General features: G+C 41.4%; 2 protein-coding genes and 1 pseudogene across 2 annotated transcripts; all 3 read right to left on the bottom strand.

Annotated features, from left to right (window-relative positions):
- Positions 1-21,250: 21,250 nt before the first annotated feature.
- On the bottom strand, positions 21,251-75,210 carry Gpr63 (G protein-coupled receptor 63). The gene is made up of 2 exons (XM_052717305.1): positions 75,025-75,210; positions 21,251-24,217 (listed from the first exon to the last, which is right to left on the bottom strand). Exon 2 carries the CDS (start codon positions 24,067-24,069, stop codon positions 22,810-22,812), a length of 1,260 nt encoding a protein of 419 aa, XP_052573265.1. The 5' UTR covers positions 24,070-24,217; positions 75,025-75,210; the 3' UTR covers positions 21,251-22,809.
- On the bottom strand, positions 40,125-43,836 carry LOC128097105 (40S ribosomal protein S3a-like; annotated as a pseudogene).
- Positions 75,211-137,096: 61,886 nt separating the features above from the next.
- On the bottom strand, positions 137,097-142,968 carry Ndufaf4 (NADH:ubiquinone oxidoreductase complex assembly factor 4). The gene is made up of 3 exons (XM_052717776.1): positions 142,761-142,968; positions 142,408-142,511; positions 137,097-138,931 (listed from the first exon to the last, which is right to left on the bottom strand). Exons 1-3 carry the CDS (start codon positions 142,894-142,896, stop codon positions 138,647-138,649), a joined length of 525 nt encoding a protein of 174 aa, XP_052573736.1. The 5' UTR covers positions 142,897-142,968; the 3' UTR covers positions 137,097-138,646.
- Positions 142,969-144,179: the final 1,211 nt, after the last annotated feature.

Raw genomic sequence — 144,179 nt, forward strand, 5'->3', positions numbered from 1 at the left:
TAAATTCCACTAAATACATCAAATTTTATGTAAGTTAGGTAAAACTGACAGCCTTGGATTCCAACACTAAATGTATGGTAAGTAAGAGATGATGATAATTAGGAGGTTCCATAATTGTGCTTTGTAAAGTTAAATATTAGTATGGGCAAGGGTACACATCACATGGAAATTAGTTCTTAATTTGGAAAGTTAGGTGTAATTGCAACTAATCATTTTAATTAAAACATTGCCTCATTGGAATGTTTGCTTTCTAGAGCCATATTATGGTAGCTTTGTAACTAGACCTTGGTGCTTTGAAGAGCAAAATAATCCCTGAACTCTACATTATTTAGCAATGAAATTAAAGGTAATATAGGTTTTTGCAATTATATTCAAAGAATAGTTCTGAGACTGTAATGGCTTGGAAAAATCCCTGGGCTGCCTAAATGGCTATTAAAGGGAACTAAAGATGACCCCAAGATAATTTGCCTCTCACATGTAACATTTTATCTCCTCATAATCATGTTAAGTTAGTCAATTGGTCTTTGAGAGCTTCAACATAGATGTGGATTCTTTAGACAGCTTCAGCTCAAAGCAAAATGCAACTGAACACTCACCCCTCCAACTAGATGCAGAAGAAGAAATAAATCAATGGAAAGCAAACACTACCTCTTTTAAATTCTCTTATGTATGCTTATGAGGACGTTATTCAGTAGAGAACTTCAAGGACACTGAAGCCCAATCTAGGAAAGACCTTAGAAACAACAGCTCCAAAAGGAACTAACTGAAAATGAGGGTCAAAAAAAGGCAAGTGGTACTCCATAGGAACCATCTCCATCTTGCCCCCCATTAGTACTTTCCATCGAGGAATGCAAGTCTGTAGCCAGGACTATCAGGCATGAGTAGTTAGCATGAAAAGTCTCTTATTCTTCTAGAGTCTGGCATTCAAAGTACATTATTTTCACTTTGCATTTACACAAGTGAAAGAGGAAGTGCCTGGATTGAGACAGCTCAGAAGACACTCTACAACATTTCACAAACATGCATACACCCACAACCATTAATTCACAGGAGTCTTGGGAAATTAACAAGCGAATGTGGTCTTAAACGGTCTAACTCAGAATATGTTACCTAATATAAGTACTTACTAATTATATTTAGAAAAGATCTATGATAATTAACGTATGAAATGGAAATAGCATGGCAAAGGGTTGAAATATGCAGCTAGTACTTGACATCACTCAAATATCTCCAGCTAAAGAGAAAATGAAGGGAAAAAAACAGTATAAACATTCTTAATCTATTCAATATCTAACCTTGTAATTACAAAGATTAGCTAAAACTACAAAGAACAGAATGGTTGAGTAGGAGGAAATGCCTTTTACACAGGTTTCTAAAATCATATCTTAATTGGGTAAGTGCAACTTCTTTTCTCCTGTGTTAATATTAACCACCATACCACATTCTGCAGCAACCATTTCTTAAGGAATAAATACACATACAAGAATAAAATTGCAATGATTACATGCATAATACAACTGCAGTAGTAATTATGCTCAATTTATTTGAGAATATGAAAAGCAATTGGGAAATAAAATATTTTTAAACAACTACAATTCAGTTCTGGAGAACAAATAAAATTTATAAAGACATTTAATTGAGCAAGAGGGATGAAGGAACTCCAAAATAATGGCATTCGGTAACAATCAGTTTTAACAACAAAGGATTTAGGCCTTATAGTTTCATTTAACCCATTTCATTATTTAAAAGGTTATCTGTGCTCACTGCCAGCTTCATAAGGTGCATTCTTCTCAGTTTTTATCCTTGACTCTTTCACACACGTATATAATGTAGTTGGTCATTTTTATCCCACATTATACTCTGTCATCCAGCTCTCATTCTGAACCCCTTTCTTTCTCACCTAGTCTCCTCCTACTTCTGTGTCTTCTGCAGTAGTTATTCTGGTTTGTTTGTGTTTTCATGTTTTGTGACCTGTTGACTTTAAATAAAGTTGCTTGCATGAATATGGATGTATGAGGATGGATGGGATGGGATGTTTACTGGAGCATGGACAAGTTATACCTTGACCCAAAGCAGCTTGGTGGGAAAGAGTTTATTTCATCTTACACTGCCAGGTAACAGCCTAGCACTGAGGGAAGTCAGGGCAGGAACTCAGACAGGGTAGGCACTTAAAGGCAGGAAGCAGAGGCCATGCAGGGTGCTACTTACTGGCTTGCTCCTCCTGGCTTGTTCAGCCTGCTTTGTTAGACAACTCAGGACCACTTGCTCATATATATATGATAAGATATATCTATCTTACCAACTAGGGACATTTTCTCCACTGAGGTTCCCTCTTCACAGATGTTTCTAGCTGGTGTCATTTTGACAGAAAACTGATCAGGACAGTTAACCCCTTTTCAGTTTGATTCACCAATACATTACTATTAAACCACAACCTTTAATTTCTTGTTTATCTCCAAGATTTCATATTAATACCAATTTCTCAATATAAAACACAGTCCAAACTTTAAAATTTTCGGTCTTTGGAAATTCAAACACTTTAGTGTATGTGTGTTTGTGTGTGTGTGTGTGTGTGTGTGTGTGTGTGTGTGTGTGTGTGTGCCTGCACTCAGTTACTTTTTATTCAATATACAGTTTTCTTTGTAAAAATATGAAATATTCCAATTAACAAGGGAGAGAAACTGAGTAAGTCACTTACAAATGAGTAAACTAGAAAATTGTTATGCATGACAGTCAATATTACCTAAAATAGAAGTAATGAAATTAAAGATAACAGATTTTAAATGAAATCTGAGTATATTTAAATCTTAAATACTAGATTTAGATTAAAACACCAAGAGTAAAAATATGCTTTATCAAAATATGATTGACAAAAATAGCTGATAGAAAGAGAAAAACAAAATGGACAAAGAGATACTAAGCAACTGCAAATAAAATAACATAATAAAATAAGCCATGATAACATTATTAATAGACAGTATGGAATCTGAGGAATACAAAGAGGGTAGTGGCTAATGGTAAAAATATGAATTGCAAATAGCATATTGCAAGCAACCTTATATTTCTAAATATTGGAACTAATTTGAAAAAAATACAATTTTCTGTATAAAGTAATGATGGAAAATGTAATTAGGGTGTAGCTGAAAATATTTAATATACAAAATGTAATAAAAATACAAAATTGAATAATTAAATAATATATGCATCATTAAAATGCAATTTTTTGTAAAAATGATATATGAAATATAAAGATATATAGTCATGTGTAATTATAAAATTAGATTCTTTTTTCCTAAGAAATTTTTTAAATTCATTTTACACACTAATCAAAGATCCCCTTCTTCCTTCCTCCTGCCCCTCCCCAGCCTCCCCTCCCAACACGTCCCCCACTCCCTCCAACAAGAAGGCAATGCCTCCCATGTGGAGGCACATTCAGTAGAGACAAGTCCAAGCCCTTCTCCCTGCCTCAAGGCTGCACGAGGTGTCCCATCGTAAGTAGGGCTCCACAAAACCTGCTCAAACACTTTAGAAGTTCAATCTCTTTAAAACATTCAAAGAGCCTTTTTCAAATTTCAAAGGATGTCTAAAATATCCAAAGTTTCTCTAAAACATCCAAAGTCAATCTAAAGTCCTTTTAAAAATTCCAAAATCTCTTTAAATTTTCCTAAGTCTCTCTAAAATTCCAAAGTCTCTTAACTGTGAGTTCCTGTAAAATCAAAAATAGGTTAAATCGTTTCTTATTTCAAATAGGAAGCGCCAGGGCACAGTAATAATCAGATCACAGCAAAATCAAAGCCCAACAGTGTGAAAAGCTCAGTGTCTTAGATCTGGGACTCACAGTCATTTCATCTCCAAAGAGTTCTGTTCCTCCAGCTCTGCTGCCCACAGCACACACAGCTTGTTCTATCAGCTCAGGCTTGCTCAACTGCACAGCTCCCACTGTCCTCAGTGGTCGTCCCATTTCACTGGTATCTCCAATATGCTGGGATGGCCAATGAAACTGAGGCTGAACCCTCACCAATGTGCCTGCAGGCCTTTCTTTGGGGACCCCGGCCCTGCCACACAGTACTAAGCCTCAGCTACTCTCGGTAACCTCTCCATGCCTTCCAAACCAGTACCACTTGGGTGACGTTTACATATTTCCAAGGTCAGCTGCCAGCATAAGATGCGGCCTTAGTCCCTTCTGGACTACAGCTTCTGTGTGCTGACCTTGAGAAAATGGTCCCAGAATATTTCACATCAATGATGCTGGTCTGTCCTTAATCACCATTAATTTCTAATTCCTCAGCTTCAGCTAACCCATATCCATTGCCCCACTAAAGCAAAGATTTCACTTTAAATGGTTCTGGTCTCTTCTTAATCATAGCTCAATCTTTATCCCTACTGACTAGAACCACAGAGTCTTAATACAAAATGGCTGTTAAAGGCCCTGGTGGAGTCTTTATTTCCCTCTGAAACTTCACAAGTCAGACCTCCGTAATTGACATTGCTCTCCATATTTTTATCTCCCAAGTGCCCACTGAACAGTCTGTTGGCTCTGATCACTCAACAGCTTTTCAAGCCCAAAGTTTAAAATCTGTCTACAATCCTCCCGCAACAACATGGTCAGGCCTGTCATAGCAATACCCCATGAATCTGGTACAAATGTCTATCTTAGTTTGTTCTCTGTCACTGTGATAAAGCACCACAGCCAAAGGCAATGCGAGACAGAAAGGGTTTATTTCATCATACACTTCTGCATAACAGTTCACCACTGAGGATGTCAGAGCAGGAACTGAATTAAGCAGGATAGGAACCTGAAGACAGACTGAAACGGTAGACATGGAGGGATTCTGCTTATTGACTTGCTCTCTATGACTTCCTCAATCTGCTTTCTTATACAGCTCGGGGGTACCACCACCCAAAATGGCCTGGGGCTTCCTACATCCATCAGTAATCAAGAAAATATCCCACAGGCTTGCCCAGAGGCCAAACTGGTGGGGACATTATCTCAATGGCAGTTCCCTTTTCCCAAATGACTCTGTCTGGACCAAGTTGCACCCCCCCAAAAAAAAATCCTAACAAGGAGAACACTTCAAATTGAAATGAGGAATAAATGTAAAAAGCAGGATTGCATTAGTGTAGGTGTTGGGTGTGTATGAAAGGTAAGAAGGATTTTCTTAATATAGACTTGTATTTTAGGAACATCTAAATGAAGATAAAGTGAACCATAGTGTTCTGTGCTAGAAAATGTGTACATATAAAAATGTGGATCTTACTTATCACCACGTTAGTGAGAGTTAAGACTCAATACTGGAATGAGATGCTAAGTTATGAATGCAGAACAAAGAGAAAGAAGCAACATTGTCCATGATGGGAAGAATAATAGCCCCTTAAATGTATCTGTGGCCTCATTCTAAGATCTAAGAACATGTTAATCTTCCAATGTGAAACAAGACTCTGTGGATATTAGTAACTTGAGGATTTTGAATTGGAAAGGTATGCTGTTAAGGATAGGTATCTTCGTAAGCAAAGAGGACAGCAGAGCTGTTAGAGTCAGAGAGAGATTGGGGTGCTACACTGCTGGCGTTGAAGATGGAGAAGGGAGCCACAAGCCATCTTGGCCTCTAGATGCTGGAAAACACAAAGGAAGAGATTTCTCTTAGAATCTTCAGAAAAAAAACGCAGTTCTGCAAACACCTTTATTTTCATCCAGTAAGACCCATTCAGACTTCTGCCATTCAGAACTGTAAAATAAAATTTGTCTTGGGAGCTGGGGAGATGGTCGAGCAGTTAAGGGCACTTGTTGCTCTACAGAGAAGCAGAGTTTAGTTCCTAGCACACACATTAGATGACTTACAACTCCAGCTTCAGAGAATCCAGTGCCCTCTTCTGGCCTCCTCCGGAACATGTAGCATACACATACACACACACACACACACACACACACACACACACACACACACACACACGTAAAAAAGTACAAATAAAATTTTTTTTTGAATTGTCTTGTTTTAAGCCACCAAGTTAGTGGTCATTTGTTATAGCTTTATCAAGATTTTAAACCTATGCCGAAGATAAGTTACCCAGGAACAAATAAAAAGTGTCCCAGAGGAGGTAGTGGCCCCAAAGATAAAGCAGGACCTGAACCTAAGAAGAGAAAGGAGAGTCTAACACATGCTGAAGATGAGTCAGATGAAGAAGAACTGAAGGGAGCTACTTCAATTAGCAACTCTCCGCACAGCTGATAGTCAGTTTTAGAAGGCTTAGCACCAAGTGAAGTAGAATCCAGATACATAGACTTCAGAAATAACTGGAAAGTATGTATACAAGGCTAAAATAGTCTTTCCAGAAATTTGGCACTGATTGATAGGAGAAAAGTAGTTAGTCATTGGATAATTACTAAATGCATAAACACACACACACACACACACACACACACACACACACACACACACACACACGCTTACTGAGCACAGCCAAGAATCCAAAAATCACACAAGTGAGAATATGAAGCATGTGTAATTGAGAGAGAATAATATTACTCAGCTGTTAAAAAACAATGACATCGTGAAATTTGAAGGCAAATGGATGGAACTAGAAAAAAAAATCATCCTGAGTGAGGTAACCCAGACCCAGAAAGACAAACACAGTATGTATTCACTTATAAGTGGATATTAGCTGTAAAGTAAAGGATAACTATGCTACAATCCACAGACCCAGAGAGGCTAGGTAACAAGAAGGACCCAAGGAGAGATGTTTGGATCTCCCAGGGAAGGGGAAATAGAAGAGATCTCCTCGTGAGTGGACTGGGGGGGGGGGGGTAGTGAAGATGGGAGCATGAAGGATCAGGTTGGGGGCAAATGGATGGAGAGAGCACTGAAAGAGATGATTGGAAAGGGGGCATTTTGGGGGTCAGTAGAAACCTGGTGTAAGGGAAACTCCCAGGAATCTACAAGGATGACCCCAGCCAAGACTCCTAGCAATAGTAGATATGTAGCCTGAACTGGCTATCACCAGTGAATAGGTAAGCCACACAACCTTTAACCTCCAGTTGGTCCTGCCTATGAGATGTGAGGGAAGGTAAGAGTGGTGCAGAGATTGTGGGAGTGGCCAACCAAATGACTGGTCCAGCCTCAGACCCATACCTTAAGAGCAAACCCATCCCTGACACTGCCTGGAGTGCCAGGGCTGCCAAATGCTGGATGGCCCAGAGACCTAGGATAGAACCAAACACTGGAGGAAAAAAAAGTCAATGTAATGATGACTAACGATATTCTGCTATGCTCATACATTGGTGACTACTGCAGAGAGCGTTCATCAAGTAACTGATGGAAACAGATGCAGAGACCCACAGCCAAACATTAGCTCTGGGAATCCTGTTGAAGAGAGGCAGGAAGGATTGTAGGAGCCAGGGGGGTCAAGGTGCAGGAAGGGAAGGAAGGAAAGGAAGGAGGGGAAACTGCAGTTAGGACGTAAAATAAGCAAATAAATTTGATTAATTAAAAGAATAAAAAGAATAAGACATTAAAAATTTAAGATGAAAAAATTTAGAATAAGGTATGGAATTGATATTGATTGGGAAAGGAGACATCATAATAAATTATCATGCAAAAATCCCATCACTCAACCTAGGAAGTAAATATTAAAATTTAAATATTAAGTAATATCTGACAGCTCTGTAATACTCTTTTCCTATATATGTTGGGTGTATATGCTTATCATTTCTTTATATTATAAAAATGATCTAACTTTCTATAAAACACCGCACAGATTAACCCAGTCATTCTTCTCACATGATTGGCCAAACTTTACTTATTAACATTAATGTCAGAACTGTGAAACTTTAGACCCTCCCCTGCACAGACACTGAAAACATAAGAATTCAGATAAATTCTATTTTACTTTATTCTTATCTCAGAAGAAACAAATACATGAGCTGAACTTATTATTGTTGAGTATGTTCCTACTAGAACAAGAAATTCTGATTTCCCCAGACTTTGATGAGGATTGAAATTGTCTATTTTTCACATCAAAATTGGAACAAATCCCCACCCACTGGTTTGCAGCTGCCAATTCTGTGTTTCCACTTCTGCCCTCCCCGTACCTTCATGTCACGGGGCAGGATGAGTTGACCCAGTGAGTGCTGGGAGTGTTCCTGGAGCCATCCCTACACTGGGCTTGTTAGCAACAATAACTGAACCACATATGAATCCCATTAAGCTAAATTAACAATGTGCCTGGTTCAATTAGGATGCTCCAAGGTCTACAAACTCCTAGGCACAGAGGAAAGAGGATCCAAGCACAGAGAAAAGATGCTGTGCCTTCAGAGTGAGTGGGAAAATCCTGGAACTGAAATATGCTTCATTAGCTTCACATCCATCAAACCCTGACTGTCAAAGAAATTCTGATAAAGAGGAAGGTGTGCAAATACAGGAAAGAGATGACTCAGTGAAAACTGGGGGCTTCCCTTGTAGAGAAAAGCTGGGTTGCAGGACACAGGAGCCAGAAAGGAAACAAGTGGTTCCAATCTAGATAAATTGGCAGTAGGAGGAACAGGGAGGGAAGTCTCGCTTATCCATAGCCAAAGAGTAATGAGGCTTAAGAATAACTATTTTGGGAACCTGTAAGTAGATAACCAAAGCAATGTAAAGAGTATACTGAGTAGAGCCGAGATTAAAATGAAACTGAAGGAATTTAAATCACCAACATATAGGCAAGCATGAGCAGTCCAGTTGGGAAACCAAGTGAAGTGGAAATTTGTTGGTTTTGACCACTCTATATTCATAGATATTGTTTAGTAATTGTATCCAAAATTCCCTAGGCAGTGCTCGCTCTTCCTGTCACCTTCAGCCCATGCATTCCAAGGCTCCAGGGTGAAGCATGTTCCATATGCCCAGCTCTATTTGTTAGTTTCCTGTCTCTTGTAATGAAAAGAATCCAGCCACTGTCCTTTAAAGAGATCCCAGAAATGGGGTGGTCTAAAGGGATGAAAGAAAAGGCAGAATAGGGAGTTTGGGCAGAAAGGAACAAGCATTGTCCATCTCAGACAGGGAAGTGGCAGTCCTTGCTGAGGAACAGTGATGTGCTGACCTTTATTTTGGGACTGAAGACTCTTAGAGCTTCACCAGTACAAGAGTTGAGAGGCAAAGAGTAGGGGCAGGGTTATTTATTGTAGCCTTGCTATCCAGCCAAGAGTCAAAGATTCACTGAGCCCAGAACTAGCCCATCTCAAAACAGAAAAGAAGGACAAATACGGTTGCAGTACTAGAGATCATTTCTGAGGTAGCCTTCAGCCTGAGGTAAAATTCAGTCAATGAAGCCAGAATGGGGAATGTAGATGTGTTGCCAATGAAAATGCATGGCAGAAAGCACAGAAGAAATCTTACCAGAGATGAAAATGGGTGTGTTCTCACTTTCAGTCTGTTGTTATATACCCCCAAGGCCACAACTGAAGAGAGGCCTAACAGTAGACTCCTACCATAGATCAGGTTCAATTCAGCCCCTCAGAAGCAATTTAGTTGATAGGGGCTCTATGAGTGAGTAAGTATCCCATCACAGTGACCTGACATAATTATTTTGTTTTATAATCTCAGAAGGTTGAATCCTGATTGCTCGGTCCCACATGCTTATGTTGTGGGGTATTCACCAGAGAAGACTGCTTGGACATGGGTTTAAACTAATAGAAAGTCTTTATTAGCCAGCCAGGGACTACATTGGATGCTCACAATCCCAATGTAGCCCTGAGACTTTCTCATGGTGAACTTTTAAGCACAAAAAAAAAAAAAAAAAAAAAAAAAAAAAAAAAAAAAAACCAGTTCTGGGTTGGCATACTTCAGTTAACAAGAACAGTTAGCCAGAAGAGGAACTGCAGAAGCCAAAAAGCAAGGTTAGTACATTGAGAGACTTTCCCATAACTATGGACTTTGATGGATTAGACACTTGTTTTAGTTTTGGCAGATGATGCTGTCTACATGCTGAATTTTACAGCCTGAATGGCATGTCCATAATGGAGTCAGTTGTGCTAAGGTCTCAGGGCCTTCTAAGTCTGGAGCTCTGTTACCCTTAGATGGAATATCACTGTGGCAGGAGCTTGTGTAGGAGAGTGAGACTCATGGCAAAAAAGGGGGGGCAGAAGGGCCAGGGACAGAATGCCTGCACCCCAAAGGAACTACTCCCCCTGTGAGATCCCACCTCCTAAGGTTTTCAGAACCTCCTAAAATAGAGCACCATCTGGCAACCAAATGTTTATCACATGAGCCCATGGGGAACATTTTATGTTCAAATCATAACAAGGGCCAAATACATGAGCCAATGTCTAAGGCAGGGCCAGCTGTTAAGAGAACCGAAATCACAAGGCCCAGTTTCACAATTCAAGCCTTCGCTTCACAGAATGCTTGACTTTTGCTTCCTAGCTCTTGAGACTCAAAGAACTGTGGGAAGGAGCCCTTCCAGATTGCTAAGGAATTTGCTCTGAGCTCTAAACCATGTCCTAGGATCCTGGAGCTTTATTAACTTAAAGTAAAACTGCTAAGAAATGAAACTCTTGACAGGCTCATTCTTCCTCAGACCCATGTGAAATGAGCCATGGAAGGCAACAGACAAGAAAGAGTGCCTGGGGAGCACAACAGGGGAATTTATGGGATGTTATGGTTCAGAAAGGCTCAGTTAAAACTCCGATTTTTAGTAAGTTAAAGGCTCCAATTATAAAATATGAGAGAGACAGAGACAGACAGATTAGGATGATAGACAACTCGGGGGACATTCACTGAGGTCAATCTGCTTAAATGGTTTCTTCTGGGTTAGCCACATGTCCTGCGGCTCAGAAGCCTTTGCAGGAGAACTGCTGATTAAAGCGTGCATGTTCTACAGGAATGTGGGGAAAATATTGAATCAGGTGCAAAACTTCCTTGGGAAGCTTGCCACAAGGATACCAGGGGCATAATGTGGATAGATCAAGGAAATACAATAGGAATTTACAATGGGATGATAGCGTCTGAGAGTAAAGTGAGTATATAAATGTAATAATTAATGAAGTCACAAGGTGAGAGAAGATCATCCATGATTTATCACCAATGCAAATGCCAGGAGACAGGAGCAGTATTCTTTTACATGGATACCTTTTTTAAGTTGACCTATGTATATAATAAGTTCCATATGACACCCCACTCAGATGTTACAAATCATAAGCTCATCCATCAGAGGTAATTAGTAATATTTACTCAGATTTGAACAAAACTGGTCCAGGTTAGTAGCTGGCTTCCACATACCAGGGAGAGGAGGGCAGGGTTGTCTACAATTACCATTATTTAGGGCTGTAACTAGCCCATCTCAGTCCTATGAGCACCCAGACAGAATGGGTAGAAGAGAGAGTGGGATATAGGAAAAAAAAATGTTAGAAGAAGAGAGAAGGCCAGGCGGTGGTGGTGCACGCCTTTAATCCAAGCACTCAAGAGGCAGAACCAGGCGGATCTCTGTGAGTTCGAGGCCAGCCTGGGCTACCATGTGAGTTCCAGGAAAGGCGCAAAGCTACACAGAGAAAGCCTGTCTCAAAAAACCAAAAAAAAAAAAAAAAAAAAAAAAGGGAGAGAGAGAAGAAAAAAGCCAAAAAACTAGCAGCCACTTTGTGAAATCATTAGATAAGAGGCATTATGAATGGGTAGAGAGCAATCTTTACAGAAGGTGATAACTCCTTGGCATTGGAAGTGTAATGCACCCACTGCTTGCACTTTCATTTAGCAGTAGCCCATTTCCTCCACCTTCATTGCTTATCTACAGGCCTCACTAGTGAGGATGTATTGCTAGCTGGCCAGCTGTTACTCTATAAACACACAATTGTCTTTGTGAACTAGAGTAATACATCAAATAGATCATAAAGGTATCCAGAAAGCCTTGATGTAGCAGACACCCTGAGATACAACATTCTCTAACAACTAGACTTAAACACCCAGCCAGTGGCCAGCACAGGGGGCCAACAGTCTTTGCCAGGACAGAATGGTCTAACATGGCCTGAAATAATTCCAAATTTCCTGCTGTATGCCTATTTGAGTGTAAAATGTCCCTTCGAGGCTAATTTGAATACTTGGGCCCCTACTGCTCAAACTGTTTGAGGAGGCTGTTGAACTTTGACAACGACCTTACTGAAGGAAATGTTTTGCTCTGGGAGCTGGGCATTCTTGATTATTGCCTTGTCCCAGTTCCAGTCCAAGTTCTCTACTTCTATCCTGGCACCTCAATGCAACCATCTATTCAGGTCCCTGCTGTGATCTGCTGCAGCACCATACCCCACCCCCGCCCACCTCCTGAGGTGGGTGTATCCCCTGAACAGTGAACCAGTATATCGAAGCCTTCCTTCCTGAAGTTGCTTTGCAGGTGTTCTGCCACAGTGTGCAGAAAAAAAAAATCAACACCATGCTCCATGAAGAGTTTGGCTAGTCCTGAGTGAGAGCTGGTCATTGAGCTACTTCTCAGCCAGGATGTGACTGTCACTCATTTAGGCTCACCCACATATTTTACCATTGGAATAATAGAAAGAATTTGAATATTGGGCTTAAGAGATGACTCTGGCTAAAGTGTATTACATAAACCTGAAGACTGAACGAAATCCAGATGCCCAACACTCATTAAAGTCAGGCATGAAGGCACACTGGACATGGAGGTAAATACTGGGTGAGTGGGAAGGCAGATGTCTGGGTCTTGATAGCTAGCCAGTCTAACTGACACTGTGAGATCCAGGTTCAGTGAGAGAAGCAGTCCCAAATTAATAATAATTAAAAAGTAAGAATAATAGTAAATTGGTAAAGACTCTAGACATTGACATTGACCTCTGACTTCCACACATGATGTACCGACAAACAAACACACATGCAAATAGACATGTGTAAATACACACACACACACACACACACACACACACACACACACACACACACACACACAAACTTGAAGGGCTAGACTGCCCATGGGGTGGCTCTTCTGAAAGGAAGCTCATTGTCCCAGGTGAAGATTTTCTCTTCTTGAGACAGTAGCCAGAACTCCTGGTTGTTGACAAAAACCAAAACCAAAACAAGAAAACACTGATTTAACCAGCACCCAGTTCCTTTTCACCTGGGACACAGGAAAATACAGTCACATGGTATGGTTATATTTTATTTGTGCTGAAATGTGATTTTATTTGTATGTTAATAAATAAAATGCCTGGGGGTCAGAGCTAATAGCAAGCCATAGCAGAAGTCTGGCAATGGTAGCACACGCCCTTAATCCCAATCACATGACAGGCAGATCTCTGTGTGTTCAAGGATACAGGCAGCATGGAGCCACGTGCCTTTAATCTCAATACCAACCATAGAAACCTGGAGGTCTATATAGACAGGCAGTGACAAGGATGTCATGTGGTTGGGTTTACAATCAATGAGAAGGCAGAACAGAAAGTCAATAAAAAGACAGACACACAGGAAGTAGGTCTCTTTCTGAGGGGAAGGACGGCAGTGGCAGAGAGGGATAAGAAGGTGGTTTTGGTCTCAGCTCTTAGCTACTGCTCTGACCTCTTGGGCTTTTACCTCTGCATTTGGCTCTGCGTTTCTTATTTAATAAGACCGTTACATCTACAACATGGCCAAACTCTATCCACATAATATGAATGCCAGTCACAAATGCAACTACCAGGTATGGTCTATAAACACCTGGCAGGTATCCAGGCCCCTTTGTGTACTGGCTATATGTTAGCACATTGGGATTTACATGTTGGAGCTAGAGGGAGGCTCGTTGTCGTCCTACCTACCTGTCTCTTGAATTTGCTGTAATGGACATTACTGCTGACATTAGCAGGAAATGATTACATGTGGCAAAAGGAGATGAACATGACTGAATTAGCTGAGGAATTGGTATCATAAGTAAATGGGAACAAGCAGTCTTCTCAGGGGGCTGGATAGACGGGTGGGTTGGTAGAGTGCTTCCTGTTCAAACCTGAAGTCTTAAGTTCAGGTTTGGGACCTCATAAAAGCTAGGCACTAGGGAGATGAAGACAAGAAGATCCCTGTCTAGTCAATCCATTGAGATCCAGGTTTGATGAGAAACCCTGACTCAAAAAATAAGTTGGAGACCAATTGAGGATGACAGCTGATGTCAAGCTCTGACTTATAACATGGGTGCATACACACACACACACACACACACACACACACACACACACACACACACACTTATACATCACATTAACCTTTGTTAAACTCAAGGAGATGAAAAGAAAAAAGGGTATCAAAGTAGAAAAGGCCTTGCTGGGAAGAAGGTTTTCATTAGGAAACTGAGAACACACAGGTAGAAAGACGATTGCGATGGTAGTATAAGAAAAGAGCAAAACTAATTGGTGGAGAAGCAGGTCCCAGCATCAAGGTCAACAGAGGAAGCCATTCATAAGAGAGAATCAGGTAAGGAGGTTTAAGCCAGGAAGCCCATGAGTGAGTTGGGCTGCAGAACATGGAGACAATCAGACCAACAGGATGGCCTCTGAACAGAGATGGGGCAGCAAAGATTACCCTTCCTCGGGTGACAGTGGAGGGAGTCAAAAGGCATAAAGAGAATGTACAAATCCAAACAATGTCGAGCCTCACCTCCAACAACCAGCCACCCACCCTACTAATTTCTTAAGGCCTCTATGCCTGTCTTACAAACAATTCCTTGGAATTCTTTTATCTCTCCTTAGACTAGAGCTATGTTTCTACAGAGCTTATGGTAACACCACAAATAAGAAGATGACTGCCATTGAAGATATGTGGTGATATATTATGTCCCCCAATATATTGTGAATCCTAATAAACTTATCTGGGGCCAAAGGACAGAACAGCCACTAGATAAGACATAGTGGTGGCACATGCCTTTAATCCTATCACTTGGGAGTCAGAGATCCATGCGGATCTCTGTGAGTTCAAAGCCACACTGGAAATAGCCAGGCATGGTGACTCATGCCTTTAATCCTAGGAAATGATGGCAGAAAGCAGAAAGGTATATAAGGCCTGAAAACCAGGAACTAGAGCTGGTTAAGCTTTTAGGCTTTTGAGCAGCAGTTCAGCTGAGACCCATTTAGATGAGGACACAGAGGCTTCCAGTCTGAAGAAACAGGATCACCTGAGGAATTGGAGAGGCGAGGTGGCTGTGGCTTGTTCTGCTTCTCTGATCTTCCAGCATTCACCCCAATACCTTGCTCCATGTTTGTTTTCATTAATCAGACCTTTTAAGATTCCTGCTACAAAGATACTTTGTTCTATTGACAGTGGTCAGTGGAAAGGGTACATGTCACATTATAGGGAGCTACACAAGGACTCACCACAGTATGGCAGGTTACTGTGGGGCAGATGGCTCCCTTAGAAAGGAATCTCTGAGACATGGAAAGAGGCCTCTGAACTGGCTATTTTGAACAAATCCAGCAAGCTTGGGGCATGAGTACTATCCCTGTTGTCTGATATCTGACTATAGAAAAACTATAGTAAAGTAATATAGTATTTGCATCACCTGTCAGACATCAGATAAATGATGGCTGAAATGAACGTGATTTGGTGTAGACTTTCTATGGTTTTAAAAAATAGTAACAGCCTTGGCCGGGAGGGGACAAATCGAATTACCACTAATAATGTTTACTTTGCACTGACCAGTACTGCATGTTTATTTAGTATTTAAACCTTTAGTATTTGTTTGTCCATGGAACAGAGACATTAGTCACCTGAGTCAGACAAATTTCTGAGCTGACTTCCCAAAGGAGAGCACTACCCCTGTGTTCACCCCATATATACCATAACACTTCTGCTCTTAAGTGGCCAGCCATCTTTATTTTACAGATTTGTGTAAGTTTTCTGCACAAATGCAAGACTCCAGTCTGATTTGGCTGTCTTTTTTTCTTTTTCTAAACTTTCTTTTTTTAACTAAGGCAGCATATTGTCCTGATGGGATGCTAATGCACCTTTGTGTCTATTCGAACATGTGTCACATCTTGGGTTGACTCTGTAGTCCCAGTTTCTTCCTGGCAAAGACAATGAGCACAGTGAGCATATTAATAAATGTTACATAATAACAACTATTAAATGTTCCTTTGAAATCTCAAGCAGCTTTTTATCTTTAGCTCCTACTTTGAGATAATTATACACTTCCCTAAAGCTATTTATAGCTCCAATCAGGAAGAACAGCTGAAAAGAAATGTGTATAGAGTCCTGCCAAATCTTTGGTGAAAGTGATTTGAAATCCACAGAGCTATTGGAAGTGTTTAAAATGGTATGTGGCATATGGATGTCAAACACCATCAATAGAAATCTTTCCCAGCCACATTTTCATGACAGGGGAAGCTACGGTACACATTTTGTCCATAGCACCATTATCATTCATTCACAGAGACACTGAGACCACACAGAACAGAGGCAGCACAGTTCCCATGCTGCCATACCCAGTCCTTGGCACATACAGTCCCTTGGAATGAGCATGCTTCAGTGACATCATGAGTCATGTCGTCCCTCTGTCCTTTGAAAAGCAGGGGTCTTGCACATTTACTCAAGACAACAGACAGTCACAGACCAGCCTTAAAGGAATGGGGACAGAGAGATTCCTCCATGCTATGAACTGGAGATCACAGGGTCAAACCCATGTATACACATGTAGACCATTCTTTCGGTTTTCAGGTCTAGCAAATAAAAATGTAGCAACCATTTCCACTGGGCACACTCATTCCCCACCTTACTTCATACATCAGGGGAAAAAATAAAACAAAATCAACAACCAGTATTACTTTCTCCTCATGTTAAGGAAGCAAGTCAGTAGAATGGATAACTGGACTGCAAGACTTACTACCTGGGTCCTGACTCAGTTCTCATAGCTTAGAGTCTATGACTTTTGCCCAGAGTCTGTTATCAGAAGGTTTGTTTGTAGACTTTGGTGGATACTACTCTGTGTAAGCAGCCATGAAAGAAGTCAGAGAAATAGTGAACAAGCACAGTGCCCCTCCCCACCAGGAATGGTAATATCCAGGAAATTGTGAACTGGAAAAGAAGGGGGAGATATGGCTGAGAGAGCATGTGTTTGTTACTATCAAATACCTGAGACATTACACTTCTGTACTTTATTCAAAGATCTCTATTTGGTTTTACTATGTTTTCATGAGAAGCCATTTGCCTCAGGGAAGATCACGTAGAACCTATTTATTGCCCAGCAATGGTAGTCTTCACATAGAGTAACCTAAAATATTGTGGTTTCTTACAATCTAAGATAATTACAGCTTTTGAGACTATACTGTAGGTGAAGTTGCACAAGAAAAATCTGTCTTTCTCCCTGTTGTGGAAAAATGTTTTCTGTGTCCTTCACAGATGCAAGGCTAATAAGAATGGTCCAGAAAGACGTTAAAGCAGAAAGAAATGCCTGCAGACAGGCAACTTCCCAAGACTCCAGTCCAGGAAGCAAAGGTGATAGCTATGAATTCCAGAACAGGTAGAGGGAGGAGTCTCAGCTTTGGACTCTCAGGAAGCCCAGGCTGAGATCCTATTACTGGTCCAACCACTGAGAAGCAGTAATTCCTAACCTCACCACATCGGCCTATTTGGTTCTCTATAAACTCATCCTTTTTTTCAGTGTTTAGGCTTGTTTGATTAACATAATGAAATCATAAATAACTTAAAATTCCATTACTCTCCTCCATATCAACAAAAATGACTCCATTAAGGAGGGATAGAGAAATAGGCAGGTTGTAAAGTGTTTACCTTTCAAGAATGAGGACCCAAAGTTCATCCCCAGAACTCACATGGAAGAAAAAACAAAAAACAAAACAAAACAAAACACCACCAACAACAAAAAGAAAGTCAAGCTTAGTGGCATGTTCATGTCATCCTAACAATGGGGAGGAAGGGCAGGTAAATCCTTGGCATGAGTCAATTGAAATTCTTAAAAGCAGGAGCTAAGGCTTCTTCAAGGAAGAAGAAATTCCAGCAGTGGACACTTCCCTTTTGAACCAGTCTGTCTGTCCAGTTCTGCCCTTTGGCTCTGCATAGCCAGCTCTACAATTATGTCTTTTCAATAAATGTCTTAATCTCCTACTGGAGTTCTCTTTCTGGTTAGCTCTGACTCCACACAGCCACGGAAACTGTTTTCATTCTGCAGTAAAGCCAACTGCCTACATTGTGATGTTTCAAGGTAAAAATTGCTAGATCCATTATTTTCACAGATGGGAGTAGGCTTAAATACAACGTTACTCTCTTTTGCTTAAATCTCTCTTACCTATTTCTCTCAGAAGAAAACAGTAACTATACAGTCAATGTAACCTCCCTTGGTTAGTTTGAAGAAGAAATACATAAGCTGCATATGAAAGAGGAAGCCAGGTCCTCACATCAGATAAATACTCTCTGTATTTACCTAAAGGGACTTCTGGAATTGGAGTTGCAGCATGAATCATCTCATCCACATAGCAGCGTTCTCTGCTCCACAAATGTTAATCATTTTAAATGAGTCAGCAGTACATTTTCACAACTCCCCTGGACAGAATTTCCTCACCGTTTCCTAATACTCGTCGTCGTCGTCCTTTGCCAGGTTTCATTCCAGCCAGAACTACTCTGAGAACTTCTAAAACTGGAACCCAGTTACACAAACAGACCAGACTTAAAGTCAAGACTCCAAAGGGAGCGGAATTTGAAATGAAACTTGGATTTCCATTATTTGTAATAAAGTTTTCTAGGATGAAATGAAGTCTTTAAATCAAAAAACAAAAAAAGTCCACTTTAGAAATATTAAACATTTATTCATTTTCTTATGGTAGCTCTTTTCTTGGTTGTAATAAGAATATTAGCAAATAAACATACTTTTGAGATTTAAATGTTATAACCCCAAATTAAAAGTTTTTTATTCATTAAAGCCTAGGTACAATTTTAAAATAAATTAATTTTAATTACAAACGACAAGTACCTATAGATAGCTAAGAAATGTATTAACATTTACTTGCAATAACAAACATGTGCTTTGATATTTTTATTCATTATTATAAAAACTGAGTTTTCAATGAAGGCAGTTCATCAAAATTATGGTTATGGAAATAAATTTGACTCTAGTAGTACTTTAAACTCAAATAAAAATAATCACAGAATAAAACAGCAAGCATGTGGAATAGTTGTGATATATACATAGATATTTTCATGTAAACAAAGCAAAGATCAAAGAAATTAAGTATCTTTGTCACCAACAAAAGTATGAAGATTAAAAGATTATTTTATTTTACTTCATGCTTCAAGCGAACAACTGCTCTAAGCAGAGAGCTAGGCATTTGATGAGCCTTTACATTCCCCTCACTCTCTTCAGGAAATCACACATGATGAAGAGATGCCCTGTAGAGACATCTGCAGGAAAGAAATACTATACTAATTAGCCTTCTGGAAGTCATGACTTACAATTAGTGAGTCATTCTTGGACCCCTACTGTGAAACCATATGGTTCATCAGACTTTGCCAGTGAAAGGAAAGCTGGTGCTGGCCAAATCCACACCAGCTCACATGGAGACCATGTGCGCAAACCATGTAGACTTTATTTCATTGTGGATCACCATTGGCTTCCGACACACGGCTGCTTTAAGATAAAACAGGCAGTATTTAAATGATACACTTATTTTCTACAGGATGGTTTCATGGAACTATGCCCCAGTGACCATCTGAACCAGAATCAGACAAAACACTCAATATAATAAAAATAAACATTCTTGTGCCCAACCACTGACCCAGAGGCCCAGGAATTTGTATTGTTGACCTTCCCCAGGGATATTCAAATGCCTACTAAAGTTTAAATATCACTACTGCCAACTATTTGAAATTTCTCTTTACTCTTTTTTTTTGACAACGAATATTTTCTTATATCTTTCATGCATCACATTAGCTAGGAGGAAAAATAAATAATTTCTGATTATGTCAGCCAGCAATGGTTAATAGTGGTATTTCCCCATCAAAAAAATGGAATAATTGGCAACATGCAATTTTGTGCCTAAATTCCTTGATGGTGCACCATATTTTCTCCTAAAGCTTTCAAAAAGTACAAAAATATTTAAAGTGATCTGTAAACTGTCATCTGAACAGATTAGCCAGTGTAAAGAGAGCTGCTGATCAACGTCTCCTTCCCCATGGCTTCCCATGTTGGCTCAGCAGTCTCTGCAGAGCACTGGCTAAGTGTAGCTGCCTCCAAACCAGAAGAGAGTACCTTCAACTGTACATGAACAAGAATAGAGAGTGTGAAACTCCATTCAACTACAGTCCCAAAAGGGTCTCAAGAGTTACCAGTATGCATCAATATACACAGTGGTGTCTTTCTTGAAAGTTGCATTTTCAGCATCTGTATTAATATCTGCTTCTAATCCAGTTTATATTGACAATGGAAAGCAAAAATGCATTTCAATGTGCTGCTAAACATCTACTACAGTGTTTAAGTCCTATATGATCCCAATGGACAAAGTCGTATTTACCTGTGATAAATATAAATTAGAAATTAAAGAGGTAGGCGGCTCTCATATGCAATGATCTCAACATAATGTGATAAATAGTGTACCCTAGTCCCTAATGCTGATGAAACAGACAGGAGATTTCCAACATGATTGCAATCACCTCAAGAGCAGGACTTCCCAGGTCTTTGGTGCTGTCAACGAAGCGCCAACATCCCAATTCCTGATGACCATGCCAGAGCTCTTTAGACACCATATAAGAAAGAGCTAACAAAGCAAATGTAAAGTAATACTGGAGATCAGACAATAGTCCTGAAGTAGGCCGGGCTCTTCCAACTATGTTCACATATGGAAAGCAAAACAAAAACAAACAAAAAACCCTCAGGGTTGGATAAGATATCAACAATTCCTGTAATCCAGCTTGGGTTTTTATAGTTGAGGAAGCACAGGCTTATTTTTCCCAATGGCTCACAAAGCAGGAAAATTCTGAAAAGGTGCTATACATCCATGGTAAGTGCTCCCTTAGCCCAGAGTGCAGTTAGAGGGCTACTTTTCAGCCCTGGTGGTTTTAATCTGCAGCTCCACCCTGCTGGCTATTTTATAAGGTGTACCACTAGTAACAGAGGGAAGCTGACCAAGGTCCTGGAGGTACCAGGACAGGCAGATACCTAAAGAAAAAGAATGAAAACTCCAAAACCTGACCTAGTAAAGTTAATCTACGCTCAGCACAGGGTTTATCTTCCCTTCTCTTGGGAAGACACACCTCTGAAGTTCACAAACTTCAGCTCTACTAAGGCAAGCACTGAGGCAAAATGTCCCACTACAGACCACATTAGAGTGTGCTAGACAGTTGGAAACCTCCAAAGCTGCCAGGGCAAGATCCACCCCCAGCTGTACTAAGCACTCAGTAACTGTCAGTCGCTTGTTCTATAGGTTGAAAAATCACATTATTTTCATATTTATATTGATCTTCAGACCCTAGCCAAAGTCATTTGCTTCCTTTAGAAACTCCAAGTCAGACACAGCAACTTCAAACCTTGCTTGGTCTTCATGGTAGCCCTGTCTCAAAAAGAGAAGAGAAGAGAAGAGAGGAGAGGAGAGGAGAGGAGAGGAGAGGAGAGGAGAGGAGAGGAGAGGAGAGGAGAGGAGAGAGAGAGAAGAGAAGAGAAGAGAAGAGAAGAGAAGAGAAGAGAAGAGAAGAGAAGAGAAGAGAAGAGAAGAGAAGAATATGTAACATCCCCCTTGACTACGACAGGTTCAAAATGAATGAGGAGTCTATGTGGCACAATGGAGCAGCTGTATCTGCATCTCAGATGTTTGGAGCCCAGCTCTACCAAAACCTCTGGGCAGGATTTCTGTCCCTCGGAAACTTGTATTTCTTTAATCTTAAAAAGGAAACAAGTGATACCTACCTCACAGAAAGCTACGAGGGCAGAGCACTGCACAACACCTTGAATACAGCACCACTGCATAGTGGTGGCCTCTTCTCTCTGAACTTGGTGAGAATATGCGAATCAGCAAGATGGCCACAAGTTGGACCAGCCACCCTCTCATTCTGCTCCTCCTTCCCTGAAATTTGCTATAGTGCTGTGCCTCCTCGGTGGTTCCCTGGTGCTCTGAAAACTCACTAGTGCTTAGAAAAATCCCTATGTATTTGTGTTCCTTTTAAAACTGGACATGCAGCTAAAACATTGTTTAATAAAAATTACCTACCTAGAGATCATAAGCACATGTCTCCCAAAGCACAATATGTCATATATAAAAACAATTCTAAGAACACAACTGAATTCATTTGTACATTGTCTCTTAAAGTGCACCAAAGTAAGTTGTAATAACCTTTAAAATGTCACCAACCTCCTTGGGTTTTGTTTTTAAATAAAACTAAGTATCTACCAACTGAGATGCCTAGGGATTTGATTCCAATATTATGGCAAAGAGCAGCAGTGTCTTGTAGGAAAGGAAAAGGAACTGATTAACTCAACCAAGCTTGCCTCAGCAGCATAAAAACAAAACAACAACAAAAAAACAACAAGAACAAAAAAACCACCTACAATTCAAGTTAACTGCAGGTTCCATGAAGCACAATCTTGATTCATGCTGCAAAAATAAAACCAGTCAACTAAACAAACACATCCCCGCAAAGCTTTCTTAATCTAGAGGTAACATAATGTGACCACTTTCCACTTTCTTACAGTGTACCCTTGGTTTCAGGATCAAAGTATTTACCATTCTTTTTTTACAAAACACACACACACACACACACACACACACACACACACACACACACACACACACACTATAAAAAAAAACCCCAAAGTTTAGAAGCCATATGAAAAAATTTCAGTCAGTAAAGACCCATAATGACTCCAAATGTCTCAGAGTTACAGTATTCACAATACCGTCCGATGCTCCCCACACACATAGACAGCACTAGGGCGTATCCGTCGCCTTGTGTGACCAGGGAGACGTGGCAAGAACTTGAAGGACTTGGGCATCATGTCCAAGCAGGCATCATGAAACTTCTTAATCCTCCAGTAGTATATCAGTGGGTTCAACGCAGACTTGAGGTAGCAGAGCCAAAGTAGCCAGGTGCTAATCTCAAAGAAGTTGTGCCGATAGTAGAAGTGCTTACTGAAGGTTGCCACGAGGCTGTATGTGGTGAATGGGGCCCAGCAGACAATGAACACAGCAAAGAGGATCAAGATGGTGGTGAAGGCACGTGTTTTAAAGCCCATGTCGATGTTCATTTGGAAGGGTCTCTGTAGACTCATGAGACCAAGTTTGCTGGCCTGGCTGAGGCATATTCCTTCTGGGTAGCTATGAATCCTCAAGGCATTGTGCCGAAGGGTGTTGAGGATGCCCATAAATGAATACAGTATCACCAGGAAAGGTATAAAGAAAGAAATTAGTGAGATCAAAATCACATAAGCCTGGTATCCAGAATTAGTTGTGTACCCAAACACACACTGTGGGGCTCGGGAAGGTATTTGCAAATCAGGATTTCCCACAGCCAAAGGAAAAGCTATGGAAAAAGAAGTAGCCCAGGAGACTGCAATAAGGACCTTAGCCCTGTATGGATTTAGCTTATCTTGCCTCTGAACTATAATCAGGAACCTATCAATGCTAATAATGAGCAGGATAGCAACTCCCTCTATCACAAACAACCAGAAAAACATAGCAGACAACCTGCAGAAGAATTTCCCAAATATCCATCTGGTGGTAAGAATAGTTACCAGGGCAAAGGGCATGTTCAGCACGGCAAGCAGCATGTCTGCAAAAGCCAGGCTGGCCAGAAGGATGTTAATGGCAGAGCGCATGGCAGCTTTTTGGTAAACCATGAGGCAAACAACCAAGTTTCCAAGGAAAGACACAAACAGAATAAATATCATTATAGCCGAAAGGATGATCTGGAGAGCTAAGTTTAGGCTCTTAAAAACTGCTGGTGTCGGGGTCATGGCTGTGCTGTTCACTGCTAAGGAACTAAGTCCCGTGCTGGTCATGGTTTCCAGGCTATATCTAAGCAGTGGACCAGGACTAGGATGTTGCAATGGTGGAGACGCCGTAATATTCACATGGGAGTTTTCATAGACTACAAATGTTGTGTTGGATGTCCCAGTATGGGATGCAGTCAACACCGCTGAGACAATCATGATTTTAGAAGGACAGGAGGTTCAGGCAGAAATGTGGGTCCTCTTCAGGCATTTCGATACAGCACTGTAGGGTCAGGTTCCACTGATGGGCTCGGATACACATTCTGGAAAACGGACAGAGTTCCATCTTCCACAAAAATCCTTCTGCCTGAAAATAAGCCCAAAACAGAACATGAGATCAGATTAGTAAATACATTTCACTCTGTTGTTTCACAACATCTAAGTACTAGCAAAGACTGTTCATCTCTGCTTAGCTTCTGAGGTCAGACGAGGCTAAGTATGTTCAGGACAGTATGGCTGTAGACATATTTGACATTTTTAATCTTTTATCATATAGGATCACTCTTTTTTCCTTCTAAACCTCTAAAATTGTGTTCCCTAACCTAGTCATCACTAAAATGCCACTGTTACATTGTTTTAACGAAATATAATGAAAATTTTATAGTATTTGTAAAGAAAGCAAGGTGGATCTTGAAATATATTAAGGAACCAAGGACAAAGGTCAAAACCTATAGTTGGTGCTTTTTAAAAGATTGCAGCAGCCCTCTCTAAGACTCAGACCATTGAGGAAGAAGGGGCAGAAAGACTGTAAGAGTCATAGGTTGGTGGGGACCTGAGAAAAACTGTCCTTTTGGGCTCGGCAGGCCCACTGCACTCGTGAACTCACAGTGGCTATGGATGCCTGCCCAAGACCTGTACAAGATAAAGCCAGTCAGTGTTCTATCGGGGAAGGGAGTGGGAGTGGGCTCCAGAGACCCCATTCCTAACTGAGGAGCTATGGAGAACCGATAGCCTTTGTTGGAGGGAAAACAGTGTTCTTTAAGTGTTCCATGATCTAGTGCCCTACATCCAGAAATAAATGGACAGCACAAGCTGGACCCAATGGGTTATTGAATCAAATAAAAAAGACACGAAGTTTGGGGTACAGGGAAGCAGTGCTGGATCTTAGAGCATTGACAAAAGGAGTTGGGGTAAATATAATCAAAATACATTGTATGAAAGTCTGCAAGAATTAATAAAAATATTAAAAAAAAACTCAAAAAATGGCAGCAGTATCATAGCTTTCTACGGTCACTATTAATAAACATTTCACTAATTCTCTTGGGAGAACAGACTTCAGCAGTTCTTTCCTATGGGTTCTTATTCCATCTTTACATTAGCATAAGGCTTGACGGCAAAAACAACCGAACCTCAATTCCCAGCTTATCATGTGGTAATAACACACTTTGACAGCCCTTAAAAGTAAGAACGGGGTTATTTTCAACTAAGATCTGAAACTCATCTTAGTTTTCTTCCTCCCTCCCACCCTCCTGCCTCTTCCTTGTTTCCCCTTTCTCTCCCTCCCCCACCATTTTCCCTCTCTATTCCCCCTTGAGATCTTTTCTCATAGCAATCCCCCCTCCAGAAATTCCCACCAAACACACTAGAAAAAAGCCATTCAGATAAAGGAGTCATTTTTCCTACGCTCTTTCTCATATTCCCTTTTCTTCTAAACCTGTCTTTTTTTTTTTTTACTTTTATTGGTTCTTTGTGGATTTCACATCATGCATTCTGATCCCACTTATCTCTCTGTCCCCTCACATCTGCCATCTGCCCTTGCAACCTCCCCCCCAAAACAAAACAAAATTTAAAAGGAAAACCAAAAACTAAACAAAACAAAACAAAAATAAAAACAAAAAAAATTAGAAGAATCTCACTGTGGAGGCTGTAGTGTGTCCTGTTGAGTCACACAATTTACCCTTTAGTCCATCCATCTTTACTTGCAAGAGTCATTGGTCTGGCTCAAGGCCTCTGGCTTCCTACACCACCTGTCATGGCTCTCACCGGGGCTCCTCTTGGATATCCTGTTGTTGTCCTGTGTCATGGAGATTCTGCTGTTTTGGATCTGTAGGTTGGTCCCCTTCACATGTTCCAGTAGTTCATAGATGAGGCAGAGGTTAGGTGAGCAAACTCATAGCCCCGGTTGGTAACCGGGTTGGTCAGCTCCCTAACTTTCCCTCATCCCTACCCTGGTGAGCTCTCCAGCACTGCCTAGGCTAGTTTACCCAATGCAGCCTACAGCAAGGAGTGGGGCCAGTTCTCCTGCTTTGGGGCCTTCAGATCTGGGTCTCCCCTCACTCTTATTCGCCAGGGTCCGCTCTACTGTTTTGCCCAGGCAAGATGCAGGGCCCTCTCTCCTGATTGTTGTAGGGGGCATATGAGGCTCCCCTGCTCTCATGCCCTCAGGGCTGGCTCACCTGTAACCTGACAACAGGGTCAGCTCTAGTGGCAGGTAGGAGGACAGCATCTTTTCCTCACCTATGCCACTACACAGCAGATGGGAGGGTGGGCGGGGTCAGCTCTAGTGTGCTGCCCAGACGGGAAGCAGAGGCTACTTCCTTGTGCACTGCAGCTAGTGAGGGTCAGGGCTAGCTCTACCACTCTTGGCACCCCAGGGCCAGCTCTCTCACCTGCCGCAGGTGGTAATGGGAGTGGGGAGGGCATCTGTCCCTCACCCATGCCACCACACAGCAAATGAGGGGGGACAGCTTCAGCTCTCACGCCCTCAGGCTCGGCTCTGCCTGCATCCTCAAGCACAGGGTCAGCTCTGGGTGCTTCCCAGGGGAGGTGAATGCCTATGGTGAGGGGTGGGGCCATCTTTCCCCAGTGCAGGGGGCAAACTCTTCTTCCCTGAGGGGTAGGCCCAGCTTGCCTGCAATAATATCCAGCAAAGGGCAGGGCCAGTGAAGGGTGGGGCAGGCTCACCACAGCATGGTTCCAATGATCCCTGTGCTAATACAGGCCATGGATACCACCACAGACCCCAGCTGCAGCAGGACCATGGGACCCAGACATGCCCTCAGTAGCAGCTAGGCCAGATGCCACCACGGCTCCAGTGGCAGCACAGACCCCTCAGATCATCATGACCGCGGTGAAAGCATGGTCCCAGGTGCCTGGCCATTCACCAGGCATCTACAGAGCCCTCGGTGGCAACTGGAGCCACGGACATCACCCTGGACTCTGGCCTTGGAAGGACCACTGACCTAGACATGGTCCTAGACCACCGCCCATGCCCAGATGTCTCCATGGCTCCAGGTGGCAGCACCAGCCATCCAGATCAGCATGGCCCCAGGTGAAGTGTAGTCCTCGGACACTGCATGGTCCGAGGTCACCAACCAGACCCCAGTCATCAGCATGGCCCTCGGTGACAACAGGAGCCCGGGGCATCAACTCAGACCCTGGTTGCTGTAGGGCCACAAACTCAGACATAGCCCGCTACGGCAGCCCTGGCTCAAAATGACACCATGGCCCAGGATGACAGTGCAGGCCACTCAGATCAGGATGTTCCTGGTGGCAGCATGGCCCTCCAACACCCTTATGACCACAGGTTGCTGCCCAGGCCCCGGGCATTTATGTGGCCTTTGGTGGCAACATGGGACATGGACATCAATACAGACCCTGGCTATGGTAGGGCCACTGACCTAGTCATGGTCCTAGGCAGCAGTCCAGGCTGGGATGTCACCATTGTCTCAGGTAGCAGTGCAGGCTACCTGAACCAGCATGGCCCCTGCAGCAGCATGGCCCTCAGACACCAACATGGCCCCAGGTGGCAGCCTAGACTCCAGGGCATTCGTATGGTCTTCAATGGTCTCAGGAGCCACAGACATCAACAGAGACCCTGGATAGGGCAGGGCCATGTACCTAGACATGGCCCTCAGCCACAGTCCTGGTCCTGACAATACCACGGCCCCAGATGATAGCCCTGGCCACCCAACTCAGCCTGGTCCCGGCAGTGGCACAGCCCTCAAACAGCAAAGTGGTCACAGGTTGCAGTCTAGACCCCAGGCATCCACATGGGGCCAGGACAGCAACATGGGCCAGGGACAGCAACACAGACTCTAGCCACAAGCCTGTCCATTTTCATCATTTCTTTCTGATATGCAGACTTCTATTTCTTCTCTCCAAAGACTGAATTGATACTGTTAGCAATTTGACAGGAGACGCTAACCAAATAATAAAGATGATATTAAGGAAGATAGGGAGAAAAGTGCCTGAATATTCAGAACATATTCAGAATATTTACAAAGATTTGGTTATCTTGTCCCAAAAACTTGCTTACCTTTTACTTAGCCTTATTGCCAATCTCTCACCAATTTATGAAGCCCTCAATCTTACATAAGAGCTTTCTCTAATCTACAACCCTATCAACCCACATTCTGACATGGCTTCTCCCTTCTGCTGTTCTTAACTAGGGGATAATCTCTTCAGTTACAAAGGGACTGGATTTCTGGACAGATTCCTTCGACAAACCCTTAAAAGGTTAGAAAAATTAATACACAGAAAATCAAAACAAAACTACAATTCACACATTGTATGGCCTTAGAATTAGTCATTGATGTTTAAGGGTAAATGTCAACATTTTGTTTATCCATTTCTTAGGGTGTGAAGGGAAGAGACAGGATCTCATTTGTGAGAGCTAAGATAGAGCCCTATAGCCAGATCATGCTTTTTGTACTAACTTTGCATCTATAATCCACTGTCCTATGTAGGACTGCTTTTATAAATAAGAAGAATAGCACTTACATAAAATACTGATTCTACTATTTCCTCTCACTTTATAGTTTAATTTTTGTCGTTACCTACTAGATTTTATACAACGTCACATATTTCCTCTAAAATGCAAATAAACCTTGACAACATGTTACATTAAATTAGTGACTATCAAAGTCTATAATCACAAAAGGGCAGTTGGAAAGGAACAAAGATTATTATAGTTTTGCACCATAATCTTGTCAGGCTATTCAGAGAGACCCCAGTATGCAGTGTTGATATTATGTGTAGTATAAGATCAGTGTTGGTACAGACCTACCTCCAGAGAAAACTCTACATAGACAAATAGGTATTTTAATCCTAAAATAACAACTTAAATCATGTTTGGCCAACTGTGTTAAAACTGCATTTCAGAGATGGCAAGATGGCTCAGTGAGTAACGGTGCTTCCACCAAGCCTGGCAATGTGAATGTGACCTTTAGGACCATGTGGTAGGAGAGAACTGACTCCCACAAGTTGTCCACTGACCTGCACAGGTGTTGTGTGGCATATACATACTCCCCCACATACATGCATACATTCATACATTCATACATACGTACAATAATTAAATAAGCAAATGCAATACAAAATTTTAAATTCTATTTCAACAAACATCTAGTGAATCTGCAGTAAGTTTGAAATACTTAATGTCCTTAAGGCTGGAAGTATAGTGCTAGAGCCTCGCATGCAAGAGGCCCTAGATTCAACTCCCCAACCAACAAAATTAACTGACTGAAAACAATTAAATTAGATTTAGCTTGGGTTTTTTTTGAAGATGAAGAACAACAATTAAAAATAGAAAGAAACAAAAGCAAAACATTAAACTGTGCTTTTTAATTTTAATTTTTTATGTTCCATATACAACAAAAGTGTCTTTTTTTTTGCATGCCTCCCATTACTACAGAAACTTCTAACTCAATTCACTCAATTACTATCTAGCCTCCAGATATTTGCTGAAGGCATGCTATGTTCCAGTCACTAAAGGGAAAATGATTAACAAATGGTCCTGGGTTCTGGTTAAAGAGAACAGACTGACCGAAGACACTGCATCTCAAAATTCACTTTGAATGGATTTTTGTCAATATAGTTATACAATAAACTAAAAAGAATACGATACATAAATGTAAGGTCCATTAATAAAGAATGTTTTAATGCTTTTAGGCAACAAACAAACCAACGAAGCAGATGCTGCTGAGGTAACTGTCCTAACAAAACAGAAAGAGAGAGCCTTCATTTCCAGAACTTCTAGAAAATGTTGTTTTGAGGAAACCAAAATATCTGTAACCCTCAGGATAAACTGATTAGCAGTGACCCCAGAAAGCCCAGGTGAGGCTGAAAACAAGAAAGTGACTGAAAACCAGGATACTGGAAATCCAGCCAGGCCTGTCTCCTCTCACTGTACAATCAGAAGCACACACACATCTCCATTCAAGAAGCTCAAGGCTGTGGCAAAACGTCGGGCTGCAAATGGCATCCAACGAGAATGCCAACAGTCCGCAGAGGTACAAGTTCCTTCTCACCAGCTTCTCAGACTGCTGGACTCTAGGCTACTGATGCAGGCAGGCAGCCCCACCCGGGAGAGATGGACTCTCACAGTCACCAACCAGCCCAGTCCAGAGTGAAAACTCACTTCCACAAGGCAGCACTGACTCATCCCTGGGGGTAGATCTCCCGAGTACTAAAAGCCTCTTAGAAGTTCCACCACTTCTCAACAGTGCTGTGCTGGGGACCAACCCTCAACATGAATTTCCATGAGAACAAACCTCAGTGCAACCTTAACGTCACCCAAAAACTAATCATATCAAACAAAGGCGTTAAAGTCTTGTTTTAGTACACCTAAGGAAGAATTAGCATTCAAAGTGACATCCAGGTCTTTTAACAGCAATTCAATTAGGTCTAACTTTAGCAAGATACATACGAAAAGAAAATCGAGTAGCCCGGTCCTTTGCTTCTCATTTCCCCCTTGTCAGTTTCTCCAGTTGCTATTGAAATACAGAAAAGTAACAAATGTGTTTCTATGGCCCCAACCAAACTTCTGAGTTCTAGCCTTACATGTGTATGTATGTGTCTATGTAGGGCATGAAGGCATGAGTGCAGGGCCCCCACAGGCCAGTAGAGGGCGTGAGATTCCCCCAGAGTCAGAGTTACAAGAGGTTGTGAGCCACCCAACCAACCTAGAGGGGTCCTAGGAAATGAACTGGAGTCCTCTGCAAGTGTGTGGTCTCATTGACCACTGAACCATTTTTCCTTACCTATACATATTTCTACATTCTGATGAGAATCTCCTTTGGCCTCTGCATAACCCAAACCCTTCTTTCATCTATCCTCTTTTTAGTCTGTACTTTTGAGTGACAGGACTTAGTGAGCAGTCATTGTGCTGTTTGGTTTTTGTCAATTTGAGAAACCTACTCATATCCCAGAAAACGAAATCTCAGTGAGGAACTACCTCCCTAAGACTGTCCTGTGGACATGTCTGTGGGGCATCTTCTTGATACAGGAGGACCTAGCCCACTATGGGTGGTGCCATCCCCAGGCAGGTCATTCTGGATAGTTTAAGCAAGCAGGCCAAGTAAACCATGAGGAGCAAGTTAGTAAGCAGCATTTCTCCATTTTTCTGCTTCAGTTCCTAATTCCACTTTCCTGCCTTGGGCTCCTGCCCTGGCTTCCTTCGATGATGTCTGATAACAGTAAGCTAAAATAAACTCTTCCTCAGGTAGGTTTTAGTCTATGTTTTATCACAATAGAAAGCAAAGCAGGACAGTCATGTTACACTTTCCCATGCCATCTCTTCCTTCATGCTCATGCATGCCACTTAGAGAATAAACTTCTGGGAGGCAGATGTGATTTGGGGTAGGGGTTGGAAGGAAAATGGGGTAGATACATTTTTCTTAACCCAATTAGAAGTTCAGCATTTAGTACATACTCAACAAAATTTCACTGAGATATTAATATCTGTCACTGCACTCAGTCTCTTATCTTTTTTGATTTCCTATTATGAAATCCTTAAAAGAAGAGTAGATTTTATAGTTTTGCTTTTGGAGAATCTACTTTTCTGATTCTTCGTTGCTTTTCAATAGTTCCTTAATGAAATATTTGGTGTGTGTTTTCTATTTGGAAAGCAAGCTACAGACACTGATACAGCAATATTGACAGAACAGATGAAACCAAGTGGAATCTGTCTTCCTAAGAAGTGACCAAAAAAGTAAATAAAAGAATGGGAAGACTTTAATTGGATAACCTAGAAATGGAAGTATGAGGTTCATACTTATCTCCACAGAAATATGGAGTTAAGACAAATCCTGACCAGTAACAAACATTTAATAATATAATAAAAATCTTGGCATTATAAACTTACAGAAATGGGAAACGAGGAAAGAGACCAGGGTTGAAGGTAGGCAACTGCTTTGACCCAAGTACCTGCTCCCTGTGTCCACAATTCCCTATATTCCCTCCTGGGCTCTAAAAGTCCCCTGGGCCTGAGATCCTTGCTTGAATCCTTCCCTCAGAATCCACAAAGGTTCTGCTTACTATGCTCACTTCTCAACAGTTACTGTCCATACCCACTGTGGGGTGCGGGATATGCTTTCCATTGGCTGCTCAGAATGTCTCCTTAATATAGTCTGAGAGTTAAGGGTTAAGCATCCCTTCATGGGATGAGACACAGGAGTCAAAAATCTCTTGATCTCAGCCCTTGACTGGCCACCAGGCCCAAGGAAAGTTCTTCCAAGTCCATCTGGAAGGAAAATCACGTGATGAAAATCAGAAGCACTCCCTTGAACACGTTCCTTTCTCCAGCCTCACTTCCCTTTCTTCTCACTCCTGTTACTCTAGGACAACAAGCCCTAATACAGCCCTCTGTTTAACTGGCTTTGCCTCCAGAACTTAGATTCTGGGAAACTAGAAAAAGAATCCACTCATCAACTGCACTGACTCCCATTCACTTACCTGCCCTGTGACCTGAAAGTCAAAGACCATTCACTTGAACATTTCTTCTCAGCCTTCCACCAGCACTCAAAACCTCTAACTCTAGCCTGTCACTTCCCTCACAGTGGCTTCATAACAGCCCCCCTCTTCACTGCTATGTCACCTCCACAGTCTCACTTCCTCAGCCTTGCCCTCTTCTCTTGCATCCGTCCACCAAACTATAACAAGAGGAACAATCTTATTTGATTAAGAGAGTCTCTCAATGTAACCCTAGCTGTCCCAGAAATCACTCTGTAGACCAATCCAGCCTCGAATCACAGTGATCCCCCTGCCTCTGACTCCTGAGTGCTGAGATTGAAGCTCTGCCACACCACATCCAGCTGCTTGAAGAAATTTTTAAATTATTTTTTTATTTTTTGAGATTATAATAACATCATCCTCCCCTTCCCTTTCCTCTCTCCAAACCTTCTCATATGCCCTCCTTGCTCTCTTACAAATTCATGACCTCTTTTTTCAATTGCTATTACACACAGATATGTAGATACATATATATTCCTAAATACATAAATACACCCTCAGCCTGTAAAATGTTACTTGTATGTATGCTTTCAGGGATGAACTTTTAAAATTACAATCTTAATCTTTTAATCACTTTCTAAATCCCAACCAACTACAAAATGGTAGTGTGCTGGGGATTTCTTTCTGTATGCTGTGAATGTGTTGCTCTGATTGATTGATAAATAAAACACTGATTGGCCAGTAGCCAGGCAGGAAGTAAGTATAAGCAGGATGAGGAGAGAGGAGAATTCTGGGAAGTAGAAGGCTGAGTCAGGAGACGCTGCCAGCTGCCGCTGACACGAGAAGCATGATGTAAAGATACGAGGCATGTGGCAAGGTATAGATTTATAGAAATGGGTTAATTTAAGATGTCAGATCTAGCTAGCAAGAAGCCTGAGCCATTAGGCCATGCATATTTAATTAATATAAGCATCTGTGTGTTCATTTGGGTCTGAGCAGCTGAGGGATCAGGCAGGACCAGAAAAACTTCAGCTACAGTAGTAAATCTCTTTTCAGTCCTAAACAATCTCAAGAAAGCCAATAAACTCATAGTTGATAAAGTGTTTAAGGACTGAAAACACAGAAGGAGTGTTCAAGAACCCTGCTATTAAGATCACAGTCCACCATGTCCAGATAGCTGTCTGAGCTCATTACAAACCAGAAGACTCCGTTTCCCATCAGGGCTTCCTCTTCTTTAACCTTTATTGGAGAGTGTCCCTAGGCTCAGATGCCTGACCTTAGTTGGAGGATGACCCTGCAGAGAGCTCCCTGAAAATGCTGTATGACTCAGCACATAAGTGTGGCTCTTTCTTCCTGCCCATACAATAATTCGGTACTGTGTTATAACTAATCAGCCCTTGCTGCCCATAGCCCTAAGAAGCTTTAGGACCCTTATATACCTTATCCCTGGTATAATAAAATGAGCTGTCTCTCTGAAGCTGGCTCCCAGAAGTTATTTCCATCATACTCATGGCCATCTGAATCCTGCTCACTGTTTCTGCTCCCTCTATCCTCATGAGCTAGTGGCCAACGACACCTGAAGAAAAAGAGGGTCACCTACAAACCACATGTCATAGTACATGAAGGACAAGCATTCAGTTGGGAACTGCCTCACCTTTTCTTTTCTCCCAGATTATAGTAAGTTCTGTTGCTTCTTAATAGCATCCTTCTTCCAACATCTTTGCCTAAGGTCACATGACTGATAAACACTCCATCTCCATGAAGCAGCTGGTTGAGGACAAGCCAATAGACCTGCTGGTTCCTGTCTCCAAAGAACCTTGTTTTCATTAGGACATTCTTACTGTTCTACTTCCTTTAGAATTTCACTCTCTCCAGACAGCCTTCTCAAGGTAAACTCTTTCTGCTCCAAGACCACTGTAGTTTCAACTGCAGGTAAATGCTGTACCTCAATGACAATGAATCCCCAGGAACAGGGCACCAGTTAATAATTTTCCTTAAGTCTTTAGCTAACACCATGTAATGACTTGTTTTTTGTTTTGGTTATTGATTTTTTTAACCCAGCAATTTCAATTTCCTTAAATTAAATATGTTTGTAAATATAACTATCTACCAGTAAAATACTATTTCAATATGAAGCTCTTTAATTATAAGAAATATCTCAAACACTTGCAAGATTTAGATGTAACTGCAAACTTAGCAAGAAATACTTGCTGTGGAATAAACCTTTCATACATTGTGAAGCTATTTTGCTCTCATTGGTTTAACAAAGACCCAACTGGCCAATAACTAGGCAGAAAGAGGTTAGGTGGAAGAGCCAGACTGATAGAATGCTGGGAAGGAGGGTGGAGTCACCAGTGAGATGCAGAGATGAATATGCCATGCTGAAAAAAGTTACCATGATGTGGTAGCATACACAGAAGAAATATGGGTTAATTAAAGTTGTAAGATCTAGTTAGTAACAAGCCTAAGCTATTGGCCAAGCATTTGTAATTAATAATAAGTCTCTGCATGGTTATCTGGGAGCTGGCTGATGGGACAGAAAAGTCTACCTACAAATACTTACAAATAGAATATTTTCTTTTCCTGATCAACTATTTCTGCTTTCCACTCCACTACATATATTGCAACTTTGGCCATATATCAAGGATATTTTAACCTGAAGAATCAATATTTAGGTTCCTTATTAACTCAATAAGAGATGATTAAATAGCTTGAAGCGACAGATCTGCAAAACATAGAGGAATACTTATTTTTTTTTCTTTTTTCATTTTATTAAAAAATAAAACTCAGGAATAAATATTAGGGAATAAACTTGAGAGATCCATGAAGCAACAGAGCCACAAACACGTGCCTCTCCCCACTTCCCAGATTGAGGAGACTGCACAACTTCTTGGCTCCTCCCTTTACGTCTTCATTTTTTTTTAATTTATTTATTTAATGCTGAATGCCGTTTATTGAAGAAGGAAGGAGGTCTTAAATACAGGCTTACAGCACAATGGGAGAACCCTGGAGGGCAGAAGTTTGCTATCAATGTTTTACAATCTTGTATCTAAGCTGTTAATGCCCATTATGCAGGATACACAGACAAGGATCTTCCCTTAAGCATTCAGGAGGGTGGAACCCAGCTGGGAATTAGCATAGGGAGGATATTAAGGTCAAGGTCAGCAAGCAAGGCAACAGTTACCCAAAACGGGGGCCAGAGCCCTACAGGTCCCCCTTTTACTAAAAAATGAGCTTCTGACTTAGGTTGCGTGGGATGTCAGCAGGTCACCTTACCCATCATGGAGACGCCTGCCCAGGCCACACAGGCGCTCTGTCTTAGGTTGGTGAGCGCTCCCCAGGTATTACCCATCTCTGAATACTCATTATCATACAGGTTCAATCATGTGTGAGCTGCAGAGTTAACTGCTGCCAAAGATCTCAAAGTGGCGCTGGGCTTGCAGTCTGTGTGTTCAACACAGAAAAGAGCAACAGAAGTCCTAATCCACCCATAGCCAGTAGGCTAAAGGCAACTGAGCCATTTCCTTCCTTAATGAGCCTTACTGCAAATTGGAGTCCTTGTAAGATGGTATCCCAAAAGCAAATGGAACTTGAGTTTATAAATTTATAATTTTCAAAGCCAATCGAAATGTATACAACTACTGAGTTAGATTTATCATGCCCAATAGAATGAAAGATTAACTAACTGTGGTAGCTACTTTTGCTGCCAGGGTCTCCACTGTGCTAGCTGTTGTAAGCAATTATGAAATGGTAATCCCAGAAACAAGAGCAGTGATGGCTGCCTCTGCTATAACAGCAACAACGGCAGCAGCAATGTCAAATTCTCTTCTGGAGTGTGTGGGCATCCACTGGCATGGATACAACTCCAGGAATACTTACAATATAATGTTATTTGCATAGGTACTAATACTGCATGTATATATAGCATGACTATTACACACACACATACACACACACAGAGATACTCACACACAGAAAGAGAGTGAGAGAAAGAGAGAGAAATAAATAATTACCCAAATGCCAAACTTGAATGTTAATGGTGTGTGGAATATGGGCTGTTCTATTTTTTTCATTGAATTTTACTGTGCATTGGTTTCTCATATGAGAAAAGAGAAAAAGAGAAATAATTGCCTTCAATCTCCAAAAATATGCTCAGTGTAGTTTTAAAAAAAGTATTAAAACAAAGCTTCAAAATTATGGTTTAGTAAAAGCCTGAGTCTAGGGGTTAGGCAATGGCTCAGATGGAAACATGCCTGCTAAACATAAGGAGCTGAGTTCACAGCCCCAGCATCCACCCACAGAAAAGGTTGAGCATGGTGGCACACCCCTGTAATCTCAAGGTGAGGGAGGTGAAGACAGGAGGCTCCCCAGAGATTGCTGGCCAGCCAGTCTGTAGCCAGGTTTCTCTGGTCCCATCCAGTCCCGAGGTCCTATAGCTGCTTATAAAATAATCACTCAGAAGCTTATATTAATTACGAACTGCATGGTCTATGGCTCAAGCTTCTTGCTAGGTAGCTCTTATAACTTAACCCATTTCTATTAATCTATAAATTGCCACATGCCCATGGTATTACTGGTCTGCTGGCATCTTGCTGCTCCTTGGGCGGCGGGCTGGGATCTCCCCTTCCTCTCCTTTTTCCTTTTACTATCTCTCTTGGATTTTCCCACCTGGCCCTGTCCTACCCTGCCATAGGCCAATGCAGCTTTATTTATCAACCAATCAGAGCAACACGTATTCACAGAGTACAGAAAGACATCCCACAGCACCAGTCTAGCTAAATCAGTGGGCTCCAGGTTCAATGAAAGAGGCCCATTTGCAAACCTAAAGTAGAAATTGATAGAGGGAGACACCTGATGGCAACTTCTGGCCTCTACATGCATGCACTTGTGTGTGTACCTACACACACACAATCAAAAAAAAAAAAAAAAAAGCCCTAAGTCTAAAACTGAGAGTGGAGGCTCAGACTTGAAATCCTAGCACTCAGGAGCCTGAGGCAGGAGTATTATTGCCTTCTGTCTGAGGTCACACCTAATGAATTAATTCCATGACAGCCTGGGCTACCCAGTAAGGCTATCTCAGCATAAACATCCAAAAAAACTAAGTATATGAGAACCACTCATATAGTTGAGTGACCCCCTACCCTGACACTGAGGTTAGTACAGAAACTTAACTACCTCCCTAACAGAAAAATTCTGACAAATATGATTCACTTTTCATTGTGGTACAACGTCACTAAAGACACAGATCAGATGTGAGATGGGGAGGAACAGTCTAGTGTCATGACACCTCTGCTGAACATCTTCAGAGTTCTCAACACTGTAGAGACAGGTTCTAAGTGTTTTCCTTCTCTCAGTGGTACAAGTGTCTCTGGGAATGGTGAGCGCCACAGGAAACCACAGCAGAGCACAAGCCCCAGGAGGTGCCCCAACGCTGGTGCTTTCACAGGCTGGGGTGGGGTTGGGTGGATTTTGGGTGAGGGGAGTGTATCAGCCACTAGCTTCCTATTGCTCCTCTGGCTCTCAGCACACCCGCCGGCTTCTATATCCTGCTATATAGTTTGTTAACGCTCCTGGAGAAAGTTCACAGGACCAGCTGTCAACAGCTGTCTCCTTTCCCTATGTTGATCTCTGTTGCTTTTGTTTGTTTGTTTTAAGAGTTTATTTATTCATTTTACATACCAACCACAGATCCCCCTCTCATCCCTCCTCTCACTCCCACCTTAGCCTTCCCCCTCTCTGACTCAATCCCCCATCCCCTCCTCCAAAAGGGTAGGGGCTCCCATAGGGAGTCAGAAAAGCCTGGTACATTCAGTTGAGGCAGGACCAAGCCCCTCCCCCTGCATTAAGGCTGAGCAAGGTGTCCAACCAAAGGTAGATTTTTATTTCTTATCATTGCACCCACCTCTTTTTTTATGTTCAAAATCTTAGTTTACTAAAAAATAAAATAAAATAAATAAAAAACAAAAATGAAAAAACAAAAACAAACAAAACCCTACTCATTGCTTGAGGGTGTAATTAACTTTAAAGGTAATTACTCTTACTTCAGAACAGGTATTTTTCCTATAGGACAATTGTTCTCCCTTGAGATACTAAACTCTATATTCCACAGGATAACTTATAACTACTTCTTAATATGCTTTATATATGTGAATATATACAAATACATTAAGGATGTTAAGTATATCTTTGACTACTACTGCCTCTTTAAAAGTGGCCAAATGGGTCTGCAAAATCCTTATCTTGGCCGGCCTACGTAAGAGAAAATTCTAATTTCCTTTAGTTGTCATTTTTAAAAGCTACTTGGAGGCTTTCATAGACATCTTGGAGTTTACAAACCATCTTAAACTATATCTAAACTATAATGATAGATAGTTGTAATTTTATTTTTGAGATTATAATATAGTTACAACATTTCTTCTTTCCCTCCAAATCCCCGCCCTCATACATCTCTCCATGCTCTCCTTCAAATTCACGGCCTCTTTTTTCACTAATTATGATTATATGTACGTATTGAGGAGAGGTTTTAACATGAAGCTAGAAGCTATCTTTGCTCCTTCTCCCATTATTTCTTCCTTGCAGAAACATATACAAAGATTAGCAAGCCTGCAGAAACTGGCTACTGAAGGGCATGTGATAAACAGCAACCATGGAAGCTTGCCAGAAACAACTGCCAGGATCCATATCTACTGAATCAGAATTTCCTTTTGCAGGACACTGAGGTGGATTCCATGCACACTGAATAGAACAGATCCAAAGGCTTCTGGCTAAACTGTTTCAGTCACCAAGCCTCTGTAGCACCACTTACGGAATTAAAACTGTTGTGACTTCAGGACAGGTTACAGGCTATCCCCCACCTCCACTAATTTGCCTGTGAATCAGGAAGTAGGGCCTTGCTAGTGTCTAGGAGTGGAGTAAGCATTCATGAAAATGGGCAAATTGTCCATTTCCATGCTCCAACAATGGGCTTTAGTTTTTTAAACACTGTTGCAAAAACTGGAGAAATTTAAGAGGTGAGAAAACGGTCCTTTTTTTTTTATTGACTTTCACACTAGTTTTTAGGGAATACAAACGCTAGAGAAATGCATACAAAACACAAATAACTCTAGCTCATGCTTTCATATGAACTGGTTCTTAACAAATACACAGATGGACATAATCAGTTCATTTTAAACCAATTGCTGAACCTTTTGCTCCAACTTAAGCATATCTTTTCCAGATTTTAAAATGGTGTCCGGATGTTGGAATCTTAACTACACATCAAACTAAGAAATTGGCATTTTCCCTCCAGTGGAAGGTTTTGGTTTCAGATAACATGCAGTTATAAGAAACAATTCAGGGATCCCATGTGCCCTGTTTCCCCAGGGCCTTGTAACACTAGACAGTTTCACAACCAAGATGTTAACAGTGATACAGCTCTCTCTCTCTCTCTCTCTCTCTCTCTCTCTCTCTCTCTCTCTCTCTCTCTCTCTCTCTCTCACACACACACACACACACACACACACACACACACACACACACACACACACCAATTCTCTCAACGACAGCATCACTCTTGTTGGCCTTTCATGGACACATACCTATCAATCCTACTCTTCTACCACACCTGGACTGAGACAAATTAATCTACTCTCTTAGTTTATAATATCATTCTAAGAGTGTGATCCTATTGAAGGGCTAGGAGTTAGACAGACCCCTGACACGCAGACAGATAGAAAGGAGAACCATGGATGGATAATATGATGGCAAACTTCTGGCTTCTTTTCTCATCTTCCTAACAAGACAAAATCAGCTTAAAACAAAGTCCTGGTAGGCTTTTTTCTCCCACCAATAACAGAGAGAGCAAAGTACTGAAAGACAAATGGGAGCTAGACCACATTACTTCTCCCTAGAAGCATTAAGGATCTGTTCTTCACATGACATTTTTAAGTTTCACCAAGATTAATCAGAGTTTAAGGCTGTCTCAATCCATTTTGCTGCTGGTTTCTCACAATTCTTCAGCCTGAAGATCCAGATTATTTCTCCAGCATAATAAAAGCTTCTATTATTTATCTGACTACTGTCGATTTCTATCTGTTGCTGTGATACAACAGAGACCAAAACTAAGTTAGGGAAAGAAAGGGTTTATTTGGCTTACGGGTCACAAGGGAAGCCAAGGCAGGAACTAAGAAGACACTCCAGAGGAATGCAGCTTCCTGGCTTGCTCTCTGGGCTCACATTCAGCTCTGTTTCTTACATCTGCCAAGACCACCTGTCCATGGGGTAGCACCACCCACAGTAGGCTAGTCTCTCCCACATCAATCAACAGTCAAGAAAATGCTGCACAGCCCTGCTTACCAGAGAGTCTAAGGGAGGCATTTCCCCAGTGGAGGTTCCTTCTTTCACGGGGACTCTAGTTTGTGTCATTGACAAAAACTAAACCACAGAGTTACCTCCTGACTCTTTATCTTTCTATGTCTTTTATAGTTTCAAGGACTTTGGGATCAGGCTTCCTGACTCTTTATATTTCTATGTCTTTTATAGTTTCAAGTATGTTGGGATCAGGCTACCTTGACTGGGCTTGAAGGATGTGCCACTTTTTCTGATTTTCCTTTCCATGCTGTGTTGCTGGAGATTTCTTTCTTTCTTCTTTCCTTCCATTCTTTTCTCCCACAAATTAGACTTTGTATTTGTCACTATTAAAAATCTGATTTGAAAATGATTCTCGGAACGGTGGTTCATTATCTGTCTTAGTTACTATTCCACTGCTGTGAAGAGACACCACAAACAAGACAACTCATAAAAGAAACTCTTTACCTGGGGGTTTGCTTACAGTCTTGCCATTATCATCACGGCAGGGGACAAGGTGGCGGGCAGACAGGGCACAGAAGCAGTCACTAAGAGCTTACATCTGATCCACAAGCAGGAGGTAGAGAAAGTGAAACTAGGCCTGTCATGGGCTTTTGACACCTCAAAACTTAAGTTCAGGGACACACCTCCTCCAACAACGCCACACCTCCTAATCCTTCCCAAAGAGTTCCACCAACTGGGAACCAAAATTTCAAACACAAGCCTACAGGTAGACAGTCTCTTCAAACCGCCACAACATCCATCAGCTTGTTCAAATTCAGCATCTGTCTCATCACCAGTAGGTTTTCCAGAACTATCACTGGCACCATGGAGTTCCATGAGTTTTTCCATTTTAAATATGGTTTTCTTTAGCATTTTTACTTTTCTAACAAAGATGTTGTGAAGAAGATAAAAGGATTGGCAAGTCCTCTCTCTGTGTCTTTCCCAATGCTGTCTGGAATCACCCCATTAACTACTTCTGTCACATAACTTGCCTGAACTGCTTGGGTCATGACTTTCATCATCTTCCAGATCTGTCAGACCTACTGGTGCTACGCATAGGACCTACTATATATCTGGTTGTGCTTTTTAGTAAAATCAGCAGAGGAGATTGAACAAATAACTATCAGTTGTCTTGACATCAACGTAAGTGAGCTTCAATCATGGTCTGCCGCATTTTTACCATGGAACACATTTTGTTCATGCCAGCAAACTTAGGTCGCTTTTGCCTTAGGCATCCTTAGTAATTAGTTTGAGTTTTCTAAATGCATCTTTATCACTCTGTAGATCAGCAAGGCTCACTTCAAACATATAACCTATAAGGTCACCCGATGCAATTTTGGTTCATTGAGTCCTTGTAAATAGTGTTTTCCCAATATTTCTAATATTGAGCATAGCTAGAGCTTTCATGCCACACCAGTCTTTCTTAGAAAATGTATCAACCATTTTCTTCTTGGATCCCTTCTTGCCACTTTTTCTGAGGTGCTTGCTCCTGCTGACCATCATAGCGCTGCTCAGACAGCCAGAAAGGTGTTGGAGATTTCTACAGCCATTATGACTTGAATGTAAAATATCCCCCACAGCCTCATGTGTTTGAACACTTGGTCCCCAGCTGGTGGTACTGTTTGGGAAGATGAGGGAACATCTAAGAGGTGAAACGTTAGAGTCTGGCCTCACTTCCTATTCCCTCTCTCCTTCTAGATTGTTGATGTAGTGTGAGAGGTCAGCCTCACGCTCATACTACCATGTCTTCCTTGCAGTGATAGACTGTATCTATTCTGAAACTATAAGCAGAAACCCTTTCTCCTTTAAATTGCAACAGAAACAGAACTAAGCAAGTCATCTTCCTAGTCCCCGGAAGGCCCACTTTGCTTTCACCTGGTGTCTTTCTCCCTCTTTGATTGCTCCTACTTCACGACTGTCTCTCAACTTTGAGATGTTACCTTATTGAAACGCCTCAGACGATTTCATTCATAGTCTCTCCTGTCCTTGATCATCTCTCTTTCCTTCCGACTATGAACCAGACTGAACCTACTTGGCTGCTGATATCAGACAAGATTAAGCCTTTTCGGGGGGTGGTGTAGAGGTAGACAATTTCTTTTCTTCCAGGGACATTAATTTTGCTTATCTTGTTACTACTGTTGCACAACACTTATTTCCCCCTATTATATCTTGTGCCTACTTCTGAACAATAAATATAGAATCTTTTTCCTTGAAGCCTATGGCTTTCATCTGCCAATTGATGCACAGCTGTGACTTTATGTTGGTTTCTAGTGGACAGCTGGCAGGAACACCGTGTGTGGAGACACTGGAACTGCCAGATGACAGGCTTTACTTTGGGGTGAGCAGAAGATATTGGGGAGCACATGCATACCCTCACTTGCCTTAATTCTCCCCAAGCAGTTTTTGTGATTTCTTGAGAAAAGAGATCTCTTCGTTTGTAACTTGAGAATAAAATGCTAGGCTTCCCTATTCTATAAGTAACATTGCAGGCAGAAGGAACACAGTGTTTCTGGGGCACACAGCTCAGCTCTTCATTCCATCACATCCACCACTGCACCTACTATTATGAATCTTCCTCTAGACTTAAAAGACCTCCTACAACCACTGAAGATCATGTAAAAACAAAACAAAACAAACAACAACAACAAAAATCTTCAAAAGATTATCAGTTTTAGAGGCATTCTCAAAGTCCATGCTAAGAAATTACTGAATCCATCTGTTTTTATTCTTTCTCCAATAAAAATCTCCAAAAAGTCCCTCCTTGCCAGGCATGGTGGCATATGCCTTTAATCTCCCACTTGGGAATCAGAGGCAGGAGAGTCTACGTTGTATAGGTCAACCAGGTCTATACAGCAAATTTCAGGATAGTCAATCAGCATTACATAATGAGATCCTGTTTTTAAAAGAAAGAAAGAAAGAAAGGGAGGGAGGGAGGAAGAGAGAGAGAAAGAGAAAGAAGGAATGAAAGAAAAAGAAAAGAAAGGAACAAAAAGGAAAGGAGGGGAGGGGAGGGGAGAGGAGGGGAGGGGAGGGGAGGGGAGGGGAGGGGAGAGGAGAGGAGAGGAGGGGAGAGGAGGGGAGGGGAGAGGAGAGGAGAGGAGAGGAGAGGAGAGGAGAGGAGAGGAGGGGAGGGGAGAGGAGGGGAGAGGAGAGGAGAGGAGGGGAGGGGAGGGGAGGGGAGGGGAGAGGAGAGGAGGGGAGGGGAGGGGAGGGGAGGGGGGGAGAGGAGAGGAGGGGAGGGGAGGGGAGGGGAGGGGAGGGGAGGGGAGGGGAGGGGAGGGGAGGGGAGGGGAGGGGAGGGGAGGGGAGGGGAGGGGAGAGGAGAGGAGAGGAGAGGAGAGGAGAGGAGAGGAAATTCTTTATAGAGGACTGGGAGATGGCTCAGTGGGTAAGATCACTTGCTGTACAAACAAGAAGATGTGGATTCATTTCCCTAGAGCCAATGTAAAGCATAAAAGCCAGGCAGAGTGTGCACAGAACCACAATGTTGAGGGACAGAGACGAGCAGATCCCAGGAGCTTGCTGGCCAGCTAGCTTAGTCCAAATGGCAAGTGTCAAGTTCAGTGAGAAATGGTGTCAAATGAAAAAGAGAAGTGGAAAGCAATAGAGTGAGACACCCCCAAGACACCAGAGCTCCTCCTCCAGTCTCTGCATGCACACACATGGGCAAGCACACTGGCACACACACACACACACACACACACACACACACACACACACACACACACACACACACACACTGCAGTAACAGAAAGTCGGGTGAACAGAAAATCAATCGTCCATAAAAAGTATTTTCATTTCTCATCTCATACATGAACATGAACATGATTCTGTCCTGTGAGTATATATCAACTTTGAGATAAAGGGATGAGCAATAGCTGTGTTTTATTGAACTGAAGAGCGTGCCATAAGATCACATATGAACACTTGCTGAGTCTACCAGATATTACATTGAAATAGAAAAAGGTCTCACCTGATACTGGCACTACTTGAAATGTAGATATAAAAGAAATGATTATTCAAGGAGGAGGATGCTAGACATCCTCCTCTGACCCCCACATGTGTGTGCACTGGAATGGAACCCCCCACGTGTGCACATACCACACACACACACACACACACACACTAGCTTTTAAGCACAACCTGTACACAGTGTCTATAGAGACAGACACAAAGACTATAATGAATAAAGAAACCAGACAGGATTCTTTGGGTTTCCAGAAACCTATGGTAAAAGAGCTGTCACAATTAGGTCCTGCTGTCAACTTCACACAATTCAGTTACCAGGGAAGACAGAACCCCAGTTGAGGAATTGCCTAGACCAGACTGGCCTCATGCCATGTCTGTGAGGCATTTTCTTGATTGCTAATTGATGCCGGGGGCCCAGCCCACTATGGGCATGGCACCCCTAAGCAGTTGGATCTGGGCTGTATAATACCGTTAGCTGAGCAAGCCAGTAAACGTGTTCCTCTGGGATTTCTGCTGCATCGTTTGCCATGTGCTCCTGCCTTGACTTCCCTAGTGATGACTGGAAGCTGTAAGATGAAATAAACCTTTTTCTCCTCAAAAACAAAAAAAAGAGAAATGATTATTTAAAAAAATCAACCAAAAGAGGATATCTCTTATATTCTTCATATTAATTCAAAGCAAAAAGGGGGGAGGGGTATTTTAGACACAAAGCATTTAAGAAATAAGCCATAGACTTGTTTGCCTCCATATGTACATATATTTGAGTGACTTTTCAAACAATGGAAGTTTTTGAGTTCTGGTAGAATGTTACATGGAAGTATTTTCTGCCTGAGTCATTTTCTTTTTTGTTCTCTTCCCTGACAAAGTACTCAACAGAATCCATTTTCTAAAATTGTTTCTCCACAATATCCCCAAACAGTAAGCGGGAGTAAAAACCCCCTCCGCTCTCCTAGTCCTCCTCTGAACAGGATGCACCCATGGCTGTCTCAGGGTTGCCGATTTTCCCTTCAGAGAACTCCAGCACACCCTCTACTCCTGCTCCCAGTCCATCAATGCTGCCTCTCATCCCATCTCTACTTCCATGACCTTTACTCACAACAATAAGCACTTAGTACTGGATGTTCTTTACCTCCTAACTGCTTAATGCTTTCATATTAGCTAGCTGCTAAACTGAATCCATTATAAATACTAACAGCTCTAGAGGATGGACATCAAGCACTATTCTCACTTAGAGATGAGGAACTGAGGTACAAAGAAAGTAGGTACTGTGCCTAATGCCTCAGAGCTAGTAAGAAGCAGCTCCATGATCAGAATTCAGGTAACTTAGTTCTTGTCAGGAAAATGTTACCATATAAAATTGAGCAAAAGCCAAGACTTATACAAAAATACATTTAAAAAAAGAAATGCAAATACACCTATCAGTTCTTAAATACTTGCTATTTATTTATCAGTCCCTAGCATATATAATCAGTGGTGGTTTGAATGAGAACAGCCCCCATAGGCTCATATATTAGAAGTTTGGTACCCAGTTGTTATACTGTTCAGGAAAGAATAGGAGGTGTAACCTTGAAAAACAAAGTGTGTCACTAGGAGATGGAGGTTTCAAAAGCCCACAATAGTCCCAGTTAGCTCTTTCTCTCTACCTCCTCCTTGCAGACAAGGTTTTGAGGTCTCAGCTTCCACTATAGTACCATGCCTATCAGCCTGCTGCCATGGTCACCACAACAATGGTTATGGACTCACCCTCTGAAACTGTGTGATAGCTAGTCTTAGTTATCAACTTGACCACATCTGGAATTAACTAAAACTCAGAGCAGCTTGATATACCTGTGAAGAATTTTTTTTAATTAAATCATTTGAAGTGGGAAGACCTACTTTTAATATGGATCTTTAAGAAGATCCATATTTAATCTGGTCCATACCTTCTGCCAGCAGCCTATATAAAGGACATGGAAGAAGGAAGCTTTCTCTCTTTGCCTGCCTGCTCGCTCTCTCTCTCTCTCTCTCTCTCTCTCTCTCTCTCTCTCTCTCTCTCTCTCTCTAGCAAGTTCATTCATCCACTGGAATTAGAGTCTACTTCTTTGGAATTATGTCATATACTGAAAATCAGCTAGACATTAAGCCTTGTGAACTGAATAACTACTGGATTCTTGGACCTTCTGTTGGTAGACAGCCATTGTTGGATTAGCTGGACAACAGCATATAAACCTCTCTTTCTCTGCCCACCTCCCAACCCCCGGGTTCCACTAGAGAACCTTAACTAGTATAAACTGTAAAACGAAATCTTTCTTCTGTAAGTTGCCTTGGTCATGGAGTTTCTTCATAGTAACACAAAAGTAACTAAGACAGGAGTTGGTACCAAGGAGTGGGTTATTGCTATGACCACCCTGACATGCTTTTTTTTTTTTTTTTTTTTTTTTGAGGAATGTGGAAGACTTTGAAACTTTGGGCTAGGAAAGCAATTGAGTGCTGTAAGTAGGGCTAATGGGCCATCCCAGTAGGAGCACAGAAGGCAGTAGTGGCTGAGTATGATGCAGAATGTGAGTGCCTTGTTCAAGAGGTTTTATTAGTAACTGGGCTACAGACCATACTTAAGATATTTTGGTAAAGAATGTGGCTGTTTTGGCCTATCTCCTAAGAATGTGTCTGAAACTAAATTGAAAAGTTTTGGACTAATTTCATTGGCAGAGGAGATTTCAAAACAGCCTAATATGACTCTACTACATGGTTGTTAGTGATCACTCTTATTCAGATCTACAATAAAAAAAAATAGCACGTGAGGCAAAAGAAATACAAAGATAGAGTTTGAGGAGAAAAAGAACACTAGAAAGTTTGATGTTTTAGCCATGGTCTGTGCTGAAAAATTTAAAGAGAAATTGAATAAAGGGAATGGTGTCCACAGGGTAAGACCCCACCCAGCTAAACTTGCAGTCTGTGAAAAGAACAAGCCTAAGGAATTATCTGTTCCTAAAGCAACACTAAAGGAAATCATATACAAATGCACTCCAAGGAGGGGCCAGGTTACATCCCAAGCAGAGAGTAGAATTGAATTTGACAGCCGCAGTCTCTTGGTTCTGGTTTTAAGAGTCATGAAGTATACGAGTTATGGGTTTGTGGAATCTTCCTCCACGATTAAGAAAAGCCACTTGACTCCAAGCTTGTGCCTGGAGGAGGGGAGGTGTCCCTGCATGGAGGTCTGGACAAGCCATTGCATGAAACTGTGAAAGTGAAGCCTAGATTGTACTAGAGACCCCATGATGTCTAAGATGCCAGAGTTGTTGGATATCTGCCAAGGAGAGCTGATCACAGAGAGTGGGACCAACCCACGAGAGAGTAGTGTCTGCAGTCAGTAAAGCTGAGAGAACGGAGTCATCGAAGCTCATTGACTCTGGACATAGAGCTACAAAATTTAGCGTTTGCCTTGCTGGGGTTTGGTCTTGCTTTGTTTCTGCTTTGTAACATTATTTTCTCACTATGTCCCCATCCTCCCCTTTTAGAATGGTAACATATATTCTATACCATTGGGTGTTAGAAGTGTGTCATTTGAATTTTGCTTTTACAGAGAATTATAATTAAGAAATTGCCTTGAGTCTCAGAAGAGACTTTGGACCTTTTAAACAACTTGAGACTGAAAAACTGGGAATTTTTGAAGTTGGATTGAATGCATTTTGGGAATGCCTGTGATGGGAATAGAGTAGTTTCAATGGCAATGTCTCCCATAGTCTTATATATTTGGGTGCTTGGTCCCCAGTTAGTTGAACTGTTTGAGAAGGATTAGGCAGTCTGGCCTTGTTGAGGGAAAGTATGTCACTAGGGGATGAGATTTGAGGTTTCTCTGCCTCTATTTACAGATAAGGATGTGATCTCTCCTCTGCCGCTCCAGCGCCATGCCTGCCAGCCGGCTGCCACTCCTCCTAACATAATAGTCAAGAACTCTAACCCTCTGGAACTATAAGCCCCCCAAAACCCTTTTTCTATAAGTCACCTTGGTCATGGTGATTTGTCACAGCAACAGAAAGGTAACTGAGACATTATCTAATCCTGACTAACTGTTCCAAAGGCAGCAGCTACTATCCCCATTTTGAAGATATGTAGAAAAGGCTCAGCAAGAGGCATGCCTGCAACCACAGTACTGACAGGACAGCTGGATGAGAACCCGGGGCATCTTGGCACCACATTTCATCTCTTTCTAAAGTGCCTTGCTGCCTCTCTCACCATCCAAGGAGAATGTGACTTTTATGTCATCACTGTAGCAATCTGCAAAGTTAAAAATGCTGTCTCTACATCTGGCCTACATCCCTGGCCCAACACCTCGAGGTTTTATTTTTAGATAGGGCTTCCCTAGAGACTTCATTTTTCTTCAGAACATTATCCTCTGAGGGCTTAGGGCAGCATGAGAGCAGACAGTGTTTTGTGCAGAGTTAATGAAATGACCAGTAAGGAAAGAAGTGGGACAATAACTAAGCAAGGACATTTCTGTGAGTAAAGCTGCACTTCAAATTTAAAATAGTCCCATCATAGTCGTGCCAGGACTGCATCAACAGAAACATGTTACCGGGCAGGTCATATTTTAGCTTACAGGGTTCATAGCTAGGTAAGACTCTTGAATAACTTTCATCCTCCAGGAAGTCTACATGGTCTGCATAGCACCTTCCGGGACTATGAAAGCTAGCCAGCAGGAAGAAGCTTCCTGGTCAGCATCAGTTTGATTCCTCCATGTCCTATGACCAAAGCGGGGTACTGTCTTCAGCAACTAGGTCATACCATCAAGTTATGGTGGGCAACCAAGAACAACAGCAATAGCCTGCATGAGGGGGAAGCGTGTCTCTGGGATGCCCCTGACCATCAGCTCAAGAGGAGGTATTCCACACCTGACAGCTCAGCTTTTTATTTGGCAACCAGTGGCTTCTGAGAAGAACACTATCCCCTGTGTATAGGTTAACTCCAATTAAACTCTTGCGAGTGTTTTAAAGGAAATTATACAACAGTAGGTTTGTGGGGCTGTAAAGACAGCTTAGCAGTAAAGAGCATTATCTGATCTTCTAGAGGACCCAGGTTCAAGTTCCAGCACCCACATGGTGGCTTACAACCATCTGTAACTCTAGTCCCAGGAGATCTGAGACCCTTCTCTAGCCTCCACAGATACGAGACATGCATGTGTTGCATAGACATACATCCAGACAAAACACTCATATATAGAAAAATTAATTAATTAATTAAAAATTTAAAAATAGGTTTCCATATGGCTTTTCCAAATGTTCTTAGTATTAGTTATCTCTCCCCCAACCCTTCTTCTGCCCTACCCTTTCTGCTTTCTGATTGAATTTAAGGTTCGCTCCACAGAAGGAAATACATGGTTGGGTACTGTAAATCTGGCCAAGAACCCATGGCCGGAAAGCTCAAAGGCCCCAGGAGTGAACTTACTGCTATTCTTTTTCAAACAGACATAGTATCCAGCTGCCCTCTAGATTCATATCTCCCTATCACAGATTAGTGCAGCTCTCAAAGCTCACCAGAGAAGCTTCTTTCTGCAGTGGAAGGTGGTTAGCACAAAGCCCTACAACTAGCCTAAGTACAGGGAATGTCAGCCACAAATGGAGCATCCATATCACACACCCCCTTCAAGGCTCAGGGGCCATCTCTCATAAGAAGGTACAGAAAGACTAAGAGCCGGAAGTCAGGGAGGTGCAGAGAGAAACGGTGTCTTCTGGATATGACAAGACTGTTAAACTCATAAACTGCACAAGACCTGCATAGGATCAGTCCAGCCGATGCTCCATCTTGGAAAGTGGAGGGACTCAGGAGCCTCAACCCCTATGGTTAGGAGCTATTAGCAGTGGGTGGCTTCTGGGGGAAGGAATCAGTTTCTCTTACAGATGTGGCCCCTGGTAGGTGCATCATGCTCCAGTGCATGTGGTCCCAGACCCACGAGTACAAATTGGACTTGGTGGGTTATTTTAAAAGAAAAAGAAAACAAAGTTGGGGCAGGGTGAGGTGGGGCTGTGGGGTGGATCTGGGAGTGTTCAGGGGCAAAGTAAGGGATAAATATAATCAGAGCACATTGTATGCACATATGAAAATCTCAAAAAAATATTATATTTTAAAAAGTAAATCAAAGTATGCCTAACCTAAGAAAAAAATCATGCTATCCTTCATCAAATATAGTATTTTCATAAAGTTAACTAAAATTGAATTGTCTAGATGGGTTATTGAAATGCAAACAGAAGGTTACAGTTAGATAAACTTCGTAAATGAAGAACGTTTTCAATTCTTCAGCATTTTATTGACATACTTTAGAATTCTGAAGTCAGTCTAAAACTGTCTGATTCACAACTGCCTTCAAACTGGTAAGGTTGCCACACAGCGTTTACATGATACTTCTGGTAATGAGACGAACTTCACTTCATGTAAGGAAAAAAGGTATCAGGTATTCACACTACAAATAAAGTGCCTATCCTCAGTTAACGTGGTATATCACAAAGTAGAATTTGACCTTAAAATAGTAACTTCCGTAGGTGTGAGGATGACGGCGATGACTGAAAATGGGATGCCTCTGATCCAAGCTTAGGAAACAGCTAAAATAGTTGCACCTGTAGAAAGAGACTAGCATGGGGACTGCCGGGGTTGCGTGAGGCCGTGAAAATCGGTAATTGTTTCTCTACGGATATAAAGTTTGCTGTGTAAGTTAACATATCCACAACCTTTGCCACAATTCTTAAAATTGTGTAAAGATGAATAGGAAAACCAATTATTTTAACGTTATTAGAGTAGTAATTCATCATTTTTAATGATTAAAATAGACAATGTTACACATTAAAAGTTCTTTAAAATTCTAGAAAAACATTATGAGTAAGAAGGTCATATAGAAAATTTTCTTAAAAAATTGAAATAGCATTCAGCCCCACTAGAATAGAAATTGTAATGAAAGTGCTTGCTAATTTCTGTTCAGCAAATCTTCAAAGTGTTTTGCTTAAAATGAAGATAAGAGAAATTAAAATAGATACGCCACCAATGGAAACACACTTTCACAGTAATTCAGAAAGCTGCACCAACTGCCTTAAAAACGTCCTTCAGGACTTCCTCTTCTGACAAAGGCAAGCTATGGCAAACCAGCACTCCAGCAAATACAGGCCAGGAAAATGGTGAACACTGAGAAACTCTTCAAAGACATCTAAGAACTACCAAAGCAAGGAAACTTGAGAATCCAAGATTTCAGAGATTAAAATACAGGAGGAAAATGTGAGGCAGCAACTCTAGTCAGTCACACTTCTTCCCTAGACACAAGCCAATTCCAAAATGCCAGCTCAGAGGCATTCTTAAAACAGCTGAGAAGCTGAGAGCTTGAAAAGAGGCAGCTGAAAGGCTCACGAGCAGCTGAGAAACTGTGAAGTTGAGCAAAAGAGGCAGCTGGGCAGCTGGGAAGCATCAGAGCAGACCAGGCTGGAAGAGAAGTTCAAGTTCAGGAGAGCATGTGGGTGGGGGCCTGGGCTTCACTACACTACTTAGAGCGGAGAAACCAAAGGGCCTATAGAGGATCACACCCTAGGTTCTCACTAGGTCAAGTCCTTTCATCTTAATTAAATTTCCTAATCAAAGTTACGTTTTAAGACACAAACCAAATGTCAAAACACACTATAAAGAAGTTGATCAGTGACCAGAGGCATTGAGAATGAAAAGGTAACTCAAGGCAGAGGCTCCCGCAACAAGACAACGAAGGATTTGGTAGGGTTTGAATCTTGATTGACTTCCAAGAGCCCGAGTGTTGAAGGCTGCATCTCCACAGCCTGTGGCTCAGTTGGAAAGTAGTAGAACTGTTAGGAGGCAGTGCCTAGTAAAGAAAGTTAGGGTACTGTGTGTGCCCTTGAAGAGGCTACTGGAAACCCAGTACCTCCTTCTCTTTCTTTAGTTTCCTGGCTGCTGTGAAGTGAACAGTGTTGCTCTACCATGTGCTCTCACCTACATGTCACATCACAGCCTCAGAAACAATACAGCCTAAATAAAACTTCAAAGTGTTTTGCTTAAAATGAAGATAAGAGAAATTAAAATAGATACTCCACCAATGGAAACACACTTTCACAGTAATTCAGAAAGCTGCACCAACTGCCTTAAAAACATCCTTCAGGACTTGCTCTTCTGACAAAGGCAAGCTACCAAATAAAATGAAACCAAAATAAAACTTTCCTACATATAGGCTGACTGGCTCATGTATTTTGTCATAGTGACAGAAAGCTAACATATGACTCATAATTTAAAATACATATGTATAGATATAGATATATAGAGAGTCTGTATGTGTGTGATAATTAATTTACAAGAAAAATACAAGCAATCAAGTTGAAAGATAAACAAAAGAATTAACACTAAAACATCCAAATAGGCAGGAACAAAACTCCTAACATATATAAATGTGTTGTCCCTCACCAATCAGCAGTGAAATGCAAATAAAGATAGCACAAACCCCAAATGGCTAAAGTTTAAAAAGTCACACAGCAAAGGAAAATACTGTGTTCAGGATGTAATACCAACAGGACTTCTATGCATTGCAGTTGGGAGTGGAAACTGTTGTGCTATGCCAGCTACTAAAATCATGCCACCTTGTCATCCCTGCCATGCAGCAGCCCCATCAAATACTGACTGAACAGAAATGCTCTTATCCATTTATTAAATGGCACAAATGTTTTCCTACAGCACTGTTTGAAATAACCAGCTATTAGAATGGCAAGTATCTGTAAGGAGCAGAATTAATAATAAATAATCTATTCATGTAATGAAGCACTACACCACCACAAAAGTGAGCAAACAACTCAGAACGGCACCCAGATCAATCAACAAAAGTAATATGAGCAAAAGGCACAGGCACAGAAATGCACAGAAAGGTGATGGGTGGTTCCTCTAGAGGACAGAGTGATTCAAGGACAGGAAAGGGATTTCCAGGGTGTTATGACTGACTCCTGAGATGCTGTAACATTTCCTTATTCTCTGTGGTGGTTTTTATATATATATATATATATATATATATATATATATATATATATATATATATATATATATATAGAGAGAGAGAGAGAGAGAGAGAGAGAGAGACTCCTTTTTCAGCTTTTACTAAGTTATCCTTTATGGTTTTTATATCTTTCTATCTGTATGTGAAACGTCTACAAAAAAAAATCATTAAAACATGGCATGTTGGACCATACCAGTAATCCACATCCTCAGTCAACAAAGCAGCATAGTGAGTTTGAGGTCAGTCTGAGCTATATAATGGGACTGTCTCAAAACACCAGGGCACAGCCAATCAGCTCATTGGTAAAATGTTTACCTTGCACATGTAAGGACCTGGGTTCCAGCCTCAGCAATGAAAATAAATGAATGTATTAAAGTTTCAGAAATTTGACTTCTCAGAAACAACCTTTAGGAAGTCTTTTAAAATAGTCTTTAAAAGTTAACAGAATTAAAATGTCTATAAAAAAATTTGAGACCTTGAATCAAAGAATTCATACCTGACACTAAAATAACTGTTCATTAAAGAAAAAAATGATAAATTTGACCCATCAAAATTCTAAATTTTGGCACTTTAGAAGACATTAAGACAATAAAAAAAATCTGGGACTGACCTAGGTCCTCTGCACATATGTTATAGTTCTGTAGCCTGTTCTTATGGGATTCCTAACAGTGGGAGCAGGGGCTGTCTCTGACTCTGTTACAGGCTTTGGGACCCTACTCCTCATCCTGGGCTGCCTGGTCCAGCCTTAACAACAGAGGAAGTGCCTAACAACAGAGGAAGTGCCTACTTTTTTTTTTTTTTTTTTTTTTTTTTTTTTTTTTTTACCGGAGCTGAGGACCGAACCCAGGGCCTTGTGTTTGCTAGGCAAGTGCTCTACCACTGAGCTAAATCCCCAACCCCGAGGTGCCTACTCTTACTGCAACTTGATATGCCATGGCTGGCTGACATACATGGGAGACTTGCCCTTTTCTTCCCCCCCCCCCCGACTTGCCCTTTTCTAAAGAGAAAGGAGGAAGAGTGGATGGGGAAAGAAGGGAAGGAGAGAGGGAAGGAGGGGAAAACTGTGGTCAGGCTGGAGAATAATTAATTAACTAATTAATTAAATAAAAGACAATGAAAAATCAAGTAACAGACTGAACGTGTTTTCAAATCACATATCAAACAGACTTGTACCCAAATCCTACAAAGAATACTTGTATCTTAGTCAGGGTTTCCATTGCTGTGACAAAACATCATGACCAAAAAGTAACTTGAGAAGGAAAGAGTTTATCTGACTTACACTTCCACTGAAAGAAGCCAGAACAGGAACTCCAACAGGGCAGGAACCTGGACACAGAAGCTGATGCAGGGGCCATGGAGGGGTGCTGCTTACTGGCTTGCTCAACATGGATCGTTCAGCCTGCATTCTTTCTTATAGAACCCAGGAAGACCAGCCCAGGGATGGCACCATTCACAATCAGCTGGGTCCTCCCCCATCAATCACTAATTAAGAAAATGCTTTATAACTGATCTCATGGAGACATTTTCTCAATTGAAGTTCCCTTCTTTCCAATAACTCTAGCTTGTGTCAAGTTGGCATAAACAACTTATAACCGAGCAGTTCTCAAATAACCCAATCAAAAATGAATGAAAAATATTAGTAGACATTATCAGGATAACAGACAAATGGCTATCATATTGAAGTAACATGTTCCACATCACTGCAATTAGGATTACACCCACCAGAATAATGACAGTGAATAAATGAGCCACGATAAATGCTGAAAGGGACCTGGAGAGAGAGAGAGGGTCACCCACACACTGCTGAGAAGAATGGAAGATGAAGGAACTGCTTTGGAAAACCACGGATCAGTTTCCCAAAAAAAATCATACAGCCCAGCAATTTCACTCCGAGGTATTCAGCCAAGAGGGGGAAAAAGGCCTATCCATACAAAAATTTACCCAGGTGTGGTCACAGTAACATTATTCCTAAGAACACCAAGCTGCTAACAACCCAAAGGCCCATCAGTTAAAGAACGGATAAACAAGAGGCATGACGGTACAGCTACACGTGGAAATCTGTTAACAACAAAGAGAAAGAAAGCACACGTGTGTGCTGTGCTTTACATGGACTTCACAAATATTATACGCAAAGACACTCAGCCACAAGAAACCACGTTACACAATTCCGTTTATTTGAATGTTCACGCAGACTTCAGAACGGAGCGGTGATTTTGACACGGCACCTTTGTTTTCCATTCTCTCACCTCCTTTCTGAAAAAAACTAGCAACTCTCTGCAATTTCTTTCCAAATGAAGAGTCAGACAGACTCCCCCACTTCCATCCCACCTCACCACCATGGACAAGGCACATCTTCTGACACAGTGTAACAGACACTGCACAGCATGCACTCCAAAGATCTTCGTGTCACAGCAACAAATGGAGCTCTTTTTTTGTCTTTACATTGCTTCAAAAAAAAAATGTAGAAGTCTCTGTGTTCGCTACCACATTTTCTAGAAACATCCTACCACAAAGGTTGTTCAGTTTATGCCTAAATCCCCACATGAGACTGTGACACAACTTGTTTTTCATAACATCATGTTTTGTTTCTGACTGATTATTTCTGGTAGATCAAATCAAGCCAAGAAATACATCTCAGACATCAATCATATTTAAGGCACTGTGCTAGGAGTTTGACACTGATCTATGACATGCTACATACTAAAATCGAACAGGGCTGGAGAGGTGGCTCCCTTTGTAAAGTGCATGCGGCACAAGCAGGAGGACCTGAGTTCATACCCACAACACCCACATAAAAAGCCAGCTGAGGAGGTGCATGTCTGTAACCCCAGTGCTGGGCATGCAGGGTAGAGACAAGCACACCCCTGGAGATCATGGCTCAGCCAGCCTGACTATATTGATGAGCTCTGGGTTCTGTGAAAGACCGTGTCTCCAAAACGAAGTTGGAAAGGAGTCTAGGAAAGCACTGGCCATCAACCTCTATCCTCTACATGCACACACACAAATACACATGTCTACCTACAGATATGCATGTCCACCTGCACACATACATGGACACATACCTACAGGAACATATACACACAGAGAAAGATAAAACAAACAGATGGGCAAATACTGCATACCCTATGCTGCCGGGGTCCAGCCTCGGCTCGTGTTCAGGTCCTGAGATGGGAAGGGGAGTCAGTGCAAAGAAAACGTCTGACCACTAAGTGGGTTGCACTCAAGTGGCCCCAAATAGCTCAGGCCATCTTTATTTATACTTACACAGGGTTTTTCTTACCAGGGTTACATGAACAGCTCTATTATTGTCTTCTATTTTTGACTTAAAGAAATACATCACAACTTAAGGAATACATCGTGATCATTATGAAAGCCCCCATTGATCCCCTTTATGCTTCGCCAAATACACCTTCCCACCCCCTGCATAACCTTATTCTAGACACGGAGTTCAGCATTTTTGCAGGCTGAGCTAAATATCGAGCCAGACACATCCTGCTCTCACAGCACCCATGTCAGCTGGCAGCTACGTGTGGTTGCAAAGTTAAAAGATAATGGACATGGGTACAATGCTTTAAGGTCAACAATATTCAAACCCAGACAATTCTTTCATGTCTGCAAGGTATGTTTTTATACAGTTCCCTTTTCCACAAGAGGGTCCCACGTCTCAATCTCTCTGTAAAAGGCAGACCTTAATAAAACACTCTTTCCCTATCCCACCAATTATAAGCTCCTGTGTATGGTAAAGATGGATCTATGCATGCCACATTTTGCATTGTATTTTTCCTCTTGGAGCATACCAGATCCTACCAATGAGTCTATGGTTGGTGTCCAGGGAACTTACTCTCAACAGTTGGCACCATTTGTATTCCTGGGGCTTTCTCCCAGTCTGCGTATGCATGCCCTGCTCTCCTTTCCCGAACTGTAAAACATGGTTAATGTTCCATGTGTTGTTTTCTCATATGTGCCCAACTATCTCCCTTGAGTCAGAAAGGTTCCCAGGGTTGGGAGTTATAGTTAGTAATTCCAGATAAGAGATTTAAGAAGCATTAGCCCTCTGCTGAATCTTAGGGGAAAATACTTGAAAGGGAACAGAATTTCCAGGGAAAATTATAGCTGTTGCATGTGTAACTGACAAAGTATAATGACAAAAAAAGCCTGCAAGCTGCGTGAATTTTGCAAATTCCTACACTTTCCTGCGGACTACTGGTCTTTAGAGAGTCCGTTTGCACAGATGCCTTGGCCCAAGGAAATCTGCTGGACAGGTAGTCACATGCTGATCTCAGACTAGACTGCATGGCTCCCAACACCATGCACTCTTTCCTACTACAAACCCAAACACTGCCTCGGAGATAGTTCAGGCATAACCTCTTTACAATGCAGACAGTTGGGTAGACTCCCTACCTCACCACCCCACCTCACCCCAGTCAGGAGGCACATCTTCTGACATGGTATAATAGAAATTTCTTCACAGCAGGTACTTTAAAGACCATCACATCACAAGAGACCTCAAATAACCTCAATTTTTTTATATGCAACAACTGCTCATTTAAAAAAAGATAGGCTCTTGGCCCATTGATCCTACATTGTGTAAATACAATTCAGCATCATATCAATATCAATGATGAACACAGAGGGAAAATATGGAATTACTAGTTCTTCTTCCTGAGCAGGAAGCTAGAAAAATAATGCCAGAGGAGAAGTGCAGACCTAAAGATCACACTGCTCTTTATATGTCACTGCAGAAGCGAGCTGGAGACCAGCACGGACTCATCAAGAAAAGGGACAGGTCGGTTTTGACCTGGAGTCACTGCCATTTCTCAATATAGCTCTAGAAAGCTCTAGAAGATTCCGAAAAGTCTAAGGTCATACTTAAAACACTTGAAATTCAAAAATTTATGAAAGATGACATTGGCTTTAATATTCAAAGTAGTTATAAGACAAAAACACAATATCCATAACATCATTATATACCAATTATAAATACCTGACTCATTTACTGTGCCCTGATACCAAATCTCAGGAGTATGGCACAGCCCTTTAACACACACTTTTCAATTTAGTTACCTCCCCTTGCTCACTCACTCGCTCCCTTCCTTCCTTTTCTCTCTATCAAAAGTATAGACTGTCATCTATCCAAAATGTTTACGATCAAAAGGTTTCACATTTGGGAACATTTTAGAATGTGGAATATTTTGCAATCAGAAATGTTCTGCAATCCAGAACTTTTTGAGCATGGCAGAGCTTGAAAATAATTTGGATTTCAGAGTAGTTGGGACTTCAGGGTTTCAGACTGTGATACCCAGTTTGTGCACAGTGTCTGCTCCAAGTTTGAGAAGGACTCAAACAGGAATCTCCTGAGCTTACAGAACTTGAAAGCCTAGTGAGGAACCTCGCAAGAAACATCCAGTACTCTCTAGGCTACACCTTTTCCTGTGCTGTGAAGGCCAGGATGCTCCAAGAGTGCAAAACAAGGAAACATAATCCATCATTCACGAGTGTCCTTACTTTATTAATGATATTTGCTAAATCTCATGCTCCAGAGTGACACGACGCTACTTTCCAGGAAAAATGCACATATTGAACAGAGGTGTATTTTGGCTTCAAAGGTATAGATTATGTATTACTTTTGATGGGGAATGAAAAGAAAAGAGAAGGGTCACAGTGGTTAAGAGCCAAAAGAAAACAAGGGCAGTCAACAGGAGTCTTTCCCTGTACTGAGACAGAATTGTACACAATGTATATGGGTCCTGACAAATTTCTTCTGAAGTTTCATAAAACTGAATAGTTAACAAATCATTTTAAATACAAGAATATTTTATGTTTCTGAGAATTTCACTAGCTGAAAAATTCTCTATACAAAATCTGTCATAAGGTCAAATTCATTTATAAAATTATCTTCTCTAAGAATACATTGCTACTATTTCTAAATTTTGCAATTCAATAATGATTACTGTGCATCGAGTCACCCAGAGGAACTTGTCCAATAAAAAGGGCCAAGTAACCATCACTGTAAATTCAAAGTATTCCCTATGCCCAAGATGAACCCTGCTCAGGTTCAATAAAAATACCTTAGCAAAGAAGAAACCCGTTAAAAGAAAATCTGCAATATTCATTTTTAACTTAAAAAAAAAAAAAGAATCAAGGCAGGACAGTGAGAACCCAGCAGGTGGCAGGAAACACTCTACACCGCTGTCATCTGACTTCCACGTGTGCATGCACACACACACACACACACACACACACACATGTCCTCACACAAGTAAAATAATTTTAAAACTTTAAATAAATTTACAATGTATTTAAAAAATAAAAGAAAAATGAGAGCTGAATTTTTTTTCCTTTGGTTTTTTCAAAACAGGGCTTCTCTGTGTAACGGTCCTAGCTGTCCTGGAACTCGCTTTGTAGTACAGGCTGGCCTCAAACCCACAGAGATCCACCTACCTCCCAAGTACTGGGATTAGAGGTGTGCACCTCCACCACCTGGCTCAAAAGCTGAGTTCTAAACACCAAAGAAAAAATATCTCACCAAGTGTCATAAAAATATCAAGAGAAAAAGGTCTGAGTGAGGCCCAGTACTTGCCTGTCACTGAGGTTCCCACCCGTAATGATACTGGGTGTTGCCATTCAGTAAGACTTCTGCTGCTCAAAGACAAAAGAACCAGTAACTGCTGGACAAATTCACAAAGTGCTGATGCAACCGACGTGAGACTGAAGACCCAGAGCCCACAGGGAATTCGCTGGCTCCGTGTCAAGTGTACACAGAAATGGCCAGAACTGCGATTTCTGAATTGCTTCTTAACAAAAGAGGAAAGAAAAAAAGCACTAAATGTCATTATAAACACCGCTATACTCGTGTCCACACAAGTTTCTGCAGCTTTATTATATCTTATCCAGGCCCTGGTCATGTGATTCTTCTAGCAGAATGGCCTATGAGAGTAACTGATGTTCCAAAGGGATGTATATGTGTGCACATATGCATGTATCCAGTATGTATTCAATACTGGCAAGAATTTTTTTAACACCTAATGAAATAAATGGGAAAATTTTCTTTACATTCATGGTCTCTGCTATGCAGGAAATTGAAAAAGAAAAAAGGAATTGAATGGATTTCTAGAAAAGATATCATTTAGTGAATGAACACATCTCCATTTAAATCAGCTATAAAGGAGATTGGCCCTTCCTTCAAGCCAACTGACCTACACAACGCAGCTCGGGAGACAAGTGTCTTTCCTTTACCTGCCAAAAGACCCATTCTCCTGGAATCCCAGTATAAGCCAAGAGTGAGATGCTAGTTTAAGATTAAGTCTTAAACTAGATTCTAGTTTAATTAAACTAGTTCAAGATTAAGTCTTAAACTAGATTGTAGTTTAACTAAACTAATTCTAGATTAAGAGACAATTTTTATTCTGGTGCTTTTTTATGTGATGTAAGGAGAGAATTGGGACAAAAAGATTTTAATACTAAGAATAGAGCAACAAATTATTTCCTAAGAGAGCACAGCAGAGCAAAAGCTCAACTCTTGTTATCCAGTGATGGGCAATCATCACTGATGAATGAATGAAACAATGACCCAAAGGGAACCAAGCCAATTGCAGTATTATCTTCAAAGACTTATTTTTGTTATTTTAAGTGATATATACCTTTATAGGGATATGTGCACATGACTGCAGGTGCCCAGATAGGCCAGGGGCTTTGAATACTCCTGGAGTTGGGTTAACAGGTGGCTGTGAGCCTCCTGACATGGGTGCTGGGAGCCAAACTCGGGTCCTCTGCATGCTGGGTCTTAGCTGCTGAGCCATCTCTCTAGCTCGTATTTCACAGTATTAGTCATCTCTATTTCGCCACTGTGCTTGCTTTTATTGCTGTTTAGGGTACATGCATATTGGGCATCACAAAGGCTGAGGTCTTCAGCGTCTTTCTATTTGACTATTCACAACCAAAGCAGTACCCACATGGCTGCATCACGTAGGGTGAGAGGAAAAATACAATGTTGGGCTTAGTCCACCTTGGTCTGATAGAATAGAATACCTGAGATTGGTAATTTAGGAAGAGAATTTATTTGTGTCACAGTTCTGGAAGTGATTAAAGACTCTGTCATGTCAAGTGGTCCTTGTATGTGGTATCTCATGGTACAAGGAAGAAAAGCAAGGCATCTATGCCTGAGAAACAGAGAGAGCAGGAACACATACACAAGCAACAGAGGGTCAACTGTGAGCTACAGTGATGACCCAGCAGTGAAGAGCACTCGCTGTTCTTCCAAAGGACCTGGGTTCAATTCCCAACACATAGTGGATCACAAGTGTTTGTAGCCCCTGTCCCACAGGATTCAGTGCCTTCTTCTGACCTCCAAAGACACTGCACACACCACACACACACACACACACACACACACACACACGGTGCACACGTATGGGTGCAGGTAAAACATCTGTACATGTAAAACAAAAAAAATTTTTAAAAAGAAACTCTAAGAGGGTCAAACTCACATGTATGAACAATACATTTTATTTATTTTGCATGTAGGTGTGTATATATGGGCATTTGCATGCATATAGGCACACATGTGTGCAGGAGCACATGCATTTGCATGTTTATGTGGAGACCCAGGCTTCATCAATCATTCTCCATTTCATTGACTGAGGCAGGATCTCTGGCGGAACCTGGCACTTTCCCCAGGGATCCCTTGCTCCTGCTGGGATTACAAGTGGATACCATGACTGCCTGACTTCTACAAAGACTTGGAGATCCAAACTCTGGTCCTGACACTTGGACAGCCATACTGTGTCCATCGAGCCACCCCCAAAGTCCTAGAACAAACTGACTGTTGAGGTAACCACTACTTCCACAACAAGGACATCAGTCCACTCATGAGAACAGAGACATCACAGCCTAATCTCAAGAATTCCACTTCACAGTACTACTGCATTCTGGATTAAAGCTCCAATCTATGAATTTTCACCTAAGGCAAGACATACTCAAACCTAGCAACAAGAACAAGAAGAAAACAAATGACAAATATTTCTTAAAATGTTTACCAAGGTGAAATAATTTAAAATAAGCACAGAGTAATTACCTCTTCCCAAAACTGAAGTCCTCCAATTATCCACCATTAACTTCGAAGGCTAGAAGTAAGGCAACACGACCACAGTTTCCTTACTACCCTGTTTAAATCAGGACACAAAAGCCATAGGCAAGAGTTAGCTAAACCAGACTGACTGTGCCTTTCAAGTTGGAAGATGAAATCAAATAGTTTTTTTAAAAGTTTGAATCTAAAAGAACAATATGTTAAATGTCTATAAACAAAATTAAGTTTCAGTGAAGGGCCAGTTCCAGGTTCCCACACAGAAATTTCAACAGTTATCAACACAGAAAAATGGCTGCTTTAGTTGGGGTTTTTATTGCTGTGAAGAGATACCATGACCACAGCAACTCTTATAAAGAAAACATTTAACTGGGGTGGCTTGTTTACAGTTTCAGAGTTTCAGTCCATTATCATCATGATGGGGAGCGTGGTAACATGCAGGCAGACATGGTGCTGGAGCTGAGAGTGCTATATCTTGCAGGCAACAGGAAGTCGACTAACTGTAACACTGAGTGAAGCTTAAGCAAAAGACCTCAAAGCTCACCCCCACAGTGACACACTTCCTCTAACACGACCACACCCACTCCAACAAAAAAGCCACACCTCCTAATAGTGCCACTGCCTATGAGATTATGGGAGGCCATTACATTCAAACTACCACAATGGCAAAGAAAAAAATTGGAGCTGAAAGGGAAGGGAAAAAATATCGCTGTGTCTTCTTACCTTGATAAATTAACGTAAGTAGGGTTTTGGGTTCCCAGGTTTTTGAAGCAGGTTCTTATGTAGCCTAGGCTATCCTCAAAGCATGTAGTCAAGGATAGCTTTGAACCCACAATCCTCCTGCATCCTGGGGTTACATACATAGACCATCATTCCTACCTAAGCTTTTTATTTTCAAAAGCAAAACCCCATGGTGGTTTGATTGTGGTTTGCTTATTAACCTAAGCAACAAAGATATTCAATCTTATATGTGTTTCTTTACCTCAGAAACAAAAGTTTCTTCAGTATGATCAAATTTAAATAATCTGAATTGTGATTACAAGAGCCTATTTTCTAGAAGATTTTAAGAACAACCAGAGATATTAAAGAACCATATTTCCTCTATTAAAGCTTTAAAGGAAGTAAAAGTTGTGCTATGCTACAAGAGATAAAATACAAGTCTTGAACCTGGTATAAAATAGGGGAGGCCAAACAATCTTCCGAAATAATCTGTGTCCATAAACAGCCCTGACAAAGAAAAGAAAACAAACGTCCTCCAGCAACAATCTGATTCAACCACACCCGGGTGAGGACGGCACCCAAGCCAGTGGGGGTGCGAGCGGGTGTCCACTGCAGAGCTCTCACCTGCAACTGAGAGAAAGCACAACCTTCAAGCAACAGTCCAGCAGGGCACCCTCACCGAACATCCAACCAGCCAGAGCAAGGCGAGCAGTATAAGCAAGAGGAAAGAAGCGACAGAGACATGGTGTCCTAGTTAGCTTTAACGCTCAATTTGGCAAAGCCTGGAGTCATCCGAGAGGAGAGCCACCATCAGACTGTCTTGTGGGAATGTAAGCAGGGGATTGGCTTGGTGACTGATTGATGTGGGACATCTCAGCCTACTGTGGGCAGCTCCGTCCCTAGGCAGGTGGTCCTGGACTATAGACAAAGCTAGCTGAGCATAAGCAGAGACAGAAGCAACAAGCTGGGCTCCTCCTGAGTTCTGCTTCAGTTCCTGCTTGAGTCCCTTCCCTGACCTCTTCGGTGATGGGCTGTGACCTGGAAGCCAAACAAATGAATCTTTTCCTTCCATATGCTGCTCTTGCTCAGAGTGTTTTATCACAGCAACAGAAAGGAGGCTCAAACACACATGCACAAGGACTTCAGGTGAATCATCATACATTATATGTGGGTATGAAACTGAAGACAGCGATGTTCTAAAACAGAAAGTGGTGATGGTGTCATGGGCCTATGAGGATGCTGGACTAAAGTCTATCTAATTGTGCAAAGAGGCAAATTGTATACTATGAAAATTATTTGTCAATAAAGATTTTATAAAACATAAAAAAAAAACTTCAGGTGCAGAAATTATTAGACCGGGAATACATTAACTGATATTAAGCAGATTTGGAAACATGCCAGACAATAATGTAGACATGAAAAATAACTGATATTAAAACTAAGTCAATAAAATGGCTTATTACTGAACTGAATTAACTATACCTTAGAACAGACACTTCCCTGAATGCTATGAAGTGATATATGTGAGTAAGACGTGAATGAGAAACAGAACAAGAGATGAGGCAATGAGAAATACAGATGAGCAAATAAACACACAACTGGAGTGTAAGATGATCCTAAAGTAATATTCATAGTACAATAAATGGAAGTTTTCAGAATTACAAAAAATGCTAATGTTCAAATGGAGTCAGTCTGATGCCTAACAGGATCATGTGTGCTTGTTTTTAATTCCCACTCAGAGACAGCAGATTGAAATGCATGACATACATGTGCCCACACACATGCACCCACACAGGAAACTATCTTTGTGGTGAGAATGTCTTGAAAACATCTTGGAAGAACTCAGTTTCCCCAGCAAGGGACGCAAAACAGGCTTGGATGCTTAATTCTCCATGGCAATAATAAAATGTAGAGGATGCTAGAATCATATTTTGTGATATGCTTCAAGTAATTATCTGTCAAAAAGGAATTTAATACCCAGAGGATCTCTCTTCAAGAAAGAAGGGTAATTAAAATTATTATTATAAACAAACTCTCCCCACACACTCACTCAGTGAAGGAAAAGTAAAGGATATTTGTCAGACAAAAACAATTCCCCAGACAGAAGGCCAGATCCACAAGGAAGGTGAGGAGGTCATGACAATTACACGTAAGTGCAGGATACAACACCAGAAAGAGAGTTTTCAAAGAAGAAAAGCTAATTAAAACATTAACAAGAAATAGATTAGAAGTGGGGTTATACGCACTGCTCTTAGGAATTAGTGATTTTAATAAGGAAGGTTAGGTCTCATAAAAAACACAGCACAAGTGCTTAAACAATAGAAACATTTCTCCCTGCTCTGGAGGCTAAAGTCCAAGCTGAAGGCGGCATCGGAATGGGTCCATTCCTAATGTGTACAACCTTCATGTGTCCCTCGGCACAGCACTCTCATGTGTCTTCTCCTCTCCACGGGCAGAGAGGGAGGGAGATCCCTGTGTCTGGTCTTACCAGACTGCAGTCTACCCTTAAGAGGTTATTTAACGTGAATTATCCCATCACAGGTACAATCTCCAAATACACGTACACTGGGATTTAGGCCTCCCATATATACCTTTGGGAGGACACGATTCGATTCTACCATAGAGAGCAAAGACAGTAATCACCACAGATGAATAAAGATGAGTATTCATAATAAAAATTATCTGGGTCATCACTAAAAGAATATAGAGCTTCCAGCCAGTAACTTAAGCTCATTTATCATTTAGTAAACAGAATACTAAAAATGAAAAGGGTGTGTGTGTGTGGGGGGGTCAATCTAGCCAAGGAACGGTTAAGTCAGGAAAGAAGATGCAGAAAAGGCAGGAAAATATATAGCTATAGGTCATAATTAAATCTGAATATAACAATCTTCACTCTAAGTACAAAGGAATAAATTTTTCAGTTAAAAAGTAGGTTCAGCTATATCCTATTAACAAGAGACACATCCAATGGCACACATAATCCATAATGACACACATCTAGCTTCAACTGCAGAAAGAAGAATGGCATATAAAACCAAACACAATCTATATGGAACAATATATTGCTTCATTAATACCAAAGGAAAAAGATTTTAAGTCAAATAACAGTATCAGCAATTAAGTCATCATATATGACAAAAAGGTTTAATTTACCACAAATAAATTTTTAAAATTTGAATTTGTATTTGTAACAGTCCTTAAAAAGCAAAGCATTAATTATCCCAGATGAAAATGAAAAATCCATAATTAAAATCTCAGCAGTTGAATAATTAAGCAGAAAAAAATTAATGAACAAAGAATTGACACAATTAAAAACAAAAGAATATGTGTTATTTCTAAGTGACATGTGAAACCTTTATTAAAATGGAGCACCTGCTGGAACCCACAACATTAGCAAACATCAAAGAACTGGTATGATACGAAACAATTAATTAGTCTGAGTTGATCGCAAACAGAAATCAGCAAGAACAGCAATACATATTCAGAACCTCCAGTCTTAAAGGCTTGTACTAAAACAAATAACAGACAGGGCTACAAAGATGGCTTGGCAGTTAAGAGCAATGGTCGATCACTCAGAGAACCCAGGTTTGACTCCCAGCACCCACATGGCAGCTCCTAACTAAACATCTGTAACTCTGGTCCCAAGAAACATGATGCCCTCTTCTGGCCTCCGCAGGCAATGCACACACATGGCAGAGACACAAACAGGCAAAACCCCCACACACATAAAGTAATCAATTAGTTAATTAAAAAAGAGACCATGGAAAATACTTAGAGATGTACGATTTTTTTAGATATTCTAATAAAGAGCTGAACAGTGTTATGAGGGGAATCTAAAGTCCCTGAATAAAACAAGAGCCGAGCCAACCTAAGAGATCAGAACAGGGTGAAATAAGCCTAAAAACCATTTAAGGAAATAAACACATAAAAAGTAAGTTACAAATAAGCGCATCACAGAGAAGGCAAAGCTGAGAATTCAGATAAATTCGATATTACAATATTTACAAAGACAAGGGGAGACGGAGAAGCATAGATCAGCAGTAATGGGAGGAAAAAATGAGAGGCTCCACGGACAGCCTGAAACTTATTTTGTGATGTGACGGAACATCTGACACTATCTTTTGTGACACGGTAACAGTGACAAGTACCTCTTTATAAACGTATAATTAAATTGTAAATTTCCTACCAAAAAAAACCCACAAGAATAAACTTTAACATGAATCCCCAAATCATAAAAGTGAGTAAATATACAAGAGACACACACAAATGTAGTTACATTGACATAAAGTCCCAAAGAAACAAAATAAGAAATGAACTATTTCAGGATGAAGCGGTAGCAAATATCAGTTTCAAGAAGATATTCTGCATTTCCCTATAAATAGTGATCCTCCTCCTGAAAAAGAAAAATGCACCTGTTCAATCTGTCTCTGTCTATTACATCCATGGCAACATACAAAGACACTGCTGTGGTCTGGATATGAAGCACTGCCCCCAACATTCATGCGCTAGTGGATCTGATCATTCTGAAAGAGTAGATTTTTTTTTTCAGTTTTAGTCTGGGTTTTTTTTTATTTTTAATTTTATAATTTAATTTAATTTTACATATCAGCCACGGATTCCCTTGTTCTCTCCCCTACCTTCCCCCCAGCACACCCCCCATTCCCATCTCCTCCAGGGCAAAGACTCCCCTGGGGATTGAGTTCAACCTGGTAGACTCAGTCTAGGCAGGTCCAATCCCCTCCTCCCAGGCTGAGCCAAGTGTCCCTGTATAAGCCCCAGGTTCCAAACAGCCAACTCATGCACTGAGGACAGGACCCGGTCCCACTGCCTGGATGCCTCCCAAACAGATCAAGCTAATCAATTGTCTCACTTATCCAGAGGGCCTGATCCAGTTGGGGGCTCCTCAGCTATACTAGATGTAAAACAAAGATGACTAGACTGCTACTCACAACTCCAGGGAGGCTACCTAGAAAACAGGACCCCAAGAAAGACACAGGGATTGCCCAATGACAGAGAAATGGATGAGATCTACATGAACAACATGGACGTGAGTGGGGGTAATGAAGGGCAAGGGTCGAGGGAAAGAGCTCAGGGGAGCGGGAGATCCCAGCTGGATCAAGAACAGAGAGGGAGAACAAGGAATAAAAGACCATGATAAATGAAGACCACATGAAAATAGGAAGAAGCAAAGTGCTAGAGAGGCCCACAAAAATCCACAAAGATACCCCCCCAATAGACTACTGGCAATGGTCGAAAGAGAGCCCGAACTGACCTACTCTGGTGATAGGATGGTCAAACACCCTAATTGTCATGCTAGAAACCCCATCCAATGACTGAGGGAACCGGATTCAGAGATCCACGGCCAGGTCCCAGGTGGAGCTCCAGGAGTCCAATTGGCGAGAAAGAGGAGGGTTTGTATGAGCGAGAATTGTTGAGACCAAGGTTGGATAAAGCACAGGGATAAATAGCCAAACGAATGGAAACACATGAACTATGAACCAATAGCTGAGGAGCCCCCAACTGGAAAGAGTAGATCTTAAAAGCCATTACCTAATCAATGGATGAGCCCACTGATGCAGTCACATCTTTATGCCCTTACTGGGGTACTGAAAACTCTGGAGATGAGACCTAGTTGAAAGAAGTAGGTCATTGGGATAATGTCCTCAGGGATGGCATCTTTTTCCTGGCTTCTCTCTGCATCTCTTCCTGACTTCCATGAGGTAAACCATCGCCTCTTCTTCCACATGCTTATTACACCTTGAGATTTCACTCCCTTTAGGCTTAATGCAATAGACAATGATCTTGGACTAGAACTCCTGAAACCATGAGCAAAATAAACTTTTCTTCTGTTAGGCCATTTTTATTAGGTCTTTGTCCCAATAACAAAAAGTCTTATTAATCCAAACATAGTTCTTTATAATATTAAAGGAAGAGAGAAATTATATTCAACTAAGCAAAAAACAAAACACTTGTTTCCAAGAGCAAAGTTAGAGAAAAACACCCGCTTAGAAGGAAACAGTGAACTAAGCTTGATTTAGACAAAGAAAGAAGCACCTGTTCTACAGTCGAAGAAAAAAAACTAGTCCAGAAAATGAGAAGGGGGGGGGCTGCTTGTCTTCCACAGCTGATGCTAATTTCTAAAGCAAAAGAGTGGGCATGGGAACCACAGCAATGACGTACTCCTTAGAGTTACATTAGATGATTAGAGAGAACTTCAGATCTGAGCATGAGGTTGCAAACTCACATGTGTTCTTTTCCTGTCGCTGCCCATTTTGCATCTCTTGTTCTGTTGCTGAAATAACCACATTTTTAAAAAGATGACCAGTATGACACTTTCATACTGGTTATCAAAGATAATTTCTTGCTAAGTTATAGTTTTATATTACTGACAGAGGGAAGAAAGATCAATATAAGCACGGGTAAAATATAGGCCCATATGTGCAGACACAGCTCAAAGCTAAGTGCTGAGCATTTAAACCTTACAGATTTATTGTCAAAGTTAAGAGTCCAAGAGCTGGTACCACAGGTAAGAAAAAAAATCTTTAAATGTTAAACATGACTACATAATAAGCAATGTTCATTTCATCTCAGAGCAGTTATGTATGTCTCAAAGTGTGTGGACCTTCAGAAGCCAAGCATGAGTAGAGTAAAGGAGACTGAAATTAAGAAAAGAAAAACATTCTCACTGCACACTGTCAACTGCTGTATTAAATGAAAATAGCATTTACCGCTATAGCTGAACACTAATGGATGGCCTGGGGATTAAAGCTATGTCTTTGTGAACATCCGGGATTATTTCATTTGGATAAAGCATTCAAAAGAAAGGTCTTGAAATTCTGACTTGGGTAGGAAAAGAAAGAGAGAGAGATGCTGCTGGGTCACTGGAGTTCACACTGGGAATAATAAAGTGCCTTCAGGTCAATGTCCTTATTTCTCCCATAAAACTCTGCAGTTAGGATATTACTCAACAAAAATAACCCCTGATGAGTCTAAAAATGGAGCTATAAAAAGATATTCCCTGCCCTACAGCAGCAGGAAAGGAGGGAGGGAGAGGAGGAGGCGTAGAACCTGGGACACAGCACCAGTGGCAGCACCCTGTCTGTCATTGTGACATGTTTGTACTAAATCACAGCATATCCACAGAAAAACAGTACTCAGCACTCACAATGTTACACATCATTTCATAATATGGAAAGTGGATACAAAGCAATGTATAAAGTTAGAAACTAAAACATTTTCTACATGGATATGAAATACACAACAAAATACTAATGATAATCATCTCTGTGTAGAATTCTTTTCTTTTTGCTCATCTGGACAGATTTTCTATAACAAACATGTCATTTTACTAGGAGAAAAATTAATATAGTGTGAAAATGAAGAATAAGGAGTCAGAGCTTTAAATGCAAATATCCATGAACTAACGAAACAGAAGGAAGACACTGTCAACATTATTTCATCTTTAAGAGGGGGCGAAGTTAACCATATTGTAGAAAATGGGAAAACCTCGAAGAACCGGACAATGCAAACAGCAAGTGTTGAGGGGCAGTGGGCGGAGAAAATTCAGGGATGGACTCTTTCTTGCTAGAGTCGGACACTGAAATTGTAGATGGTGTTTAAGTTTGTGTGAGTTTCATCAAGGGAGCCAGCCGAATGCTTCCCTCCTTTCCTGGATGAAAATGGAAACAAGCTAAAATGATGGAAAGTATGGATTGAACACACTAAGGCAAACATTTCCCCCTGGAAGGTAATGGATACCATCACCTTTCCGACCCCAATCCCCGTGGTACCTACATCCTTCCAGGACCACCAGAGAACAAAGAACTGCCGCAGACACCTGCGGCCTATATGCGGAACCAAGTTTCTGGCACACAAGTTGATTGATTCTTAGGTAATTTCCAGGCAAAACCCTAATTCCCTCCAAACTTCAGGCATTTTTAAATCCATATTAATGTTCTTTCTCTAAAATCTCCTAAATGTTTTTTTTTTCTTTAAGAAAGTAGGACAAGATGAGAGTGTCTCCCTTTGGGAGGTAACCACTACAGTGCAGAATGATGTCTGCCTCTTGAGCACCAACCTCCCCAAAGTGAATTCCTCCCAGTGTTCTAGGATACAGACTGAGCTCATCTGGTCAAATAAAAAAGCTAACCACAAAGTTTTGGTCAAGAATCCCCAAACAGTATGTAAAACACATGATAAAATGATAAGAAGAGTTTCAACTAGAAATTATCTAAGAAGCCATCAACATATAGGTCAAGTGATTGATACAGGATCTGGCTGGGTGCCTTTCTAATCTCAGTTGGACCTAGAAGGGCACAGTTTCTTTTGCATTGCCTCTCAAAGGAAATGCTGAAAACAATAATGTTATTAACTTCAATAGGTGACCAGTAGTTACCCTCTTAATGGCAAATACACACATTTCCCCGCAAAACCTTCGAGCTGTGCTGTATTAAAATCCTTCCTAAGTGTTCCCTACATTCACAATATGATGGACTTCCCAGTGTACTAGAGTTTCATTCTTTAGCTTCCTAAACCGTCTGTCAGACAAACAGAAATGCACACAAATTACATTGCCAGCTCTGTCTATATCTAGCAGTGTAGAGACAAAAGGCATTTTATCCTGTGTGCCAAGCTCAAAGACAGAAGCAGCTTGCTGACAACTTGAGAAACCATTTTTTACAATCATGGCATGTCGCCTTAAGCCAACTGAACACTATAGCATGCTGGGCTGCCCACACTGCAAATTATGTGGAATGTTCTCCAAGTTTTGTGGTTACAAAAGTACTGATTTTGTGTATCATCCAGTTCAAATCAAAGACACATCTTACTTTATACCGAAATTTCCCAAGCAACTTAAACTGTAACTGACCAAAATCCCATCAGCTTCAAAAGGCTATGAACTTTCCTAGTCAAACATGTCAAATGTGACTTTTTTTTAAGCTAAGGAGACATAATGTAAATTTTGTGGAACTTTTAATGTATTGCAAGAGAACACTAAGAACTCACACTAATTTTGGTTGTCAAAAGCAGAGGGAGGGGAGATTATGCTGAATGCCACTTGTAACAATGTAAAGAGCATTTATAGCAAAAGCAAAAGCAAACATATTTCCCAAATACCTAGTAAATTAAAGCTAAAATAAAAACACTCCAATGGGTTGATTCCACCTCTAATGTTCATGCAGATGCTGAAATTCCAAATCATCAGTTGTGGAAAGTGACTGAGAAATATCCCAAAGGAGGAAGATCTTGTTACCCTTAATAGTGACTGCAGCACTGTATTGTGGGTACAATTTGCCCAACCATCAGTGGGCCACTCTCAAATCAAACAGCAATGACCATCAACATTTAAGGTGTTTTCACAAAGGGGAACACAGAACTTCCCTCAGGTTTGCCTCTGAGGTCAGCTTCCTAAGTTGTCAACCTGTGAAGAATCACCAGAGGTCATTTCTGATGTGCTGAGAAAAACTAAATACCATCTTGACAAACTCAGTTTCATCTAGAGATTCACCCACCTACTAATGGCAGATTTTTGAAGCTGAGAAACGCCTAATTCGATCACCCAGTGGTGGGATCACTTTCATAGTTAAGTGTGTGTTTAAGATCATTGGTATTATGGCACGCTGGTCCAAGCTTTGTAAGAGTTCAAATATGTGCTAGAAAACAGTGTTCTTTGACTAAAATGTCCAAAGATTAAACCCTGAGAAAACCTACTTTTAGTTTCTAATCATTCGATCTGCTGTTCTTAGTGAATACCTATCATTGTGTCTCTAGTTTCCCTGTGACCAGGTGACAGAGAGATAGATGACAGACAGGTACATATGTGCGACATCATTATAATACCTACATAAATCCATGTGAATACAGGTGTGTACAGAGAAAGGGTCTCAAAAAGAATCCTCCTAAAACATATGTCCCAAGTCAAATATACCTATACAAATCTCAGAGCAGTCACACTAGTCAGTACAATTCTAGGAACTCAGTCACAACCATCTTTAGAACATCAATTCTTACCATTCTGCCTGGAATCCAACCAACTTAAGGGACAATTGTGACCGGAGTTATTGAGTTTTCAGTATGTGACTTCTAAGCAAATTTTTCCCCAAGAATGTTGACTGAAAATTACCAGAAAATGCTTAGAATATTGTTTTAAGTTTCAGTTCTGGTATATAAAACAGCAAAGTGACAAAATTATATTTCAAGAAAAAAAGCAAGGTTCCAATTTTTTTTTTACAAGTATTAGTGGCTATTTCTGTTGTTTCAAAACTTCCCATGCTACAGATAAGGCACACCCTCCACTACTGTGACTATTTGAGAAGCGCACATCTTTCCTCCACAAAGCTGTGTAGGAAACACATGCCTACGAACTTCCGTTAAACACTTCAGGATACTCTCTTTAAGGGCTAGCGTTTTATTTTTATTGTTCAAAGTGGACTAGGGGATGCAATCAATTGTGTCACTAGAACGTGGGCTACGGGTACCATGTCATACAGCACACAACTCTGTCAGCCCTGTGTGTCAGCCCACCTTGACATCACATCACCACACTAACTGGAGAACACAGAACACGGGAGGGTAGAGAGGCCAGAAAGGTGAGCATGTGGGGCTTCCTTCACTTCTGGGACACGTGGAGAACGACCGTGCGTGTAGTAAATGAACTTTCTATTAGGTTTTATCAAATGATGACTTACCTCCTCCACAAGTAAAACTGTCAGAAGTAAAGTCATATTATGCAATAAACCAGGTTTTGTTGACCATTCTTAGAAATATTACTTCTAAAATCCTTAAGAAGTTGGAGCATTCTTAATCAAAGACATGATAAAAAGCAATCTCGTCGATAAACAAAGAAAATCCTGTTTTAAAAAGAAACCGCTAAACCTCACCCCTACCTCACCGGAGAAAAGTGCATCCTAACGCTGATGCACGTATTTCCTAAGTATTCTAGACTGTCTACACATTTCATCAAAGACTAAATGATCACTTTGAAAACTGGGCCAGCCCAGGGGAAGATTTCTCATACAGCTATGTTGCTGAGCTTTTTTAAACACCCTAGCGAGCATACTGAGTCTTAGCCCAGAATGGGGAGCCCAGGGCGGGAAAGTTCCCGAGGGTCCCAGCCCTCCGCTAGGCTGTGCTCGCCGGGTCCCCGGCTGGAGCTCCCGGGTTCAAGGAGGCCCGTAGTAGCTCAGAGCGTCGGGCCACCCCGGAAAGCCGCGGCCCCGCCGGGAGCCTCCCCGGGGCGCTGGCTGCCGAGTCAGCCCGGTGCAGCCGCGGGGACCCGGGAGAGCCGCGCTCCGCGCCACCAGTCAGCCCGCCCGCCCGCCCGCCCGGGCTGCGCTCGCACCTCGCACAAAAGGCGCCGCGGCGGGAGCGCAGGGAGATGCCGGCCGCTGCCTCCTGGAACTTTGCGGACATCGCCCCGCAGATCCGCAGCTCCGAGCCCCTGGCGCAGGAGGAGGCCGAGGCGGCGGCGGAGAGTCGGGGCATCGCCCGGCAGTGCCTCCGCCTTGCCGGCTGCCGACGGCTCCCGCCCCCGGGTACCCAGCGCTTGCTCTTAAAGGCGCCCGCTGCCGGTTAGGCCGCGAGGTAAGGGAGAGGAGTGGAGTGGGGAGGAGGCAAGGAAAGGGGGAGGGGGCAGCCCAGACAGGATCCTAGGAGGCCACAGCAGTCAAAACTCAGACTCCTCCCACTCCAGGATCCCAAGTCACCTCACTCTACGCTCCTGAGCAAAGGCACTCTAAGGGAATAAGTGCTCAGAGCCTACACCGAGGACGCCTTGCTGCTGCTGGCCCGCCCAGGGAACCTCACTTTTGCTTGGACTGCCCACACCCTGTTAAGTTCTTGACCAAACACTCCATCTCTGCACCACACTAACCACTGCGCTAAGAGTCGCTGCCCAGTGGGACCTTTTTCCTCGAAAGAGTGTGCAACGTTCTTGGTGTTTCCTCCTCATTTCCTACGTTGTGATGAGGGTCTCACCCTGGAGCACTTTAAACTGAAGGCCAGCTTGGACCTTTATCTGGACCTCTGAAGGGGTCTTGACGTCTAGTGGCTAATATGCCTTGTATTGATCCATACTCTGTTCTTTCCAATAGCCACTTGCCAGGTGGCCTCAGACTGGATTGCCAGAAGCACTGGCTTTCATTATCATCAAACTGGACTCAGGAAGACGCTAAAGGAAAGACCCTCTTCAAATCTCAGCAATGCTGCTTCCAAGTGGTAGATGATACTGTTTTCCTAACCATCATCAACATTTGTGGCATACAGTGGAGGGCCCAGGACTCTCAGAGCATGGGTAGTTGCCCTGACCCCACAGCCGACCAGCATGAAGGACCATTCATTGAAAGCTGCTCTTCTGTCTCTTGGTTCCAACCCTTGCTTCTCAGTCCCGTGGGGCCACTCTGAGGTGGAAAGGAATAATGAGGCAATTAGGGGTTATGATCCAGCTTGGGCTCCAAAGCATCAGTCCCAGTGAAGGACTCCGAAGATGTGAGTGACATTTTCTAATCCAAAGGAGCTTGCACCCTATAGCCCTGACCTCAATCAACTCAGTTCTTCCCTTTGGAACACTGTAGAGTGTGGGGACTTCAGGCAAGAGGTGGAAGTATTTTTTGTTACCAGATGGAGAGGAACTAAGCCCCCGGTTTGGTAAAAAGCAGTAAAGGAGGTTAACACACAGCAAGAGTAAAGAGAATACCGTCATAAAATAGTCAGGCTAGTCGGATGTAATAACCAGGACCTAACACACAGTGACTTAAGAAGACCTTTAGTGCAGACTGTGGCATTTATTGGCTCACATATTTATAAAGGCTAATAAGTGAACTAGCCAGAAAAAAAAAACTTTTCAAATTTCCTTTTTAAAAATTTTTCCTCCGGATGTTTAAAGGGTGACTTAAGACTCAGTGTCTCTTCACATCTTGCCTGTGTTTTCGTTGTACTGATTCTGTTTTCTCTAAGCTGGAGCAAGAACTGTAGCTCCAAATGTACCTCCTCCCTCCTTCACAGCTGATGCCTTCAGCAAGTGAGCAAGCCAAGGAGCATTGGACCACTGGAAACCTGTGCATACTCTGAACGAGCCTTTGGAACCACAAGATGGAATGGACCTGCCAAGCTAGGGTCCTTTGCCTGTGTCTGGAAAAACCAAAACAAACAAACAAACAATGTCAAGGGAACTAGCTGTAGTATACCAGTTTCCATATACACCCAAATCACAGGGACTGCGTTGAGGATGTTCTCTAAAATTAAAGTGTTGCTGGTCAAAGGGTAAGTATATCGACTAGATGAACACCATAGATGTCCACTACAGCCCTCTTCCTCCAGCACCTACATAAACCACCATAGGTATTGATTGCCCCTGTGTTCTTTACCAATAATCTTAAGATTGGAAGAACAGGAATATTTATGGTCCTGGAGTCACAAGTTGCTGAAGTAGGTAGCCATGTCCTCAGTAGCCACTGGAAACATCCCCAGGGATGGGGAACAAACCGGGAACAAACTTTATCTGAAGCATTTTATTTTGTTATTTTCCCTTAAACTACCTTTGCCAACATACATCCCAACCTATGTTCATTGTTGGGTCTTGTATTTTTATGTCATCAATTTGACTACATAACAGTCTATAGGAATTTTTTTGCGAGTGTGTAGTCCTTAACTGGAATAAAATCCATGAACATTCACATTTTCAGTGTCCCAAGGACACAGGGCCCAACTTCATTTTTATACTTTAATAACTATTCTACTTTTTCCGGGCTAGAATGGAGGAGTTGATGTTTTCCTACTCAAAATGCCAGCTTGCAGGCTGGGGAGATGGCTCAGTGGGTTGAAGTGATTGCCACCCAAGCCTGATGACCTGAGTTTGATCCCCAGGACTGATGGTAGAACCAACTCCCAAAAAATTGTTCTCTGGCCACCAAACAGATGCCACAGCATGAATGAAGCCACACTCATGCACACGTAGAATGCAATAAAATTAAAATGTCGCCTTCCACTTGTTTCTTCCTACACATGAAACTTCCTAATCTTCACTGAGCTAAACCATTTTGTATTTTTCTTTCCATTTGTAAATGTTATAGAATTCCTTATGTGTCAAATCTATAAATCTAGAAGAGACTTTAAGGTAACCTAAAACTTCCCTTTCCTTTAAGAAATAATGAAAATCTCAACAGCTGGCTTGTTCAGGGCCACACGGCTGTTCTCAGTATCAGTTGTGTGCCTCCTTCTAAATGTACAGAAGCCCTAATGTAGAATGTGATCACAATCCTCATGAAATTAAATTTAGCTGAGAAGACATGACCCTCCAAGGCATAAACCAATTACCAAGCATCACAATGTATCGTATAATTTGGTGTAAAAACAAATGATGAGAGGAGAATGTTCCATCAGCAAAGTACTGGGCATGCATGCATGAATTCAGACCATCAGCACCCACATAAAAGCCAGGCATGGCAGGATGAGCCTAGATACAGTCAGAAGGTTTCCTGTGTCCCACTTGACCCGCAATCAGGACAAATCTCTCTCACCTGCCAGTTCCGCAGCCGCTGGGACCCAAGTGAACACACAGAGGCTTGTATTACTTACAAACTGTATGCCCATTGCAGGCTTTTGTTAGCTAGCTCTTATATCTTAAATCAACCCATTTTTGTAAATTTATACTTTGCCACATGGCTCGTGGCTTACCCGTACTTTTACATCTTGCTTCTCATGGTGGCGGCTGGCAGCATATCCTCTGCTTGGCCTTTCTCCTTCTTTCTCTCTAGTTAGAATGTCCCGCCTAACCTTATTCTGCCTCACCATAAACCAAACAGCTTTACTTATCAACCAATCAGAGAAACATATTTTCATAGCATACAGAAAGACATCCCACATCACCTAGAACTCCAGCCCTGGAGAGCAGAAACAGGAGGATCCCTGGAACTCACCAGTCAGCCGCTCTAAATGAACCAGTGATCTCCAGGTTCAGTAGGACACCCTATTTCAACAATAAGGTAGAGAATGATTAAGAGTCCGGACATTGACTTCGGCCTCCATGTACACATCCACACATGTGCACACACTCAGACACATTCATACATGTATAATAAGCTCCATGTGTTAAGAATAGGTATCAGAATAAACACTATGGATGGGAGTCATCTTGGAAGTGTTTGTTTGTTGGTTTTTTGTTTGTTTGTTTGTTTGTTTTATCAAGGAAGCAATTTGGTGGCCTTTAAAGACATACAAAGACAAAAGGAAAGTATGGTGATATTTTATTTGTGCTGAAATGTGATTTTTATTTGTATGTTAATAAATAAAGTTGCCTGGGAGTCAGAGCTAATAGCAAGCCATTCAGCAGAGGTCTGGCAGTGGTAGAACACGCCCTTAATCCAATCACATGGAAGGCAGAGTCTGCGTGTTCAAGGACATAGCCAGCTTGGAGACACACGCCTTTAATCTCAATACCAACCATAGAGACCTGGAGGTCTGTATAGAGAGGCACTGACAAGGAGGTCATGTGGTTGGATTTACAACCAATGAGAAGGCAGAACAGAAAGTCAATAAAAAGACACACAGGAAGTAGGTCTCTTTCTGAAGAGAAGGAAGACAGCAACAGGGAGGGATAAGAAGGCGGTCTTGGTCTTAGCTCTTGGCTGCTGCTCGATCTCTGGGCTTTTAACTCTGCATTTGGTTCTGTGTTTCTTATTTAATAACACCGTTCAGAATTACATCTACAGGAAAGGCCAAGTGAGAATAAAATGAGAAGTTCTTGGTGGGAAAAAGATATTGCAAAAAGATATTTGTTGGAGTAGAAAAGAAGCCAGGATTTTCAAGGCTTAGAAAAATATCTCTGATAGTTCTGAAATCATTCACCAGATATAAACCACTGTCATTTTCTGTTTGTGTTTGGAGCAGGGCACAGACTGGGAATCTCACAGAGTACATCATGTGCTAAGCAAGTGCTCTACCACAAGGGAGCACCAATAGACTCCACCGTTATTGTGTTAATTAGACAAAATTAAAACCTGTGTACTATTTATTATTTTTTTAAAAATATTGTTTGTTAGTACTTTCTATCATGTATGTTTGGAGTTATGTAAATTCTGTCTTATTTTCAGTCATGTTCAAAATAAGTTCAAAAGCCTTGTTTCTGAAGACAAATAGATATGAAACTACTTTTGTGGCAAGATATTAAGCAAATAGTGTCTTTCAAGGAATCAGTTTTTCACTGGGTAAGGCAGCACATAGCTATGGTCCTAGTGATTAGAAGGCTGATACAGAAGGATCGTGAGTTCTACAACAGTTGGAGCCCTTGTCTCAAAGGAAAAAAAAAGAAAATCTCCATATGGACCTGACATTTACAGCACAGTCAGGTATACATGGTAAGGCCTATAAATAAATGGTTGTTCCAATTTGCTGGCTAAGTTGAAAATTTTCAATACTGACTCTGCATTAGAATTACCCAAAAGCTTATTAAAATTAGCACCTGGAGCCCACCCTCAGTGATGCTGGACAGAGGTAAAACAGGAGCTCCCTGGAGATTCAGATTCACTATCATGGCTGAGACCTCCCAGGATGTCCACACAGCAGAACTCATCTGGAACTGAGGAGTGTGATGATGTGTGTGCTCTTTCTTCTGTATGCACAGGGATCTTGACTGCTACAGTGCACTCCAGGCAGGTGGTAGACTTCTAACTGATTTCTGCTCTTCAGTGTCCCTGAAACACCCTCAACTGTGGTGCAAACTGCATGTGCTTTGTCTCAGTCAGGAGCACAGCGTGAATCCTAAGTCCTAATCTTGTTTATGCCTTTCCACATGTACAATTTGTGGAAAGTTATCAGCACATAGGAGTCTCAGGGAGAGTTAATAGCAAAGAAAACACCACCCAAAAAGTCCTCAGAAAGAAAAGAAAGCCTGGAAGCAAATGGTCTTAGAAATCCATGCCCTGAATAATTAATAAATTACTCATTAATTTTAGCTATTTAGATTCTGACTATAAATATGATGTACGCACATACATACATATAGCCTCTTCGAAATATAGTACTGATGTGCTTTTTCGCTATTTTATATTCATTAATTCCTCTGAAGTGTGCATAACTGTATTAGTTACTTTTCTGTTGCTGTGATAAAACACCATGACTAGAAACAACTTGAAAAGCAACATTTATTTTGGATGCAGATTCAAAGGGAGAGGCCATGCTGCAGCAGGAAGCTGAGAGTTCACAAATCACAGGCAGAGTAGAAGCAGAGAGGGCAAGTTGAAAATGGGCTGATGTAGGCAGATTTTTTTTTTTCAAATCCTGGCCACCAGTCCCAAATAACTAACACAGAGGCTTAATATTACTTATAAATGCTTGACCCAGTACCAGGCCGAGCTCCAGAAGTCCAGTCGAAGAGAGGGAAGAGGGATTCTATGAGCAGGGGGCATCAAGACCATGATGGGGAAACCTAAAGAGACAACTTAACCAAGCTAGTGGGAACTCATGAACTTTGGACCTATAGCTGTGGGGTCTGCATGGGACTGGACTAGACCCTCTGCATGGGCAAGACAGTTGTGTAGCTTGGTCTGTTTGAGGGGCCTTTGAGAGTAGGAATAGGATCTATCCCTGGTGCATGAACTGTTTTTTGTTTGTTGGTGTTTTTTTTTTTTTTTTTTTTTAGCCTATGGTGGGACACCTTGCACAGCCTTGATGCAGGGGGAGTGGCTTGGACCTGCCTCAGCTGAATATGCTGGGCTTTGCTGACTCCCCATGGGAGTCCATGCCTTTTCAGAGGAACGGATGGGGCGTGAGCTGGGGCGGTAAGGCTGGGTGGGAAGCAGGAGGAGGAATGAGGGGGGAATCTGTGGTTGGTATGTGGAATGAATAAAAAATTCTTAATAAAAATCAAACAAACAAAAATAAATGCTTGGCCAATAGCTCAGGCTTGTTACTAGCAAACTCTACACTTAAATTAACCCATATTTCTTACCTATGCTTCACAACATGGTTCGTGGCTTGTTACCTTGTTTCCTATATGTCCTGCTTCCTCGGCAGCTGGCTGGTGTCTCTCCTGACTCTGCTCTTCCTCCTCCCAGAGTCCTCTGTGTCTGGCTGTCCCACCTAAACTTCCTGCCTCAATACCAGCCTGTTAGCTTTTTATTAACTAATGAGAGCAATACATATTTACAGTATACAGAAGGATTATTCCATAGGCTGAGACTGTAAACCCTCAAATTCCACCCCTACTGATGTACTTCCTCCAGAAAGGCTGCACCTCCTAAACATTTCATAACCTCCCACACAACACTACCAACTGGAGACAATTACTCAAACACATGAGCCTATGAGGGACTGTGGACCTGCCCCCGTCAGCTAGGCTAAGTCTCCACAGAGTGAAGGAAATGGCAAAGATCTGAGCAAGATGACCAGGGGACTCAAGGCTTCTGTGCTCAAGAGTAGTACAAACAAAGTACTTTGAATTTTTATTATTAAAGAAAGCAAACATAAGGTGATGTTTACAGTTAGCTTAAGTGAATACAAGAACAGTGAGGGAAGACACCTGGTATTATGTTTTCTCATCTTGGCTATGTGGAAAAGAACTAGGAATATTCCTCCTAGATCTTTGTCTTTACCACTGAGATAATGTGGACATGCCAGGAAATTCCCTTCCTGCCCTTGCTTTCAAGTGCATTCATTGACCATACTTTATGCAATTCTTTCTAGAAATCCTCTTTGTGAGGAGAATATTCTGCACTTAGTCCCATCCATAGTTCACAGAAAGGTCACAGCTTTCTGACTCAGGTTCCCACAGGGACATTTCTCAGTCAATCTACCACAATAACTAACCCACTTTACCCTACAAAGACAATTCTTTTGCATTGGAGCAGGAGAAATTCCATCAAATACAACTTATCTAAGAGGCCATACTCTAGAACCACTGGTATTTTTTCTAGTAATTTTGTCGATGTAAATCCAGATGGAGTTGATCTCTGGTTCAGGAAAAATTATGATAACAACAAAGCTTTGAATATTTCTAAAGAGATACAGCAACTAAAACAAGGGAGAAAATTTAAAATTGTAAGTCCAATTGATGAACCAGCCTGCCTCCATCTTGGGCTTGAAAGCCATCTTATAGTAAAGACAAACCAGATTCATTCCTGTTTATGATTAACTTGTTTCTCAAGGATTGGGCCATGTCCCACCTGTAACTTTAACCACAAATCAATCTGTACTGCCTGTTCCAGGAAGTGGCAACTATGCTTTTGTTTCAAAAAGTTGTGACCACCTTGCAACCATGACTGTCTTGTAACCCTACCTTTGTTTTAAAGTGTTATTATGACTACCTTGTTACGACCACCTTGTTAAGTTTCGCTTCAGTAACCCCACCTATTTGTCTACCAAATCCCCTATTTAGAAACCCCTACCCCTGAGCTATAAGAGTCCTTATTTTCCCCACAACCAATTCTGATGTTTTGAACCCCCCACCTTAGGAGGAGGCAGTTTGTGTAGACAAAGAAAATCTTGCTTTAATTAATTGCTTGCTTTGATCAATTTGGCCGTTACGATTTGGGTCGGTGGTCTTTCTCTTTGAATCTTTGGGATTAACACAATAAGAAGTCTTTATGCATTTGATAACTGACAAAAATCAAAAGACCATGCTTGCCTAAGCAACTGAATCTGTATCGAATCATAAAGCATAAAGGAGGAAGAGTCAGGATAAAACAGTCTGTGAAAGGCAGTCAATCAAATGCAGGACGAAACTAAGAAAAATATGTTCCCACCAAATCAATGACATAAATGAAAGAGATCAAGCTATAAAAGAATTAAAGGATACTTAAGAAGCATAATAATTAAATGCAACATGTGAAACGTTGTGTCCCATTAGGAACAGCCTGAGAGACTAGGAGTTAGATTCCTTGGTAGGCAGACATAGTGAGAGAGGACATCGTTTTGAACCCAGATGGCTGGCTTCTTGTTCACCCTCTGGACCTGAGACAAGAGCCTGGCAGCTGAAAAACAAAGCCCTGTAGGCTTCTTCTACTGCCAGGAGGCCCCTTGATGATGGAGCGGCTCAACAAGTTTGAGCTTGGATCAGGACGTGTTCATAGTTGTGGGCCAATCATATCTTTCTTCTAACTGATTAGCCCTAAATTAGGGGAGGAAGACTCTTATGAGATAAAAAATAAAATAAAATAAAAGCCATGGATAGGAGATGAGGTTTTCAGCACAGGGTCTTATGCTCTGTGTGTCTGTGGCATGCCTGTGTTTCCTCACTCCCAAGAAAAGCTTTTCATCATCTGATCCTGTCTGCTGCTGTCTGTAGCATTTCAAACTTCTCCACTGCTACCTGTTATGCTTCAGGGCTTTTTCTGCCTTCTCATTCTTTAACTGGCAGAGAAAACAAACCCGATCAAAACCCCTAGAGAGTAACATTGGGGGTGGGGTGGTGTAAGAAAAATGGTTGCCTCATCAAATCAATGGCAAATGGAAAAGACCAGATTGTAAAAACTTAAAAGACATTTAAGAATCGTAACAATTCAGTGCAGCATGTAAACTTTGTGTTCTGTTTTGAACAAACTGTTAGTGAAAAGTTTCTGCATCCTGATAAACCTCTCCACCAATGCAGCAATCCAAATCAGACCAAACCAGACTGGATTAGAAAAAGTCCCAGTTTAATGGGTAAAGTATTCCCTGGTGATTATCTGGCCCCTCAGAGAGGAGACAGGAATGAGAGGCTGGAAAACCACTTGTCTGTTTTCTGGGGTGCAATTTAAATACCCTGTGGGAGTGGTCTTGAGCATCTCTAGGTGAGGAGCCATGTTTGGAGGGACTTTCTGAGGGGCAAGGTCTGGGCAGACAGGTGGGGCTTCCACCAGAACCTTCCAGACTGTTTGGGTATAAGGGTGCCAGAGTGCCAGGGGCTGAGGTGGAGCTTCCATCAGAACAGTTAGATCCAAAGTGGTTGTTTGTTGTTGTTTGGTTGGTTTTTAAAAAACTGTTAAGTCCAAAGTGGGCAGTGTTCAAGACAATGTTAGAAGCAAAAAGTCTCTTTCCTGGTAAACAGGATTATTATTGGGTAAACAGAAGCTTATATTCAGCATTCCTCAGAAATCTTGTAAGGCAAGTTTTCTGTTTATTACAAACCCCCTTAACTGGCCCAAAAGTCAACTACCTCCATCCAGGGCGTCTAGTTCCCCATCAGTCTGAACTATATCAGCTCAAAGCACCACTCCCTCACCCCTCCTGACTATCATATAGAAACCACTGGCTGTTCTGTAGTTTTGTTTCCTCTGCCCCTAGAGAGACAGCCTTGGAAGTCTGACCCCCTGTAACCTTTCTTACCACCCATGGAGTGGTCCAGTTCAGTGGTTTCACTGTTCCCTCACTTAAACCATCTGTGAAAAGAACCCTTGAAACAATCAGAAAACTTAGATCATGGACAATGTACTGGCTACTATAAGTGAATTATTGTATTAGATCCAGTAATTGCAAGTCAGTTATATACTAAGCAAAATGTGATCATAAAGGCATGCTGCAGATCTTATAATCTGTGAAATAGTGGAAAGAAAAATAGATGAGAAAAGGATTTTGAAGTATTGAAACTGTGAGGGGAGATGAATAAATGGAAGGTTCTGCTCAAGTACTCTTTATGTAACACAATTTTAAAAAAATCTCCATTTTAGGGGTTGATTATATGGCTCAGTAATAAGAGTATTTGCTGCTTCTGCAGAGGACCAAAGTTTGGATCCCAGCATATTCAGTTTTTCCAGAACTATTTGTCAAAGGTAATCTCTGTTATGTCCAGATCACAGGGACCCCCAAAAGACCACTATAGAGACTGAATTCCATATGTAAAAGAAAAGAGCCTTTATTTTCAAGCTCAGAGCTTGGACTCTTTGTCTGAAGCAGCAGTGAGAGCAGAAAGCCCAGAGTCCAGGCAGGGTGGGGTTTTTATCATAGCAGAGGTTGGGGTGAGGAGATTTCCAGGGTTCAGGACCCTGATTGGCTGACATTTGTCTGGGGTATAGGGAATGTTTGGAATGTCAGGTATTTCCCCTTAGATTCAGGCCCCACTGGGTAGGATCAGCTTATGGTTTTTCCTGGGTCCAGGTGTTGCCTGACAGAAGCCGTGTCTGGGCCTCTAAGCCTGTCATGGCAGCTGTATGGTAAGCTGTTTTGGATGCCACTCCCCACCCCCACCCCCAATCTCCACAGGAGGACATGGGGTGGTTCACAACCACCTTGCCTCCAGCTCAAGGGAGTCCAACACCCTCTTCTGGCCTCTTCAAGCACTTGCACACATGTGCAGACACACGAATTCACATAAATAAATGATAAAATAATTCTTTAAAAATATCTGTTTCATGTTGAGATAACATTTTGTCAAGCCCTTTCTCTTTGTTAATAGAACACTGAAAAACACATATAAGCCTAAGACTGGTTGTATAGCAAGTATCTCTATATGAAATGTTAAGGCTGTCTTGGTCAGTGCTCCATTGCTGTGACACCAAGACCATAGCAACTCTTTTAAAGAAAAGCATTTCGTTGGGGTAGTCCATTATCATCACGGCTGGCAGCATGGTGGCACAAATGGCCCCCATGGTGCTGAAGAAGTAGCTGAGAGCTGCATCCTGATCCACAGTCAGGCAAACAGAGACAGAAAAACTTGGCCTTGGGCTTTTGAAACCTCAAAGTCCACCCCCAAGTGACACAGCAGGAGTATATCAACAAGGCCTCCTAATCCTTTTAATCATATCAAGAAGTTCTGTTCCATGGTGACTAAGTATTCAAATATATGAGCCTATGGGGCCCATTCTTATTCAAACCACCATATTCAACTCCCTGGCCCTATAAGCTTACAGCCATATAATGCAAAAGTGCATTAGTCCAACTTCAGAAGTCCCCACAGTCTATCACAATCTCAACATATTGTTTAAAAGTCCAAAGTCTCTTTTGAGACTCAAGGCAGTCTCTTAATTATAACTGCCCTATAAAATCAAAATCAAAAACAGGTCACATGCTTCCAACATATAATGGCACAGAATATACACTACCATTCCAAAAGTGAGGAAAGAGAGTAGCATAGTAAGGAAAGACTGGACCAAAGAAAGGCCAAAACTAAGTAGGGCAAAGTCCAAATCCATATCTCCATGTCTGACATCAAAGTGCTCTTCTGATATCCAACTCCTTTTGGATCTGTTGACTATGACACATTTCTCTCTCTTGGGCTGGTTCCACTCCCTGCTAGCAGCTCTCCTTGACAGGTATCCCATGGCTCTGGCATCTCCAGCAGTTTGGAATCTCTGAAGTAGACGAGGCCTCACTTTAACAATTTCACATAATGGCCCTCTCTGGTCTTCTATGTAGGGACACTCCTGACACATGTCTGGCCTCACTGGCTTTCCACACAGGAAGATTCCACAACACCTTTCCATTTTAGTATAAACTATTCTTGATGCTAAAGTCAGAACCACATGGCTGAAGCTGCCTGTTTCTTCTGTTTGCTGGGGCTGGAACCTGGGCCCTTTCTTGACTTGTGTTTGCATAAGCTTTTCATGTTGATGGTTTGAGTTTTTTGTTGTTGTTTGGTTTGGTTTTGTTTTCGTTTTTTGTTTTTTGTTTTTTCCGAGACAGGGTTTCTCTGTGTAGCTTTGTGTCTTTCCTGGAACTTACTCTGTAGCCCAGGCTGGCCTCAAAGTCACAGAGATCCACCTGCCTCTGCCTCCCAAATGCTGGGTTGAGTCTTAAGCTTTCCCTTAATTCCTTTTCCTAAGTTGGAAATTCAGCTGGGTGGAGTCTTGTCCTGAGGTCACCACCCCCTTTATTCCGTTTAGCATCAGGCTTTCTTTAAACTTTTTATCTTCTTGAGCACTGGACTTGGCTCCAACATTATATTTCTTAGTGTTCTTTTCTCCTCAAACTGTACATTTTGTATTTCTTTTCACCCTGCTAACTCCTTTTCATTTTAGATCTACATAAGACTGATGACTAATAACTGCACAACCAAGTCAATATTAGGCTGTCTTACAATTTCACTCTGCCATTGAAATTAGTCTAAAAACTCTTCAATTGAGCCTCAGGCAGATTTTTAGGGCAAGGGCAAAAAACAGCCACATTCTTTGCCAAATTATCTCAAGCTATTCGGTCTCTAGGTCAATCGCTAATGTTCTTCCCCTCTGAAACCTCTTGAGCTCCACTCCCACAGTTCACATTGTCCTCTGCACAGTTATCCACGTTTCCACTAGTTTGGCCCATTAAGCCCTGCTTGAAGGGTTCAACCATTTTTCTAATCCAAAGTCCTAAAATCTTCCATATTCCTCCAATAGGCGCATGGTCAGGTCTATCACAGCAATAACCTACTTCCTAGTATCAGCTGCTGTCTTAGCCAGTGTTGTGTTGCTGTGAAGAGACACCATGTTTATGGAAACTCTTATTGAAACAAGCATTTAATTGGGGTATTGCTTACAGTTTCAGAGGGTAGTCCATTATCATCATGGCTAGGAGCATGGTAGCAGGCATGGCAGGCATGGTGCTGGAGAAGTAGCTGACAGCTGCGTCCTGATCTGTAGGCAGGCAAGCAGAGAGGGAAACTGAGCCTGGTTTGGGCTTTTGAAACCTCTAAGCTCACCTTCAGTGACACACCTCTTCCAACAAGGCCACAACCACTCCAACAAGGCCACACCCCATAATATTTCTAACCCTCAAACAGTTCTACTTCCTGGTGGTTAAACATGTAAACATACAAGCTTATGGGAGCCATTCTTATTAAAACCCTCACAGAGGCTCAGAAGTCTTTCATATTCATATTCAAAACCTATTATACACTAAAGACAAAGTTCAATTATCAGTATTTGTGATTAGTGGTTTAGGATTGCCTAAAAAACGTCCTCAGTCTTTGCCTTGTATCCACTTCAGTGTTTCAGGTTTGGGTTGAGCCATAGGGCTTTGTGCATGGTAGAAAAGCAGGATCTTATTTCATTCTCCTACGTGGATAAATCCAGTTTTTCCATAACTATTTGTTAAGGTTCTCTCCACAGGAGGAAATATATGTTTAATACTATAATCCTGATCAAAAACCCATTCAAGGGAGATTATAGGCCTCAAAGAGGAACTGAATACTATTGCTTAGATAAATTAGCTGAGTGTCAAAAAATGCCTTTTAAATATTGGTATTTATTCCTATAGGCAAATGCTACACCCAACTTTAATCAGCAAAGCCTCTCTTTCCATTGACTAATGGTGAATACAGAGACTCACAGCTGTGCAAGGGTCTCAAAGCAAGCACTTACCCCTAAACAGGGCATTTATACCACCCCCTCTAGGGCTCAGAAACCATCACGGAATGTGGAGCAAAAGGAATGTAAGGAGCACACTGTCCTCAGTCAAAAGTAAGAACAGTTTTTTTGCCCAGTGGCTAACTTTGCCACAATTAAAGCAAACTCCATAAGGTGGGGTGGGTGGTTTTGGGCCTTTCAATGGCTTATGGATAATTGTCATTGTTCAGGATGGTTGGTGACAAGTTGTTAATTGATTATGGTCAGAAAAAAAGCTAAACAAAGGAGATTAGATTCAGAGTTCTTGTTTGAAAAAAAAAGGAAAAGAAAAAGAAAAAAAGAGGATATAGATAAGAGGTAGATTATTGAATCTGAAAAAAAGACATAGAAATGTTAGGATGAAAGGGTAGATTATTGAATCTATTCTGAAAAGAAAAAAGAGAGAATATGGAGATGATAAGATAAAAAGGTAGATTATTGAATCTACTTTTAAAAAGCAACTACTAGTTTCAAATATTTTACATTGGATTTAATTTTTAAATATTATGTACAAACTATATTAATATAAATTTGAGATTGATTTTGTTGTAAAATACTGTATATATTTCTAATCTTGTTCAAGGTATTGTACCTATAAAGTTCATTTAACAATGTAATGCAAATTTCTAGTCCTTGAAAGTTATTATTACCAACTAATTAGAATATAAAGAAATGCATGTTAGTAGTTAGTCAACCTATTAAAATCAAACTTGTAGTCAGGTTAGGCATGTTTTCAAGGTCAAACAGAGATATATTTTAGACAGACAGGTCATCTTCAGAGATCTACGGAATATAGCATTTTAGATGTTTTAATAACAGATTTCTCATTTTTTTTTATGACAATGAGATATATCTGCTCCTGGTAGCACCAATACACTTCAGAGAAGATGATGGACATTGAAGAAACTCCATATGGAGTTTACTTTCTTTGTGGCAAAAGTTAGCCACTGGGCAAGAAAATGCCCTTTCTTCGACTGCTGACAGTATGCTATTCAATGGGACAAGCAGGGCACAAAATAAAAGACTGCTGAACTTTGCCAAGACAAGGTAGGAAGGCCCTTCAGAAAATCCTACATCATAGATAAGTCTGTCAGATATGCTAGGCCTGTAGGCCAAAGATGGATGACCCAATGTTGCAGAGAAATCTTGACTATCCAGGAAGCCAGCTGTTTCTGTCACTTCTCACTTTTTTTGGAAGTTGCTTATTTGCACTGCACTTTCTGCTTACTTAGGTAATATTATTTCCTTCTTGGGTCTCTGATGGAGTTGAAGACTAGACAGTTATAGTTACAGTTTTCCTTGTTAACAAATTCAGAAAAGAAACTCACTAAAGAGGTGTAAAGTGTATAAAGTTTGAAAGATATCAAAAGATAGTATTTGGTTGGTAATACAAGTTAGGATAGAAAGTGAATTAGGTACAACATTTTGGACTCACCAAAATAGGATAGATAATAGAGTATTTTCTCTGAATTCATCAAATGTTTATGGACTGGACATAGTTAATGTAATTCTTGACTATATATATTGTATATACTTATTGTACTTATATATAGTTTTTCTTATATTAGTTATAACCTTCTTTTATTATTTTAGACAAAAAAAGGGAAAATGTGGTGATATATTGTGTACCCTCATAAACTTTGGCTGAGGATCAGAGAACATAACAAGCCACTAGATTAAACATAGAGGCCAGACAGTAATGGCACATACCTTTAATCCTAGCACTTGGGAGGCAGAGATCTGTCTGAATCTCTGTGAGTTCAAAACCACCCTGTACTACATGAGATTGACTCAGTCTTGGAGAGAAAACAGAGCCAGGCAGTGTGGCACACACCTTTAGTCCCAGTACTGGGAAGCACACATGCCTTTAAAACCAGGAAGTCATGGCTGGGTAGAGAAAGATATATAAGGCATGAGGAGACAGGAACTAAAGGCTTTTCAGTGGAAGCCTCCCTTTCAGCTAGAGGCTTTTTTGGCTGAGACCTTTCAGGTAAAGGCTCAAAGGATTTCAGCAAGAGGATTCGTGGAATTGGTGAGGTGAGACATGGCAGTGACTTGTTCCTTTGTCTCTCTGATCTTTCAGCATTTAACCCAATATCTGGCCCCGGATTTTTATTATAAGACCATTTAGGAATTTGTTAAACATCCATCATCTTCTCTGAAGTAAATTGGTGCTACCAGGAGCAGATGTGTCTCATTGTTATGAAAAACTCTAAGTTAAGAAAATATTTTAAAGGCCATATTCTGTAGGTCTTTGAAAGATTTGAAGACCATCTACCTATCTAAAATATATTTCTATATGATTTGGAAAGCATATCTAACATATCTACGATTTTGATTGTTACAAATGACTAACCACTAACCTATGTTTCCTGATTATCCTATATAGTTTATAATTACAGCTTTCAAAAAATTAGAACTTTACCTTACATTTCCAAATGAACTGTGTAGGCACAATACCTCAAACAAAAATAGAAACATACATACAATATGTTGTAACAAAAATAACTTTAAATTTTTATCAGTATACAAAAATCCTTTAAACAAGAGTAGAAACATATATACAGTGTAACAAAAATAACTTTAAATTTGTATCAATATTCTATATTCCCCTAAATAATAACAAACATCCATAACCCATCAAATAACAAAGACAATCCACAACCCCCAACTCTTTGGAATGTGGATATAGTTTTCTCCATACTGTTTCCTGCTGTCTGTGGACAAAGCATCTTTAGGGTCCCAGAGAGAAAATTTTGAGATAATGATCAAGTCCTGGGAAGACCAGCAGTAACCTTTATTGATAAATATCACCTGTCAAGTTTCATGAGGTCTTGCCTGATCAAACCTGATCCATGTTAACCCTGAAGGAATCCTCAGCCTCTCATCTCCTATGGGAACAAAATTCCAAAGCATTTTTGATTTCCATTGGACAAATACATTTTTTTACTTTTTTGTTAAGGCATTCCTAAAGTATATAGGCTGATTTATTTCAACAGACCCTCTTTCAATTCCAGGTCTCTTTGCAGCTGTTCTTTGCTTTTCAACAATCAAAAAATTCAAAATCAACACAATAACATACAGGATCTGCACTACCTGTGTATTTCCCATCTTACATGGCTTTTTTCTTTTACTCTCTCTTTAAAGATTTTATTTTATAAATTATTCTTTTTTTTTCTATGACTATACCTGTAGATGTATCCAACCTTCTTATTAAATAATAAACACAGAACCAATGCAAAGAAGAAAGCCAAGAGGTCAGAGCTAAGAGCTAAAACCTTACCCTTCCTCCTGCGGTGGTCCTACCTCTCCGAACCAGAGCTACCCCTGTGTTAAAGTCTTTATATAGAGTTCCTGTCCTGCCTTCTCATTGGTTGTAAACCCAACCACATGATCGCCTCCTCACGGCCTGTCTGTATAGGCCTCCAGGTTTTCCATGATTGGTATTAAGATTAAAGGCATGTGTATCCAATAATGGCTGTATCCCTGAACACACAGAGACTTACCCAGCTCTGCCTACCAAGTGCTGGAATTACAAGTGTACGCTACCACTGCCCTGGTTTCCTATGGCTTGCTAATAGCTCTGACCCCCGGGCAACTTTATTTATTAACATACAAATAACATTTTAATACAAATAAAATATCACCATATATACCCTTTTCCTTTTCTTAAGCCTACACACATTTTTAAACACACTGTAACTTATTTAGAGGCTTTTCCATCTGGATCTCTTTTACTGTGTATTTCTAATATTTTTTGACCACATGAGCAAACTTTTAAACTGCTAACCTACACCTGCATTCTCCACACACAGCACTCAGCTGGCTCTGCCTGCTTCTTGGGTTTGGGAAAGCCAAGCCTAAAGCTCACAGCCCTGGTCAGAGATTCATGACTGAAAACTGCATTCAACCTTCCTAGCTGTGGAAGCCAGTACCTGTGTTGCCACAGGTGGTTTTTACTTAGCTTGCTGTTTTAATTTAGCGCTGTAGCTGAAGAGCAGTGCCTCTTAAAGGAGCTGTATCTTTTTTTTCCAGCTTTCTCAGGCCCTATGGAAATACGGGCCCCAAGTTGGAACGCCAAATTGTTGTTGTTGTTGTTGTTTTCTCTTTTGGGGTCTTACTTCTTGGCTTGCTGTGTAGCTGGGTGGCTGGCCCCTGGAGTCCTCCTCCTTCCCTGGCTACTTCTCTTTTTTCTGGCTCCTCGATCTCTCCTCCCAGATTTCTCCATCTATATATTGTCTCTGCCTGCCAGTCCCACCTATCTTTTCTCCTGCCTTGCTATTGACCATTCAGTTCTTTATTAAACCGTCAGGTTTTACATAGACACAGTAACACAGCTTCACAGAATTAAACAAATGCAACATAAACAAAAGTAACACACCTTAAAATAATATTCTACTAGACTGCAAGACAGGATGGAGGCAGGGAAGTGTCATTTTCTGATCTTGGCACAACCAATGCCATCATGACCTCATGGCTGCTGACCACCTTCAGTGGGCCTACACAAGACTGGGCCAGTCCAGCCACAGCTGGAGGGGCAGACATTGTCTTCAGTTATGTACCCACTGATGAGGCACTGGGTTCCATTGGGTAACTCCAAGCCTATGTTCACAAAGACAACTCTGGATAAGTTTAGTAAGTCACAATATAAAACAAAAAGACATCAATGACGTCAACTATCATTGCTCAATAAAATGTTCCACAGGCTTTCCCACAGACCAAGCTAATGGGTACATTTCCTCAGCTGAAGTTCCTTCTTCCAAAATGATGCTAGCTTGTGTCAAGCTGACATAAAAATAGCCAGTACAATTGACCTTTTGTCTTCCTGACACACAAATGCATCACTGTTAAACCATAACCTTTTCTTTCTTGTTGTCTCTAAATTGCCATATTAATATCAATATCACAAATATAAAACATATTACAAACCTTTAAAATTCCCAGTCTTTAAAAACTCAGTCTCTTTAAAACATCTAAAGTCTCTCTACTGTGGGCTCCTGTAAAATAAAAAAAGTTAAATATATTTTTAATCCAAGAAGAATCAGGACTCAGTCACAATCTAGACAAGTAAGACCAAATTCCAACACTGTAAATAACTCAGTGTCCAATGTCTGGGATTCACACATGCCAGACTCTAATCCCACTTCCTCCCAATATGGTATGGTGGGACTACTGCACACTAGCCTGATCTGGGGTGGAGGCAGGGAACGGGGGCCAAGAGAGGAGGGGGATCCTGAGCAGTGGTGAGTATGATGGGAAAGAACACCCAGGAGACTGTGTCGGAGGACAGTTCATTTATTAGAGCAGAGGACAGGTATACCCCAGGAAGAATGGCCTGTTGGATCCATGTGGTGGTATGTCATAGATTGGGGCAAGAATATGGAAGGTGCTTCATTTGCATACTCGGAAACAGCAGAGGCCAGGGGATGGAACCTTATAAGATCATATAGAAAAGAAAGGAAGTCCAGCCTGGAATGTTTCATTGCTCAGATAAACAGCAACCAGTCATCAATAGCCTTGGAGATACCTGAGCTCATCAGTTGCTACATGCACCAGGCACATGTGCACCCGGGAAAGTCAGTCTGCTGGGGTCTGTTGGTACCCAGGCAAGGCAAAGGAACAGCCAAAATCCTGTTGTTCTCAGGATGAGAAAATCCGGGGTTTTAGGCATGCTTCAGCCCCTTCTGAGCTTCAGGATCCTCCACAAACTCACAGTCTTCTGGGTGCCAGAGAGCCTTGGAACAGCTCTATTTCTCCAACTTTGCCTTCTGACGTACACAGCTGGACTCACAAGCTCAGGCCGGGTCAGCTTTACAGCTGCTTCTGTCCTTGGGGGTCCTCTCATGGTATTGGCATCTCCAGAATGCTTGGCTCTCCATAGCAAGCGGGCCACGCCTTCACTAGGGATCTCTTCTGGGCTTTCTTTGGGAACTTCAGCCCTGTCACACAGTGCCAAGCCTCAACTATTCTTCTGATTCCTTCCTGCCTTTAAAACCAGCACCACCTGGGAGACTCTTACATATTACCAAGTTCTGCTGCCAGTATGAGATGTACTCTTGGCCCACTCTGGACTACAGCTTCTATGTGCTGACCCTGAGGAAATACTCCCAGAAGATTTCACATCAGTGATGCTGGTCTCTTCTTAATCACTGGTGATTTCTCAGTCCTGGTTGGCCAGCACTGATAGTCTCCAACTGTTCTGCATGGAAATGAAAAAAAAGTTGTGATAGTCAATGGTAATGGATTATATGGGAAGGCATTAAAAAAAAGAGCAGTGGTGGATGTAATGAACTAAATTCTCTATCAAGTATGTAAGTTATGAAAATCGAAATATTAAGAAATTAGCACATCAGTATTTTATTTTGTAATAAAGATCAAAAGAAAGAAAATGTGCTGTGGGATGGTCTGTATGTCAAATGTGGTGCTGATTGGTCAATAAATAAATCACTGATTGGCCAGTGGCCAGGCAGGAAGTATAGGCAGAACTAACAGAGAGGAGAATTGAGAGAACAGGAAGGCGGAAGGAAGGCACTGCCAGCCACCGCCATGACAAGCAGCATGGAAAGACGCCGGTAAGCCATGAGCCACGTGGCAAGGTATAGATTTATGGAAATGAATTAATTTAAGATGTAAGAACTAGATAGCTAGAAGCCTGAGCCATTAGGCCAAACAGTTTAAATAATATAAGTGTCTGTGTGTTTATTTTATAAGTGGGCTGTCGGACTGCCAGTGTTTGGTAGGATCCAGAGAGAAAACTCTCCAGCTACAACAATGAAGCCATTCAACCAGATGGCATGACTGGGTTTGTGGTGTGGGGCAGGTGCGGACCAACTCAGACTGAGACTTGACTCTTTACTTTCTAGACTCACAGCTTTTTGTTTGTTTCTTTCAAAAACTTTGCTTATAATTATAAATATGTAATTATAAGAAATGCTTGTGATCAAAGCTTAGAAACAAGATCTTGGGCGGTTAGGAATTACTAGAGAACAAGAAGATTCCAGAGTAGACGCCTCTGATGCTAATCTGATCTTGGCTCTGCCTTCAGTGAGCTGAGCTGGCTTGAGTAATTAAGCTACTGGGTCAGATTGCCTCATTTGGGGTTTGAACAGATCATCAGAAAGGGCATTCCGCTTTTAAGGGTTTTCTGTCATTATCCTCGTGTAGTATTTATGCTTTGATCATAATTATCCTCTTTCCATGAGCACTCCCTTGGGCCCATTAGCCCTTGGCCACTATATCTGTAACACCTACCTGCCCGTGGGATTGGACATTTGCCTTTCCTTCAAGATCTCCCCCAAAGCAGGGGGAAGTGCTCCATTTGTCCCTGCTCTGTCTCCATGAAGAGTTTGCTCCTGAGACTTAGGTCAGAAGGAAGGAGGGCTGGTGAGGCAGTACTTGGCTGCACCCCTACTGCACCCTTGGTAAGAAGGATGGTTTGGCAGAATAAGGCCCACCTACACCAGACCCCTTCTGCTTCCCGCTGAGGCTGTGCGCTTTGAACTTCAAAGCTTAAAAAAACAGCACACGCTACATGAAGATGTCCTTTTTGGATTCCAAGTTCTGGAGGATCTTCTTGCTCTGAAATCATTTCCCTGGCAGAGAGCAAGAGTACCAGCTTCGGGAGGTGGTCCTGCCAGTGTGCATGAGTGACTACAACCAGACACTAGGTGGCTCCTGTGAAAGAAAGGAGACCCCAGAACAAGTTACACTATTATACATTAATCAACACCTACAAGTACCTCAAGCTCTCCTTTTGACTCACCATGTAGAACTACATTTGTCTAAAATCTCCTAAAAACAGGTTATTGGGGCTGTAGATATAGCTCTGAGGGAAGAGCATGTGGCTGGGATGTGCAAGGCACTGGGTAAAGCAGATGTCAGATCAGTTTCTCAAAGAATATCAAGGAGCTTGAGTTTTTTAATTAGAGCATTTTTCTATCTGTATTCCTGTTTGGTAGTCAGCCATTACACGTGTCCTAGACAATTTATGGGTTATGTATCTCTTTATTAGGTATCCCTAAGGGACCCAGGTACAAATAAAATAAGGTATTCTCACCCAGAATCACTCCTGGTAAATTTAACTCAACACTCCTAGATGTTTTGTTGTTTGGTTTTTGTGTTCATATTTGTCATCCTATTAGAAGTTATGATTAAGTGTGCCTGTCTGGCTTATATTTTTCTCTTTTTACAACCATGTCACTTAAAGCACTTTTTCTGATGTATTTCTCCCAGTGAAATTTAATTATATGGGCTCAAGGTTATGGCTTAGAAAAGGCTTGTGAGTGACTAACTTCAACCAAACTATTACAGGACTCATAAATCTCTACTGTCTGTGCTAAATAAAACCTTGGGTTGTGAGGGGAAATTCACTGTGAGATTTTATTGTTATCCATGCAATTTGTAACCGATTTTTGTCAGGCACTCCATGCTTGTCACTGTAAGGTAATAGGAATCTATCATCTTTGAAAATTAAATTACCGTGAGTTTCATTGAACACAACAAACACTCATTGTGCACTTTTTTCGTATAAAGTTTTGTATAAAGCACTGTGCTGAGGATTGCAAGAGAAAATCAGGGGAGGGAAACAAGATGGCTGCTTTCCATAGAGGAACTCATCTCTCTGTGGTGCTGCAGTGAAGACCAAAGGCAGAGGCCCTGTGGAGGGAGATGTTCCACTTCACAGACTTGATAACCCTTTAAGAAAGGGACACATGACTTGGCCCTTAAAGAATTAACAAGAATGTCACATGGGAACATAGAAGTACAACAACTAAACTTCAACAGCCTGGTACCATCTTCTAGGCCTGTATTCTAAGCTACTGGAGAGGCTGAGGCAAACCTGGGGAAGAAACAGCTCCATTTCCACAAAATAGTACATGCACACACACACAAGAGCTACATTCTTAGTATGAAATACATAGGATAAATTATTACTATCTTTAATATAAAATTAAACAGTGTGTTAAAGAAACACTAAAACCCTTATAAGCAAAAGGTATTTGTAGAAAAGGAAATGTGTGTCCAAGTTATTATTCAAAGAAATGTAAATAAAAAACAATGATAATTTTTAAAGATTTATTTTATTATTTTAATTATGTGCATGTGTATGTCTATGTGTATGGGTATGTACGTGTGAGTTCAGGTGTCCTTCGAAGCCAGAAGAAGGTATCAGATCCCCTGGAGGTGGAGTTACAGGCAGTTGTGAACTCTCCGACATGGATTCTGGGAACTCAACTTGGGTTCTCCACTAAAAGAGCACACACCCATAACTGCTGAGCCATTTCCCCAGACTCAGACAATGGCTATATTCAAACTTTTCAAAGTACAAAGCATATTAGAAGATACCACTTAGGAAATTCTCAGAATAAGAAAAGGGACATTTGCCCATAAACTGAACAAATTCTCTGGAGTTCAATTGGAATATAAATGAAGAATCACAAAACAGAGTTCAGCTTTTGAGCTAAGTAATGCCATATTTAGATATACGTTATAAGAAAAGAAAAAATATAGTTAAGATTAAGTGCAGTGACTGTCACCATAAAAACAATGCCCAAAAGGACAAATTAAAGGTTGGAAATGTAGCTCGGTCATTTGCCTAACACAGTCAACACCCTACAGCTGATATGCAATACTACAAAATAAAAACCAGAATCCTTAAATAAATTATAATGTATCCCTTTGATCATGTATGCAGTTGTTTTAAATTGTATTTCTGATGAACTTTTGAAGACAGTGGAAAGGCTAACAATTCACTATCAAGTGAGTGGGATAATGAACTGTATCTACAGTGTACTACAGCATCCTAGCTTTTTCTGTTCTGTTACTATGATAAAAAGTTGATGAAAATCAACTAGGAGAGGAGAGAGTTTATTTGGCCCGTATGTCCTGATTGTGGTCCCTCACTGAGGAAAGCCAAGGCAGAAACTCAAGCAGGGCAAGAACCTGGAAGCAGGAACCAAAGCAGAGACCATGCAAGAGTGCTGCTCACTGGCTTGCTCCCCATGGCTTGTTCAGCCTACTTACGCAACTCAGGACTTCTAGCCCAGAGATGGCACTGCCCACAGTGTGATGGGCCCTCTCACACCAATTATTAATCAAGAAAATACCCTGCGGACTTGCCTTCAGGCCGATCTGATGGAGGCATTTTCTCAATTGAGTTTCCTTCTTCCCAGATGATCCTAGCTTGTGTCAAGATGAGAACAATCTAACCAGAACCTTCTAGTGTATATGTGAACACACACACACACACACACACACACACACACACACACACACACACACAAATAATTTTGGTGTGTTTTGTTCAATTCTGTTGAGCATGTCTTACTCTTACCACTAGGGAAAAACACTTCTTTCAAACCAGCTTGGTAAATGTCTGTCCTTCCTTCTTCTATATCTTATCTAACAAATCACAGGAACAGAACTGTGTGTCTACAGCAGTACTCTGTGCCCAGGGATTTGCTTTTACTTTGCAAAGCTTTTAGCATTTTATATCACATGCCCAAATAAAGTCCAGATCTGCCCTTGGCTGCTTCAACTTCTACACACAAATGTCCTTCCAAAGCCATCATCCCTGGACTACCAGCACAGATCTAAGGCTTTCCCCGTCCATAACCTAGGAAATTTATCTGGGAATTAACCCAGAGAAATTATTCCACATCTATGGATCTGTTATGAAAAAAATAATCACCATGTATCTAAAGTTTAAATGCCATGACTATCACATAACTTTACCAAGAGCCTCATTTAGGGGTTGGAAAGATGGCTCAGCTGTTAAGAGGACTTGCTTCTCTTTTGGAGAACCCACATTTGGTTCCTCGTACTTGCATGGCAGTTCATAAATGTCTGTAACTCTAGTTCTAAGAGACTCAGTATCCTCTTCTAGACTCCATGTGCACCATGAATTTACCTGTAAACACATGGTGCACAGATATACATGTAGGCAAAGCACTCATACATATAAAATAAAATAAATATTTTTAAAAGAGCCCTAACTAAAGACATTTCTCTATAAATTTCAGACTTCTGGCTACAAAAAGTAAGTCAGTTGTTTATATAAATCTCAGTTTTCTACATTCAAACTACATAGAAGGAAAGATACTCAAAATGTGTGGCCAAATGTACTGATATTCAATGTTATCAAAATAAATCCTCACCATATGTATCAACATCTAGCCTCTTTGAAATAAAATTTTAAAGTGACAAGTTAGAAGCATTTTCATCTATTTCAACAAGCATGATGGCCTGGATGACCTGGATGATCTCTATTGCTTGGTATTGCTGCTAGGCTCCACTAGGAAAACCAAGAGCACTTGCTGAGTCACCCAGAAGAAAGCAAGCAGAGCCTTCCTTTTGAGAGAACACACCTGAGTTGCATTACCTCTGGTGGGTTTGGGGAAGAGAAGATGCTTCCACGGTGTGTGGACCAAAGTCAATAATGGATAAAACTGCAACAGATAAGAAACTCAGCCCACAGCATCATGCACAAAAGAAAACTCACTTCATTCTCATTAATTCAGTCAGGTTCTTTCTTAGGCTCTGTCTCTGTTAGGAAATTCTTTTTGGTCATGATTAGACCTTTTTTTCCATTCCAGACCTGCATCAGAAACCCAAAAGCACAGTTGGTATGTGCAGAAGTAGTCCCCCAGTTTCACTTCTGACATGGATGCTACAGCTATTTTCACTTTTCAAACCCTTAACATAAATTCTCTTCCTTACTGTTTGAGTGGGATGCAGGAATCTTCCAGAAGACGACTTCAATTTCATGCTGATCTTAAAGTCCTTCCCAAAATTAAAATTGGATGCTCTGGGCTTCTTCTCTTTCCTCCCCAAAGATCTCACTCATGCTGGGGACGTCCCAAGGTGCCTGAGCATTTTCACACACACCAGGAGGCTTCTCTCCACAAACTCTGGACTGCCTGTCATTGTTTGACACTGGCCCTTAGGGTCCATTGTACCTTAAAACTAGGCTTCCTTCTCCTTCAGATCGGGAGAGCTGGCCTCGGATTCCTATAGAAATTGTTTGCATTTTTATTCCTAGTAGAGCAAAGAGAACGTAAAACAAAGCATAAAGTGTCTGATTGAACAGATCTGAGTGCTTGTAATCTGCCTCACTGGTTGAAGGACCTTTAGTCTCATATTTGTACATCCCTCACAGGCACATGGAACCTTCATCCTCAGGCTTTTCTCTCTCTCAAACCATCCAAGCACCTGGGGTATTCATTCTTTCTCATGCTTGTTCTCTAACAGCTGATAAACCTTGGAAAGAAGATTTTATATTTTACCCATAAACATCCACCACCCCTTCTTTTCTATTTATTTTTTTATCTTGTGTATATGCTATGTGCACGTGTGTTCTTATGTGTGCATGCAGGTACACAGGGACCACAGTGCCCCTGTGGAGATCAGGGAGGACATCCACCTTGTGGTTGTTCCCTGTTACAAATGCAGGCTAGCTGTCCAACAAGATCCCAGGAATTCATTCATCTCCACATCTGGTTTCCTTGTAGGAATGCCAGGATTACAGACATGAGCTACTGTGCCCAGGTTTGACCTGAGTTCTGAGGATTCTAACTCAGTTCTCACACTTTCTTGGCAAGTGCCTAGAGACCCCTCCCCAGACCCTCATTATTTCTTTTAAAGTTATCCTCAAATCTGGATTCTCCTCTTCTTCCATTCTACTTCTGGTTTCTTTTTCTTTCTTTCTTCATTTGTGTCTATGACCTATGTATATGTATACATTCTGTGTGTGTGCCCATGTATGTGTGTGTGTTCATGCATGCCTGCCTGTGTATGTGTGAGTGCATGTATGTGTGCAAGCACAAGAGCACATGCACACATGAAGCAAGAGGTCATTGTCAGGTGTCTTCCTCTGTCTATGCCTGATTTCTTGAGAGTCGCTCAGTGACCCAGAGACTCACAGATTCAGCTAGGCTGGTTGACCAGAAAGCCCTAGGGACGGATCCACCTCTCTCCACATTCCCAGCACTGTCATTACAGATGTGGATCTCTCAACTCGGATTTGTATGTGGGTGCTAGGTATCTGAACTTGAGTCTTCATCCTTGCATGTTTTCTTTTTTTTTCTTTTCTTTTCTTATTTTGGTTTGTTTTTTTCGAGACAGAGTTTCTCTGTGAAGTTTTGGTGCCTGTCCTGGATCTCGCTCTGTAGCCTAGGCTGGCCTTAAACTCACAGAGATCTACCTGGCTCTACCTCCCAAGTGCTAGAATAAAAGGCGTGTGCCACCACCACCTGGCTCCTTTTCTTTTTTAAATGTTGAATTTTTAGGTAACAAGAAATATGCTTATGCTGTACCACATGGTATCTTCATGTATGTATTATTTCTAGTTCATCTTACAGCATTAGGAATAAGAGATTTAGTAGACACATTATCTCCTTGTGCATAGTTAGAAAACCCCTTGATACTATACTCCTGGGCTCAAGTCCCAGCACCTAAGGTAAGAGTGGACACAGTGGTCCCATCTTCTCTACTCTGGAAGAATGTCATTTTCCTGCAGACACTCTGAGCACGCCCTTCCCATTTGAGCATGGGGTAAAGCTGAGAAATGCTACAACTAAGTCCCAGCTATCTGATTCCTTGGGGGCGTTCCACACACAGCTATGAAACACAAGCAAATCTCAGCATTTGAGAGCTTCCAATATACTCCTTCCAGCAAAGAACAGGGCGCGGATTTCATGTTTAAGACTTTGTGGCTCTTCGTCTTACTTATAATACTAGCTAAGACCATTTTAGTTGTGAGAAACAGAAAACAACTCAAGGGCAGAGCTGAAGCCAAGAAGCAGCAAACACCAGGAGGTTCTCCCTCTTTAGTCTGCCTGCTGGCTTCCTGCCTCTCAGGAAACTGCGATTTTCACCCTTCCATTCATCAGACAGCTTTCAGAGGAGTGAGCTTTTCCTGTGTGTGCTGGTGGTTTTACTCACAGGAAGTGACTCTACATGAAGATTCTGGCTTAAGCACCGCTTTATCAAGAAGCAGCTGTGTTATTAAACCAAGAAGAGCCTCAATTTAGAATCTCAAATAATTTGTTCAATTTTGGCAACTATAGTTTGAAAATAAACACTGAACAAAGAAAACAAGCAAGTCCCTGAATGCAGCAGCGAGAGATCTAGATTCACTGTTACCAGCGTTGAATTCAAAGCAAACAATACAGGATTCGCTCTGGTCGGATTTCACCATGGGTTAGAGATCACAACTCATTTCTCCATTGGGAAAGGGTTTAAAGTGAAGTGATCCTGACTAGCTAGAGGTGTAGCTTTAGTGGGAACCTCCAACAGCTTCAAGGACTCCAGGTGCTGAATCAGAAGGAGGCCAATTCTCCCTCAGGAGCAAGCCTGCTTCCTCCAGTGGCTGCCAAGGAAAGAGGAAGGAGATGCCCAGAGCCTGCAACAGCATCCATTTGGGCACTTGGAAGAATCTTAGGAAGATATTTTTTTTCTCCTCACATTCAGTCGCTATGTTCCCAGGCTTTCCTTTGTTGTCCTACACACTCACCACAGAATCTGAAATCTGCTTAAGAGTCTGGGATTTAGCTTTACCCCTGAATGTACTAACAAGCTCTCATCAGCCTGCTAAAGCAAAGGTGTTGATGGAGCATGATAATGAAGCTGCACATTCTCTCACCATCGTTAATTAGAGGAAAATGCAAGGTAGGACAATTCATGATGAACAAGAGAGAATGTAGGCTGAGCCAGCTTGTGATGAGATCTAAGACTCGGAACCTGATATTCAAATGCAGCCTAAAAGGGCCTCAACTCAAACTCCTGAAGTTTATTTTAATGTCATGTTTCCACCAAAGGACGGTATCTAAGCAGTACCACTGTGTCTTTGCAAGATAACAAAAGATAGGGACTTTTGCAGGTTTTCACTAATACATAACTTGGAATTCAAATGCCTTTTCAAGCTTTCTAATTTAATATAGATGGCACACTTGTACTGAGTCCTACTTCCTACTCATGTGGCTAAAGTTGCCATAGCCAGTACTGAAGGACTTCTCAGCCTACAAATAGCTCTCTCATACCCCGTTGTGGGTGAGGCACTACTTGTCCAGTAGTGATCTTGTAGGTCCTCGAATCGGATCATGTGACTCATCCTCTCAAGTCCTCCACTTTGGCCACAACATTCATCTGAATCTTCATTGCAATAGTCTATTCCTCTCAAGAGTGGGAATAAATACAGTGCCTAATTCACCCGAGGCTCAAACGAGCTAAGGGTTCCTTAAGCAGATGCCTGGCATTGTGGAAGCACTTGATGATGAGAGCCAAGGGACTTTGACATGCATGGGGAAATATTGGTGCAGAAACAATTTTAAATCTTCTTTCTATTGAAAATAATTTTTCATACAATATATCCTGATCACAATTTCCCCTCCGCCAACTCCAGACTTTATCTCTCTGTCTCTCTTTAGAAAACAAATAGGCCAACAAACAAACAAAACCACAAACATACTAGAATAAAAAAAAATAAAAAGAACAAGAAACACACACACACAGAACAGTGAGACAAAAAGAAAGCCACCCAAAACAACTGGAGACCAAAAGCCTATAAAAATAACATTGAGTTCATTTTGCACTGGCCATCTACTGCTGGGTATGAGGTTTATCCTTAAGTCTCATATACTCAATAAGACTATGGAAATCTACTACTGTAGAAGTTTCTTAAACTATACATATACAAAAGAAACCTACTTGGAGTCACCAAATAACAAGGGAGACAATGCCCCAACTAGACATTTTTTGCCACCAAGTAAAACCTCCAGTGCTAGGAATTAGTTACATCTAGTTGAGTCATTGGCCAAAGGGACTTCACGCAAACCCCCAAACAATTAAGTCTATAGCCAAGGCAATTGTTTTCCACAAACTGATGTTGAGACCTATTACTGAAGACAACATTTAAACATCTCATTGAACATGGAGAAGTCAAGCTGGTGCCTAACTAGAGTCTACCAACTAGTGTTTATGGTATTGAAAGGTACTCTGCATTCTACCAGAAGAGAGAGGTAACCACCAACCCAGTTATAAACCCTTCATTCTACAGTGGTGACCTACGTGCATGATAAGGTAGTGCAAAGTGGCATAAAACTTGTGGGAGTAATAAACCACTATCTGGTCGAATTTCAGGCCACTCCATAAGATAGAACCCATGCCTGACACTGCTTGGATGTCCAAGAACCTGAAACTAGTTAGCAATAACCCTAGGGGAAAACCAAATGCTATTGTTCTGCTCAAGGAGTAGCAATGAAATGGCTCCTAACAAGATTCTGTTCTACCCATAGATCAGTGTCTTGCCCAGCCAACATCAGAGAAGCTTCCTCCTGCAGTAGATGGGAACTAACATAGAGACCCACAACTGGACAATGCTCAGAGAATGAGAGACTTTGGGGCACCCAGTCCTAAGTGGATGTCTTCATCAAATCCCTCCTGTGAGGGGTCAGGGAACTTCAAGAAAGGGGAGATAGAAAGATTGTAAGAGCCAGAGAGGATGGATAACAAAAAGGAAACAGTGTCTTCCAGACACAAGAGTGATGAAATATGAACTCACAAAGGACGTGGCAGCATGCACAGGGCCTGCACAGGTTCAAGCCAGACAAGGTTCCAGTATGAGAAGAAGTGGGCACGAGAGCTCCCATCCCTGACCAAGAAGCTATCTCCAGTTGTTATCTGCTAGCAAAGGGAAATTTATTTTTCTCCCACTTTAAATCTTGATTTCCAAATCAACACTAGTCTTTCACCAGTTACTCCAGCATCAGCTGGCTTGAGTTAATAGTTAAAACACATTCAGGGCCATCTCAAAGGGAGCATTCACTTTGCTGCTTATAAAGTTAGTAGATTTCAGAGAAACAAGAATCCTGGCTTCACGCTTTTCCACACTCACAACTTCTTGTGATCATGACAGATCGCTGGGCATGCTTGTCACCAAGCCACCTTGAGTAGCTGGCTACTCCCATTGTTCTTCTCTTAGCTAAGACAGATCTGCTATGCTGGCAGAGAAAAAAAATTAACTGATCAAATATCAAATGCTTTCAAATTACAAAAATGCCAACAGTATATTTTAGAAAGAGGAAAAAAAAACCTTTCCATTTCTAAAATGAGATACCCAGCCACTTGCAGCTATTAAAAAAAAAAAATCTAACAGATTCCAAACTTGGAAGTTTTATTTCTTTTACTTTATGGGATTAATTAAATACCAATTTAATGATCTGGGTGCCTCATAAAATCATCAGTAAGAAAAAAAAGTTTCAGGAAACAAGTTTGAGGAAAGCCCAAGAAATCTTGGCTTGAAAACATGAGCCTGTAACAGATTATGATATTTACAAAGATTTTTACCTTGATCATGAACGACAAAGTATAACCCTTAATGTACTAATCAAAACAGAACATTGTTTTTCTATACTATGGTTTAATTCTCAAAGATATCTTTTATGTAGAGATAATTCAAATATAATAAACAGAAACAGATTGATACATTGGGATATAAATCAAAAGGACATTTTTATGCTTTTATTTTTGTTTTACCTGGTTTAGATACAAAGTTTTAGAAAAATATTGTTTTCTCTTTATTAATGTTTAAGGCATTTTATTACAGAGAATTGAATTCAAATGTAATCACTAACATTTAAATGATGGTCCCAAAAGTCTTTCTAACTGAAACTAGAACTGAGAACTTGAAAGCTGCTGAAGAGTTCAGAAGGTACCATCTTCAGTTCAGCTCATCCCTTCAGTCGCTCTTTAGGCTGTCAAATGAAGAGGGAAGAAATTTCCAGAGCAGGAGAAAACAGTCTGCGAGACCCTGGGCAGAGTCTTAGAAAGCCTTGGTCTAATCTTCTTTTTCCGACTTATTTATTCAATAATTTTTTTTAAAAAAAGAGGACTGTTAAAAGTAGAAGTGAATGGCCAGGAAGACTGCTCAGTGGGAAAAGCGCCTGCTGATTGCATGGATTAAATGCATTGGTGATTAGCCCTGAGCCATTATAATATATGGGTATAGCATTAAGGAAAGAAATAAAAGTACTTCCCTTCTGAGTCATTTAACCAAGAGCAAGGCTAGGTTTGAATTCTCTACTTTATGCTCCCTGTGTCTTCCATCTCTCCATGTTCGACATCAGACTCCCCATGTTGTGAGTCTGGATCTCTGCCTGCCTGAAGGCTGTCTTGTGAATCTGTCCCTGAGGCTGTCTTCTGTCTGTGTGTGCCCGCTGTATGGCAGTGTCTATCCATGTCTGACTGCCTGTGTATGACCGTTAGGCTACTGTTCCCTCAATGGGCTTTGCTCTCTCTTGACTGAACAGAACAGAAAGCATTACACGGGGAAGGAGTGGTACACTTTACAGACATCTTTGACAGAGTTTAACAAGGGATTAAGTTCCTGATTCCAACTGATCCTAGCTGACCAGACAACAAGCATCATTGTTTATCAACCAATAGCCATAAATGTTCTGATCAACATTTATGATAGATTTTAGGAAGCTGCTTTCAACCTCTGTATTTGCTACTTTCAGCAAATGATACGCATGCACTTTTTTCTTGGCCAGGGGCGTGGAAGAGCACATAACTTAAGATTGTAGCTAAGCGTTAGCTTAGGTTGTCGCAGTTGATTACACGGGAAATGCAAGGCAAGTAAGGATGATTGTTACACTGTTCTCTTAAAGGTAGGTTAAACAAACAGGCTGAGTACATAGTAGGATTGGAATTTTAAGTGACCTCAAGGTGTATTATTAACTTTGGCTGTGAAGTTCAACAAAAGCTCCAGTCTCTTAGGCTGTAAGAGATAGTTTCATAATAATGAATCACCATGGATGACCTAATCTGATCCCCAGAACCTTCATTAAAAAAAAAAAGTTAGCCGGGCAGTGGTGGCGCATGCCTTTAATCCCAGCACTCGGGAGGTAGAGCCAGGCGGATCACTGTGAATTCGAGGCCAGCCTGGGCTACCAAGTGAGTTCCAGGAAAGGCACAAAGCTACACAGAGAAACCCTGTCTCGAAAAACCAAAAAAAAAAAAAAGTTAGCTGCACCAAGACACACATCTATAATCCCAACACTCCTACAGAAAGATGATAGGCAGAGGAGAATCAGCAGGAAGCCTGGGAACCAGCTAGCTGGAAGTACACTGCACAGCAGAGACAAGAGAGGCCCTGAATCAGTAAGGTGGGAGGTGAGAACCAACCCCAGAAAACTGTCCTCTGACCTCTACATGCACACCATGGCATGCACGTGCCCCCCCACACCCATCATATTAAAAATTTGAAAACTAGAAGTATACATTATTTCATAAAAAGAAATAACTATAAAATAAATAGCTTTTGTCCCCGCCTGTTACTAGCAAACCATCTATTTTAAATGCTTCTTCATCATTGGTCAAAGCAATCTTGTCCATAAATAAGCACTGAGAATACATATAATTGACTAATACATAAGAAACACCAACATTGGGAAGTATGGGATGCAATCAAGATAATCACACAGCAGCAGAAAGAGGTAGCTGTGCATCTACCTCCTGAATTCAAAGGAACCTCCAGGTCTAGACTTCCTTCCCAAACACATATAGGTGGTTTTTGCCATAGTATCAAGCAGTCCTCCCTCTAGATAGACCATTTGCCTGCCATGACCGAACAGGAAGATTATCAAAATTAGCTAAGCCTGTACTAGCAGGCCTGTCATCTCAGTTACTCAGGAGACTGAGGCAGGAGGATCACAAATTCCAGGATGGTTTCAGCCATGGAACTAGTGCAAGGCCAAACTGAACAATTTAGTAGGAACTGTATAAAGAGAGAGAGACAGAGAGACAGAGACAGAGACACACAGAGAGAGACAGAGAGAGAGAGACAGAGAGACAGAGAGACAGAGAGAGACAGAGACAGAGAGACAGAGACAGAGAGACAGAGAGAGAGAGAGACAAAGGGAGTTGGGGATGTGGCTCAGAGGTAGAGTGCTTGCCTAGTATGTGCAAGGCCCTTGGGTTCAATCCCCTTTAAGAGAGAAAGAAATATTAGTGCTGTGGAACAATCTTTGTATACTGTAAATATGTATTGCTCTCATTGCTTAATAAAAAGCTGATTGACCAATGGTGAGGCAGGATTTTAGGGGCAGAGAGAAGACTGGGAAGAAGGGAGGAGTCTAGAGACTCTTGAAAGAGATGCAGATGAAGCAGGGGATGAACATGCCAAGTTGAAAGAAGGTACCATCATGTGGCAGAGGGTAGATATGAAATATGGGTTAATTTAAGTTGTAAGAGCTACTTCGTAACAAGCATAAGCTATCTACTGAGCATTTGTAATTGATAATAAGTCTCTGTGTGGTTACTTGGGAGCCGGTGGCAGGACAGAGCTGACCTGCGGTCCTGATGAAAAGCTCCGCCTACACACTAGTGAAATGGTTATCAAGTCCATTACAATGAATGTCATCAGCATGCTATTGTCCTGGCCACCACAGTCTGTGTCACATTATAGAGACAGCGACCAACACTTCCTGGACCTTCGCTTTGACCTTCCCAAGGAGATGGAAATCCAGTTCCCAGTCAGTAACCGCAGACACACTATTGGAAGACCACTGACAGGTATTCACAGGCATAAGACTGATGTGAACCTCAGATATGGGCTGTGTGTGAAGTGAGACAGGCGTGTGCCCTGTTCTGATCTCTGTACCCAGGCGTTGGCTTCCCTGGGTGTCTGAAGAGAGTAAGAGGACTCCAGGGCCAGGCAGTTCCAATGAGCAAAACCTCCAATCAGGTGTGTGCAAAAGCCAAAACACAGGAGGTCTTTGGGTCAGCCATGATAGGAACCCAGGAGCCAAACTGGCATTTTTTGGGGAAAAAAATATTTATTTTTACTTTATGTGTACGGGTGTTTGGGCTGCATGTATATGTGTCCCCATATATGTACAGTGCCCCAGTGGGCCAGAATAAAGCAACACTCATCCCCTGAAACTGGAGTTACAGACACTTGTGAGCCACCATCTTGGTGATGGAAATCGAACTCAAGTCCTCTGGAAAAGCAGCCAGTGCTCTTAACCACTGTGCTATCTTCCCCTCCCCTCATTTATTTCTAATAAAAATAATGTTAAATATGAAGACAAGCAAAAGTGCACAAAACAAAAAGCCTCCCACCTTGTCTAGCATATACATGTGTCTGCCCCTAAAATTTTCAGTATTTTTGTCATGGTTTATATTACTCTGGATATGCTTCAGTCATGTCTAAATATATAGTCATATTCTTTACATACACATTTGTACTGTTCTTTTACCTAATATTTTCCAGACAAAATATATTTTGGATAATTTTCCATGACAGCACGTATGGATCTTTTTTCAAATGTATTCTACTTTATGACTATACAATGATTTCACTAATTTCTAATTTATAAATGTTTGTTTCCAGTTCCTTCACATTTGAACAGTTTTTTCAGTTATATGTGTATGATTGCTCAAATAGCATGCACATTTTGAATATATACATCTTGTCAAGCTGATTGCTTCACCCACATACATGTTGACAAGTTGATAGCCCCACCCACGGTATACAAAATGTGAAAGAATTCAATCCTCAGCATTAGCAATACAGCAGTATCATCAGACTGGCTAGCAGCTGAAAGCATATGTATCACACATATGTTAGGAAATTTATGTGGCTATTTAAAATTACAGTGTAAAAGGATAACCATATATGAGTATAGTAATGATATATCAGGGAAAAATCAAGGTGCAAAGTGTAACATAGGCACAATGTTCTTTTTAAATATGTATTTTTTGAAAGACTTATTCATTTTATTAATGTGTATGGGTGTTTTGCATACATGTATGTCTGTGCAACCAACTTCAGACAGTGCCTATGGAAGCCAGAGAAGGGCGTTTGGCCCCTGGGACTGGAGTTACAGACATTTGTGAGCTGCTGTGCAGGTGCTGGGAATCAAAACCAGGTCCTCTGGAAAAGGAGTCAGTGCTCTTGACCTCTGAGCCATCATCTCTGCAGCCCTCCAAACTCTTCCAATAAAACCTTTCTGAGGTTTAGCTTCCTCACTAATAGAATGAAGATGGTAACATCCTAATGGGTTATCAACAAAAAATTACTATTTATGAACGATAAATAAACTATATAGTTTCTGACAAATTATAAGATTCTCTAGTTGAAGCTGATGGTCAAATTGTCTCCAGAACTTCTCAGTTAGTGGTACAACACAGGTTCATAGGACTTAGGCACATAAGGCCAACCAGAGACAAGGTTAGCAGGCACACGCAGCCATGCCTGGAACAACCCGCACGGGCTTCCACGCAGTGTAATGTTTTCCCATCCCACTGTCAGCCTTTCAATCCACAGGTGCGTACCCTTTCCACAGAACTTGATCTGAGTGCCCAGCCTGGGACAGCTTCCCCTTTTCTTACCCTTCAGACACCGGAACAGCGAATTTCTGTGCCTCGCACCGCTCTGTGTCAGCTGTGAGGAAGAGACTCAGTCCAAATCGCTGTCCTACCTGGATCCCAAACAAGAGAGAGAATTCAGTTTATCTTAGATTATGTACTTAAGGTTCCTTTCACTGTGTTTGACACAAAATACAGTTACAATAAGTGTTAATTAACACTGTTAATATTGGCATTCTTGTGTCCACTGCCCCTTATATGAAGTGATGAGAACTTATTCCAACATAATTTCAAACCCAATTCTTTTTTCTAAACAAGTTTATCTAGACTGACATATATTTTATAAAGCTTTATAAAAAGCTTTTATACTTTTTTTACACTCCATATAAAAAGTATACTTTATATTAATACTTTTTCAGACATACCTTTATACATTGATATTTAAATTCACAGTCTTAAAATAATAAAGTACCAAAGGTCACAAATGAAAGACACATATTCAGGAATTGGGTAGAAGGTGAAAGAATTAAAAAAACAAAAACAAAAAACAATGAGCACACATAATTCTCAAAGTCATGCTCTAGACTTGAGACATCATTAACCAATTCACAAAGCATAAGAAAAGGCAGTAATATCTTTACATGAAAACAATGAGAGATGCGTGTGTGTGTGTGTGTGTGTGTGTGTGTGTGTGTGTGTGTGTGTGTGTGTATCTGAAAGATCTGATTTAGATCAACAATGTACACATGCCTTGTGTATAAGCAAATGTGTTATCTATTTCTTTTCACAGCGACCAAGGCCATGTGTAACACATCCACATTTGTGTCATGTGACAAACAGACGTTGCACTTCTCTCTTCACTGACTGAGCAAGTGTCACTCAGTTTGGATCTGAACAAAATGGCTGCACTAAATTTTGACTTAATGATGTCAGAAATCTCAAAGCAGTTTGCATGAAGTGAAGCAAAACATCCCCACGCGTCCCAAGGGGGTGCTCACTTGGAGCACAGGGACTGCGGTGTGCAGACACATTTGCACGGAGTCCCCTCCTTTAGAATCAGTTCAGCAGCCTGAAGGCCTCCTTTGCTCCCTGCAGCCTTGCTTTCATGTTTTTTAGCACAACCTTAGAAGAAATGCAATGCTTGTTTTCAAAATCATGTTCCCCGTTCGTGGCTGGTGACAGGGCTGCTAATTGGCAATTTAAAACCCACGTGGGGCCGAAAAGGTCTCCTAAGTGGTGATCAACAGGCCTGATATATAATGAGAGAGGGAACCTTGGGGATTAACAGTAAAATGTGTCCATTATCTTATTTTAAAGAACAAGCCACGTGAAGACTCCATCTCAAGCATCCAGTGTATTGCACTGTTCTTCAATAACAAATTGGAATATGTTGTATAATGTTATCCTAACCCCACTAAGTACTTTGATGTGGAACTGCTCCAGGAATTTAAATTCATTGTTGATCTAATTTGGATGTTTGCTTAGAGTGGATTAAATGGAAAGTGCGGATGTAGGAATAAATATATTGACAGGCAGCATCATTTATGGCAGGATCTGTGCACCATGCCGGTCTTTGACTAAATTTTAACCTCATTACTAGCCAATAAGCAATTGTGCATAATAAGCTGATGCCTTCTGGATGTGCTCAGAAACGTCAATCTTCCCACTAAGCGTAGATAAGTTTATGGGTACAGGGAGTAGAAAAGGGAGAAAAGGGAGAAGAAGAATCCTTCTGTGTTGGGAGGCACTGGCGACGAGCAGGCTTGGCACTCCTACACCACTGTGTATCCGGTTGTGGTTGCTCAGTAGCCCCCAACAAAAACTCCATGCTCTGGACATCATAACGCCTAGGAAAGTAGCAGATTTGTAAGATTATAAAGCCTGTCTTCTAGATGATGAACTCTTGGGAAACAATTACAAGAGAGGAGACATCTAGCACCTGCTGCCATCCTTTATCTAAGGGTGTGGGGCTCTGGGGTCAGGATACTACTTGCAATAAATTTAAACGATGTAAAAACAAGTGTATGTAAGTTTTCATGAGTCAGACACATGGATTTCATTTTGTCATACAAATTTGAGGGTGATTTTAAAGATACATTCAACACAAAGCATTTATTCAGTAATTCAGTAATTTTCAGTGCTACTGCTCTATATATTCAAGATTCAAAGGAAAAACATCTTTGTAAATTCATAATACTATCAGCTGTGGTTCTCAGTTTACCAATTAAATATGAGATGTGATTTGTTTTAAGGTTAGTTAGCAAAGTGGAAGTTGGAAATTAAGGTATTTCAAACATAGCTAAAGTGCTGATTAAATCTATCTGGGATATACTGCTTGGAGGACCTGGATTTATAGTCAATAGAGCATTTGACAGTCTTTGTCTTAAGAAATGCATTGTAAATCTATGGCTACCCTGTTCTGTTTAGCTATTCATCTGCGTGGATACAGAGAATTGAATAGGAAAACCTTTAAGGATGCCATAGAGGTTATAAGACCTCAGGAAGAGAAGAAGAGCATCAGTTTCTCACAATGACCTCAGACTGTTCCTCAAAGACCCATGTGTGCCTCAGACTGCTCTCCCTACCAAAGGAAAGCCTCAAACAGCACCAGCAACCTTCTAAAATCTAATAAATGTTAATTAATTAACAACAGATAAATGTTACTCAATTAGCCTTTGATGAGTCACCTGCACATAGGTGATGCTATAGGAACACAGTGCAGTGTCAGCCGCTAGGGGCAGGAAGATAGACAGCAGCCAGGCAGACGGAGCTCAGGGATGGAAGGAGTATTGAGTGCCTATTTTCTGGTTTGCTCCAAAGAGCAAAGAGCTGTACAAAAGAAACCCAAGGCAACAACCTTTGTGTTTATGCAAGCACACACACAGAGAGTGCTGAAGTCTCTCAGGAGAATGCTGTTGAAAGTATAAAAATAAACAGTGGCATACAACACACATACACATATATTTATACACATATGTACACACACAAGGGAATACAGTCAGAGATTCCCAACAGTGATACAGACTGATCCAATTAAAGTTGCAATTTTTCTGTACATTGATGCATTTTTTTTAAATGTTCAACATTCGGTGGCTATTACTTTCTCTTTTTTTTTTTTTCTTTTTAAACTTGTTTATGTCAGGCATTTTGTGACAATGACACAAAGTCTGATCTGGATATGACTGCTGGAGCTGTGGAACTCCAGTAATCTCCTCAGACTTGGAGGGTGAAGCTTAAGTGTTGGAACAGTAAACTAGGAATCTGACTTCCCCCTTCCTTCCTCCCTCCTCCCTCCTTCTCCTCCTTTCTTCCCTCTCTCCCTCCCATTCTCCCTCTCTCTTTCTATGTATTTATTTATTTGTTTGTTTATTCTATGTGTTTTTTACATCATGTATCGTGATCCCATTCATTCCCTGTCCCTTCACATCCACCTTCTGTCCCCGCACTCCTCCCTGAATAAAACAAAATTCAAGAGAAAAAAAGAAAGAAAATAAAATGAGAAAAAAAAATTAAAAGGGAAGGAATTTTTTAAAAAATCTCATCATGGAAGCTGCAGTGCAACCCAACAACTCACTCCGTGAACCTCTCTGTCCATCCATCTCTACTTCCAAGTGTTCATTGCAAAGTCATTGGTCTGGTTTGAGGCTCCTGGTCTCCACTACATGTTCAATGCTGGGCCCACACTAGAACTCTTCCTGGTCATCCCACTGGTGCCCTGTGTTGTGGAGATTCTGCAGCTTTAGGTCTGTGGGTCAGGTTCCTTCATGTGCTCCAGCAGATCCCAGATGGAGTGGATGTTGGGACAGGCCAAGTCATAACCCTGGGTCTGGGCCTGGACAGCTGTAGGGTTGGTCCACCAGATGAGAAATGGGGATAGCTCTCTGCTGGTCACAATTTCAGGGCTGGCTCACCTACAGCTGAGCTAACAATGTTGGCCCTTTTGTGCTTCCCTGGTGAGGTGCAGGGCCTGCTCTCCTGAGTGTTGCATTTTCTTATCCACTAATATTTTGAAACCATTTTTAAATATTCATCCTACTAGACCCACCATATGCATTACAGACAAATATGTTTTATACTTAATTTCTACTCATTATAGTCTGATACACAGAGAGAGAGAGAGAGAGAGAGAGAGAGAGAGAGAGAGAGAGAGAGAGAGAGATATCCAATATTGAGAGGCTAGAGTACAGACAGATTTAGAACAATTCTTGCATCAAAGAGTGATATACTTTCAAAATACTTTTTATATTCATCATGGGATTTGATGTTGTTCGTCTCCCAAGATTTAGGAATTAGAAGCGTGGTCCCCAAGGTGTAGGCATTGGGAGGTATGCAGAGCTTTGGAGAGATAAAATCTACAGGAAGTCCTTAAGTCCAGAGAGGTGTGTTGCTGGAAGGGACTGCATGACCCCAGTCTGCTGTCTTCCTTGAGATGCACCTTCTTACTCCCCAGGTGTTCTCCCTGTGTCATCCTCCATGAGTTGATTTGCTCAAGAAGTACCCTCCCCAAAGTTTTAAATGTTTTGTTAGCATATATTAATTGTGCATAACAATGGTTTTATTATAACATTTCATGCATGCATACGATACATTTCAACCATGAAATCATTCCTCTATAACCCTCTCTTGTGTCCTTCCCAGTAATTTCTTTTCTCTTCCCAATAAACCCATTTCTACTTTCTTTTGTTTGTTTTAGTAGTGTGTGTGTGTGTGTGTGTGTGTGTGTGTGTGTGTGTGTGTGTGTCTGTGCGTGTGTGTAACCCAATGGACTCCAGCTGGACTTTAAACTTTAAATTTTGGCCTAACTAAATCTCTTTATAAAGTTAACCTGCCGAGGGTATTTTGCTAGAGTAATGAAAAACAGACTGTTTCTGTTCCGCTGTTTTTACTGATACTATGACCATGAATTAGTTGCAATCTCATTCCTATAGCACCTGAGTCACAACATATTCCTACCTAGTCTACTCAGTCCCAACTGTGCCATCTGTAGCTGTTCTTATCAAGCGTCTTTGGGACTTAAGGTTTTTGGGTAATTCCTTGTATCCTGTCATATCAAGTGTAAATCACTTGGTATGATTTACCTACCTAACTCCACACAAATCGCTTTTCCCAATAATACTCCAGAAAAAGTAGTATCTACTTGGTTCTGTGACTTCATATGAGAGAACTTGCCATTTAAAACTCTCTGCTGCCAGGGCTGCTGTTTGGAGATGGGTGTCTTTCTATGTGCCCAGACTGGCCTTGAACTTGTGGGCTCAGGTGCCTTCTACCTCAACCTCCCAAGTAGCTAGGAGACTCGGTACCTGATTACACTTGGCTTCTTTTCCTCCTCCCCCTTCTCCCTTCTCTCCCTCCCCTTTCTTCTTTTTAATGCAGCAGTTAATTTTTAAAAATATGTTCCATCTGTTCCATGTATCACAGCGGATGGAATCTGCCTGTGAAATCTGCCATGCTGTGAATACATTTCTTCATTCAAAAATCCTTTTCTGATCACTTTCTTCATGCTCCACATCAGAGGAAAGAGAAATACCATAGTGCCAAAGATAGAAATGTGCGGCGGTGGTGCATGCTTTTAATCCCAGCACCTAGGAGGCAAAGCCAGGTGGATTTCTGTGAGTTTGAGGCCAGCCTGTTCTGCAGAGCAAGATCCAGGACAGGCACCAAAACTACACAGAGAAACCCTGTCTCAGAAAAAAAAAAGATGGAAATGTGAAGACCTAAAGCATATACACAGAAAGTGTTACGGGTTTGTTGTTAATCCTTCATTAAACCCTTCTCCTCTACACTGACAAGCACCACTAGCACCCACCAAGGGAGTTTCCTGAAGAGAAGACATGAAGTGAGGTACTGCAAAGGACCTCCAAACAACCTTTGCACATTCTAAAAACAAGATTTTAAAGTTAATTTGTTTTCATATATGTGTATCTGTCACGTGTGTACAAGTGCCCATGGAGACCATAAGAGGGCATGAGACACCCTGGGACAAGATTCTTATTTGTAAATACATTTGTATCTTTAAAAAATAATTTGCTTCTTCTTAGTTAAGATCATCAACTGAAGGCCTTCTCTCAGCATCTCATAGTGGTAATGCTGTGGGCTAATGAAGCAAAAATGGGGTGGACTGTGGCTCATGCCTACAATCCTAGCCCTTGGGAGACAGAAGCAGAAGAATTACCACAAGTTTGAGATCATCCTGGGCTGCATAGCAAGTCCCAGACCAGCCTGAACTAGGCTCAAAACAAAGCCATTTTAATTAATTGATTAAAATAAAGCCTATTACCAAGTTTCCTGTCACAAAGACTGGGCATTTCCAGACATTCACCATCAATGTTTTGCCTTTTTCCTCTTTGGCATTCCAGACTCAGCCTCTGGTGATGTGAGCTATGTACACAAACCATTATCTTTTCTGTGGTGATTTATAATCTGCAATTTTAGGAAGATTCCGTTTCTTATCACTTTAATAAAATTTCTACACTAGTATTTTTTCTCAAGTTCTTGTGTGGGGGGCATTTACCCAACCACCCCCACAGTTCCCCAGAGTTTTCTTGAGTGCGAGCAGCAGGAAATATTAGATAGAAGGATTTATTGCAAAGACTCTTGCGGAGATAAACAGATAGACAATAAAGGATAGCCTCGAGAGGGCCTGAAACCTTTACCAATGGGCCCCGACTATCTCTGCCCCAGGGTTTTTATAGAGACGCCAAGGGATGGCGCAAAAGACCTCCTCCCCCAGCACAGCCAAGTGCAGACCATCTCAGACACCTGCACTCAGGCCCGTGGTCCTAATCATCCTCTATGCAGACCTGCTGGGTAAAGTCACGGGGAACCCGAGAACGGGCTCCCACACTTGTGGAAACAAAACCCCTTGAAGGATTTCTGATCTCTGAATGTGGAAAGTTTTGTTTAAATTACAAATTCAGAATAATACCTGTGCTTATGCTAAGAATGCTGCACTGATGTTTTAAATGGTTTATAAACTCGACTAGCACACACAAATGAAGTATAGCTGTACCTTCTCTAGGACTCCATGAACATCTACGGAATGTCTCTGAGAAGCCTGATGGGACACCATATTCTGAGGAGCACTGAGTGCTGAGGAGGCTTGGTCCTCTGCGGCTCGTATGTGTTAGTTAACATGCACAGCCCTCTTCCTTTCTCTGGAACCCCACTGCTCATGCTCTCTTCGGCCCCACTGAGGCTTTTCAATCTTGATCCAAATTCCACTACAAGCCAAATATATCAATTTAAACACAGAGATGTTTTCCAGTACCAAGGCCAGGGCCTTATGCGTGCTTGTAGAAAGGTCAAACGTTGTAAAGCAAATAATTTTGGCTCAAATATCAAATATTAAATATCCACTTGATTATTTAGAAAAAAAATACATCTTACATTTAAACAAGATAAAAGGAAACTGCAAGGGTCACCATCAGGCTGTCCCTAGGAAGCTTCCAGGCAGTAAGACTAGATACCAAAGGACGTGGCAAATTACCTAGAGAAAGTAGTTTTTACTGGTGTTTCACAAAGGGTGTTCTGAATTCATGTACTCTAGAAGGAAGGAGCCTCTACCCAAGCATTCAGTCTTACCAGGGTAACACACTCTAAGCTTTAAAAGGAGGCAGTGGCACAAGCCTTTAATCCCAGCACTCAGGAGGCAGAGCCAGGCAGATCTCTGTGAGCTCAAGGCCAGCCTGGTCTACAGGGTGAGATCCAGGACAGGCACCAAAAACTACACAGAGAAACCCTGTCTCAAAAACAACAACAAAACAAAAACAAAAAAGAAAAGAAAAAGGAGTAAGGCACAGTTTAGGAGAATGTTCACTGTTTCGTTGTTTCTTCAATTTTCTGTTGCTACAAAAAGTAGTTGGGTCTTGGGAATTTACAAAATAAAGGGATTTGGTTGGCTTACAGTTTCTGAGGCTGAAAACCCTGGGTCACATACATTTCTGTCAGGACTTCAGTGAGGATTGCATCATGTCACGACGGGAAAACACAGGTGCATGGTGGTCTGCTTTCTATAGCCCACTTTATCAAGAACTGACTCCAGGAGAGCAGTAATCCTTCCCAAGGTTATCTTACACTGAGCCCCAGCTCTTACAGGTCTCACCTCAGTAAGACTACAACGAGCTTATATATAGGTCATGAACTTTGGGGGACAAACTCAAACCATATCCCAAAACAGACTTTTGGGTAGCTCATCATCTTTGTCAGGTTGTTTTTCCTTCAGGCGCACACTCCCATCCTCTTTTTACTGGAAGGTGTTGGGAAGCAGGGCAATATGGATTCTGTGGGGACGTCTCTTACGTTGGAGACTTGGGTCCTTTGGGGAACACAATGTCCTCTTCATGGCACGTTTCTGCTTATGAAATACAGGGTCTGAACATGAGTAATCAAAGAACCTTGGCAACAGAGAGTGTATCAAGGTAACATCAAACATTCCTCCCCATTTTGAAAACCACAGCCATCTTTTTCCTTTTAACCCCCACCCCATCCCCACACCTCTTTTTGAAATAAGGTGTCCTGTAGGCCAGGCTGGCTTGGAGATTGCTATGTAGTCAGGGATGACCTTGAGTTTGTGATCCTCCTTTTCAGTGTGAGGATGACAGGTTGCACCATCACACCCCCTTTGGGCTCAGACATTTTCATTTCTTCACATTTGCTACAAACCTTAATGGGAGGGCAACCCACATGTAAATTACTTTCTCTAATTCCATTTTCTTTATCAAATCCAACAATGACTCATTATAGATTGAAATGTTTATGCAGAACTAGTGAGAAATTACAGCTGCGTGGACAGCCAGAGGGCTTTCTCATTACAAGGAGAAATAAGCACTAAATTCTGAGGGTGACAGGATGTTTACTGCCTCCAAACAGGCATTGCATAAATCTGACTCCATGAAAACCTGAAGTCCTTATTCAGGTTAAAGTGAACAAGAAATGTAACAGCTCAGGGAGGTGTGCAATTTTTAGATTCAGTGTCCTCATTATAGAGTAAAAATAGAAATATCTAGATAGTATTCCTGCCTTAGTGCTAAAGTAAAACAGGGAAATAAGCCTTTGTGGCTTCAGTTTCTCTGAGAACTTTTCTGAGAATGTGAATCATGAAGTCTCAAATATACAAAGCGATGAGAAGGATACATAATTTGTTAAATTACATGATATGTTAAAATTGATACATAGCTAGGATTTTGCAAAAAAATAAAATAAAATAAAACAAGAACAATAGTAGAGAGTGCTGGGAAAGAGAGTTTGAGTGTCAGTCGTGCGAATAATGTGAGCTCTTTTCTACATCCTCTCTGAGAAAATGCGAAAAACCAAGACTGTTGCAAACACTGGGATAATTTTAAAAACTTTTGTAGTTTCTTCTCTAGTTCACTTTGCCTCAGAATCATCATCTTTCTCTGTTACTTCTAAAATAAAATGAACCTATTTATATATGCAAATATTATTACTGAAAAATTTAAAAATGCACAGTTCCAACTTCGAATTCTTGGCTGCTGTTCACATCATTGTTTTTAAAAAAGAGATTGATCTTTGTGCAGAAGGGACATTTTCAGGACATAAAGGACAAACAATTTGGGTGATTCACCTTTATCTCTCCACCAAAGATGTTTCTAAAACAGATGTCCAGTTGCTGTCTCCCAGTCTCTGATGTTTTAAATAAGCCAGGGTGAAATCTAGACCAACTCTGTCCCTGACCCCATCTGCCAATTTCTAAGTTTATATATCAGACAACACAGGGCTTTTGCCTATTTTATAAGTAATAATTATTTGGAGGGGAACTATATGACCTGCGGTTCGGACAAAAGGATGTCTGTTTAAAGGGCTGTTCAACCATGGTCACCCGTCAAGGGGAGAAGACAGAGAAGGTTCCCAAATGTTGTCTGGCCACAACACTCTCAGTCAAAACTGCTAGATTGGGGCACACATGTCCAAGATTCCTCAGTCTCCACATAAGTCCAAACTAACAGAATGCATTAATTCTTCTTGAAATAAAAATAGCACTTGAACTGACCTTGAATAACAGTAAGGGTCAATAAACCTATGTTTAAGTTAAAATTTTCATACAGAACTCATAAGTGATAGGAATGGAGAAGTCATTCTGAATATATTAAATATTAGTGATGAAGGGTAGACCAGAAGAATGCACGGTGCTGCTTTAGAACATGAGTTTAAATATATGCTAAGGGAAGTAGGCAATGGATGAAGTTAGCCAGAGGGAAGAGGCACAGGGGTCATACAGCTTCTCTCTCTCTCTCTCTCTCTCTCTCTCTCTCTCTCTCTCTCTCTCGTCTTTTCTTCTTTTTTTTTCTGACATAACGTCTCAGTTTATAGCCCTTGCTGTCCTGGAACTCACTATGTAGACCAGATTGCCTTTAAATTCACAGAAGTCCACCTGCCTCTGCTTCCTGAGTGCTGGGAATAATGACATGATAGCCAAGATCATTTCATGACAGTGAGCCTTGGTAATATTCAGGGCCTTTATTGGCCTCCCCTCAGAGCAAAGCCTTTCACCACCCTTCCCTAGTCAGGCTTTCCTTCCTGTCACCATAGCAACCAAAAACGCCATAATAAACACAATAAGATATGTGACAAGATGAGAGAGCTTCTGATGTCTCTCTTTAGGTATCTCAGTTTAAGGGGTTGACTTTCCTTCTCTGAGCAGGGAATGCCTGAGATATAAATGTCTAATTACTCAACATTTGGAAGCCTGTGTCAACAACTGATCACCAAGGATACCACACAGAAAGACATGAAAACAAAGCTCAAAGGTCAGCACTGACTCATTAAAAAAGAGGCAAAAAGGAACTATGGAGACTCTAGATAGACATATTCCAGAAGGAATGGTCCAGGTCCATCAAGCCTGTAAAAGAAACCAAAAGCATAGTGGCGTCCAACGTGGTGGCAAGAGTTTCTACCTAAAAACTGAGAAAAAAGATTCTAAAATGGAGCTTAAAACAGCTTCCTAATTGTCTCTCTCAAATGAGCAGCAACTGCCAGTTTGAGCTACTGGTGGGTTCCTAGCGTGTATGCATGCTCGACCTGCAGTATGGCAGGAATGAGGCCTCTGCAAGTGGCACATTAAGCTGTGTGGTGGATTTAACCTTTGCTAGTACAAAACAACAAAAAAAAAGAGCTTTCTGGGCTGCACACTGCTTGGATAAAGGCATAGATAGACCCACGATAGCTCCCAGAGTTGGCAGTAATACCGCCGCCATGTTGGGAAGCTGAGATGGGCGGAGCCAGCAGCCACAGCTGCTGCAGCTTAAAGCAATAGATTCACAATAAGACAGATTCAGATGTAATAGTTTAAAATGTGTGTAAAATATGCGTAGGCTTAAAAGAGATTAAAAAGGTGATATATACAGTTACAAAAACAAATACATAGTTTTAAAAAATAAAGTCTTTAAAGAGACAGTAAAATTAATATAAAAAATAAGCCACGTGAAGATGACTATTACACAGAGAATCTGGATTGTGTTGTTTTTGGGATTTTTAACAGCAGAAAAACATTTGATTGTAAAAGCTGTTGAGTTATGCCAAAATGTATATTTTAAAGGTACCTTGACTTTAAAATTTGGATGTAAGGATATGTTGCTTTGGAAAGGAGGCTCTGCTTTTGTTTCCACAGAAAGCCAGAGGCTATGGATTTGTTCCAGATTAAGATACATCAGGTTTGACCAGCCAAGACCACCTGAAAGGTCTCGGATGACACCATGGCCCAGATGATCCAACATCCAGAACCGTTTCAAGGCAACTGGCTCAGACGATACACCCTCATGGACTACTCCATAATCCTAAAATATTCTTTGTGTCCCCATAAGATACAGTGCCCCCCTCCAGCAGGAAGTAGTAAGAGAAGCTACACCCAAATTCCCAAATATACCAAGCTGACTTTGGAGATGTGTAAAGGTTAAAACCTTCCTTTTTAAGAAAAGAAAAGGGGAAGTGCTGTGGGATGGTCTGTATGTCAAATGTGTTGCTGATTGGTCAATGAATAAATCACTGATTGGTCAGTGGCCAGGCAGGAAGTATAGGCGGGACTAACAGAGAGGAGAATTGAGAGAACAGGAAGCTGGGTGAGAGAGACACTGCCAGCCGCCATCAGGACAAGGAAGATGTAAAGTACCGGTAAGCCACAAGCCACGTGGCAAGGTATAGATTAATAGAAATGGATTAATTTAAGCTGTAAGAACAGTTAGCAAGAAGCCTGCCACGGCCATACAGTTTGAAACCAATATAAGTGTCTGTGTTTACTTGGTCGGGTCTGAGCGGTTGTGGGACTGGCGGGTGAGAGAGATTTGTCCTGACTGTGGGCCAGGCAGGAAAACTCAAGCTACAGCATAGTCCCTGGCAGGAAACAGGGGTGTGGGATAAAATGACAGGGTAAAACTTCCACATTCTCTACCTTACTTCTAAACCTTATAACCTGTCCCTTTCTTTTGTTATTATTATTATTATTATTATTATTATTATTATTATTATTATTAAGAGATTTTCTATTCATTTTACATACCAACCACAGATTCCACTCTCCTCCCGCCCTCCAGCCTTCCCCCCAACCCCCCCACCCCCCCAAACCCCGGTTCCCACCTCCTCCAAGGAAAGGTCTTCCATGGGAAGTCAGCAGAGCCTACTACATTCAGTTGAGGCATGTCTAGGCCCCTCCTCCCTGCACCAAGGCTGCCCAAAGTGTCCCACTGTAGGCACTAGGCTCCAAAAAGCTGGCTCATTCACCAGGGATGGGTCCCGATCCCACTGCCTGGGGGCCCCCTAAACAGCTCACGCTAAACAACTGTCTCGCCTATCTAGAGGGCCTAATCCAGTACCCTGGGGACTCCTCAGCTATTGGTCCCCAGTTCATGCGTTTCCACAAGTTTGGCTGGTCATCTCTGCACATTTTCCCAACATGATCTCAATGTCCCTTGCTCATAGAATCTCTCCTTTCTCTCATTGATTAGACTCCTGGAGCTCGGCCTGGCCCCGGCCATGGATCTCTGCATCTGCTTCCATCAGTCACCGGATGAGGGTTCTATGACAGTTAGGTTATTCAGCCATCTGATCACCAGAGTAGGCCAGTTCAGGCACCCTCTCGAATATTGCCAGTAGTCTAAGGTGGGGTCATCCTTGTGGATTCCTGGGAACATTTCTAGCACTCTGTTTCTCCCTATTCCCATGATGTCTTCATTTATCATAGTATCTCTTTCCTTGCTCTCCCACTCTGTCCCTGTTCATTCTAGCTCGAACCTTCCCTTCCCCTATGTTCTCATCCCCCATCCCTTGCCCTCCTTTACTCCTCTCACCCCCAGTTTGCTCATGTAGATCTCAACTATTTTCCTTCGATGGGCGATCCATGCATTCCCTCCTAGGGTCCTCCCTGCTAGCTAGCCTCCCGGGAGCTGTGAGTTGCAGTCTGTAAACCTGTCCCTTTCTGTATATATTATTCTTCCATGACAAATTCTTTTCTCTTCTTTTCTGACCAGGCAATGGCCATTTTACCTGTAAGATTCACTTTTAGATATGATATCTGTTGAAGATTTCACGATGAGAAGCTGTTCTTTATATCAGTAGTATTGGCTTTTAGCCTCAAAGAAGATTCTTGTTTGCTAGGAGTTCGGAATGCAGGGGCAGCGGTGAGGGGCAGCCACCACCACTGGAGTTCAGACGAAGCCTCTACAGAGGAACCATGTCTGGGATAGCTTTTCCCCTACGACTCTAAACATGACTTGAGTAGAGAGGGTTCTTAACCACCGAATATGTTCAGTTTTCTTGTCTGTAAACTAGTGGTAAAAGAAATGAAATACAACATAGACTAATATAGAGGATAAAATCAGGAAAGTACTTGGCATTATGCCAGGCAAAAAACCAAGCACCATATTGTGGTGATATTGTGTCCCCCAATATATTGTGCACCCTAATAACCTTACCTGGGGTCAGAGAATAGAACAGCCACTAGATAGACATAGAAGCCAGGCATGGTGGCAGGACTTGAGATCTCATGTCTTGCTTGGGAAAGACACACACATGCCTTTAATCCCAGGAAGTGATGGCAGGAAGCAGAAAGTTATATAAGGCATGAGGACCAGGAGCTAAAGTTTTTTTAAGCTTTTAGGCTTTTAGCAGCAGTTCAGCTGAGATCCATTCTGGATGAGGACTCTGAGGCTTCCAGTTTGAAGAAACAGGATCTGCTGAGAAGTTGGTGAGGTGAGGTTAGCTGTGGCTTGTTCTACTCCTCTGATCTTCCAGCGTTCACCCCAATAACTGGTACTGAGATTTTTATTAATAAGACCTCTTAAGATTCATGTTACACCATATACATGCCATAATGACAGTATCATTATCCATGGTCCATCTTTCATGAATTCAATGGCTCATGAGTTTATAGTATTCTAGAAATACTATAAATACCACACAAGGCTTTTCATTTAGGTTTCCCACAGATTATTAGCTTCATAAAGATTTACCTCCATTGGAGATAAAGTCTTCAAGCTCAAGGTAGCCAACAGAGAAACTGAACCAATGACAAATCAGAGCTATGCAATATTCTTAAAGAAGTATTTGTCCCTTGTAGAGTCACCATGGGATGTAACATCTGTTTGAGAATTCTCCCTGGAAAATGTCTCCCAACATGCAAGAAGAGGTACTCATGCACTTGGGGCTATCATAGTCACTTCAACCTCTTTGAAATAGTTTGAATTTTTGAAAGAAAAATTTTTTCTAGAACAAGTTAAATGCATTCTGGGTACATGTCTCAATAGTTAAGTAAACTTTTTTATGTTTTATGGGTTTTTTTAAAATTTTTAATATTTATGTATTTTGTGTGCATATGTGTTCATCCCATAGCACAAATATATGGCCAGAGGACAATTTGTAGAAATTGAATCTTTGGTTCTGGAGAGTGAATCTAGGTTCAGTCTTGGCAGCAAGGGTTTTTAACTGCTAAGCCATCTTTCTGCCCTTTATATTTTGTTTTTATTTGACTTTTTGAGAAAGTCTCACCATGTGGTTCCAGCCTAGCCTGGGCCTCCCTAGCTGAAGTACACGTGTATGTCACTACCCTTGGCTTAGTAAATGTTCTCTTAGTGATCACTTTTTTAAAATGTTTATTTTTATTGATGTGTATGCCCCCAGTCCCAATGGATACATCTACATAACACTTCTGCACCTATGGCTCAGGGAACATTGTGGAAGAGAGGACAGAAAGATTACAAAAGCCAGAGGACCAGAGAGAGTTCACAAATTAATTAACTGTTCAGGTAATTGGTTACATGAAGTCACTGGATGAACTCCAATCAAATGACTGGTATCCTTGTGAAAACAGAGCATTAGGATACAATTGGGCACAGCAGAAAGCTCATGTGAAGACACAGGGAGAAGACAGTCATCGACTCTTGTGGGATATTTGCACACTGTGTGAAGATGTATTGCTGTGATTGCTGTAACAAAAGCTGAATGACCAATGGCTAGGCAGGAGGGAAAGGTGGGACTTACGGGGAGGGAGAGAGGAAGCAGGAAATGAATGAGGCACACAAGAGACACCAGGGGACATGGATAGGAAACAGGAGGTACAAGATGGAAGAGAAGTAATGCCATGTGATAGGACGTAGATTAATATGAATGGGTTAATTTGAGTTATTAGAGCTAATTGAGACAAGCCTAAGCTATAGGTTGAGTGTTTCTAATTAATAATAAATCTCTATGTCATTATTTGAGGGCTGGCAGCTGACACGAAACTACTACTACAATCTACAAGCCAAGAGAAGCATTCTCAGAAGAAATCAATCTTGCTTGAACTTGGACTCCATTCTTCAGATCTATGTGAAAATACAGTTCTGTAGTATTCTGTTAAGGAGCTGGAGTAAGCCAAGGGCTTTTCTATGGCAGTCACATAACCAAAGAATTCCAATGCATATAAATACAAACACTAGGTGTAAAAAGACAGTAGCAATCTAATAAAATGTGAACCTCACACTGCTCTGGGGTCACACCTTCTCTACAAACATTAAAAATCATTTTCTCAGTTTATCTGGCTCAAGAAAACCACCGACATAAGCAGAGTCATATCAGCCACAGCGATGTTTTGCAAAGATACTTGGGAAAATCCAAATTCTTCAGTGAACTAACTAAATTTATATGCTTTTAGAAAGAGTGAAAGTAAAGTTACAAGAGTAAGAAAGGGAAAAAGCCCAGAGGTAAAAGATAGACAGGATAATTTAAAGTCAAGGAAAGCTGGCTAGAAATAAGGCAAGCTAAGGCTAGGCATTTATTATTAAGAATAAGCCTCCATGTGTAATTTATTTGGGAGCTGGGTGGCAGGCCCCCCAAAAGAGTAAAAGAGTAAAAACCAAACAGCAGGGGGAAATTGTAGGTTTATAGTGAACATCTAGCAGGTGCCACCTTAACCTTGCTATTAAAGTTAACATCATCAAAATGACATAAATTGAATGTCATAAGGTTCCCAAAGAACCTTACACTTGCACTCTATCTTACATTTGCTTTTGAAACCCTGCTAACCACTGGGCTTTGGGAAGTCCATGCCACAGGCATATGCTGTGTATAGAAGCTGGTTCATCACCTTAGATGAACCCCAGCTGACAAACAATTGATTCTTGCCATGACAATGGGTTCTCTTAGGTGTCTAGGCCAGATAAGCCTTCAGATGACACCATCCAAGCTTCAAATACACCTGAGATCTCAAAGGAAAATCATTCGGTTGAGTTCCTGCTGTAGATCCATGAGAGACAAGTACCTATTCTAAACATCAAGGTCTTGGGATGGTTTCTTACTGGAATAACTGAACAGCAACTCATGACTCAGCTGTAAGGTCCAAGAGACTTGGGCCTTGGTTATTGTCTGTACTATACAGCTTCTACATAGCTGCCATAGACTAACAAACACCTGCAATAAGTGAATAATTGGTAGCAACACTGACTTTAGAGAATGATTTGAAAAGCTACCTCTCTTAAAAAACTGCTAAGCAAAGTTTAAAAGTTTATCTCCTTTTTACTTAACAATTACTTGAGCAAGCAGAGAAAGTTTTAAACTATTTCAATTTTACACCTACATTCAGAAGTGGGTCATACACTTACCTATCTAGAAGTGGGTCTCTTAAAAAATAGAATGTTATGACCTAAATATTTAAGAGCCTCATTAAGAATGTTGTTTTGAGACTCTATTACTCTTAAATTAGGTCTTTAAATTTTTGTCTACCTTAACTTTTGCTAGTTTCAAGAAGTATCAGAGTCAGGGACCAAAAAAAGAAAGAAAGAAAAGAAAAAAAAGAGTAACAAAGGGAGAGGACAGGCTGTCACTGTTTGGTTCTGATGATGCTGTATTTCTGGATACTTGTAAAGTAGAATACAATATTCTCTCCCTTCAGAATACATTTTAAATAGCTTCAGAGACCCCGGTCTGAACTAACTTCCTCTGTCATGGCAAGCTGTAGGAGCAGAAGACTGATGGGACATGAGGACATGACTGACTAATGATTAATAATTATGAGGTCTGGGGCCGGGCAGTGGTGGCACATGCCTTTAATCCCAGCACTTGGGAGGCAGAGCCAGGTGGATCTTCGTGAGTTCAGGCCAGCCTGGGCTACAGAGTGAGTTCCAGGAAAGGCACAAAGCTACACAGAGAAACCCTGTCTCGAAAATAATAATAATAATTATGAAGTCTGGGGACATAGCTCAGTGCTAGAGCACTAGCCTAGTGTGTGCAGATCTGAGTTCCAACCCCAATAATGAACTGAAAACAGAACAAGAAGAAGGGAACAATGAATGTGGTCTAAAGGGGAATGAATAGTCAGAGTTGAGTACTTATACAGATGCTTTGCAAGTATCCCCTAACTGATAATAATCTGAACCCCAAAATGGAGCCCATTGTACTATTTCTTACATGAGCAGCTATGAAATAGCAACTCTTTAAATATTTACAAATCCATAATAAAGAAGTGCCACATCATAATGTCCTATATTGAAAACAAGTTAAATTTAAAGTAAATTAAAGTTATATAAAACATACTGCTGTGCAATAAGCATCACTGAAAAATGAAAGGCAATTATAGACAATTCTAAGTTAAAATTAGCAATCTTTATTTTATAGTTCAGTTAAATTGGTGGATCATTTGTGTTATGTTTACCTTTTGAGGCAATGAGATATTTAAGGAAAAATTGGCTGCATTTCCCATACAATATGCTACAACGCATATTGCTACAGAACAAAAGTACTCTAACATCATTAGCTCTAAATGAAATTTTTGCTACTAAGCATGTATTACTAAATTTAATCAATATTCATCCCTCTGGAAATAGAAAAAGGCCTGAGGCTTACTTTAGAAATGGTTGAGCTTGGGAAATAACTCAGTCACTAAAGTGCTTTCCTGTGTGAGTAGGTGGGCCTGAGTTTGAGCTCCAGAACCCACATAAAAAGATGAGTGTGAGGGTGTAAACCCACATAAAAAGCTGGCCTCCTGGGCAAGCTCCAAGCTACAGAGAGGCCTGATCTCAAAGAATCAGGGAGAGGACACCTGAGGAATTGACATTCCAGGTTGACTGCTGGTCTGTACATGTGTACACACACCCTATCTCCACCCATACAAGAAATAATCATTCTCCTTATCAACTCTTACATTCCTGTGCAGACCACAACAGTCAACCCTACACATAAATCCTTCTATCACTTTGCTTGCTTTGGAGCAGTGAACAGTTGAACAGTAAGAGTCATTTTAGTTGGGTGACTTTGTTTCTTTAAAATATTTCTTTTCCAAATGTTGTACTTTCTCACACACCCAAGAAATGTTCCTGTTCATCAGTTCTGCATTCTGTTTCTTTTCTACTTGGGGATTATATCTAAAGATCCATACAATGGCTTATTATATTCCATTTTGATTAAACTCTTGTCACCAGATCATTTGTGAGGGTCAACCTTGGTTGTCAACTTGATACACATAAGAGGGAACCATAACTGAAGATCTGCCTTCACCAGACTGTCCTGTGGCCATGTCTGTGAGGCATTGTCTTGACTGCTGATTGATAAGAGAGAGCCAAATCCACTGTGAGTGGTAAAATCCCCAGGCAGGTTGCCTGGGCTGAATAAGAAAGGTAGCTTAACATGAGCCCAAAAGTGACCAAGTAGGCAACATCCTCCATGGTCTGTCTCTGCTTCAGTTCCTGCATCTAGGTTGCCACTTGAGCTCCTGGCCAGGCTTCCCCCGACAATAAACTCCAATCTGGAAGGTGTAATAAATTCTTTCCTCTCCAAGTTGATTTTGGTCAGTGTTTTATCCCAGCAACAGAAAAGAAACTAGGACATTAGTCATTTTGTAATGATGTCTCTATGGCTCTTATCCTCACAGGAATCAGAAGGAAGAATTTTGTTGCTACTCAATATGTATTTCAGAATATCCATGCATTGAAAAATGACAGAAATTTGGGATTCTGTTCTAAAAATTGAGCTCTTCTACTAAATCTCTGCTATAATTTATGCCTCCATAACACAGTTTGTTCCAGAATAATTTGGTCCTAATCTAGGATTACTAGTTAAAAAAAAAAAGAAAGAAGGATATTCAGGATTGCAGAGAGTGCAATCTTAATTGGGGGCTTAATATACAGAATTGCTGAACATTAAGAAAGAATTATCAACAACTCCTCCTCCATGAAGTGTGGCTCCCTTCATAATAGACCTCGCCACTGAAGTCAGAAAAAAAAACAGGCTCTTTCTAATCAGGAAAGAAGTGACTCCACCAGAGCCAGAAGGCACTTGACTTATCCTAAGCTAAAATCCAACAATCAGATATATTCTTGGTACAAAGGTCAAGGCCATACATTTCCATAACACTCAAATGACTTTGACTATTGTGTGCTATGAAAAGACATGGGAAAATCAGTCAGCAATCCGGGGTGATCACAGGGCAATCATGGCTATTAAGACTGGAGTTGGCTGGAGTCAGAACAAGCTGGCCCGTGCACAGTATCCTCCTATCTGACTTTCAGAATCTTATACACTCTCCTTTTCCACAAGACCCTGAGCCTGTTTGGGGTTTGGGCACTGCCAATGGAGTATTGTAAGATTACATGTCTGACGTGTAAGTCAGGCCGCTGTGCCAATCGTATGATTAACCTTTCTTCAAAAGCTTCAACACAGTCCAAGTAGTTTTACCTAATAGCCCCAGTATTGGTTGTTTTAATGTTGTATGGTCTTTTCGTTTCTCTTTCACTCCACCAATTCTGCTGCTTGGTTATATATGGCAAATAAAGTGCTATATGACACCACGTGTTGGGGCCCAATCCTTGGAGTATATATTATGAAATAAAAGCTGAAGTCACTTCAACGTGATATGAGTAGCTATATCACATGTTAAGTTTCTAGACTGAATACCACCAGCACTCATTCTTTTCTAGGAAAGTCTTTGACTAGGTTATAATTGTTCCATATGACACAGTCCATTCACAAGTGTAAGGTCTCAGGTCCCTCCACAATTGTCAGCACAAACAACATTGTAATACTTATATGGCTTATGAGTTATCATCAGCCATACTACCTGTTAATTCTGCATGTTAGCTGTTCTAATTTTCGTCTGCCTCAGACCAGACAGGACCAGTGACAGATTGCATCACAGTAGCAGATAGATATTGGAGTTCCCTCTGCTGGGCCCATGTGGATACCAAATATTTTCGGGTCTGGCAGCGACCTTCTCTTGCACTTACTATATCATAGCCTTGGGATGACCACCTAAGGTGGTTAGGCAGTTTCCGGGTGAGCACAACTTATAAATTAGTAAGCTACTGAAAAACACACTTGGGTGTAAACGTGCATATAACTCCTTTATAGCAGGTGTCTGTAAGACAGAAGATTGAGGCCAGGAAGGCCAGTTTGCACTATGACTGCTAAGTAGCCCACCTGCAGAAGACCACTGTACACTGCTGGAAACTGCTGTTGCAAAAGGATTCTATCTAGTTTCAACTCCCTTCCTGGAAGCGATCAAACCCTTAGAACTTTTGTTCCTGTTATTCAGACCAGAGCCCAACTCATGCCATCTAGTGGTTTTTAACTGCAGTTGCATGTTAACGTCTTTACAGATGCTTTCTGCTGGGAAATATTCCAGTCCTTCTTCATCTGCAGATAGTGTTCCAAAGGCAGGAAGATACATGAGGAAGGAAAGCCTACCAATAACGTGGGAGCCTCTCAAAAAACTGTGCATCTTTAATGGTATGAGGGATGGGGGAGGTTTGCAGTTTATATCTCTCTGTGTCTGGAATCAAAGAGGCCTTATCCAATGAGAGCACCCCTAAGAGCTTCACAGATGGTCCAGGGCCATGACTCTAGGGGTTGGTAGTCTGTCCCCTTGTGCACAGGTGACCATATAATCATTATACTGTGTCCCCATTAATCCTCCCCTGTTAACATGATATCATCTATATTAACGACAGTCTGTAATGAGAACAGAGAGGTTCCAAACCACCATGCTTATGACAGTAGGATGCTATTGATATCTCTGAGACAATACCTACAGTGGCCATTGTATTACATCCCAAGAGAAGACAAACTGGTTCTGTCTGTTTGTGAGGGAATATTGAGAGGAGCATCAGTTAAGTTCAGACAGCACTTACAGAACCAAGAGAATGATTTTTTTTCTACTACTCTAGTAATGTTAGGTATTGCAGCATGAATAGGAGATCCCACCACATCTCCCTACAGTCAAAGTCATTCTCAAATTTCCATCCTGCCTTTTCACCACCCAGACTGGGCTATGGTAGGCATGGTGGGTGGGTGGCAAATCCTAGCATGCCTTGTAATTCTTATATGGGCACTCCCATCACAGCATGTCACCTGAAAATTTGTGTTGTCTGGTATTTATTACCTGCTTAGATGTGGGAAGGTTAACAGGGTCCCACTCTTCTTCCTTTCCTGCCTGAATTCTGGGTTAAAATTACCCCCACATTAGTCTGTAGTATCTTCCCTAATAGAGTAGTTGTCTTTGGTACATTTTTGGAGACTGGGGAGATTGGTAACAAATATGTAAGCTGGGAGGTGCACTGCTGCCTAGATAAAACCATCAATTAACTGTCCGGGGCCCTGGAGAGCATTCTGAGTGGTAGCTCATCAGTATATATTTAGCACATTTATCTATCAGATCTTATACTGGAAGGGCCAGTAAATAGTGAGTCCGCCATGAGGCCTCTGATTGCTCCCTACAGCCTTCACTCACAGGAGGGGAGCAGGGAACCCATTCCAACAATTGGCAATGCTGGAGGGAGGAAATTCCTCACCTTCCCCTGAGGAACAGCAGGAAGCAAAGGTTGTTCTGGCTTGACCTCCTTCCACAGGACCACCAAGGTTCCACTTGCTTGCAAGCACGTCCTCCCACCTGTGCTTTCTTGGACCAGCCCTCTTCTACTCAGTATGCTTCTTCCTGCATCTCTTTGGTGGGAAGGTGCACCCAGGCCCAACCAGACTTAGTCTCAGGTTAGCAATGGCCTTGACTACATTCTAAGAAATCTTGCCCACCCTCTGGGCTGGGGAGGAAGAGAAAGGAACTTGAGGGGCATTTGATAGTTTTTTTCTTTCTGGGCACTAAAAAAAGAAAAAGAAAATCTGATTTATTATTCTGTGGTGTGCCCATTTCCCACAGAATACCTTGGGCTTTGTCAGTGATTTTTCTATGGGGAAAGGGACAGCTGTTCTGGTGGATTGATCTTATTTAGACATGACTCTCATATCCAAGAAGATCCACTCTGTAAGAAAATGATTTCCCAGGATCTGGCAGGCATTATATGTGCAACTAGATGAGGGTTTAAATGAACAGTACCATTGCTCACTTTTCCAGCTTTATTTTCTGACAGAGAAATGTCACTCCTTCCCATGTCCCAGACTCACTATCCAGGCAATTCCACTCACAAAGCAGTTGGTTCCAAGTTTTTATAACATTTAGAAAGTCTGCAGTGGTCCTGGTTTCTGACATAGGAGGCACTCTTCACTCTCCTGAACATTCTGTGTCTTTTCCTTGTACTGAATTAACAGAGAGGCAAAAAAGCAAGTGCCATAGGAAAATGTCTTCACTCCTCTCAAGGTTCCTAATGTTTTACATTCCATTCTGATTATGACTGCTCAAAACTAATTGCTCAAACTTGTTTTCTCTTGCTGTTCTAACCCCCTCAGTGAAACCAAGTGAGCAAGGATCTCTAGATTGGCATTTCTGGCAGGGAAGACCCTGAGATGAGACAGGCTAGAGGGTTGATATATTTTAGACACATGGCTTTTTCCAAGCTGTAACTTTAGCTAAAAATCTTTATATTCTTATCTGCAGCTAAATGGGCATCAACAGCCACCTGAACTGCCCATAGCAACACCAATCTCCCTGCAATAGCAAGATGCCAGCCTTTCTTACATCAGTGGGGTAAGAGGTATTCAACAAACTGCTGCTCCAAACAAAAGCAATTTGGGGATGTGCCCATACTCACAAGCAGGCCATGGAGCATCCAATACACAAGCCACACTTCCTTCATGGATTCAGATGACTAACTTAGGATTTCTCCTTTACTCATTTTCTTGGTCTATTGACTGGTTCATTGATTGTTTTGGAACAACTGTCTTGGTATATGAGAATGAGTGCCATAGTGTTATGTAACAAGAAACAAAAAACAGGACCAGCAAGATGACTCTTCAAGTAAAGGCATTTACTGGTGAAATTATTAAGGCCACTCCACATAGTTAAAAGGGAGGTTTATTTAGTGGCGTAACTTACAAATGAAGGGATAGGTAGGTTGCAGGGTCTGGGAAAGACGCAGCGCAGTCCAGCAGTGTTCTCTGGAGAACCCTGCTTGGTCTACCTCCAGTGTCCAGGGTCCAGGAATCAAGAGAGATGGCGCATCCAGATCTCAGGTTTTCAGGGTCCTCTCTTGGCCCCGCCTTGTAGGCGTGACAGTTACCGAAGCCTCAATGGGGGTTGGAACTTCCAGATCAAAGCTGGAATGGCTACCCACTACAGGCATTGGTCACCATACCTGACGATGTGAGTTCAATCCCTGGGATCTATATACATGGTGGAAGGAATCAACTCACCTGCTGCCCTCTTATCTCTGGCATGTGTCCCCACAAACACAAAAAACACACACACACACACACACACACACACACACACACACACACACACACACACCTTTTTTTTTTTTTTTTTTTTAAAGATTGCAGTTTATTGGGGACTTAATGACAAAAGCAGTCCTGATGACATCCAGAGTTGGTGGAGCCTCATGACAGAAGAAGACACAAAGACAGAAGCCTCTAAAAGTAGTCAGAGCAAAAGTGACTTCATCCAAGCCAGAACATACCTGGTTTACCTTAAGCTAGTATCAGATAGACCTGTTCCTTCATGCCAGGTTCTAGTCATAGAGGTCAGCCATTGCAGGGAAAATCAGTGTTATTCTGGGCAGTTATGGCAACATATGGCTATGGTCAGGTCAAGCTGAATCCATGACGAGTTCTAATGTTAACATTAACTAGTGGCTAACCAGAGGGGGAGACAGTGTCCATGGAATTCATCCCCAAAAGGTTCTGTATTAAATAGCTATTTAGCATACACAGTTCAGATCAAAGAAAAGGATAAAGGCATTGAGTAAATATAGAAAGCAGGATATCCATTTCTGAGAATTTAAAGACCGACACAAACATGCAGCTCTTTCTGAGTGATGATGAGGCACTAATAGTGATATACTGGAGCTAAGGAGAGTACTTGGGAGGCTGATGCAGGTGGATTGAGGAGTCTGAGACCACCTTGGCCTACACAGTAAGACATGGCCTTAAAATGACATCCCCACAAAAAATAAATCAATCAATAATTTATTAAGGTAGAGCTGTTACATCAAGTACCCAGATGGCTTTGCAATCTAGTCTCTGTGGTTGGGTGAGCATACTTGAGTTTATGCGCCTGTTGACACTAAGTGGTTGCTACTCACAATAGCTGTGCCTAAGTTTGGATAACTTTTAGACTTTTACCAAAACCACCCACTCTTCTTCCCCAAGTTTGGATAACCTATCTCTTTATGGTAGAATATTACCAAACCCACTGCAGACTTCTTAGTGAACAGCTTTTCTCAGCTCCTTTTCACTAACCCCAAACCTGGGCATTCTTTTCTTCTCTCCTCCTTATTCAGTTCCCTTCCTTCAAACTCAGTCTCCCATTCCTCACCTTTCACAATAAAATTAAACCCAAATACTGCCTGCCCCAGTACCAGCATACATTACAGTCACTGGCCATTTTTAGAACATCCCTATGTATAATCCAACCACTCAGCGACCTCAATTATGATAACCAAGTCTCTCACAATAGAGAGGGCTTAGACATCCGTTAGCCCAAAGCTCCACAAAGGACTTTCATACAAGCATGCATTTGAGTAGTCTTGGCCTTTTATGCCCAAGCAACCTGCATATCATTTCACATAATTCTTATAACCTCCAAATAGGCAATCCAGGGTAGCAGTCAGTACAAAATATTCTATTTAATTTTCAACATCCCCTAATCTCTGAAGTTACTGAAGTTCCCCAGGATGCAACTTTCCCAGGAAAACATTAACTTCATGTCTGTGATAAATGTTAACCAAATTAATACATCTAAAGCACCTAGATTAGCGCCTGGTACATAAACTGCTCTTCAAACATTTGCAATTGCTGGCTGTAGAGTTGAGGACAATTCAGACATAGCTAGGAATAAAACTGAAATCTAAATTCCGTTATCCCAAACGTGAAATCGACGCAACTTCTGTGACACGAAATAAAAAGCACAACAGGCTGAAGTGTAAAATGGAAGTATTTTATTGTGATTCCATATAATAGAAACCATATTACCTAATCTGCCTAAGCACACAGCAAAACTGAGTCAAAAGTAGCAGTACTAGTGACTCAAGTATTCATTCTGAATGAAAAGAGGATGGTTTTAACCGATTGAGTTTTCAAATGTAATTTTGCACTGATTAGAATTAGTGTGTTCTCTTAAACTTCTGTATTGAACAACAAATGACTAGGTATAGTTTATTCACTGGTACTAGGTTTGAAAAAAGCTTACAAACTTCCCTTTTACTTCCTGTCTTTCCTGTTACACTTGCCTCATTCTATCACCACACTGAATTCCTCTCATTTTCCACATCATTTCCAGGGGAATCTTGAGGGAAATTAATCTGTCTTCCCTTGAAAGCATATGGACAATCCCAATCCCCCCAACCTCCATTCCATCCTTTTGAAATGTGTTTCTTTTTGGCATAATAGAACAAAATACTAGTAGCATTTTGAAAATCTAAATTCTGGCTCCTTGTACCATAAACTACAAACAATTCAGTCACATGTTCTTTAGACATCCACCTTAACTACAAGAATTTTTATTTGCTTGGTCCTTTGTCATTTATTGTCACCACTGTCCTGGAACTCATACAAGGTGCATTATACTTTTATAGCAATTAAGTTACAGAGAGGCCAAACAATACAGCCAAGAACTCACAGGTATAACATGCCATATTACCTCATCTGAGATTCTGTTACTGGAGTGTGTTATGCTCCCGAGTTTACGTGAATGAACTGGTAATTTCCCTTGTCCTTCACGGACTGTATTTTTATTTTTGCTTGCTACATTTTCTCCTAGAATGAAAACAGGTATAAACATCTGACCATGGAATTCAGATCCTTTTAATGTTCCTTACATATTTCTCTTATTTCTAAATTAGAAGTTATTTGTTCAAATAGTTCTAAGTACTACCCATCTCTCCAAAAGTTACCTCTTTCTATTTGTCAAAAGAGAGACTGCTGACCTGTTACAGAAAGTTATTTTCTACTTAAAACCAATTCAAAACATAAAAATTCTTGAGAGTAGTAATAAATATTTTTCTGCTTTTGTACTCAGTTCTCTCTCTTTCTTCATTTGAGAAATAAGTCACCATGTCTCATTGCTGAGAATCTCTTTCCCTAACAAATGCCACTCTTACAGGAGTCAGGAGGGCTCTTGCTTCAATGTCTCCTACAAAGAATAAACAGTCCAAAGCTGGAAAGTGTAACTTAATATTAAATGATTTGGGCCACAGGACCAATTTAAAAGCTCCTGTGTCTAAAATGACACATTACCTCTCTTACTTGTAATTAATTTATACATGGGATTGGCCATGCTGACATATACCAAGGAACTACACATACATAAATTAAAAAAGAAAAGAACATTCTATGAACAATCCTGAAGAGGTCAAAGAGCACTCAAAGTAGGGGCATTCAGTGCACAGTAACCTGTATAATTTAATACACTAAAAACAAGGACACAGAGCTTGGGAGTACACATAGGATGTTGTTTTACGATTTTCTTCATTTTGATGGTATTGCTTTCCTGTCTTCAGGAGGGAAGATCTTGACTTCAAAAGTAACAAAATATTTCAGAAGGGAATTTACATCTTTCAGTTCTAAATAGTACTCTTGGGCAATTTTCTCAGCAGTCCACGTTTCTGGAGAAAGTTTATGATTATTGAGAAGTGTCAATGCTTCTACAACAGAAATTTTGCCTTTGGGAATGTCCGTGACATTCTTATCCAAGTGATGTCCGATGGGAAGTCTGAATTCCTTCGGTTTTTGCTGTAGTTCACCATCTTTTACCTAGTACCAAAAAAAAGGGCTTTAGGATAGAAGATTTACATCTCCCATGAGTCTGAAGTCTATACTGTTTCTTTTCATATAAATCCGTACATAACTTCCTCAAACTGTATTTTCTCATTGTAGTTGTCTTTTCCTAACTATAGCTTGCTCGAGGAAATGCTCTGTAAAATTGTAAATGAATGCATGTCATGTACTCACCTCCACTGAGCATTATTAATCTCAAAATGTGAGATACAAATGCTCTAAAATCTAAAACTTCTGAACTCCACCATGATGCCCCAAGTAGAAAATTTCACATCTAACTTCCGTGATGATCAGCAGTCAAAATGCAAGTACACTAAGAATAACCCCTCAACTTGCCTTCAGGCTTTGTAAGTTGTATATGACATATAAATGAATTTCATGATTAAAACTGGAAACTACCACAAAGATGCTTCATAATGTACATACAAATATTCTAAAGTCAGATCTGTACAACTTCTGGTCCTAAGCAGCTCAGGTAAGGAAACTTCAACTTGTATATTAAAAGAATGGGAGTTGATTAGATTAAAGCGGCCCTGTTTCAGAAGAGCAGCATCCTACAATGCTGTGATAGCTTACTTGAAAACTTTTCCATCCTTCCCTCACTGATGAACTGTTACCTCGATGTCAGAGGAAACAAATCTTTTCTTCTCCTAGTTGCTCTGGTCAGTCTTATCACAGCTCATCACCTAAGCTGTTCCAAGCATTCCCTTTTTCTTTTCAGTTTCAACTGCACCTGCCAACACACTTCTTGGCCAACATATGAAATTGTATCTTCACTACCTTTTTAAAACTCTCCAACCCAAAGCCTCTTTAAATCAGTCCTGTAACTAGAGTTAAAGCTAAAATGATAAATCTGCCCTAATGACCCCAGCTGCTTTATTCGGAGGCACTCTTCAGAAATCACTTGAACTAACTACAGCAGCTCACCATACCTGACTCAAACTGCTGGCTCTAATGCACAAATCTCAGCTTCCTTGCTAAGTCTTCCCCAGATTTCCATCCATACTTCCAGGTTTCTTCCATTTTCCTAGTGGCTCTTGTCCCTTCTGCTGCTCATTAAGTTCCAACTACATTTTGTCTTTACTTTTTTTTTTTTTTGGGGGGGGGGGGGTGACAGGGTGTCATGTATGCTGGGCTGGCCTTGAATTTCTGGATCTTCACTCACTCCCTACCTCCCATTTTGGCCCACATGTAATGATATCAAAATCTGTGGCTCCAAACCAAGACCTTTCTTTGGGTATTTAAGCCCCAAATCCCAAATGCCTAATGGGCATCGCTACTTGGACCTGTATACACCTCAACTTCAGAGTGTCTAATACTGAACCTACCAATCTACCTGCTTCCAAGTCCATGTTTAAAACTCTGTATCTAATCTATGAACAGATACTGTTCATGTTATCTCCCAAGTCTCTCTTGATCCCATTCTCTTATCTTCTATACCACTAAACCACCCTAGACCATGCCAGGGCCATGTGAAGGAACTATCAAAAGACATCTAGCAGGTTTCTTCTAACTAGATAATTTTGTTCCCTCCTAACTCACTCTCAAATCTAACACTACTTTTTCCCCACATTAAACTCTTCAATGACTCTCCAAAGCCCTTCTGATATAACTACATCTGCTTGGCATGCACTTTCATGATCCAGCTGTAATCCAAATCCTTCACTTTCCCCTGGCCACGTACACTCTAACCAGTCTCCAGACCACCACCCATTCCACTTTCACATTCCCACCTGAGACTCCCACTCATGAGTGCCTTTGACTCCCTAAATCTCAAAGTGTCTCTCATCTTCCAAACTCAGTAGATCCACCTCCAGTCCATACATACCAGATTTTTCTTTTCCCTTCAGCATTTTGTATCAAAAAAAAATTTTTTTAATGAAATTGAACATCCTCTCTTCATTTAGTAGAAAGGCAGAGAATTTCAAATTCCACATAGAGATACAAAAAAAAATTAAGAAAAAAAGAAACTGAAAAACTAATTCCTAGCAGAAATAATAACTAGTAATATAGGGCTAGTTACAAAATAAAAATCACTCATTTTCCCATATATTAAAATTAGGGGTTGAAAATTCTACTTCATAGAAACTTTCCACTCTTCCTCAAAGACTCAACAATTAAAGGATGTTAATCTTTTTCTAGTTAACCTATGAATCCTAATCTAACTAGAGTCCAATCTAAACAAGGCTTAATAAAGACACTGACAGTGTGATTCCAAGTTCACTTAGAAAAAAAATCATTTGAGAAGAGACAAGAAGCTTTTTAGGTCCTAACAGTCACCAGGATGTATTACAGAGCCCTATTAAATGGGGTAGTATGCATCTAGTGGTAAGAAGCAAAAGCAAACAGCACCACTAAGTCTACAAAGAGAAGAAGGGAACGGAATTAGTAAATCAATTACACATTTAGGTGACTGGCATATATTTGAAGAGGTTAAACTGATCTCTTCTACTAAACTCTTATACTAAACACCAAGCAAGTATCTTTACATAAAATCACAAAACACATGCTCAGCATAAATGAGAAACAGTATTTCTAAGTACTGCTCAGTGTCAGCTTAAAAATAACATACTATCGCCATCAATCAATGCATCTTTAAGAGAGAATCTGGTGATTACTAAATCCTACAGTCACTATGAAATTATGAGTATTAGATAAGTAACTGTAACTGTGTAGTCTTTTGCCTACTATTTGGCAGTACAAAATATTTTAGAATGCAAAAAAACTTTTGAGAGCTGTGGCTGGCACTTCTCCATCACTTAATCTAACTCTGCACCTTAATCACGATGGTCGCCTCCCTGATTCCAAGTTGAATTCACACTCCAGGCCCAGGTTTAAATGTCACTTCCTCAAGCAGTCCCTACTCCTCCAGGGCCTGGAATCACACTGGAGTTGTAGAGCTGCTCATTCGCTTAATGTCTGTGCCCCCCCTCCTCGTATCACAGGCCTCAGAGAGTAAGACCACGGTCGGTTCTGACCACTACACATAAACACATAAGCCTGACACATGTGACATGCCTACCATTCCAGCATATCATATGAACTGACATATAATATTTACACATCCTGTCCGGATACACCCTTAAAAATACAAACATGCCCCCACAAACCCCTAAACAGAAGCTGCCGTTAAGGTAAGAACAACTCAACCTATAGACATGAAAAGAGCTCTAAAGTCATCTTTGGCACTCAGCTAACCGCTAATGTTCCTTAACCAACCCTACAACTTCTGCGATCAACCTTTCACACAGGTGCATTGAATCAATCCCTGTTGGCATTCCCTAAGTATCCAAGGAGCCAAGCCCTGCGGCTCAGTCGCTGTGCTCCCCACTGACACTTCCTCCCCTCCCCCACACACACTTTGCACTGTCCCCGGTTGCCCTGTTTCTCTTGATCACTTCCTCAGCCCTCCAACATGAACCGTTGACTTAATCAATGCATACGTTACCTACCGGCAAGGAAGACACCGGATCTCTGGAATCGACATAGACATCTTTCAGTAACAACAGCAGCTCGTTATCTTTTCTAGAAACTTCCTCTTTGATTTCTGGGTGCTCTAAGGAAAGAAAAGAAGGCCACAATTTTTATTTTTTTAATAAGGAAACTGTCTCGAAACCCGTACACGCGTAAGGCGATTTTAAATTTTTCAAAAGAAACAATCATCTGGACAGCTAGGAGAGGGGACACCCGGCGGGGCAAGGGGAGCGCGCGCGCTGCCGCGAGCGCCGGGATGCCAGGCGCCGCCACCGTGCCCGCGCGGGGACGACCTCAATGTCACGGGAGGCCCGGGAGGGGCCGCACTCACGGCTCAGCTGCTCGCGCAGGAGGCTGCGGGTGGACGGGTGCTTGGGGGCCGTGGAGGGCTTCATCCTGCTGAGCTCCCGCTCCGCCCGGTTCTCCAGGTTGAAGTTCCTGAAGGCGCGGGTCACGCGAGCCCCCATCTCTACATCACGCTGCCCGCGGTTCGCCGCGCACGTGGGGGCGGCGCCGGCGCGGGTGCCCTCCGTGCGCACGGAGCATGCGCGCGCCCGGGGTCGGGCACCGGGAAGCCGCCGAGGACGCGCTCGTCGCCCCCTGGCGGCCCGGAGGACGCACGCTCGCCGTCGCCGGCCTGCCGTGGGCGCGCCTGCGCGGACCCGACGCGTGTCGGCGTTGTCAGGGACGCTCGCGGTGAGGGAGCCGCGCGGCTGCAGCAACCCACGAGACCGCACGGTTGCAAAATTCCGGGTTGAGAAAGTCTAGGGCGGAGATCTTGCAACCCTTTCAAAGGGCAGTGCAGAGGGTCAAGGTTCTGAACTTAACCTGCCGCTGCTTTTGAGAAACGAAAATGAGGAATCTTTGTTCTCAGCCGCTTTTCCACTTTGACAGCTCTAATTGTCCTGTTTCTTGCCTGTGCACTCCAGTTTTTTGTTTTGTTTTCTTCTTCCACTATCTTGACACCCATTTCTCGGTCACATTGTTCCTAATGCTATGAATTTTAAGCTTTCTTTTCTTTCCACTAATTTGACCTATTCCTCCATGAGCACCGAATCACCCTGCTCTTCTCGGTCCCATTCCTCAGCTCTGGCGCCTCTCTCAGTCTCAGCAATCTTCAGAGAGCCTGATGTAACTTGTGCTTTAATAGTGTATTTGGAAAAAATAAATATATTCTTTCTTCCCTTCCCCTCCTCCTCCACCACCCCTTCGTTTCTCCCTTCCTTTTCATTTCTGAATGGATTCCTCTGATACTGATTTTAAGATTATTTAGAAATAGTGAAATCGACCCATAAAGAAATATTGTGACCGACCCGTACGTTTTTTTTAAGCCCACCAACAAGAAAATATGTTTCCTAATTAATAATATTTTTCCTAGACCGCAGTTGCAAAAACTTAGCCTGTTTGATTAAGTGAAATAGAATGGTTGTGTCTAACCAATTTAAAGCAAACGGGGGCGAGGGGGGATTTAATTTTCTAAATGACTATTATTAATTAGGCTGCACCACCATCATAGGGAAAAACATTAGAGAATAAAGTTATCACTGCTTATCATGAAACATTTCTCTGGTGACTGCTATAAGGAATATATTGGAAGGTGTAATATATAGAAGTGAAAATCTGTGTTCTCTGAGTTAATTGGTTATCCTGAAGGTGGCAGGCTGCTCTAAGATATTCCATCTTAGAGCTTTGAAGCAAGTTCGTACGTAATTCAGTGAAATTATTTTAAGCCAGTTTCTCTGGGTGCCAA

The sequence above is a fragment of the Peromyscus californicus genome, unplaced genomic scaffold, assembly GCF_007827085.1.
Source record: "Peromyscus californicus insignis strain IS unplaced genomic scaffold, ASM782708v3 Scaffold_5__1_contigs__length_169319896, whole genome shotgun sequence".
NCBI classification, from domain to species: domain Eukaryota; kingdom Metazoa; phylum Chordata; class Mammalia; order Rodentia; family Cricetidae; genus Peromyscus; species Peromyscus californicus.

Bases quoted from the DNA above. Each gene is read 5' to 3' on its own strand.
- Gpr63 (XM_052717305.1), bottom strand. From the start codon at position 24,069: ATGATTGTCTCAGCGGTGTTGACTGCATCCCATACTGGGACATCCAAC.
- Ndufaf4 (XM_052717776.1), bottom strand. From the start codon at position 142,896: ATGGGGGCTCGCGTGACCCGCGCCTTCAGGAACTTCAACCTGGAGAAC. The intron at 142,512-142,760 runs GTGAGTGCGGCC...TTCTTTCCTTAG, and splicing joins CCTGCGCGAGCAGCTGAGCC to AGCACCCAGAAATCAAAGAG. The intron at 138,932-142,407 runs GTAGGTAACGTA...TTTTGGTACTAG, and splicing joins ATCCGGTGTCTTCCTTGCCG to GTAAAAGATGGTGAACTACA.